Consider the following 142500-nt stretch of genomic DNA (forward strand, 5'->3'; position numbering starts at 1 on the left):
CACGCAGCCCCCCACCACTCACCCACCCCACACTCTCTCTTTATAATACATGCATGCACGTAATCAGTTTTTATATCATCACAAGCATATTCTTTTGAGCTGACGTACGTGCGCTGACCTCCTTGGTGAGTCAGTGGGGTAGTGATGATGATGACCTGACTGATCGGCATCTGTCGGCTAGCTGACACCCACCCCCTAACTCGCCATGCAGCGCCTGATATGACGTATTATCGATCACCAGTCAACAGCACGTCAGGGGCTTGGCTACATGCGGCTGCCTCTCAAGTCCCTTCAGCTTTTCGCGGTCACGAAGTCGTGTCACAAAGCAACAGAAGTTGTACGTACGGCACGGGAGGATTATGGTAATCGTGGTACTTAAGCCAGGTTGTAATTACTGTAGGTATTTGTCCATCACGGAAACGTCTATTTTAGCTTTTTTGTGGATAATTCTTTGTTGCTGAATCATGTGGATTTCACGTGCAGTGTGTGCAATCGGTGAAATTTTCAAGCTACTGCTGCTGCTTCTCGTTTGTTGTTCAACTTGGGTGTAGTGTCCTCCTCGGAAAACATTCCTTCCTGTGCTCCCAGGGCAGGTCTATGGACCTGGGTTTGGTTGCATGAGCAATCTTAGTGGTGAGAATTGTCATGTGCCTGTCAGTGTAATTATCGTAAACTTTGGAAAATTCCCAACGCAGAGCAAACTTATCGCTGCTGAAATCATTCACGTAACCCTGCCCAGGAGGCTAAGGGTGGCACGAAGAAACGCCCGAAAAAGAAAGAAGAGAGAGAGAAGGTGCTTCATGATCTGAATGCAACTGAGGTACACACAAAAACACACGCTCACTCACGCATTAGCGAGGGCAAACACGTACACAAAGACAGATGAACAGACAGAATTATTAACACGCCGGAAAGAGATATATGCGCATTTGGCTGTTTCCTCTTCATCCCATCCTCAGAGAACCACGGGGACATAGAGCAACTCCAGTGACTCACGTCTTGCATGGAGGAAAAGCACCTCCTCTGCTTTCAAGAGCACTGCAAGCGCAAGCAGAGGGAAAAATTGCCCAACCCCTGACAGAAACTTCAGTGTTGAAGACAGAGTTACTGGGCCTGACGGCGCACTCAAATGAACTATGAGAAGCACGCATCAACAGAGAAAACAACACTTGACACAAGTTCTCCAGCGCTTTTTGCTGTTTTCGGCCAAAAACAAAACATTTGGAGCGTATCATAAAATTCAACCCTATGTTGTCAGCTTACTGCAAGATATTTCCTGAGACTGAACAAAAAGCAACTTATTGTCGGGTATGTTCGAGACAAAAAAAAAAAAAAAAAAAAAAAAAAATACTGGAACATTATTTGAAATTCTGCTGTCTGCTTTGCATGCTCAAACATTTTCTAAAATAGATGGAAGGGACGTAATGACCGTCTCTTATCCCGGGAAGAACAGGGGAAATAATGTCTAATGCTTCTTGCCACAACAGAATTCTTTGAAAAAAATCAAGGCTGCTTTCCCCAGGGTTTGTGTCACAACGGTGCAGCCCTGCTTTCCCCAGGGTTTGTGTCACAACGGTGCAGCCCTGCTTTCCCCAGGGTTTGTGTCACAACGGTGCAGCCCTGCTTTCCCCAGGGTTTGTGTCACAACGGTGCAGCCCTGCTTTCCCCAGGGTTTGTGTCACAACGGTGCAGCCCAAACCGTGTATTTTTTTCTCTGCAGCCCTTTCTCCGTATATTTGTTTAACTGCTGAAGTTTTTTTTCTACAGAATTTCTCCAGGGACAATCCTTTTGTTGCAGTGGGTTATTTTATGTGGGCTAAATGTAGCTGCACAAAATGTGTCTATTTACCATCTTAACGGAGACTAGCACCCACACCAACACTTGCCATCTAGTGGAGGGAGGTAAAAATCCAGGATCATAGGACTCAAAACTCATGGACACTTGCTCTTTCATTGAGCACATTACCACTAAGGCTGAGGGGCCCTCTCAGCCTCCAAGTGCTACAAAGTTATTATTGTTTTCAGTTTTTTGGGCAGTGTCTTGCATAGTCTTGTTAAAAACACCCCACAGAACACAACCCAAGTAACTCATCAGCTGTGTATAGGATATACTCATATTTTGGTGGGCAGCTTCATGACAACCTAAAATTAATAGCTGCTTGTGGTATGTCACTGGTGTTGTGACTGAACAAGCCTGTGTGTGGTTGTGTATGAGATGGATGGGGATGAAATAGTGACTTCAGGCACTCTGTGTACTTTCAATGGGGCGCCACACTGAAGTCTGAACTGTTCATCAGTTTCCTTCAGATCTGTCAGATGTGAGCCAAAGCCTAAGTTTCTGCAAAATATTTCCCCTGTCCATTCTGCAGGGTTTGCAGTTCATTGTTTTTGGTCTCCTCCTCCAATTTTCTCCTTCAACAGTTCCCTGGAGAATTGTTGTAGCAAGCCATGTTAGTGGCTATGCCAACATAGTTTTCTTTTCTTAGGTCAACAGTGAATGTTATTTGATGGTTTGGCACACTTATTTGTTGGTGGTATTAAACATATTTCTGACTTAATACACACACACCACACAAATGTATAATAAAAAAAACAACAACAACTTGGTATGACAGTGCATTCATCATCATTTATTATGTTTCATGTTAAAATTATCAGAGATAGTATGCAACCCCAACACCTTGTTCCAAAGTGTCTGATGGTGAATATGACTCCCTGTTGTGTACAGAAATTCTGCTTGGCAATCACTACATATGAACTTTCAAAATTGCATGTTGAATGTAAACTGGCTGACCTAATAATCCATGCAAACACACACTTGCAAAAAAAACTCACCTTTTAATAAAAATAATAAAATAAACAATAAAAAATGTGGTTTCATCTACATGAAAAGAAAATCTGAATTGAATCCATCAAAAACTGGCAAAGAATCATTAAAGTCTGAATTTGTGTCCCTTATTTTGAAGCACTGTAAGACCCAGATACAGGGACATAACTGCTAGCGTAAAAGAGAGCCAGCTTCAATAAAGACATTCAATGTTAAAGGAACGCAGGAATTTGATAACATGTCCAGTATAACTGCCCTAAAAGTCAATTAACAGAGATCACTGATCCACCCTCTGTAAAGAGACAGCAATGGGGCAAAGGATGCTGTAAAGAGGCCTTACCTATCAAACGCTAATATTACTTGCGCAAGTGTGGCATTTTACTGACATCAAATCATGATGAAATTAGGGGCAACTTACACTCAGACTCTCACATGTTTGGATACATACTCACACAGATAATGTTTCACAATACACAGAGAGATAATATCCAGACACATGCACAATCATACAGTCTTTTAATAGTTTGCTGTTAAATTCTGATTCAGCAGAAGGTGACAAGAGTGGCATCCTCACCTGCACAGGCTGAACTAATAAATTCACTGTATTAACTGGCTGACTTTGTTCATACCAGCAACAATCCTTCTGATAAAGATATGTATGTGCATGCAAGTCTATCTCTGAACACATAAATAACTGCATGTGTGAACATATAATCACATGTGTGCTTTTATGTATGCAATTTCTCTTCTTTGTACCATTTTCTTGGGTTGATTCTTTTCCAAATTAAAGCAGTAAAAGCATCCAATAATATGGCAAGAATTCAGCTTCAGATATCAAAAACTAACAGAATGAAAATCCTGTTGCACTAACACACATTATGGTCTGATATTACAAGAATTATAAAATCTGTCAACTGATTAATCAATCTGTGTATTCACTATGATCCCTTAATCTTTCTTTTCTTTCTTCTACAGAGTTAGTGACTGTCTGGCACTTTGGGGTCATGGTTTAAGATGGATGTAGGTGCAAAAATAAATCCCTATATTAATCATATCCTTATGTTCACTCATCAGAACACTTTGAACAATACTGTACAATGTTGCCTGTATTATCAAAGTTGTATTAAAAAAGCTCAAACAACCATGGAGTATGTACATACAGTGCATGAGGACAAGAAATCTCCAGGTCAGATATTTATTTACAGCAACTCCTATCATTCCTATGATATACAAACGTCTATACAGTCTGAATATTCAGGGGGAATACATGTGTATAGATTAACATATAAAATCCTGTTACACCTGTATAATACAAAATACATGGTATGGTACACAAAATGCTTGTGCTTAAAGGAATAAAATCCTAAACAGGACTAAGAGGCTGTAGCAAAACTGTTCCAGTTTTCAACACAACCAGCTTCTGATGCTTCATCAACATTCATCCTTCAACAGACATGATGTCATTTTCAATACTCAAAGCAAACGGCAATGCCACAAAGCAACAGTGACACTTTCAATGCCATGAAGTAAAAACAACTTCCATTTACCACCTTTCTTAACCAAATACTGTTGCAACAAAGATTTCTTCATGCAAAGAGTAGCAAGACATATTGTCCTCCTCATGAATACATCTTTAACTCTATACATCCCCCCCCACACCCTCCACACACACAGGATGAGACAGACAAAACAAAGGGCAAGTAATCAAAGTGAATAGAATAACAACAACAAAAGAACAGAAAGATAATACTTTAGTGTTTCTTCCTTGTTTTCTGCCACTATTTTGTCAATCAAACTTGCAACAGAATAATATTAAAGTATGAAAAATGCCCGTGAAAACAGATCTATTAACAAATCACACTTATCCTTTTCTTCTCCCCAGTTAAATGACAGCAAATCAGCAATTAGCATCAAATGAAAGCAAATACATGATAGCAATTAGCATTAAATTATAGTATTTGTCATTGTCTATATATTCAACAACAACAACAATAAAAAAAGTTAAAAAATTAAAAAAAGAGAGAGGGTAAAAACAAAGAAACTGCATGATCACATCAATTTTTATTTTTGGCTTTTGTCTGAAACTTAAAAAAATAAATAATTAAAAAAAGCAAAGCAAAGTCAATCTGCAGGTCACACACTCACTCTCTGTCACAATGACTTTTAAATTAAAAATAAAATATCATATAACTGCTTCTCTGACAGTATTTCCCCCACATTTACTCTCATATTGTACCTTGATTACCAACAGCTTTATAATCTTTATTTTCCTCTTCATTTCCTCTGGTAAATCCCAGCATGTAACAGTAAGTCTGATCTAAATATCTTTCATGAAAATAAACTCATCCTCTGCACATTCCAAACAATAGCCAAGAAAAAAGTATTTTACTGCAGCTGAGCTTATACCTCTCATTTCCATGATTTTAATCTGATCTTTTTTCTCAATTTGACATCACTTTTAGAGAACTTGCAAGCATGCATGAGCCATAAATGAGACATCCGATACAGCCTGTGGATTTATTTTCATCAACCAGAACTGAAGAAAAGAAACAAACAGCTTAATTTTGGTGGCACTCATTCAATTTTCACACTTTTTGTTTTTGTTTTTGGTAGGATGAGATCTTGCTGCAAAATCTCCAACATGCCTTTAACTACATACAGCATATATGAATAAAGCATAAACCATTGTGCTAGGGTAAAGATTTACTGACTCAACGCACTGTTGTATGATTTGGTGACACAGGATTATATTCGCTTTGGTAATTTCAAACACAATGATCTCATCAATGTCAGTGAATGAGAGACAGACTGAAAGTGTCCAATTCCTCCCTTATACATATTACATATTTCTCTTTGTTGCTTATACCCCAGCTCACTAGACAGCGCCATATCAGGGCTGAATATATATATATATATCTACTTTATTATCTTTTTTTTTTTTTAAGAAAGAAAAACATCAAGGGTACAGGTGTGGGGCACTTATTTCAAACAGGAAATAAGGGGATGGAATTGAAATTCAGTCCTACAGACTGTTCTAGCTTTTTCTTTCCATCGATCCCATGTTGAGGAAGTTTACTTTATGATCAGTACAGTGCTGTTATAAATGTAGCACTGAGTTAAACTCGTGTAATGGAGCTGATCATGTTGCTGACTTCTGGAAAGTTTGGGCATTTTATCTCACCCTATCTAAAGAGCAATGAACTGCTTAGATATTCCTGCACTGGTGTAAGTGAAATGGTATATAGATGTGTGTGTGTGTGTGGGTAACTGGGGTAGGGGGTTGATATCGATTCGCCGCAAATGACTCCGGGGGTCATTCAAGATTAGCTCAGATTGACTCCGAGGTAAAATCCATAGAGGGTTATTTTAAGGCTGTTACACCGGTTCCCAAATTCTTGAGTCAACAGCTCCCTATGGCTCTGCTTCCCAGCGCTCACGTTTGTCATGCTGACCATTGTTTCCCGTGGTACTGGGGAAGGCTAGGATATTATTGGTTCTAGCTTTCAGTGTGGATCAACAGGGGGGTAGGGCGATCATACTGTGTGTGTGTGTGTGTGTGTGTGTGTGAATGAGAGAGATGGGGTGGGTATGTACGTGTGTTAGTTAAGGTGAGTGTGTTATGTGCTGTTCATGAATTATATGTGTATTAAAAAGGTTAAAGGTAAAAGATTTTTACATACATGTACAGATATGTAAAAATATATAATACCAAGTTTCAATCTGAGTTAATTATCAGCCCTCTCAAGCTGCAAATGAACATAAAGCCATTATCAAAAGCTACTATAAAACATTATTTTCATCATATCAAGGAATATAATGTCATGGAAACTGGACAGTGAGGGAGGGAAAAAAGACAAGGGAGGGAGAGAGAGACGAGATAGAACAGAGAAAAACAGTTACAAAGCCCCAACAACAATAAAATGAAAAAACAGCATAGCATTAGTATAAAACACCAGATGAATGCACTCAAACTACAAATGGTACAACACACATCACACCCTCTACAGCTCACATTTGCTAATATCATAACACATTATAACAAAAACATAACTCACATGTTTGAAAAAGAGAGAGTATCTGAATGAGTTAAAGTAAGAAAGGGAGAGAGAGAGAGAGACAGAGAAGGAGGGAGAGAGTATGTATATGTGTGTGTGTGATGATGAGTGAGTGACAAATATAGAGACTGAAGTTGTACATACCTGAGAAAAATCCAAATTACAGACGTGTATCCAGTTACAAAGTTATCTTTCAACATGACATTTTGTTTACATGAGCCATTTTCATTGCTTAAGATATTTTTTGGCCCGAACACACACACACTCACACACACATCCATACACCAGATTTGCAAAAACGAAAGCAAAGCATAAAAAAATGAGAGTAAAGAACCAGGCGATTCTGCAGTTAGCGAAAACACACATCAGCACAAGATATGCATCAGCAAACGAAATCTAACAGGTAATGAAAAGTAGACCCCTCAAAAAATGCATAGATAGGTGTAAAACTGCAAAGTTGCACACATCACGTTATGCTATTTCCATGTGCTTTTCCAACAATACTTGGCACAATATATATTTCTTAATTTTTCTCTATAGAAATGGCAAACACAAAGGGAGAGAAAACAAAAAGCATGCAATACATCCACACAGCTGTAATATAAAAATTCAAAGAAAGAAATCCATCACACACATATTTTTTTTTTCCAAAGTGTCTCTTCAGATATACAGATGATACTGAACAGCCAGGGCATGAAGGAGAATTTCCCAATTGATCATGCATGTTTAATACCAATAATAGTTCTTTAAATATTTTCAATATATATATATATATATATATATATATATATATATATATATATATATATATATATATATATATATATATATGCATGTGTGTGTGTGTGTGTGTGTGTAATCGCTGTTCAAGTCACAAATGTCCAATGATTACGTAAAATTACAAAAATCTTCATATTTCTGCAAAAGTGATCTTAATACTTATGACTTTTCAAGTCACACTTCTCCAATGATTTACCAATCAAATACTTATTGACGAAACACCACAACTACCTAAAATAAACTTAAGCTGAAGAAATTTCAGTCAGACAATCAACAAGTATTCTTAACGTAACTGTTTTTTCCCTTCAACCTTGTCCACGAAAACAAGAGTGAATTTCTCACAGGACTGACTTATCCCAGTCATTTTCATGAGTTCCTTGTGATGAATCAATGTGATAAAAAAAAAAAAAGTTACTTTCCGATAAGATGGGGAAAGAGAGAGAAAGAGAGAGAAAGAGAGGAAAGGGAGGAAAAATGATGAGTGACGGTGAAAAGAAAGAGTGAAAGAGTGTGCGAAGATAAATAATAAGCATCATAGGCATGATATATGAACAAACCTGTATAAACAGAATTAAACAGTCAAATAAATGAATGGAAAAATTATCAAAAGAATATAAAAAAAAGAAAGTATAAGAATACTGAAAGAACAACTTAAAAAAATATATTAAGAATCTACACTTGACAACAGAAATACTCTATAAAAAAATAAAATAAAAAATAAAAATAAATATATATATATATGTGTGTGTGTGTGTGTGTGTAACACAATACTGACAAACAAACAAAAAATCAACAAAAACCACACACAAACACCAATACAATACTGCAGCAAATGTATCTCATTTATCACTTTACGTATAAACTTTCTAGGTTTTAAAAATAAAAGACGATAATGTTCGGAAAATAATTTGGTCTCCATAATAAAAAATATGACAAAATATGAAAATCTTCCGCGAGACTGATTATATCTGGTATCTAATAAATGTCATGGTCTACAATGACAGACCAATCAATAAATGTCATGGTCTACAATGACAGACCAATCAATAAATGTCATGGTCTATAATGACAGACCAATCTCAATTGAGCATCGATCTATCACTCTGACCATTGGAAACAATATTAACAATACTAGCCGCTGTGGCAAAGTAGTTCGCGTTATGGCCTGATGGCCTGTGGCAGATCCTACCCAGAACTGAATGTACTGGAAGGTCAAAGGGAAGACTAGGACCACAGAATCCTGGTTCATCCACTTCACGGATACATCTTTGGGAGTGTTGCTCAAATTTTCTGACCAACACTGCAGGTGTCTGTATCTCTCAGCCTGGTTGACGCCACGGTACACGGTACATTATGTGAATGCAGCCTTGTCAAGTATTCCCAAACCTAAATGGACTGCCATGGCAGCAGTATCGTTACCCCATCATCAACAAAATATAGAAAACAAACTGTCCCAAATTCTGGGGCACCAAAATCAACAACAACAAAAACACACACAAAAACAATGATCAGTATGACAGTATAGTTGGCATATCTGCACAACTTCATATTCGGTGTATTACACATGGAAAGACATCAGAGATGCATAACCACTGACTTGCGAGAGGTGAGATGCAATCCTAATACAAATAATCCTAATACAAAGACTGTCATGGGAGAGAGAAATAATCAAAACTGTCGAGTTATGCCTTTAACTTTACAGCAATTGAAGCAAAAATAGTTTTGTTAAAGGAGCTATGTAACTACTTATTCTGGGCAAAAAAGAATCAGAAACAATGTTACTTTTTAATCAGATTGGTAATATGTGAAGCTGGAACTGATTACTACAGGCACAAAAGAACTAGAAAAGGGTTACTTTTCATTAATTTTCTATGACACATAGCTGTACATAAGTTCAACCACCCTTCATTTTTTAAAGTATTAAACTGCTGAATGTACAAGACAGCAAAAGATTTCTATCTCCTCTAATAAATCAGTGTTCGGATAAGAAATCTGCAGGTCAAGACAGTCTGCTGAGTTGAAGTTTACAGATTATTAGTCAAATTATGTGTGTATATATACACTTACCAGTCATATGAGATCGATTCTCATATGCATTAATCAACAGCAGCAATTGTTCTGTTTGTGTTACACCTCGGTTAAATAAGCAAAATGACCAAATACATTCCAGAACTATTCAATGCACTGTAAAAAATCTGGACTAGTATCAATATCCTTAACTTGTTAAAATTCTAAGCAAAAAACATAAAATAAAATAAAAAGAGGGCAGGGTGGGAGTATGGAGATGACTGGGGTAACTGCGAACAATTTAAGAAAAAACGAACATTCGCCACCACCGCAGAAATTATAAACCATTGCCTTTAATCGAGAATCGTAATAAATCACAGGCTGAAGGTCTTGTAGTAGATGGTGTCCTGAATTACTTGAAGATGAATCAGAACATGCACACCACAACTGAACATCACCAAACTGATAGTTGGCCTCATCATCCCCCCCCCCCCCTCCCCCGGCCCCAACCCCTTTCTCTCCTGACATTGGTGGTTTCTTTTTGTGGCTTGCCTTGTGGATGACAACAAAATGAGCCCCGGTGTGGCGGTTTAGAAAGGGAGGAGGACATTCAATATCAAGGGAAGAGCAGGATGGATGGTAAAAGAGGAAGACCAATAAGAAGTGCAAAAAATGACCAGATAAAAAAAAAAAAAAAAAAAAAAAAAAAGTTGTTGCCAATTTCACCATATTATGCATGCAGAAGTGTAATTTTTAGAATATTTCCTTTCCTTACCACTCAATAACAATAATAAAGAAAGAAAAGCACACATACATATACAGACAGGATGAGAGATGGAGTGGTAAACTGAAAAAAAGGCACTCAGACAACAAATCCTGAAGCAAACCAACCTAATCTGTATTTCAACGTAAGAGGTAGTAGTAAGAAACAAAAAATCAAACAAACAAAAAATAAAGAAAAAAAGAAGATATATCGACTTTCTTGAGTTGGGAGCTTTCACCATATAATGTGGACCCCAACACTAACATTAAGCTATAAAATTAAACCTGACAGACAGACCACAAACTGAAACATGTATGCAGATGAACATTCTCATTATGTCAAACATCCATGACAAACTTAGGATTGCGCAAATACAGTTTATGAAGAAAGCTGAATACATTCACCATCTTTACAATCATCACACTTGTGGTATGCAATTTTGCCAACCAGGTAACACATTCTGGCTTATCAAAATGCCACTCACAACAAAAACTGTAGCATTTCCCATCTGTATTCATGTGCCGCTGTTTCAGTGTTAGCCATTTTGTTTTACCAGGAAAGGAGTATGCGCACACAGATTTCATAACTGTTATTATTTCTACCTGTGATCATGTTATGTGTATTTTAATTCACCTAATTTAATCTTTTAACACTCCATGAATATCTTTTTTTTGGGGGGGATACATAACAGCCTTTTCTGTTGGTAGGGTTTCTCTGTATTGTATTGTGAATGGTATGGTATGGTATGGTATTGTACTGTATTGAATTAGTCTTTGTCACAACAGATTTCTATAAGAAATTCAGGCTGCTCTCCCATAAGAGTGCGCTTCGCTTCAATACAGCAGTACCTCCACCTGTGATGTGGTTTAAAAAAAAAAACACACAAAAGAAACAAAAAACAATGGGGGGAGAGAGAAGAGTGCATAGTCCACAGAATGACCACCATCAATAGGCTTACATCTGTGTAACTCTCACAAAGAGAGACAGATAGATGCCCTGGACTGGTAGTGCAGGCAACATCTGTTTTTGTGAGTGCAGGAACAGTTGTCTGGGCAAATACTGGGCTCACCCTGTACCGATATGCGACCTTATTGCTGCTGCTGCTGCTGCTTGCCATACACTGACAGAGCAAGACAAAATGGCCCACTGGCCAGGCACTCAAAATGGTTGGCCAGGCTGAAGGGAATAAACATGGATGTCAAGCGAGGTGCCTTGTCCATTCATTGTGGACGGTCAAAGGCCTGTCTCAGGCACGATGACTCCAAGCATTGCGCTGCTGACATTGGTATGAATTAGAAGTAATCACAATGCTTCTACATCAAAGGAAGAAGAAAAAAGCAACTGTGCATAAGAGAATGAGGAGGGGGAACCCCAGAGTGCATAACATCTGTGATTCGTCTCCCTGTTTTTGCTAGACAGACAGAGGATGAGGATTGGACAACTGGAACAAGGAATTTGAGGCAAAGTTATGCCACTTTTAAATGTTGTGTGTCCACTTTTGCTTTAGACTTATGTATCTCATTACACATTTACAAACACCTGTAACTTAACTGAAACGGTGTTTCATATTTTTGTATTGTGACTAATATTTTTCATTTCACGCCTCCCCCTTTGTTGAAAGCATTATGAAGCGAGTCTCACAGCAAGTAAGGACAATCAACCTTCTCTTTGTCAACAACACATTCCACCTCTTCAACAAAAATAAACAACAAAAATCACATACATAAATCTCCATAAACAACAAAAACAAAAATCACATACATAAACCTCCCCAACAAAAACAAAAATCACACATATAAACACAAAACAATAAATTATGAATAACAACACCACAGGAATAAATCACAGATAGCACAAACACACCAGTAAAAACAGGATGACAGAAATTCCATATAATATCCATTATCACATCTACGTTATCCATCCTCTCACAATGAACGGTAACATGAACTGCACACTGCACACTCACTCCTTCACTACAGAAAAAGAATACTTTCATGAACATGTCTGAACGAAAGGCACACAGTTTGTAGTTTCCAGTTTAAGTCAGACACTCGCATTCTTCAACCAGTCTGAGAGCAGCTTAACTGCTCGTCTACAGTTCAATCCACAAGATGCACTAAGGCCAGCCTCTGAGGCAAGCACTCTGGCTAGCTCACTGACCAGAGGCAAGGCTTTCAGTTCTAGTAGCTGCCTTGTGGTTCACAGTTGATTTAAGTATCATGGCCAACACACAAACACATCCAGAATCCACTCCGTCCACAGTAACAAGCCAGTGACAGATGATCCGCCCAATACTTTAACGAGTCTATAACAAGCCAGCAGATGAGTCTTGGCGGACGAACATCCATGCCTTCCCACCTTACAGTGAAACCTGTTTCAAGAACTCTGACAACACACCTCCACGCCATGTCCATTGTCCAACACTTCCAACAAGATAGCTCTGTGAGCAACACCTGCAAGTCAGTGGAAGAGCAAGCAGGTAAAAGATCATGGTCATCAATCATATTAAAAAGGCTGATTAAAAAAATTCTGGTGTACCAACTGATTAAAAAAAACATTCTGGTGTACCAGCTGATTATTCACAGATCAAAACCGAAGATAACGGTCTTGATCTTCATGTTTCATTTCATTATTCATTTTATTTTAACAAGAGCAGTTATGCCTCTGCTCATAATCTAAAATAATAATTTGTAATTACTTTTGGTGATGATTTGTACGAACTTTCACAAGCACTCAAACAATTAGGGTTGTTTTTAAAAGATAAACAAAAGTGCAGGATGACATTTTTTTCTTTTTACGAAATGATTTATGAACTCTGTGCAATGGTGATAGGCACTTGTGACTGATTTGACAAGAAATCAATGATTTTGTGTGTCTAGCTCCTCTACAACTCATCATAGCCTTCACATTATTTTTCATATCTTTTCCTTCACAATATTTTTCATCTTTTTCCAATGACAGGTCTTCCTCAGCCACAAACCTCCATTTATAAGTCCATAAATTTCATGTACAATGAATACCTTCAACGTATGAGGTGGTGAAAAGAGAAACAAACAACAAAAAAAAAGGTAGATGAAGACCTACGCTAGAACATCCTGAGATGGCAGGCAATCAGCAATATTTGCGACGCAGAAGGTTGACTGCTAACTACAAGGTAAAGGTCACAACCAGAGCACAGATGGAGAGTTGTTGTGAAGGCCAGTAAGGACACAACAGCCAGTAGCCAGAGCTTCAGGCACAGAACAACACAACGTGACACAGTAGTCAGGATGACAGGGTGACTCAGTAAGTCCAAGGAGAGAACCTGAGACTGAAAATCTACATCTAAAAACAGGATTAAAAATTTTTTTTTTAATTAAAAGTTTTTATCAGCTGGACTGATACCCATAATTAGACTGACAGTAAACAAATACAGAGTAACACTCCAGCATGAGAAAATCAAATTAGTAAAAGTTAAGAACATAAAACAAATCAATCCTGGACTGCTAGACAATCAAAGACCGCATCACTCTGCATGAAAAAGGAAATCAGTGGGTCAAGGAAGAGTATGTGTAATTAAAAATAGTTTCGTAAAAGATACGAGAACATACACAAAACAAAAAGAAAAAGAAGAAAAAAAAATCAGTCAGGATCCAAGACCTCATGATTTTGATCAAATTATCTTCAGTGAGTGGTGGACAGAGAAAGAAGAAAAGCGACGCTTATCACTGCAGCTGGACAAGTTCTGTTGCATAATGATGAACACCGATTCACACGGCTCAGGAGCTGGCTCCACAGTGTCCACGCACAGCAAGCAGTGGGCTGGTCCAGCAGAACAAGCACCCACCCATCCAGGCCAGTCAGGTGACACCCCTCCAGGCTAGACAGGTGACACCCCACCAGGCCAGACAGGTGGGATGACGCCCCTCTATGCTAGACTGGTGGAGTGACACCTATCCAGGCTAGACAGGTGACACCCCTCCAGGCTAGACAGGTGACACCCCTCCAGGCCAGACAGGTGGGATGACACCCCTCCAGGCCAGACAGGTGGGATGACACCCCTCTATGCCAGACAGGTGAAATGACACCCCTCCAGGCCAGACAGGTGACACCCCTCCAGGCCAGACAGGTGGGATGACACCCCTCTATGCTAGACAGGTGGAGTGACACCTATCCAGGCTAGACAGGTGACACCCCTCCAGGCTAGACAGGTGACACCACTCCAAGCTAGACAGGTGAAATGACACCCCTCCAGGCCAGACAGGTGACACCCCTCCAGGCCAGACAGGCGATACCCCTCCAGACCAGACAGGTGAGGTGACACGGGTGACACAACGCCATCCTTCAGGCAGTGCTAAGAGGGAGGGGTGGTGCCGGGCGACTCAGAGGATGTTGTTTTTAGTAAGGAATACACATTGTCCACACTGGCCAGGTTCTCAAAGAAGGGTATGAGATCCAGCAACTCGCTGTCAGCCATGTCATCAAACCATGAAGACACTGGCACCTGGAAACACAACCCATCCCATCAATGTCATGCTGACTATACACTTACTTCAAAGTGTATTGTACAGACTACAAGGTGATTCCCACTTAAGGCGTATCCTCCAAAGTTAAAAAAAAAAGCCAATTTTTTTCAATAAATAAGGTGCAGCATGTTATATGGTTCACATCAAAATAATAAACAAGTTGATCAGTGAATGGGTCAATCACTGTGGCTACTGGAGCCACATCTGCACCTTCAGTCAAAGTCGATGCCAAGGCACTAACTAAACATGATTGGAACTTTCTTCATATGTTGCATCATCTGTTCACTTGTCTGTTGATTTCTGCCTTTCTGAACCTGTCCTGTTCCCTCTCTCCCTTGTGTGTTGTTTGTGTGCTGTCTAGTGTGTTGTTCTGTGTGCTGTCTGGTGTGTGTTGTTTGTGTGCTGTCTAGTGTGTTGTTCTGTGTGCTGTCTGGTGTGTGTTGTTTGTGTGCTGTCTAGTGTGTTGTTTGTGTGCTGTCTAGTGTGTTATTTGTGTGCTGTTTTCATTGATTTATTGGAAGGTTAAAATTTGTTTTCACCACCACAAACTCTCACATTCCTGAGTTTGGAGGTTGACCTTAATACAATTCTGATACATAATGTTTTGACAGATTTTAATCACACGTTAGGTGCACTGTTCTATAAGGTGCATGAGCTTAATAAGTCCGTAAAATAGAGCAGTTAGACCTGAGTAAATTTTTTAACAATAAAATAAGTTCTGGTAACTTTGTAAATCTATGATGGTGCCATGTGAACCATGCTAACTTTGCTCAATGTGCAATCCATGTTTCAACAAAGGCAGCATGGAACACAGAGTGAGGTGAGAATAAAAAACAAAACTGTGAAGTAATCTATGCAAACATGACTTCTGAACTTACTGAATCAAACCCTTACACTGCACAACCAAAATTAAATTTTTTAAAGAGTATGCTTAAAGTAATATCAACGACTGCAGAAAACTGTTTCAACAAATACATAAACCAATGGGGGAAAGAAGTCCAAACGATGGAATAACACTAATAATCAGCTACAGACAATATACATCACAGGTAAATTCAAATGCGTACACACAAACTCATACTTACAGCATTGTCTGGATGGAAGATATAGGAAGCAGGTGAATTGTCAATGATCACTACTTGATTCAAATCTCGACCCAACCGACTCAAGTCCTGAAACACAAGAACAGCTTCATTAAAACCTCTCGAATGAAAAGGCAGATGAAGAATCTTCTTCTTCTTCTGCGTTTGTGGGCTGCAACTTCCACGTTCACTCGTATGCACACGAGTGGGCTTTTACATGAATGAAGAATCTAATATATATGTGTATATGTGCATGTGATTCAAACCTGACAAAGTAAGCAAATGAAGCGTGCTAAGGCAGCTGTCAGTCGTCTCTACCCTGGTAGGCAACCTGTTGTGCAAATGACTTTGTGTTTCAAAGTATTTCGAGTTAGGTCTAAGACTGAAGATAGGTGGTATGAATCACTAAAGAAAAACATGAGGACTGGCTGCCACAGTAAGGTATACGGCTAAAATGAGATCCAATTTCATATGTGTTTGCAAGCCAGCCTCTAGAATCTTGGTGGTCCTGCTCAAAATCTCAACACTATCAGTGGATCCTGAAAAAGTCCAACTTCACTGGTGACTGGACTATAACTCATTCCAGCTGACAAAGTTCAAGCTGATACAGACAATCTCTAATAATGTCAAACCAAATTTTTGCTGTGCATGTAACAAACTAAAAAGGCAATGATTCATAAATAAAGCACTCTTCATATATGGGGGAAAAAAAGTGTTCTGCATATATGAAACAAACATAGAGAACCTTAACCCAAAAGTCTTCAAGAACAGACAACTCCAAAGCCTTCATTGGCGCATGTATACTGCAAACGTGCTCTCTGTAGTAGCAAGATAGGAAAATACCAAAGCCTTCATGAATCGACAACACATACACATTGATTACTTTCTCTGCACATATGCCAAACACACATATATTTACACACACACTTATACATATATTTACACACACACACACACTCACGAACATAGTAACAGGACACTGAAACAACTACAAAGAAAAACCTACTTTGACATAATTTCCTCTGTGAAAGACACATGATTCCCTGAAAAGCCTGGCTCTGAACACATCCCATTTGTCCAGCAGGTCTGCCACAGGATCAGCATACTGCAACACAAAGCAGTGCCCTCTCCACAGTCACTGGCACACATAAAAGTCATGCATACACAACAGGGCTTCTCGTAAGTTAAAAACCATGATGTCCCAATAATTCTGGGTGGTTGCAGACTTATTCAAAGGGTCGCGCTTATGCTGTATATTCTTTTCAAATCTGCATTGTTACACACATAAAAAGGCAGGTAAACCTAGTCATTATCATCTAGGTTTCTGGGAAAGTGGACTCATGCTTCTGTCTCAGAGACATGTTGCTTAGGTTGTGGAAACAGCAATGAAGAGAAATCAATTACAGGAAGGGGAGTAAAAGGGGTGTTGCCAACAGGCAAAGGGAAACAACTCTCAGTAACACTCAGTAACTGATGTGGGTTATGAGTAAATGGCAAAATCTGATTCTGCAAATCACAGAATTATGTTAAAAGAGAAGTGGCAACACTATCTGTTTATTTCCAATTCAAGATCATATCTGAATTACCACGGTGATGACAAAATCAAAGCATATTCAAAAGCATGTCAAAGGAAGAAATGATTTCTAACTCACCTTTGCCAGACTGGCAGTAAAAAGTACACACTCAAACATTTCACCCATACGTTGAAGAAACTCGTCTACGTGAGGACGCTTCAGCACATACACCTGCAATATTCCAATCACATGATCATGAATCTCATCAAATCAATATCCATTCTTAAAACAGTAAGAACTCTTATCAATAGAGAAGATATCAAATATAAAGAACAGTATATATCAAATGTATGATAATGATTCAATACAAAACTTTCAAATTTAATCTGTCAACGAAACTTTTGTAGCCAGCCAAAAATGTTTCTTATATTTAAGGATATAAGAAAAACATAGCTTCAGTATTGTGAGGAGAGGTTATGGAGGTAGAAGTTTTTTTGTTTTTTTTTCTTTTTCTTTATATATCTTTTTTTTTTAAATCTTTTTTTAAAATACACATTTGGCAATTGCAATAATAAAAATCTATGAGAGTATTGCTAAAAAACAAACAGAAAAAAACCCAAATCTACAAACATAAATATGGAATAACATATAAAACATAGCACCTCAATTCTCAACTCATAGCCCTCGATCAATGACAGCCAAGTTTCATAAAGCACACAGACCATCAGGACTGCAGTAGACCAACTGACTCAAGGGTAATGTATGTATTTACATTTGCAGAATCACATCAGGTTCTCTACAGCCATAGGTTCAATGGCAACAGATTATCTCCAACTTCCCATAATCCCATTAACTATTTTTCAAAGAATCATCAACATAAAGCAACAGACTAGAACACCAGTACACAGTGCTGTAACAAGAATGTCAACCAGAAAAAAGAAAGAAAAAAAAAATCAACCACTTTCAGACTTAAGTGCTTTGATCAATCAACAAAATAATCAGATTGTTGAGACTGGTGAAAAAGGTGAGTGGATGAAAAATATCAAGCTTGAAGACAATTATGTAAGCATTTATTTTGTTTTCTAAAGGGCAAATCAACCATAACTTGAGGAGTGAAATTCATAATATATACACTGTGAAAGTGAAATCGGGTTATTTGGGTTTCTAATACAGTAGTAGCAGTAGTAGTAGTGGCAGTAGTGGTAGTAGCAGTAGTAGGATGGGACAAAACAAGCTGCAACATTTTTGGAAAGCGTTTGTTTCACAAAATAGCTTGGTATACTTGGTCAAGGTATCACGCTCAATTCGCAAACTGCTTACTTGTTAAAGCTTCTAAAAATGTTAAGAATTTTGAAGAATCATGCATTTCATTCTTGGATGCACAAATTGATGGTACTTCTTTCAGTTGATGTGATAGTGAATTCCATAAAATAGTAACTCTGTCACTGGAACAGTACTTTCTTGTACTGGAAAACGAACACTGAACAATAAATCACAGATGCCTATTTGTGTATCATTGTCCATATTTGTGAACCAGTTGGGAGCCCTGTAGATAATAATTAAATTCAATAGTATGTGCCACCTACTGGTGACCTAAGCATTGATAGTTCCCTGTAGAATGTAAATGCTGAGACTGCAACAGATGAATTTGAGAGTGGCTGTGTATGGGGGACTCGGAATGGTGGTGTGGGAGTAAGGCCACTGAAAATGGTGCAGATAATAGGGCAGCAAAAACAAAATTACAAACAAACCAAAACCAAAAAGAGAACAGTATCTCACCTGATGAACATTACCATCTATTTCAACTGGCACGATAAAATCTGCATTGCTGATGGGCTGAAAACGAAACACATTTTCACTCATTACTGATACTGACAAAAAACAATTCCAAAATCCATAATAAACACTACTTATCACCATAATAAATGACGATAAATCAGAAGGTAAACAAAATGATAAATACCTTCAATGATTTAAAAAAAATGTTAACACATACATTACATAAGTATATAAAATACAAAAGACGAAAAGACAGTGACCACACACACGCGTACATTACACACACACACACACACACACACAAATTAACTGATATACAAAAATTGAAACTGTAATCATTTCTGAAAAAAATCCAAGTGAAAAACCATCTTTACCGGGGTGAATTCTGATATCAAAGAAAATGTTTTTCGTTCTGACTGTTGATCACAACCCAAATGACGACAAAGACTGTCCGTGATGAAAATACATGAAAAACATCATCAAATCAAAACGTAAGTTCAGTTCACTTTCTTCCTTTGTTTTGCCATGAAGTAAAGGTATTCATGTCTTTACGATCTGCAACATGTACAGGCACATGCTATTTCTACAAATTTTATACATCAATGGTTCAGGCCTGCAACCTCTGAAGGCCTCCATACATACAGTTATAAATAAGAACATCTCTCACAAATAAAAGTAAGGAGTTAAGGGCTGAAACACTTGGCTGAGGGGGGCTTCTATGAAGACCTTGTACTGTCCAGCTTTCCCTGGAGTTTCTAATCACTCATCACAATAATATATTGTTGTATTATAATCATTACTCTATGTCACAAGTCACTTCTCTGTAAAATTTGGGCTACTCTCTCCAAGGAGAGGGTATCAATAAAGTGCAGCACCACCTTTTTTTCCCCTTTTTCCTGTCAAGTGTAATTGTCTTACTATCAAAATGGATTTTTCTTCAGAATTTTGCCAGTGACAACCCTTTTGTTGCCAGGGTTTCTGTTACATACGCTAAGTGCATGCTGCACATGGGACCTCATTTTATCGTCTCATCCGAAGGACTAGCAACCACATCACCACTCATGGTCGAGTGAATGGGGCAAGGGGCAGAGAAAAATCCCAGTCTGTATACTGGACTTGAACCTATACACACTCACTTCATAGTCCAGTGCATTTCTACCTGGCCACCACCCCAGTTTCCAGTATTATCATCACCTGAATTATAAACAATAAAAACCCTACCTGGCCACCACCCCAGTTTCCAGTATTATCATCACCTGAATTATAAACAATCAAAACCATGTTCCATGTCCACAATAAAACAAATATTACAAATTTGAACACCTATTTCTTCCCTTTTTATTCCTCCAAATGAAACAAAAGGTGACAAAGAGGCAGGAAGACATATTCTACATGTAGTAATTTCACTTCGTTATCTGGCACTGTCAGAAAAAAATCATTCTTCTTTTTTTTTTCTCCTGGTATCTATCATGAGACATGAAAAAAAAAGAAAAGTGCAGACATGAAAAAACAACAACAGTGCTCTCACCTTAAAAGAACTATGTACAAGAGTTTCATCCAGGTCTATCACCACGCACTTCTTATCCACGTCTTGTTTGAGGACGGGAGGCAACAAGTACCGCTCTGTGGGCTGCAACAATACAAACTCCTGAAATTCACAATTAGCACAACATGTAAAAATACCAAGAATACATAAAATGAAACAGGTTATACATCATTAGAATAAGCTCTATCTCTTAGCCAAATCAAGGTCTTGGCTCAATTTTTTTCCATCATGTCTACTAGTCTAGGAGTAGAGATCAGGTGTCATGGCAGAATCAGTTATGCGGTGGACTTCTGATCCTGTGTTCACCAGGGATCAGGGTTCCAGGCCCTGTTTCAGTATGGTATTCATTGTGTGTCCTTCACACCTTGAGAAAGACACTTTGCTCCAAACTGCCTTTCTCCATCCACATGTGAATCGGAACCTGACTTCTGTTAGGGAAGTTACAAACAAACAAAAAAAAAAAAACAAAAAAAAAAAAAAGGAAGGAAGGAAGGAAGGAAGGAGAGGGTGGGCCCCACCTTCCAACACTGAGACCTAGATACAGTAGATATGAATTCACTGTCCTGTTTTCGTAAAAGGGTATGGGATCTTTAACCTTTTAAAACTAGGAGTAGAATGGGTTCTAGCTTATACACTTTTAGAAAAAAAGAAAAAAAAAAGGAGCATGAACTGATGAAGTGTTCATGGTTATTACATTATTTTCCAGCCTCCTTAAATTGTTTGAAGTGAAAGAAGAACTTCATACATTTACTAATACTTCTATATTAATCAAAAGAAATAGTGAATTTTTTTTCCAAAGTCATAATCTCTAAAAATACCAAGATAAAAATTTTGGTATTACACATGCTTAATGATGCTACAGTGAATCAGAGACACACACATACGTATACACACATTTGTGCACACACACACACATTACACAGTGATAAAATAATAATTCAAGTTTTCTTTTTTACACTTTGCTATAGTGTAGAACACTAAGCCCTCCATAAAGAGTTCATGCAAACAAAAGGACACAGATTAACACACACACACATTCACACACTAAACATGCACTTGGTCACACACACACATACATGTATATCCAAACTCAGAAATAAAAATATCACTACCCATACATGATACATACACACACACACACACACACACCCACACTCTACCCACCCACCCACACACACATGTAAGCACACACACAAACACACACAAGCACTTGAACACACACAGAGGGAGAAGACACAATGAAAACATAATCTCAAACAAAGCACAGACAGCGAACAGGTCACAGAGAATATAGTGCGTACATGTACACCTATATCTATGATTCTATCTCCCTCCAATTCTAATTTCATACATGTCTACCTACAACAATGGAAAAAGATAAAACACTTGACCGACTACTACAGTAGTTTTTTGTCCTACTTATTTTTTAAGCAGTATTAAAACACATACACACACACACACACACACACACAACAACAGAAACACATGAACATGATAATCATATAATTTTTTTTTTTTAATCCAAACACAGATGACATAATCATACCAGAGATAGCTCACATGGAACATGGGTTACTATTGTTTGTTTCTTCAAGGAAAAAAAACGAAAAAAAACCAAAACAAAACAAAACAACAACTTATACATTCCCAAAATGAATGTCTTCATTTGGTCTTTTGGCAATGTCAGTTTTAGTTTTTGTGCTCCCACTGACTGGAATCTACTGCATGTCTGTCTTGGGCACCAACCAACACTACCTCTGTTCAAATCCCAGCTAATAACTCAGCTGCTCCAAGAGGTGTTTTTGTGATTTTTTTCTCCACTGTTAATTTGTGCTGTTTTCTGCACATGAGTGCGTGTGTGTGTGTGTATGAATGGTAGAGTGTGATTCATCATTTTTATCTGTGGCTGTGTGTGAATGGGTGATTGCCAGCACATCAAGTCTAAATTCACTTAGAGAAATGCACTGTGTGAATGCGTTTCATCATAATCATTGTTCTTACCCTGGGATTGCCATTCTCCTCCACAGAAGGAGCCTGGCAATTGGTGGGAGCGTTGTTATTGTTGTTGTTGTTGTTGTTTCCAAAACAACACAGGAAGGAACTTAGCAGGCCTCTGCTGTTTCGTGGCTTCTTCACTGCCTGCGTCGACGTACCTGACAACACAAAATTAATACTCAATTATGATCTGGATACAAATGTTACAAACACAACATAAAAGCTATTACTGATCTTTTAGCTTGCTTCATTCCTATCATGCTCTTTGGCAAGTAGGGAAGCAATGAAGAACAGCCACTCGTCTGTTTTGGACCAGTCTCTGATCTTTAGCACCAAGTATTCATGCAGTCAGTGAGTGTCTTGACTGTGTACATGCTTGTATACTTTGTGTATGTATTCATTTATGTGAAAGTGTATCCATGTATGCAAGAGAGAGAGACAGACAGAGAGTTTAAAAAAAATCCAATGCAGCATTTTGGTTCAACTGGAAAGTGAAATGTCACAATGTTCATCTATCTTTAATTTTCTGATAATTTCGTCTCTTCCTTAAAATAAGAAAAAAAGAAAGAAGAAACAGTGCTGCCCCCCAGTATCTGAGAGAAGTCATTCAAACCTACAGCCCCCCATGACAACTCAGATCATCATCCGATTCACAGTGGCTACTCGCTGCCCATGTTAAAACCCAACCCTTTGGTGGTTCTTCCTTTTCTTATTCAGCTCCATCTGTCTGGAACAGTTTACATCAAGGTCTTCACCACTCTCCCTCATTTCAATCTTTTAAAACAGGTCTGAAAACACATCTTTTTGAAAACACCTATGCATGAACTTTCCATCCCTTTCCAATGACATTCAGTTATAAGCCATGCAAACTCTCTGTTTTTGTTTTGTTTTGTTTTTTGGTGTGTGTGTGTGTGTGTGTGTGTGTGTGTGTGTGTGTGTGTGTGTGTGAGTGTTGTGTTGTTGTGTTGTGTTGTGTTGTGTTGTGTTGTGTGTGTGTGTGTGTGTGTGTGTGTGTGTGTGTGTGTGTGTGTGTGTACATGTGTGTAATTAAGTTATATAATAGGCGTAGTCTTTGAATCTGTTTTATGCTTGTGTGCATTTCTTTCTTTCTTCCTTTTGTAAGTTATTGTGTATGTGTGTATCTGTTTAATGTTTATTGTAAAGTGCTTTGAGCTCCCTTTAGGGAAAGAAAGCACTCAACAAGTATCCATTATTATTATATTATCATTACTTCTCTCTGAGACTCTTTCTTTGTTTAAACACACAGCAGCTGTATACCATTTTTTAAGATACAGAGAGCAGCTGTATATCATGGTTAACTTCAACAGTTCAAGCAAAGGTGATGAAAAAAAAAAAAAGAAGAAGAAAGATTACGAACAAAACAATAAAGCATTCTCTTAAAGTTGTTCACCCTGTCCCAGGAAACTGGGCAAAAATTATACAGCATTATGAATTATATAATTATGCCAGCACCAGTTTACTCCCCAAGGCTGTGAGGGACTTACTAATAGCTGGATTACTGGCAAGCTTCCAGACCTATTATAGCTTTATTTCTCTTCAGGGTTGCCTGTGTCAGCTGTCTAACAATGGCCCCATGTTTCCAAACATTTGTTTTAAGCAACTGATATCTATATGTATGCAAATCTATGCAATATTCTAGTATGGATGTGACCCGTTGTTTTTCATGTTTGGATAAGCACATCTATATGCAACTGATATCTATATGTATGCAAATCTATGCAATATTCTAGTATGGATGTGACCCGTTGTTTTTCATGTTTGGATAAGCACATCTATACATGATTTTTTTTTCTGTGCATTGTATCATGTAACTTAAATTTTTTTTTTTTTTATGATAACAGATTTCCCTGTGTGAAATTCAGGCTGCTCTCCCTGGGGAGAAGGCAGTGACACAATGCAGCACCATCCAACTTTTCTTTCTGTCTGCAAGTGCATCTGTTTGACTATCAAAGTTGATATTCCCACACACTATGCAGAATTTTGACAGGGACAATCCTTTTGTTGCTGTGGGTTCTTTTATGTGCACTGAACACAAGCTGTAAACAGGACTCTGACATATTGTCTTATCTGAAAGACAAGCAACCAGACCACCACTCAAGGTCTAGTGGGTTAAGGGGAGTGAAAATTCCAGTCTATGTGGGGTTCAAAGCTGTGGTCAGTCACTTTAGTTCTTAGCTTGGTACATTAGCACTGAGCCACTGCTCTATGTACCAGTGCCTGCAGTCCATAGGAATTTAGAGTATTTCTTCACTGTTCAATCTGTGCTTACAGATGTATTGGTTTCTTGCTGCTCCCTGCAGTCAGCTGGACTAAACCAACATGATTTCAGTTGCATTCTGTGTGTGTGTGTGTGTCTCTCTCTTCCTCTTTGTCATAGCAACTTGTATGGTGCCCATCTTTGGTCAGATGGCAAACTCTAAGCATTTGAGTGAGAATGCGCATACACACTGTGTGTGTAGAGTATGTGAGAGAGAGAGAGAGAGAGAGAGAGAGAGAGAGCGAAAGTGTGTATGTGAGAGAGAGAGTGAGAGTGTGTGCAATGTGTGTGTGTGTGTGTGTGTGTGTGCTTGAGTGAGAAAGTGCGTGCGTGTGCGTGTGTGTGTGTGTGTGTGTGTGCGTGTGCGTGTGCGTGTGTGTGTGCGAGTGCATACATGTGTATGTGCACGAGCACATTTGCGAGTGTGAGTGAGTGTGTGACTGACAGAGGACTTGAAGACAACAGCAGAAAGTCTTCACAGCCACCATGTGTTCACTTCTGGAAGCTACCATCCTGCATTCCTGGGATCACAGTGCATTCCACAGGTCACAGGCCGGCTCATGCCAAGGGTCAGCATATTTCCACAATACAATCATGTAGTTATGTACATTACTACCTGCCATGCCAGGCTAGGTCACAGTAGATGTCAGTGTACCCTGTGAAACACACTCCCCCAGAAGCACAGCATGTAAATGGAGGGGAAGCTGGCACAGAGGTCACCAGAACAAAGCTCCGACAGCCATGGCCGAGGCAATTACCACTATTTCATCATGATAAATGACACTAAGGACAACACTAAAGACACTATGTGGACTATTTTTGGTTTCAACCAACATGAATTGAATGTACCCTGGGCCTCCTGTAATATATCATTTCATGAGGAATGTATTCTTAAGTCTTGTCAGTCAAACAAATTTGTGAAGCATTGACACCTGAAATCCTGGTAAAAAAATCATGAGCAGTAGCAAACTTTATATGTGAAGTGGGTGAAACTGATTCAACTCCAGTCGTTACAACTGAATCCGTAGTTGCAATCAACATAAAGTCGCTGAAAAAAAATCCTGAAACAATACTCCAGGTTCTGACAGGGTTTAATTAAGTCTCCCAGTCATAAGCTAATCACTGTGCCGTAGTGGGTGGCACACAAGAAAATCACCTCATACTAAGAAATTGGATTTGCAAATGAACTTAAGTGAATTAAGTTTCATCTGAATACACTGAAATGTAATGGGTTAAAATGGTCTGGTGAACATTAAAGAAAGTTTTACCCCCTCATCCTTTTTTTCATGCTTCAATTTCAAACAAATAAATAACAATAATGCACATATTGTGATTATCAGATTGTGATGGAAGGTGGCAGAAAGGTTAAGACGCTCAGCTGCCAATACAGAGTCCATGAAGGTGTAGGTTCGAATCCCACTCTCACCCTTTCTCCCAAGTTTGACTGGAACATCAAACTGAGCGTCTAGTCTTTCGGATGAGATGGTTAACTTGCATGCAGATATTGATCAAATTTGATTTCAAGTCCATTTCATCCCAAAACACTGGACCCACACCAGCCTCAACTAAACAAACTACACATCCAAAAAAAGACAAATATTTCTCAATAGGAACACTGACACCAGGAACACTGATGCTGCACAAAAGAATCTTTATATAAAATATATATCTCAACATTTCATAAAACTCAATTTGCTGAAAAACCAAAACTAAATAAGAAAACAATCCCTTTTTGTAATTTTTCCCCACAAATCACTTTTATCCTATGAGTAAATTTAAGAGAGAGAAAGAGAGAGAGAGAGAGAGAGAGAGAGAGAGAGAGAGAGAGAGAGAGAGAGAGAGAGAGTGCGCACACACACGTGCATGTGTATGTATGTGTTTATGTGTGTGTGTGTGTGTGTGTGTGTGTGTGTAAGTGCCCATGTACGCATGCCTGTGCATGCACTGGAGTGTATACATGTTAGCAAAAATATGTCTAAATACATCCAGTTTCAACAAGATAAACATAGTGATGTAACATCTGAAAACAGTGAACTCTCTTAATCAAAAACAACTGGAGAAGTGCAGTGTACCTGTGCCTGAGCAGACCCACTTAAAAAAGAACAACAAACAGTTCAAAAGTCCGTCCCAACATGAGGGCTGTTCAGTCAGGAGTTCCTCTTCCATTTCATCCATTGTGTCACTTTCTAAGAGAGCTTGGACTCCTACTTCAGCCATACAACCCTGAGCTACTTAGCCCTACAGTTCCAACCTCTTCAGTACCACCCTGGGGTTAGAGTAAACTGGAGTCACACGTAAGCTCAAGACAAGAAGTACATCCTGTATCACATCAGCTTCAGAAACGTGACACTATCAGCCCCGGAGATAAAGAAAATAATCACATGCTACTGGGACAGTGAGAGTGGATAAGAGATTATCATCCTAAAATTCAGTCAGACACAGTGTCCTAAAACTGTGAGAACAGAATGTAGGTGAACATTGCACAAGAGTGATTGCTGGCCACAAAACTGTGCCACCCACTCAGTTTGCATCAGGCCCTTATCAGTGTATCACTACTATCACTGATTTAACACACAAGAATGGAACTCATTTCCACAACCCATTACTATTACTTTCAACTTTTAGTTTTATATTTGCCAATACTATTCTGATCTAGTTTGTAAGTAACAGAAATCAGTCCGATTCTACATCATTTTATTTTAAGAGGAACAAACGGATCATTCTGTCAGTAGACTTCACATCTAGAATCAAATAAATGGGCCAACAACGCTACCAAAAAGGTGCAAATCCGGAGAGAGGAAGTCAAGTGTAGTATTGAGCTGTCTATTATCCATATCAGATAGTTATATTTCATTAGAAAAATTCATAAAGCAAGAGAAGAGGGTTAGAGCAGAGTTTGTTTATACTTCAGGAATGTACACAACAGTGGATGTCTTCAGAATGTTGTTTAATTTTATCCTGACAACAGCATATCATCTTCTGACAATTTATCTCTACAAATCAAAATCAAATGCATTTAAAACTAAATACAGAAAACATGTCACATGCTGTTGTGGCATAAAACTTTCAAATACATACATATAATTTGAACATAAGAATTTAAAGACCTTATACCCCAGCTTTAAAGAAAGATTATTAAAACATTTTGTTGATAATTTCTTGTCCTTGTTAAACATTTATGACAGTTAGCACCACATTCCCACTGGGAATTTGCTTTAATTTTCTTCCTCCCTCCACCCGCAAGGTTTATACTTACACTGTAATCTGTTCTCACTCCTCTTTTTATCAAAATGATCAATTTTGGGTTTTTGTTTTTTTTTGCCTGAAATCACATTTTGATTATGTCAATAGAGTTAATGGGTCAAAGTTTCCCTTTTCAGTCATTTTTTTCCGCTGGTGTAGTCAGTCATTGAAAAGGGATTGATTACGGATAATAATCTGATACATCTTTTTCTTTTTGGCCTTGGTTTATTATTTCACCCTTTTCCATACTAACAGTAACAATTTTTCTTTCATAACAATTTCAAAGCTAATACGAAATAGCCATGTCCTTCACAGACAGATTGTGTTGGCACTGTACAAAGCCACATTTTCCTTAACTTTGGTTTCCATTACCGAATTACATATTCTGCATGGTTGTGTATACAGAACTGCTCCGTGCAGTAAATGTTGGAGTGCTAAACTGCATTTCTTGTTTGCATTGTAATATCATATGATTATTTCAGCCCCACCACATAGGAAAACATGGTATGAGGGGTGATGCAAGCTGAGCAATCGTTTGTGCTTCAGTGAACCACTGGGCACTGAATTGGATAACACAACATTACAGGTACCTGGACTGTGTGCATCTAATCTTCTGTGTGTATGCAGGTATACACATAAAGGGGATTAAGGAGCAATGAAGTCTGCATATATGCTGACCACCGTGATTGGACAATCTCCATCCCTAGCACAACAGGTGCTACCAATCCAAATGAAACAAAATACAAAACTACTACAAGCTTTGCACATTACTTCCCAATGAATAATAGTTCCTTCAAGAAAAACTCATCAGGAGTGATACGTTTAATGCACTCTTCAAACTTTAACATTTTCTCGATTAAGAATAAAGATTTGAGATGTCCTGACTAATGGCCTAGATTTCAAAGTTTGGCCGATCTGCACGTAAAACATTATGGGCAGTAATACTAGGGTAATAGGAGTGTGTATTGTATCAATCATTTGTCACAACTTGTAAAACGTTAAATATATATATAATGTTATCATCTGCATTCATTGTCAAAAAAACATTTTTGTTGTTGCTGTTTTTTTCTCCACACTTTGTTTGAGAAACCTGTGTTTTCTTGCAATCTTTTCTTCCAACCTCCTCTTTTCTTAATAAGTTACAAGTAACAGTATCATCTTATTTCTTTTTCTTTGGTTCTGGATAAATCCAAATACTTAGTCAATACCAATGTGAAATTGACAGGTTTGGGGAAACATCATGTAAATTAGAGATAAAAACAGAACCCCAAACACCTTCTTTTCCTTTTCTTTCTGCCTCAGTTTTTCTTTTTTCTCTTTCTTTCTCTCTCTTTTCTTTTTCATGCTGTATTGGTGTATTTCCCCCCCTCCCAAGTACTTACTGCATTATTTCAAAGAATGTGTTCTAAATAGGGACATTTGACCCTGTGTGTAATATGCAATGAATGTAATGCCATATCTGGATTTCAAGTGACCTAGTGAATGTGCAGGTGTGAGCTACGTTTTCTAAAATATCACTTCTGTGAACCTGTTAAGCATCACTATAAAAGTATAAACAATAGTATTTTACAAACAAATATTAATTTGTGAGAGGGGTTAAATAAACACATTCCGGTTTCATATGTCATCTTGGGGAAATAACGCAATGCAGATCTATGTGTATATATATATGTGTGAGTGAGTGAGAAAGATTGTGTGTGTGTGTGTGTGTGTGTGTGTGTGTGTGTGTGTGTGTGTGTGTGTGTGTGTGTGTGTTTGGTGTGTGTGTGTGTGTGCGTGCGCGCACATGCATGTGTGCTTGCATGTGTGTGCATGTGTGTGTGGATCCGTGAAAGACAAGGTGGTTTTACAAGAACATCAATGTCATGGTATTCTTGGCACTCTTCCCCTGCTGGCCTATCCTTGTTCCTGGTGTGTGAATTAGATGCAATCCAAGACTGCAACAGCGCCAGACAGTTTACTTTTGGGCTGTGCATCAACTGGCAACACTTGCTGTGGAAAGTAAAGCATGCACTCTAGCAACAAGGGGGGTGGGGTAGGAGTGTGTGTGTGTGTGTGTGTGTGTGTGTGTGTGTGTGTGTGTGTGTGTGTGTGTGTGTGTGTGAGTAAACTGTAATCATTAAGTCACACTCCATCATGTGTAAAACTCTGTGTGTGTGTGTGTGTGTGTGTGTGTGTGTGCAGCCCTGCAGCACCTTTCTTTCCTTCTCTCTCCCTCTTTTTTCTTTAAAAAACAAAAACAAAAGGAACAAAAACTCAGCCTGCTCCCATTTCCACTCCTCTCCCCTCACTCCATTGCCAGTTTGTGCTGAGAGCGCTTTCTTGTTCTGACACACTTGGCACCAACCTGTTGCCCTAAAACTAAAAAAAAAGTGTAGTGGTTGTGGAAGATCTGGCACCACATTCTACCCTGTACTGTATGAGCACGGCTGCCAATCTACACACTATCCCAGTATCAGCATGTTTGCTGCTTCACGTCATGATCAAGAATAAAACTGTTCTATCTCTCTTCCTCTCTCTCTTTTCTTTTTCTTCAAAGACAGTGCCAAGAACTTAGGTTTCACTTGTAATTCCAGTTACAACCATCATTTTTCTAATCATGGCTTTTTTTTTTTTTAAACACACATGCCAAGAAGTTCATTTTACTTTTAATCCCAATCATAATCCTCCTCCTCCTTCTTTTTTTAAATTTTTTTTAAATGTACATGCAAAGAACCTGTTTCAGTTCCAATCACAATTCTTCTATAATGCATATGACAAGAAATTAGTCTTAGAACTCTTGTTTAAAATTCCCATCAGAATTATGTCTCTTTCATTAAACACATGCCAAGAACGTAGTTTTACTCGATCCCAATCACTGTATCTTTTTTATGCACATACCCAGAACTTTTAATTTGATTCACAATTTTGTTTTTTAATGCACACACCAAGAATAACTTAGTCTAACTCTTAATGCCAATCACAATTTTCTGTCTCTTTTAGTTTTAAAAAGATCTACCAAAAACTTTGCCTTACTCTTAATTACAATCAGAATTCTGTTAAAATTGTCATTTCACGATCTGAGTTTCTCTTCCCTTATAAAATGATTTACAGTTGATGCACAAAATAAATGAATAAAAATAATTAAAATAAAGGTGAAAAGTCTAATGAAAAAGGAAATTTTCTAACAGGTAATAAACATGTATTCAACTTCAAGACCAATCCCCATCCCAAATCAATATAATTATATATATAGTATACTGTCCATGTAAAAACAGCAGCACCAGAACACCAAACTGTTCTACCACTTATATTTATAAATAAATGTATGCTTTACAATTTATCACTAAACCTATTTCACTCTGCTATCATCCATCCAGTCGATGGATTGGATTACTATTTTCAAAATAGGATTTATTAATCTAAAATATATCGTTTTTGGCAAATGGGAAATTGAGCACGTGTTCTAATGTATGATACCCAACTGGCAATGTTCACTGCAATATTTAAAAAGCATTATTGTCATTTCAGTTTCATAATAGTACCAAAATGTGCAATGGAATGTATGCTCAGCTGACTTTCGAATTAAAAAAAAAAAAAGTGATGAAATGCACATTGCTACTTTTCATGATCCCTGTCCCAAAAGGGGTCAAAGGATTCACTTTTTATTTCTTTTTTTATTCTTGTTTATTTTCCATCAAGAGAGAGAGAGAGAGAGAGAGTGTGTGTGTGTGTGTGCTGTGGTGTGTGTGTGTGTGTGTGTGTGTGTGTGTGTGTGTGTGTGTGTGTGTGAGAGAGAGAGAGAGAGAGAGAGAGAGAGAGAGAGAGAGAGAGAGAGAGAGAGAGAGAGAGAGAGAGCATGCATGCATGCGAGCGTGTTTGGGGAGGGCAAGGGAGGGGCAGAGAGAGATAAAGGGTAGATGTGGTGACTGGGTGTGACATTTATGTATGTGAGCAGGTCTAGGTTTGAAATATTTGAAAAGACCCATCAATGTGTCAACAAGCCCATCTTTTAGCTCATAGTGTGTCGATTTTACATAATGCCAGACCAAAAGGCCTTTTGCAGGTTTCTCTCATTCTCTTGTAAAACAATGCCCACAATACAATGTCAGCTGTTGATTCAAACTCCACCCAGTCTGTTACTCCTCTTAACTTCAGTTTGATGTCGGGCAGACGAACATTGTTCACCAGAAAATCAATAGAAAATCAATAACTTCTACCCAGCCAGGAAATGAAACGAGCTACCCTTACACAAAGCCACTGTCATTTGCATTTTTGTGAACTGTGACAGAATACATTGCTAGTTTAACTTTTTATGCTCCTGCTATTCTCCTTGACTGAACTGACTGTGATACACCAGACATTTCCACCAAAGAAAGAAAAAAAATTATAGTCCACACCTTGGATCATACTACTAAAGAAGCTGCCCAATGTTGAGAAAGATTTTCAGAACAGTACAATTTCATCCAACCTCCATTCTGCAGATTGTCTGAATCTGGCTTCTGAGAGATTTCTTCAGCATTCATGGACAATTTTCACACTTTGTCTATGTCATTGCTATGCCAGAATATGACCCTTTTAATTGAAGTTGAGATCTGACTAGGACATACATCACAAGTTTGCTTGTACATGTTTGTTTTAGAAGTAAGTTTGTATTCTACAAGGTAACTTACACTGACACAGATAACAGGATCCTTAAAATGCATTTGGTCTTCTGCTTGTGCATACACACTGTAAAAGGGGATTCATGCAGGTCTGGATAAAAATGATGATGCTAAAATGGAATATGAATATCTGAGAGACATGTTGTAGCTGTGAGAATTTGGATCTTCACAAAGCTAAAGAAGCTTTACCATTATTATGTAAAAATATCAGCCTAAAATGAAATGTAATGAACAAATCAACTGATAAAAATATATACTGTAAATGCATCAAAATATGATAAAATGAAAGATTCATAAAAAGGAAATGATTGGAATATGTGCATTCATTGTATTTTCACACGTACGCGTGTGCATGCGTGCTTCCACACACACACACACACGCACAGAGAAAACATACCAAACACACACACACACTCACACACATGCTCCAAATTTGCAGTCTCAATGACACGAAGATCCAAACCTACAACGACACACCTACATACGCAGACCATGCTTTCCACACACACATATATTCACATGCAGACACACACACAAACACACAACCCTACTCAGTCTCAGTGGCATACCCCACTCAGCAGCATAATCATCTTAAAGACCCATAAAACATTACTCAGACAAATAACAAATGAGCATACACACATAATAATTATACATAGTACTTATATCCCCACATTAATGGGCTTACATTATTCAGACAAATAACAAATGAGCATACACACATAATAATTATATATATAGTACTTATATTCCCCACGTAATGGGCTCTATAGTCTAAGTACCTTATATGAAGCAACACATATATGCAATGGTGCATAATAACATAACTCTGCCTATGAAAAAACAACACATATACATGATATAGGTGTATCTTTACACTAAGACAATATTACAAATTGCAAGTATGAACACACACATGCGTGCGCATCAAAAATACCCTACACAACACACACACACTTGTGCGCACACATATGTCCGTGCACACACAAACATCCACCCACAGATACACAAACACTATATGATGACTTCTGTAGAGGGCAAAGTGGTGTGGGTAGGAGGAAGAAGAATGCAAACAATTAGCTATGCTTCATCACACCCAAAGACTGGTTTGAATAGATGGGTTTTAAAGTTTGTTTTGAAAGAGGGTAGAGTTGGTAAGTGATGGAGATCCAGAAAAAGAGAATTCCAGACAGAAGGCGCTTGATAATAATAATAATAATAATAATGATATTGAACTTTAGGCCCTTTGGCCAAATGTCTTTGAAGAGGTTTGGAGGACACGTGAATACATAGATCTATATATTATATATATACAAACATACATACTTACAAATATGTAACACTGATTCAAGAAACAAATAAGGCATGTTGATTGTATTCATTTGTGCATCTACATTTGCATCTAGCTCACAGATATATAAAAACAAACATACACAAACATCTGCACTCACACAGACACACATGCACTGCCAGTTTTGCTGAAGTGGTCACAAATACATCTAACACTGAGGCCATTAACATAATTAGCATGCTCTTCAGTCTTAAGGTATTTAGGAAGGCCCAGAATGCTCCATTATGAAGAAATATGTACATAGCTGCATTAGAGATAATGCCAATGTTCAATCCAATTAGATATGACTCTTGTTCTGTCTTTCTGGTTAGACTTACGACTGCTTCCTCTCTGTACCTGGTAATTCTTTCTTGGGGACTATCAGTGTGATGGGCTCGTACCTGTTTATTAAGGTAATCACTCTTTTACTTTAGTTTTTCCAATATATATCGATGGTGTAAAAGGGTGAACGTGTTGTGTGTAGTGTGTCTTGGACGTGCGTGAGTGTGTTGCAGGGAGTGGTGATTTGTGTGTTATTGTGCACACTGGTACACATTTTCAACTCATTGTCGCCGCGACAACCAACACGTATTCAGACCCGATAACTCTTGCAGAATTTCCAATGGGTCCCTCCCTCGGAACTTTGTCCGACCTCATTAACCACATCAAAATATGGCACGAAACAAGGATAGCCATATGCAACAAGCCTACATATTATGGATATCCTCAAATGTCAAAACAATTTAAAATAAACTGCAATAACTAATTCAAGTGAACAAAAGTTCGCACGAAACAAACGTGCAGGTGCCCATGACATTCCAACACTTCAGCGCCATTTTCGAGACCACTTGCAGGCAGTTGCTCACCTTTTTCCGATGCAGGAAATGTATTGAGAAGTTCATCTTCTCTGCTAACCTGGGTGATGATGGACGTACTGTCCATTTAGAAGACACCTAACACATCCGGGAGGCGGCGTCTTGGCTTCTGTGCCGCTTACACAACTACAAACAAAAATATATTTAGACTACATGGACTATTGCTCCAAAGTAAATATCGGTTCTGAGATATTGTACACTCATGAATATTAATGATGAACTGAACCGCAGAAGCAATTTCTGCATAAATAACCAAAGTTACGTCGCATAATCTCCAATGGTAAATAAATCTCTTCAATAATTTATAGATGAGGTGGTCCACGCAGGCAGGGACTTCTTGCTTTGACGGGTCGATTTGCTGCAACAGCATATGAAGTTTGCTTAACCAGCGGACCAATCAAATGCAAGAACTTTCACAATTTCTGACTTACTTTCGGGATCAGCGAGAAGGAAAGTAACGATATGTCAGCAGAAACTTCGGAAGACGAGTTCGATCGTTTTGTGAAAGTTTTGTGGATAGATTCAATTGAACGTAGTTAGCGAATATAAATAACTTATTCAAGGATAAGCAAAGCATGAAAGATGTTCAGCAGCATTCAAATATTATATGACACGAAAAGAAAAAGGACTCGATGGCCGGACAAGGCACCACGCGCAGTTTGTAATCACGTACGCATGCACTCTCACTTGACTCAAGTGGTCGAGCAGTACGTACAGTACTGCATTGCTAAGGTGATGACTGATCATCTCATCATCGTTTTTGTTCAAACAAAAAAGGGATTTAAAATAGTCAAAGCACAAGCAAGACACCACAATACGGCACTGGCCGGCGTTACAACTGACAATGTTGAATTAATCATGTTTGCGAACCCGACTGATTGTCTAGGAAGAATATAGCATGATACATACGCCAGCATCATGCAGTGACTGATATATCATCCACTCCATCGATCACGCATCGCTGAATATCAGAATGGAAATAGTTTAGTTCTACTGAAAACTGAAAAACCAACAAACGACATTATGGATTTTTCCGGCACACTGAATAGCTTGATAAGCAGTTCAGTGAAAACTATCGTATACCTATTATAGGGTTTTGTCCAAGCAGGCCGCCTGCGTTTTCAAAGTTCCCCACTGAATAGCTTAATAAGCAGTTAAGTGAAAACTATCGTCAGTATACATAGACTATTGTCTAAGAGGCCGCAGTGCGGCCATAATTAGTGACTTGAATGAGATGTAGTTGCAACTGACCACACACGGCCTGCGGCCTTGTGTTCACCCGCCGGCACAGCCACTGAACACGCAAACACGCATCATTTTGCATGCTGTGTGAGTCACACAGTTCGGCCGGTTTGGTTGAGTTCTTCAGTGAGACTTCATCACTGGCCTAAGTCGCACACTGGCACACACACCGACACACACACACACACACACACACACACTGACACACACACTGACACTGACACACGCAAGCTGACACACACACACACACACACACACACACACTGACACATGCGCGCGCGCACACTGATATATACACACTCAGTCAGTGGACACACTCACTCAGCTGACACTGTCCACTGCACACACACACACACACACACACACACACACGCACTGACACACACACACACACACACACACACACACATTGACTCAGCTGACACTGTACACACACACACACACACTGAGATACACTGACACGCACACACACACACACACATTGACTCGCCGTGCGCACACGCACACTGGCACACACACACACACACACACACACACACACACACACACACACACACCATAGTGACCGGCAGTCACACACACAAACACCGTGGGGGCACACACACTGACACACACTGGCACACGGCACACGTGACATACACGCTGACACACTAACACACTGACACACACGGCACACACACACACACACACCCGGCGTGTCTGACTCGGTATCACCGTCAGGACAGCGCACAGTGAATGACACTCTCACGACACGCGCGCGCGCACCGCACCGCACACACACACACACACACACACACACATAGACACGCATGCTTGCTTGCTTACTTGCTCATAATTACAGCTAGTGTCGCTCACATATGTTTCACTGACATACAACGCTTATGTGTGCCAGTGCGGGCTTTATCTTGCACTGTCCTCAGACAGTCCTGGCCTCAAATTAAGAAGCTGCACGAGAAAGGTACGCACACAAACAAAACATATGAAACATGGGTTATATAGAATCGATGAGAAGATGAAAACAGTCACATAATATGTTTGAATCCTTTCACATTTCGATCAAACACTGATTTATCGGATCTCCACTTGATCCTGCTTTGGAGAGTAAACTGAAAAAAAATCATTGATGCAAGTACTTTTGGGGAGTAAACTGACATGATTATCAAATTTGAGCCATCGTATAATAAAATGAAATTCTTCTTCATCTAGACCAAAGTCACAGTTATGACTAATACGTAATTCTCTGTTGACCCAGGAAAAACAAAAAGAAACGAAAGTAAAACGCTTCTTTCAGATGCGTAAATGATTACGATGAAAAGAAAAGCTAGCTCAGTAGTCCAAACTTCCGGTCGCCGAAAGACTGGTTGTCAGAGAAGCCTGAGACAGTGCATTGACAAAAAGCGAGCAAAATAGAGGACCAGGCGCTTGATCAGTGTTCGAAGTAGCTTCAGCAGATTGTGGTTTAAGCGTAATTAAAATGGCACTAGTGTGTACTTGATGTGGGTTCAGTGGACAATCTTTATAAACAATGGCCTCGTGTTTTCAGGTGTCCAGAACTTTATTTGAAAAGTAATTCGTCACATTCGCACAATCAAGAAACGATCTGTCGCTGCTGATCATTGTTACGATATAGAATGAGTACACGCCATAACTTACTCGTGCTAGACATCAATAAAAGATTTTTTAAGGAAACAGCATTAACGTCGGTTGTTGAAAGATGTGCTGGTGGATAAAGCGTGCACATGGCATATGTGGACTATGGTACTGCTGGCTAGACTTTCTATCCACAGTATTTCATGGCTGAAAGTTGATCAGAGTTAAGTACTTTTTATAAGCGTTGAAGGTGTTTTTAAACCAACTGTCAAAATGGGCGCTGGAGGATCTTTCATGCGGTCACATGATGATGATGACATTTTGGGATCTGATCTTGATGGTACTGGGCATGGTGTCATTAAGCGCATTCCCATTGAAATGAAACCAAGAGGAAAGCTTGGCCTTCGCAGCGTTGGATCTCTTGGTCGCAAGCCAAAAGGAGGCAGCTTGAGATCAGCGCTGTCTGTTGATCTGGAGAACCCAGAAGTTGAGCGCATAAAGAAAGATTTTGAAATGTACAGGCTGAACAAAGAAAATGACATTGCAAACATGCAGAAAAAGGAACAGAAACTGGAAACAGAAAACAAGAGACTGAGAGCAGAACTGCTTGCACTTCAGAAGACCTGTACACGTATGCGTGCTGAAAGGGATGCTGCGTTGGAAGCTGAGCAGGAAGCAGTTGCCAGGGCAGCAGCGTTTGAAAGTGACCGTGACAAAGTACAAAGGCAGTTTAAGGTAATGAAATGTAATTATGAGAAAGTAACATTTTACCATATTTTCAAATTAAGGTTTGTGTCAAACTGCAGTTATTTATTTGTTTATAGAAGGTGTAAGATCAGGACAAGAAGTGTTCTGCGAAACGAATGGGCAATCATTGCAACGTCCAAAATACTGGCTGGGTTCTCTGTTCCTGTCCTGTTAAAACTACTGGTCTACCCATGTGGAGAAATTGATAGTAGCTGTGGCAAAGTTCAAATCCAATTTCCATGGCTATCTTGTCTGGCTTTGAAATTACAGTGTACACACTGAGTGGTGCTTTTTGCATACATGTGTGTATGTGTGTGTGTGTGTGTGTGTGTGTATGTGTGTGCGCGCGTGCGTGCGCACATGCGTGTGTATGTGTGTGTGTGTGTGTGTGTGTGTGTGTGTGTGTGAGAGACTGAGATAGAGAGGGAGAATAGATAGAGACTATAAAAATAAATCAGTTTTGTAATTTAGGTTTCCTTTTAGTTTTATCTAACAAAAAATTTTTAAAAAAAAGAAAGATAAGCATTGTCTTAGTGATATTATTCAGTGTTTCCTGTTACTTTTTCTCATCAAATTGTTTCTCTTTTCTACATCAGATTTTACAAATTCGTTTAAAAATTATAATATTTATTTACATGTACTGGTCTTCTTTGCTACTGATTTTATGAAAATATATGTCAGATTACGATTTCTTGTAATAACCCTTCAAATGATAACCCCATATTTGTTATTAAAAAACAACAACAAAACAAACAAACCAAAAAATTAAAAAAATTAAAAACCCAGCTAAAAAAACAACAGAAAACTCAGCAACATACCTATGTACTTATGGTGTATGCACACATGCATGATTGTTCACAGTAGTCAGTAAGTAATGTTTTGATAGTCAATTTATTCTGATTGTTTTCTTTATAGTTGTTCCGTGAGACTAAAGAAGGTGAGATCCAGAACTTGTTGCGAACAAAGAGAGAGGCAGAAAACCGACTGTCAAAGCTGATGCATGGATTAGCAGAGGACATCGACACAGCATCCAGGTCGGGTTTAGTAGATCTAGGTGAGTCAAGTGCTGGGAAAGCATTTTGATTTTTTTTTTTTTTTTTATTTATTTTTTTTAATCACATTCAAATTTGTTTTGATTCATTTCAGATTGTGTTTTTATTTGGTTTTGTTTTTCCACATTTTTGTCAACCACCAAATTACATATAGATTATAAAAAACAAAACAAAAAAGCAACTCAAAATGTTTGTTCATTTACTGTGCAAAACGATACTGCCATGTCTACTTGTATTATGTGCTTCAGGAAGGTAAACTGTGTACACAACAGTCACAATGTTTTTTTCTTGTTTGTTGTAATATTTATTGTCATGTTGCAAGTGTGTTGTCATTTATGTACATAATTGTTGGAAATATTTCTGTATTCTTTTATTTATTGTGCATCGTTTTATTTTCTTGTTGCAATAGCTTTCTCCTTGTGTACCATTTTATTTTCTTGTTGCAATAGATTTCTCCTTATAAAAATCCAGCTGCTCTCCCTTGACATCAGAACAGTGCAGTGCTAGTTTTTTCCCTTGTCTTATAGTGCAGTGGATACTTATCTGAAAAGAAAATTTTCATGCAGGATTTTGCTGGGGACACACTTATTTACTTCTTTTAAAGGATTTGTCTGCAGAAATTGCCAAAACAGTTTATGTCTCTATGTGTTTTATGTGTGTAAAGGGCATACTGAACATGGGACCTTGGTTTATTGTATCACCCAAAAGACCAAAAAGGTCCAGTGGATGGGAACAAAATAATGCACTGTGTATGACTGTAGTTTCTGGACTGCTTGGCAGGTGTCCAAACCACTACACCATAGCAGATGGGAAGGCATGTGGAGTGATGGCTTAGAGGTAATGCGTCTGCCCAGGAAGCGAGAGAATCTGAGCATGTTGGTTCGAATCACAGCTCAGTCGCCAATATTTTCTCCCCCTCCACTAGTCCTTGAGTGGTGGTCTGGATGCTAGTCATTCGGATGAGACAATAAACCGAGGTCCTGTTTGCAGCACGCACTTGGTCCACATAAAAGAACCCACGGCAACAATAGGATTGTCCCTGGCAAAATTCAGTAGAAAAATCCACTCCGATAGGAAAAACAAATAAAATTGCATTCAGGAAAAAATACAAAAAAAGAAAAAAAAGAAAAGAAAAGAAAAAAAAAGGGTGGCGCTCTCAGTGTAGCGATGCACACTCCCTGGGGAGAGCAGCCCGAATTTCACACAGAAAAATCTGTTGTGACATAAAAACAAAAACACATACGACCCATAGACTGTGTATGACTGCAACTCCTTGTTTGCTGCCACTTGACAGTTGTCTTTCTTGTCAGGTAATGCCAATCCAGGAGACTGGTGGACAGCCCTAGAGAGTGAGCCGTCACTGGGTAGCTCTGCCCAGCTTCACCAGCCAGCGTTCCTGAGAGGGCCGGAGTTTGTGTCCACGCTTATGGAAATGGAGGGACCTTTCACCAATGTCACTAAAGGTGAGATATCATAGTGAGTAAGATGGTTTGTTGTGATGTTTCAGCTGTGTTGCAAGAATTATTTTGTAGTGTGTGTTTACATTGTGTTATATTGTATTGTGTTACATTTTGTCACAACAGATTTCTCTGAGATTCAGGCTGCTTGCCTGATACTGTCAAAACGTTGCAGCACCACCACCCCTTTAAGATTTTTTTTTTTATATTGATATAATTTTTTCATCTGAAAGTGTATTTGTGGATTTCTCAACAGAATTTTGTCAGGCCCACCCTTTTTGCTGCTAAGTCTAAGTGAAGTAGACTGTATTGTCTCTCTAGAGTGTGGTTTTTTGTTGTTGTTTTTTACATGCGCTAAGTGCATGCTGCACATGGGGCCTCAGGTTATCGTATTATCTGAAAGATAGTAACCTGACCATCACTCAAGGTCTATGGAGGGAGTAAATATCTTGGTCCATATATGGTGTACAGAATAAAGAAATGAAGAGAAAGAGATGTGGATAGAAAAAAGGGAAGGGGGGATGGGGAGAGAAAGAGAGAGAAAGATATGTGTGCATAAATACAGTCAGAGATAGAGAAAGAAGACTGAGGAAAATAGGTTTATTTAACTGAAGCTGGATCATTCGTTATATCTCGTTGAAATGATTTGATTGCTCTGTTATATTTGTAGGATGTTCTGGGATGAGTAAATGTAGTTTCATTTGATTTCGTGGGATGATGAAATGTGTGCATGTCTCTTTAAGTGCATACATGATGATGTATTGTCAGCAGTATGCACAGACACATATAAATTTCTCTCAAGAGATTAAAAAGAAAAGTCAACTTGTACATTTTCTCACATTCATCACTAACAGATGGTAAGTAGCAACTCCTGCAAGGACAGAAAGCAGTGAGTTAACAGTTATGACCATGTTTCAGAGGACTGGTGTGTGGCACTGGCCAACATGGTGCACATCATTCCCAGCATCCCTGAGTATGCCATCAGCAGCACACTGCGTATCTACATTTCGGCCACCAAAGACCTGGCAGCTGAGGTGGATCTCCTTGTCAAGGTGAGCATCAGAGTTACGCATGCGTGTGCATGACACCTTATGAAAGCACTTTGATTTGCTTCTGCACAAGATTCGAATGAACGAACGAATGAACGAACTTTTTATTCAGATAAGGCCAAAGCCCCTTACTGATGGGGGATTCATTGATAAATGATAATGAGAAAATGACATGACACAGTAAATAGACAATTCAGATCAACCAAAAATAGTTAACACAGTATCACCCAAAAATAGTTAACACAAATATTCAACGACATTCACGAGATAACTGTACGTAATTTCTTCAATGCTTCATGTATATATATGGCTAAGTTATACAGAGTACATTCCTGTCTTGAAAACATGAGTAAATTGAACCTAAAATTAGACGGATCTCTATAATATTACAGTTGAATAAGCTATTGTCTAAGGTCACACAAAGCACGGCAACATAACAAAAAATGTAATTCATCTTCTTTACCAGGACTGCATAAACAGCATGTATACATAGGTTCATTTATAATGTTATACCTGAAACTAGGAGAAGCAATATTAGAAATATCAAATCTAAATTTTGTCAGTGCACATTTTATATATATGTTCAGTCCTAACTCAATGTTTGGCTCAATCATATGCGATGTTTTAAAAAGTCTGAACTGTGCAAATCTATTGCTAGTTTGTATATGATCATGCCAATCTTGCCACCTGCAATCAATAATACGTTCTGCACAAGATTTAATGCTATATAAATATTTCTTTTATTTATCATTAAAGAAATATGATTTTTTTTAATGTGTTTTCTTCTTCTTTTTCTTAACATTATCATTACAGTATGTTAGTGCTTTTGATTTTGATTTTCCTGCTCATAGGCCGAGGTCCACGATGTTGCTGTTATGTTTTTTTAGTTCTTTCTTTCTTCAGCTTTTTATATTTGGATAGATTTGACTTGACAAGAGTTTCACCTTTCAAAAGCAGAAAACACATCAAAGGCTGTTTAGAAGTCTTAGTTTAATTGTTAATTGGTTAAAATATGTGTGCACTGTAGGGATGGGTGTTTCTGAGTAAATCTCTACATATTATGTACACTCTTTACTTCATGATAATGTATACTTCATTATAGTATATTACTGATATCATGATAACAGAAATGACAATGAATATGAAATACAGCATTTTATTTAAAATTATCCACTCAATTTTTGTCAGAGTTATCATCAGCATATTAATAATGATATATCGAATATGAATTCTTCCAAACATTGATCTTTTTATGGTGTTTTTCTTGAGATACAGAGTATGAAATACCATTCTGAATGCTAATGTCTTTTTTCATTTTCTTTTTCTTAGTGGTGTTCTCATGTTATATTTCTGATGATGACAGGACTATCTTCTGAAGCTGAGATCATTATGCTGTAATGAAGGGAGAGATCTAGTTGTCATCCACCTGCCCTGCTCAGCTGACAAACAGGCTGCATCTGTAGGTGTATAGAATAGACAGTTTTTTGTGTTTTGTTTTGTTGGTTTACCTATGGATGTATTTATTGATATTGGGCTTGTGTGTGTGTGTGTGTGTGTGTGTGTGTGTGTGTGTGTGTTTGTGTTTGGACGCTTGTATGTGTGTGTGTGTGTGTGGATTTGTGAGTGTGTGTGTGGATGTGTGAGTGTGTGTGTGGATGTGTGTGTATGTGAATATTTGTATGTGTGTGCATGTGTGTGTGTGCATGTTCTTTTGTTCATGAAGGTGGATTTAAAAATATATATATATATAAAACTGACATTTTTCAATTATTATCATGAAATGCATTATTTACATGTTTTTAGGAAGAAAGTCCTATTGTTGTTTGAAGTTTATTCATGGTCAGGTTTGTTAGTTATGAAAAAAAAAAAAAAAAAAAAAAAAAAAAAAACAACAGCAGAAGACACACAAGAAAAGAAGTCTTTCAGAATACTTCAATTTTTTGTGACAAGTGCTTGATTGTTTTCCAGAGTTTTGAACAGTAGACTTCATTATTCAGTATAAATGAGACATACTACATGTGTGTGTTTGTGTGCATATGTATGTAGTTAATGCTCTAACTATGCACAGATAGTGTGAGATAAATAGTCTGTTTTATTTTTAGCAGGTCGAGCTTCTTCAGAAAATACGGAGGAGACAGATTGAAATGTCTTCATTATTTCTTTGTCTTCTTGGAGATTCTAGTCATCGGTAAGTTAGACAAAACAAAGATGTCTTTGAATTAGCTAGCATATTATCTCTTTTTCTTTTCTGAAGTGTGAAAATATACTATGAGGTTTTTTTTGTTGCTATATTGGAGCCTGAATTTATCTGAAATTCTTTCAAAGAAACTACAGTAAAAAAACCACAAAAAACCAAAAAAACAAAAAAAAAAACAACTACAAAGAAACAGCAACAGAAAAACAGATGAACAATATTGTAGCTGATCTATTTTCTTAAAATTTCTTCCAAAAGGAAATATGTTGCATTTGATATAGATCATTCTGCATCCTTTGACTCCACTTGAAACTGAAACTGATAGATATTTCCCTTGTTTAGCCCGCATACTGAGCATCCAAAATCTTCAATTTAAAATTGTCTGTTTCAGTATTATGTTGTTGAAGACTTTTCTTGTTTTATGCATGTTGCATCTGGTTATTTTGCTTATTTGGTGGCAGGTTTTTGAATTTTGAAATAAAGCATGGGCATCTAGACAACCCAGGAAAGAGACCTTCATTGTTCTGCTTCATGGACAGCAGGAGGTTGGTGTTTATTTTCTGTTAAAAGTAATTAATACCTGTGCCCAGAAAAAAGATATTTTTTAAGAAAGGAACATGTTTCCTTATTCTCTGAAGTGTAAGAAATGACATAAACTGGTTTACTGAAGAGTCAGAAAAGACATAAACTGATCTACAGAGTCAGAAAAGGCATAAACTGATTTCCTATAGAGTCAGAAAAGACTTAAACTGATCTCCTGCAGAGTCAGAAAAGACATAAACTGATCTCCCGCAGAGTCAGAAAAGACATACATGATCTTATACAGAGTCAGAAAAGACATAAACTGATTTCCTATAGAGTTCAGAAAAGACATTAACTGATCTACAGAGTCAGAAAAGACATAAACTGATCTCCTATAGAATCAGAAAAGACATTAACTGATCTACAGAGTCAGAAAAGACATAAACTGATCTCCTGTAGAATCAGAAAAGACATAAACTGATCTCCTACAGAATCAGAAAAGACATAAACTTATCTCCTACAAAGTCAGAAAAGACAAAATGATCTCCTTCAGAGTCAGAAAAGACATAAACTGATCTACAGAGTCAGAAAAGACAATTTGATTTTTTTATATAGAGTCAGAAAAGACATACACTGATCTCTTACAGTCAGAAAAGACATAAACTGATCTCCTGCAGAGTCAGAAAAGACATAAACTGATTTCCTTTTGAGTCAGAAAAGACATAAACTGATCTACAGAGTCAGAAAAGGCATAAACTGATTTCCTGTAGAGTCAGAAAAGACATAAACTGATCTACAGAGTCAGAAAAGGCATAAACTGATTTCCTGTAGAGTCAGAAAAGACATAAACTGATCTACAGAGTCAGAAAAGGCATAAACTGATTTCCTGTAGAGTCAGAAAAGACATAAACTGATCTACAGAGTCAAAAAAGGCATAAACTGATTTCCTATAGAGTCCGAAAAGATATAAACTGATCTCCTTCAGAGTCAGAAAAGACATAAACTGATCTCCTGCAGAGTCAGAAAAGACATAAACTGATCTACAGAGTCAGAAAAGGCATAAACTGATCTCCTACAGTCAGAAAAGGCATAAATTGATTTCCTATAGAGTCAGAAAAGACATAAACTGATCTACAGAGTAAAAAAAAAAGCATAAACTGATTTCCTATTGAAGCAGAAAAGACATAAACCGATCAACAGAGTAAAAAACATAAACTGATTTTCTATATAGTCAGAAAAGAAACTGTCAGGAAAGACAGACTGATCTCCTAGAGTCACAAAGGACATACATGTGTCTCCTACAGTCACAAAAAAAAACATATACTTATCTCATACATAGTTAGAAAAGATATAAACTGATCACTTGTAGAATCCGTTAATGATAATTTTATCTTGTCCTCTTAAATTAGAATTCTTTTTTTTTTCTTAACCAAATCAAGCCTTCTTTTCACAGTATTCTTTTTATTTTTGTTAATTTTTAATTTTTTTACTTTTGCTTTTTGGTTTGAGTTGGTTGAAGCGATTCTGAGATGGAGTTGTACCTTTACTTGTGTACTGTTTATGAAATGTAATCTGGTGTATATTTTGAGTCTTCTTGGTTTTATATTTCAGCTGTTTCTATGATATTAATTGTCTAGCATGCTTCTGTTTTATTTGTTCATGTTTTAAATCTGTTTATGTGTGTTTCTATGGTATTAGGTGAGATTTGTATTGTGGTGTCATGCTGATACAGGAATTGCAGTCCATGAGTGCAGAAGATTTCAGTCAGCTTTAAATGTAGAATGTACAGAGATACATGCTTTTAAGTTTTATGTTGGAAGTTTATCTAGTAGTGTGTGTGTGTGTGTGTGTGTGTGTGTGTGTGTGTGTGTGTGCGTGTGTGCGTGTGTGTGTGTGTGTGTTTGTGTTCATACATGTGTGTGTGTGTGTGCATGTGTACATATGTGTTTGCGTAAGTGTTTCTCTCTATCTGTCTGTATTTTGGGCCTTCATCATCATTCATTATCTAGGATTTTGTTTCTTACCTCAAAATATTTAGACTCCATGGTTTTTTTTTTTTAATTATTATTTTTTAATAGCCTTTTTTGTTGTTCTTGCCATTTTATGTCATTGTTTTGTCAGCAAACATGTCAACAATTTCAACAAGAATCATAAAGTATTTGGATATCTTGTGTCTTGCCTGTCAACAAGATCATAATGTATTCTGTGTCTTGCCTGTTACAAGTGCAGTGTTTTTTTTCTTCCAGGCCAAGTCAGACAGGGTTAGTATCGGAAACTCAGGAACTACGCGGCAAAATCCGGGATAGCGGCAACGCCAAAATAGTCAATGGTCTTTCCTCTGCCGCACGAACCATGGAGATTGTTTCTGCTGAAGTGGAGAAGATACTCAAAGCTGTGAGACTTTTTTGAGGGGTGGGGGGTGCTTGGGGGTGGGGGTGGGGGCGGCGGTTGAGGAAAATAATGTATTTTACTCAATAATTATTGCTGAATAGTGAGAGCTTATAATTTGTAAACATTTCTCGTTTATGTGCAATAAGTTAATAGATAAAACTTTTTTTCCCTTAACAATCAATGCTTCTGTATGTCACTGTTTTGTACTTAGAAAGAGCTTTTCTTCTAGTCTCGAATCCAGGAAAACAAACTGACTTCATTTTTTTGTATTTATACTCAAACATTGAACTCCAGAAGAGCTCTGTGCTGAACATCACTGAGGTCAAGCAAAGATAGCATGAGTAGGACATGTCCTTTGAATGCCACCAGATGCATTTCCAATAGTAGCCTTTTGCTGGATACCACATGGACACCTTGAAGACAAACCTCAAAGCCTGTGACATAGACATCGCTTCCTGGGAAACTGATGCCCTTGACCGCTCTTGCTGGAGGATGCTATGCTCTAATGGCATAAAGACGTTTGAAAACAAGAGAATGCTGGCCATTAAGGCCATTAAATGTGTGCGAAGGAAGCAGGGCTCAACTCCTGCAGACGTTTTCCCTTGCAACACCTGTGAGAAGTGCTGCGCATCCAGAATCGGCCTCTTCTCCAATATGAGGACACACACCGACAGATAAGCCTGCCTGCCTACTCATCCGTCAAGCTGACGGGAGACTCCATCATCATCACATAGAAGAAGAGTGCAAGGAAGACCAAATTTGTAGAACGTCTGAAAAAGAACTAAGGAGAATGGCTTGAGAATGTGGGGAAACTAGCAAAGCACAAGACAGGCAGCAGTGGAGATCTCTGATGGTGACCTAACATGTCACAAGGCATGAAGAATATTAACACATCCATGACACAGTCTGTGTGCATTTAAATCATGTTAACAGTGCACACAGTCTAGATACACATCAACTTGTATTAATGGTTAAAGGCATAAAAGAAGTGTTTGCTTTAAATGTAAGTACTTTTTGTGGCAATAGAACTGCTTTCCTTGCTATGATTGCTTTTGTTTGGGAAACTGAACATTTTTTACACCTTTTTTGGGACAAATTTTGATTGAAAATGATGCAAAGTCCATATATAGTCAAGCAAGGAAATTCTTTGTCTGCTAGATCTTGACGGTTCTGCCAACAGGGATACTGACCAGTTCTTTTTACCCCAGGAAAATTGAAATAGCAGTGATTGTGGCAAAGATGGGTGCAATAGGCAAGTGATTTTAGTGTTGGACTTTCAGTCTGAGGGTCCTGGGTTAGAATCTTGGTAATGGTGCCTGGTAGGTAAAGGGTGGAGATTTTTCTGATCTCCCAGGTCAACATATGTGCAGACCTGCTAGTGCCTGAACCCCCTTTGTGTGTACAACATATGTGCAGACCTGCTAGTGCCTGAACCCCCTTTGTGTGTAAACGCACACATAAGATCAAATATGCATGTTAAAGATCCTGTAATCCATGTCAGTGTTCGATGGGTTATGGGGACACGAAAATGCCCAGCATGCATCAACCATGACAGAGTCATTGGCAAGTCGATGTTGGTCGTGTGACGGAAATAAAAAGAAAGAAGATGGTGTAGAAATTATCTCATTGCCATGCTTTGCTGTGGTTTCAAGTACAAATCAACATACTGAACGAGGGAGGGCCATCCACTCCCACCATCCCAAATTATGTTGACCCTTTGTTACCCTTGGTAATGATTTATCCATGGCATCCAGTTGTTTCCCTTGGACTGAGTATGGACATTTCAGTACAGCAGTGGGCACATTCATTTCTGCTTTCTCAATCAGTTTTATTACTCAGTGTTTTTCCTTTGTTGGCTTTAGCCATTACCTTGTTCACGGCTTTTTTAAGGGCATAGAGCGTGTTTTGATGATGTTTTGTGTGGTTTGTGCATGAAGTATAGCTTCCACAATGCACTCAGAATAGAATATGTCTTTATTACCAAGTGTACCAGGGTCACAAGGAATACTGGAGAAGGGGGGTGGGGGGTGGGGGTAGGGGCAGGGGGGGGGGAGCTTCTGGGTCTGGGCGTTCCTTGCTGCTGTCCAGATGGTGAGGGATTTTTTTCATTCATTTTTCAACGTCTTTTACTGAATGTCAAGTGTATGTGGAAATGGAAATGACAAAAACACAGATACAGTATAAATTAGGATATGTACAAGTGCATATCAATACAAAAACTTGTGCATACTCACACATGCACACACTGCACACACACACACTGCACACACACACACACACACGCACAAACACACACACGCACGCACGCACGCACGCACACACGCTTTCTCTCTTTCTCTCTCTCTCTCTCTCTCTCACACACACACACGTTTGAACAGAAGCCCCATATTACATGTGGATGGGGCTGATGACTAGATCTTCAGGTAGATGGTTGTTGATTGCGATTGGTTTTTGTCCTTATACTTCTGTACCATCGACCAGAGGGGAGCACAAACATGGAACACTGAAAAAGAACCCATCACAACAAAAGTGTTCCTTTCTAGCAAAATTCTGTAGAAGAATTCCTCCCTAATAGGTACACAAATGTATGGATATGTCTGAACACAGTGATGCCTCCTTGAGAAACTGAGAGTGAAAACTTGCAGGAGCTGGGTGTGGAAGCGCGAGAGGCCAGCATGAGTGAGGACGTGGTGTTTGGGGAGGGTCTGGAGGCTGGGATGGTGTGTGGGGGACTGGTGTGGGACCAGCACTGTGACTGTCAGCAGCTGGAGGCCTTGAACTATGCTGTGCATGCCAGCTGTGAACTGGGCTTTGAGAAGGTGTGTTGTGTTGTGTTGTGTTGTTTGTTGCTTTGTTTGTTTGTTTGTTATGGCTTGTTTGTATCTGTTGGAAGTGGTTCATGCTGGGGAATTAATTGGTCTGAAAAAAAGAAGAAAATAGTGATTCTGTGTCTGTGATCTGTGTGTCTATGGAATTATGAATGGGATTGTGTTTTTGTGTTGATCTTTCTGTGTGCGTTGTGTGTTTTTTGTTTGTTTATGTGTTTATGTATGTGTGTGTGTCTATCTGTCTATCTATCTGTCTGTCCATCTGTCTATCTATCAATAAATCTAAGAATATTTCTGAAATGATATATATATATATATGGGTTTTTTTTTCATATAGAGACATAGATAGATATTTTCCTTCACTTGTGTCTTCATTTTTGTTGAATTCCATTATGTACTTTTATATGTGAATTATTTCATGAGTAGTTTTGTGAATTATTTCATCGGAGGTTTGCGTTATATAAGCACTATATGATGATGATGATGATGATGATGATGTGCTGTTCCAGCTGTATGAGCGACTGACGGCCCATGTGGCAGCTGCAGGGCCTGTTCCCCCTTTGTTGGTCAGTGGAGCTTCGGGGTCTGGGCGTTCCTTGCTGCTGTCCAGATGGTGAGGGATTTTTTTCATTCATTTTTCAACATCTTTTACTGAATGTCAAGTGTATGTGGAAATGACAAAAAACAAGGACAAAAAAAGAAACAAACAAACAAAAAAAACCAACAACCAAAAACAAACCCACTACACTGTCAATGTCAAGTCTTTGTGCCAGTGGGGAAAAAACAAAAACTAAAAACAAAAACAAAAAAATCCCACAAAAAACTCTTTATTGAAATTCTCTACATTATGACACCTCATTATACAAACTATAATGACTCTATTTTGCATCGATATATAGACACTGCTTTATCCATCTGTACATTGAACATTGAAAGCAAGTTTGGGGTTTCTTTTTCTGCCTATAATTTACTTGTGTACTGGTGATAGGAAGAGCTAAGCACATTTGCATGAATTTGTTTACCTTTGCCTTCTTATCGTGCAATTACCCTGCAAGTTTATTATTTTGAATGTAATATTCCAGATCTCACTTTAAATCTAGTCTTCTAATGTTAAGATTTAGCATGAATCAGAAACTACTAGCAATGGAGCAGACAGATCACCTTTCTCCAGTTCAAAAGAAGGGGGAAAATAAGCAGCAGACAGACATAATTGCCTTGTTATCTATCTAGCCTATTAAGCAATTTGATTGCATATACAAGGCACTTTTTCCACTACTCTTTGCTAAAATTTTGCATTTATGTAATACTTAACATGTTTTCGATATTTTAGCTTAAATTTTTTGGATTTATTTACTATTTGTCCATGTTTGATTCAAGATGATATTTTTAACTATTTGTGCAGGATTCAATTACAACAGGAAAAGAGTTCCAGCATGCTGGTACTGTACCACTTTGTGGATTCCTCGTCTTCCATTTGTGCAGACCCCATTATCATGATCCGCAGATTAACAGCCCAGGTAATGTGTGTCAACGTTGGATTCAGTTCTGTGTGTGTTATGTTCTCCATCCTCCGTTAACCCATTCCATGCCTGTAAGCCATCAGCTGATGGCACAGACAAAATGCCTCCCCAGTGCCATGAAGCTGTCCACTGACTGGACAACATGCATCTATTTAGATTTTTCCTGAACCCCAGTTCGGTTTATTGTGCCTGAAAAGATATTGAATTATCTTGATGTATCTGTAAGGTAAAAATATCATTTAAACGAGCATATGTCTGAATGTGTCTGTGGTATTTTAAATTATTATTTAAATGAGCATACATCAGGATGAAGACCCCTTTCTTCTTGTTACGCTTGTGTTGAATTGTGTTTTATTACTTTTTGTTACAAAAGATCACTCTCTCCGAAATTTGGGCTGCTCTCCCCAGGCAGAGCACATTGCCTTAGTACAGCACCACCCCTTTTTGTGTCTGTGTCTGCAGATTTAATTTGTTTTATATGAAAGCGGATTTATCAACAAAATTTTGCCAAAGACAACCCTTTTAATGCTGTGGGTTCTTTTACGTGTGCTAAGTGCATGTTGCACATGGGTCCTCAGTTTATTGTCTCATCCAAAAGATTAGCACCCAGACGACTAGTCTATATGTAGTGGAAAGGTGAGTAAAAATTGTGGCCTGTGTATGGCACTCGATTCTATGGACACTCACTTCCTGGTTGATCGCATTACCATTAGGCCACTGCTGTACACAGGTCCCACATACTTCACATAGATCTGATGGTGCTTGTGGTATGTCTCAGCTGATGCAGCATGTGAGCACACCCCCAGCGCTGACCTGTGACCCTGTGCGTCTGGTGGAGGAGTTTCCAAGATGGCTGGAGAAAGTGTCGGCCAAGTCACCTGGTGGCGTCATCCTGGTGTTGGACTCTGTGGACAGATTCCCTGTGAGTTGCATGGGTGGGAGCACTCATGTATTGTTCAGATTTATGTATTGTAATTTAGGCAGTTTTTTCTCTCTATTTTACTTTGCTTCTGTATTAAAACCTCAGCCACAGGCCTTTTAGTATGACAAGAATCAGTCACTTCCACTTCATATCCCTGTCACAGTGCCTGGTAGGTAAGGGGTGGAGATTTTTCTGATCTCCCAGGTCAACAGATGTACAGACCTACCAGTACCTGAACCCCATTCATGTGTATACACATGCAGAAGAGTAAATACACACATTTAAGATCCCATAATCCATGTCAGTGTTTGATGGGTTATGGAAACAGGAACATACCTGGCATGCAGCCCACCCTGCACTCCCTGCAAATGGAGTATGACTGCCTACACAGCAGGGGTAAAAACAGTCATACACATAAAAGCCCACTGATGTATACAAGTGAATGCAGCCCACAAATGAAGAAGAAAAAGAAGTCCGTTCCACCTGTGGAGTTGTCAGTGTTCAGTATTACTGAAAACTGACTTTAACCTTGTCTGTTTGCTGTTAAATTCATGTTGGTTTTTCAATTTTCATTTTCAGTGTTGTAATTATCACGTTTTGTATGTGTCTGTTTTTTGTTTTGTTTTGTTTTTATGCCATTTGGAATGTGTTTTTAAAGGAGGATTTAAAAAGTTAGGAGAATGCAAATCACATAAAAAAAACCCATCTTTGGCAACTAAATTTAAACCAGTCTTTGAACCATTGCTCAGCAGCATGAATCGTAACAGACACAACAAACTTACAAAATTCCAGCAAGCGGATGTTCACCTGAAGTGGTTACTGGACCCTCTCCCGGTGGACGCCCGTGTGATTGTGTCTGTGACGGAGAGCACCTGCCCTCAGGCGTGGCGGTCCTGGCCCACGGTCAACCTGGGCTGCCTGGGCACCAAGAACGTGCGCGAGCTGCTGCGGGCTGAACTGGCCACGTTGGACTCCTGGCTGGATGCCGAGTCAGAGTCCCGCATCCTGACCCACTGTCGCACGCTGCCCACGTCCTGTCCTCTGTACATCATGCTGCTGGCCAGGCATCTGGCAGGGTGAGGCTGTCGTCTGGTGTGGGTGTGTGTTGTGTGTGGCACTTGTTGTTTAGTTTGGTGTGTTTTGGATGGGGTGTGTGTGTGTTTTGTGTGTGTGTTTTGCATGTGTATGTATCTGTGCATTTGTGTGTGTGTGTTTGTGTATGTGTGCACTTGTGTGTGTGTGTGTGTGGGGGGGGGGGGGGGGGGGTGCTTGTCTGTGCATGTGTTTGTGAGTGTGTTTTGTCTGTTTGTATATGTGTGTACTTTGTGTGTGTGTGTGTGGCATACAAAAATGATTTGGTTTTATATACCAGTGTTACAGTTCCTAAACTTTGAAAGACAAAATTGTCTGAAGAGCGTTCTGACTGGATCACTCTTTGTATCCTTATGGGAATACTATGAGCTATGTGGTTGTTATATAACTGACATTATGTATCCTGCGTCTTCTCCATTGTTTAAGTAGTGTGAAGAAAAAAATTATCATTTTATCACTTTTTCTGAAGACAGACCTTCATGTACTTTTTAAAATTTTTTTTTATCTGACCTGTTGACACAGTGTTGGGAAGCAGGAGGTGAACAAACACCTGACGTACCTGTTGAGCTCATCAGACAGCCACAGCCTGTACTGGTGTGTGTTGGAATTACTGATGGGTCACCTGGACAGCCCTGAGCATAAAGGGCAGTTCCATCAGGTACATTGGTGTGTGTGTGTGTGTGTGTGTGGGTGTGTGAGGTGTGTATGTTTGCATAGTCTGCACAGTTACAGACTTTGGTTTTATTCCTGCTAGAAATGTTAACCTGTTTCATCCCAAGTAAGACTTAGTCATATTATTCTCCAGATTATGTAATTTTGAAGCATTGAAAAGTGTAATAGGGTTTAGTCAGAAAAAAATATCCTGTTTAATTTTGTTTCTGAATGAATTGTTGTAAGATTTGGTGTGTATGTTGTAATGTGTTTACTGAAGCATGGATAACTAGTAAACTCCAGAACAATGCTGCATGACTGGTTCTCGCCAAAAAGAAATCTGATCATGTTACACCTCTGCTGAATCAGTTACACTGGCTTCCAATTGAGTCCTGCATTCACTATAAGTTAGCAACACTTGCCTTCAAACATTTTGACAAGTCTCTTCCATTGTATCTCTCCTCTGTATTGGAAACATATGAACCGCACAGAACATTAAGATCCAGTTCTGAAAAGCTGCTTAAAGTTCCAAGGACTAATCTGAAATGCTCTGGAAATAGGTCTTTCAGAGCTCAGGTTCCCCAAGTGTGGAACTCTCTACCTTCATCTCTTAGAAATTCCTCTGATCTACATTCCTTTAAGTCAGATCTTTTTTGTAAGCATTTTTGTTCTGGGTGGAATGGTTAAACCAAGGTATGCTTGTTGGCAAGTATCTTTGCGCTAGTATTTTTACAGTCCTGTTTTAATGCATTGTGTAATTTTTGTAGTTTCGGTGTTAGATGTGATGTCATTTTTTCTATCTGGTTATTTTTAATGGGCGTGTGTGTGTGTGTGTGTGTGTGTGTGCGTGTGTGGTGTGTGTGTGTATGTGTGCGCGTGGGCGTGCCTGCGTGTGTGCGTGCGTGCATGTGTTTGTGAGGTTACAATGCTCTGGTATGCGTGTTAAGTGTGTAGGCATTTTAGTGTGTCCGAACAGAATTCTGTGTTAGAAAATAAAAACTATTTTAATTCTTGTGCAGTTTTGTTTTTAGTGCAGTTGATATTTAATGTCAGTGTGTGTGTATCTGTAAGAGAGAGACAATTATATATCTGTGTGTGTGTGTGTGTGTGTGCATGTGTGTGTGTGGGTGTGTGTGTTCTATAAAATGCATTTTGTTTAATCTAAGCCTTATTTATTTCATAGCTTTTATAATCTTTAGTGTGCTTTTGCATTCATATGAACACACTGGATGTTTTCCATTGTCAGATCACGGTTGATATGTTTTTTAAGGCATGTTTATAGTCAACTATGATGTAAGGCACTTTGAGCAGCATTGGTGCTGGATATCACGCCATAGAAAAGCTGTGTATTATTATTATTATTATTAATAACTCAATAAAACTGGCTAATTGGATGGGTTCGATTTTGTTTTTCTCCCATACATCAGGAGATTATTTCTTTTCTTGAATATCGTCTCCACCATAACAGTTCCATTCTACCCACTACACAGTGATGGATTTGTACTATAACAAAAACAGAACAGAAGAAAACAAACAGAACTGAAAGTAGGGTTCAAAATACGAGTTCCATTATTCCATGGTCTCTGTAAGTAAACACTCATATATTGAGGGACTTGACTCAGGAGCAGAGGGTTACTGGCAACACTGGCAGACATATCCCTTTGTAACAAGACAAACTGGTTTTGGTGGAACTGAAAAAAAGTTTGAGTTACAAATGCCTTGTTCTGTGGTCTTGGTGATTACACATTGATGTCATGGTTAACCGGTGCTGTGGGATGAAATATATTAAAGTATGCTGATTTCTTTTCCTTTAACTATTAATTAGTTATTCAGTGTAAGCGCTCCATCATTTTACCATTCATGCCATACACATCCAACAATAGATGACCACAGACTGTCAACTAAACACACCAACGTTTTCCAACTAAAGATCAACAGTTTTTCACAATTGAATTGAAAACAAAGTTAAGAGTTCCATGAACTGAACATGAAAGTTGGATATGATTAACAGATGACAATTATCTGCCTAGCTCCTTTACATGAGTGGGACTATTTCTGTTTTTCCACAGATTTTATCCTTTATTTTACTTGGTATTAAGACACACACCAATAAAGTGTAGCCTGGACCCTGATTGCAAGCATTTCAGCATTACATAGATGAGTCACTCCCACCCATGCCTTTGTCAGCCATGGCCAGTCATGTATGGTACACATGTTCAGATGCTGCGCTACCTGTGCGCCAGTCGCTGCGGCATGCATGAGAACGAACTACTGGAGCTGATCCCGGGGCTGAGCAGCATTCATCTGTGCTATGTCTTCCACCTGCTCACCACTCACCTCATTCTCAAGTACCAGGGAGGACTGCTCACCTTTGCTCATCAGCAGGTAATGTTTTGATTGATGACTCGCATCCGTCTTATTTCGTGAGATAATTGGTTGCACCTCAGTCAGTGAAAATCAGTCCTGTTGATAAAAGCGTCTTGAGTGACTCAGCAATCCGATCCTTGCATGGCAGTCTCATCAGATGTGTATGTATTTTACATATCCTGCTTAAATAAGCATACACAAGGGTGTTTGTTTCTTGCGTAAGTGTTTTGATTTATGGTTTATAGTTTTGCCAACAAATATACAGTTGTATTTGATAATTGAACAAAAAACATTATTAGCAGGTCAGTTTTAAATAAAGCATCTGTGTCTATTTCATGGTTGTTGTTGTTTTTTGTTGTTTTTTTACAGGCTCAGAATGCTGTGCATGAGTTTTGCTTTGGTCAAGATGATGGGTCGTCAGTGGGCAGTATCAGGCAGGAGTTAGTGGACTACTTCAGTAAACATCTGCAGTGAGTTTTCCATGTCTTTCCATCCAGTAATAATGTTCATAAGGTTCTGATGAAACTACTTTTTTTTGATTGGTGCTGAGATAGTAAAGATGGAACGAACCACAGTATTGTGTGTGTAGTTTTTTTTCTTTCTTGATTAAACATTCAAATAGACAACATTTTCAACATGTTTTCCAACATTTGAAGGTCTTAGCCATTTAACTTTCCTTATGAGACAACATCTTAGATGATCTATAAAACTCTAAAATAGTAGTCGTCTGTCTTAAAAAATGGAAGAGAAGCAGATCAATAATTATCAGATTTATCAAAAAACTGTTGTCAAAATAAATATTCGACACATGTATGATAGAATCAAGTGCATCTACAAGCACACTCGACAAAACCTTTGTTTTATCTTAGTCATCTTAGAAATGGACATGGGACATGGTGGAACTGTCAGTGCAGACAACTGCTTTTTTTCTTTTTTTTCTTACAGAATATCTGTATCAAAACATTGACAAGGGAAAAAAACTGAATATTTGTGTCCCATTAGAAGGAGCGATTGTCCAGTACACTGTTGGTTGTCCACAACCTCTCAAGGCCTGACCCAGACCTGCACATCGGGTTTATGACAAGGTCAGGCATTGGCTTACCTTTTGTTTTATATTTTCTACAAAGCAGATGTGGTGTAGGATATGGGGATCAGTCCGCATGTTTTGCATCTCCTTGAAAGTGAAACTGAACCTTGTGGCATGTTTCAGAGCTGGTCAGGTGACTGCCCGTGTGTCTGAGGAGCTACCCTGGCTCATCAAGCAGCAGGGAAGGAAAGATGCTCTGCAGTTCTGTATTCTCAACCTCTGCATCTTTCAGCACATGTATGCCAAGTGAGTTTTCTCATGTATTACCCAGTGTCGGTGTTTCTTGTTTCATATTCTTTTTTCTTCTTTTTACCCCCTTTTTGTGCAGAGATAGATATTATTCAAATTTATTGGTAATGAATTTTGAGATAACAGCTGAGCATTACTCAGTGTTGACATTGAGTGTTCTCATAACACTGAATCTTGAGCCTGCGAGTCATTCATATCTCGGTTATTTTGATCCATACCAAGTTTCACAAGTTACTTCTTTCCACCATTCTATCTCTTTTCTATCTCTTGTTTGATTTGTGTTTGGCACTCTTTGAATTTTAATGTTGAAAAAATGTTGCCATATAGTTGGGGAAGTCTTCATGGACATTGACAGTGACAGGGAGTCAGAGGATTTTTTAGCTCAAGTCATTACAAATTTTTAAGCAGAAAGTGAATAAAACTGAATCGATGTCCTTGCATCATGTCAAGTTTTAGGCATTGTCTAGAAATAAAATCTCTGTGGTGCTTTTTGTCCCACAACGTGTTTTTATCCCAATTTTTCAAGGCAGCCTCAGGCCAGGAGTGCTGCTGACCTGAGACTGCAGCGTCCTGAATGGGTTTAAGCAAGCAACTTGCAGGTTTGCCACACATTGAAAGTGCTGTTTAACTTTTAAAGATTTAACTTTCTGCTAGAATTCCAGATGAACGTTCCCGTGGAAGAAAAATGATACGCACTTTTAATTAGTGAACTGGCCAGTGGGTGGCTTCCTGATAACTGTTGCAGGGGAAGATGTTCGGAGCTGATCTCCTACTGGCAGTACATCGGAGCCGACAAACCCAGCATGGCAGACGCCTACTTCAGTGCCACAAAGAGGATGGAAGAAGGTTGGTGCAGTGTCTGCACAATGTCTGTTTCATGGAGGCATCAAAGCCTGCAGACAGATCCGCTTATGCTACACCACGTTTCAAGTTTTAATATTATCCTGTCACTCCTGTTGGAATATGGAGGACTACTACACTAAGTTTCAAGTTTCAAGTTTTAATATTATCCTTTCACTCCTATTGGAATAAGGAGGACTACTACAAAATAATGACTTCATGCCGAGAATAAACATTTCCAAAATGCACAACAGCATCACATAGAAGTTGATAAAACACAAACATCATTTAATCCCAAAAGAGTAACTGGACAACATTTGCAAATTTGATAAACTTTCTTACAGCCAAAATGACTTCTTTGCCTCCTTTGAGCATATTACAAAAATTAAAAACTGATTTCAGAGACAAATATATTTTAGGCACGTACCTTTTTGGCAGTAGATCATAATTGGGATATCCCATCATAAAATGGAACTCATCCCCAGTCACAGACATGTTACAAACATTAGATAACTGTAACTCTTGTGGTATGCCATTGTGTCACCCTATTTCTATTTCCAACACATGATTACTACTTCGAAAATGCATCTGCTTTAAACAACAGCAAAAAGAGAGCAGATGTCTGAGCCGCACGTAGAACTGACATGCTGGTCAGTTCTTGAGATCCTTCCTTAGGTATGTATAGAACATTAAACTGAAAGGAGATAAAATAAATAGATAAAATAAACATATAGATACACTAAAATATGATAAAAAGGAAAGATGCATAAATGGTTACTGATTGAAATAAAATCTGTATACAGTTTCCTTTAAGTTTTATCACAGTGACTAAGTCCGCTCCCTCCACGTTCAGTGCATTTTTTGTCTGATAGACTTGTGCCACGAGTGTAATACTTTGTCAGTAGAGATATTTTCTCCCAATGTTTATTTGTTAACACTTTGCACCCTGATTTATCTGCAACACCCATTACAGATATTTCTGTTCTGCAGTGGGCAAGTTCAGTTTTGCTTTCTCAATAAGTTGTATTCTTACTCAGCCCTTTTAGCTTGTTGGCTAAGCCTCTGTGGTGTTCACAGTTATTTTCAAGGGGATTTAATGTGCTTTTGATGATATTGCGTGCATTTTGTGTATGTCGTATGGTTTGGACTGTGCACTCAGCTGTTGCGGGGCAGATCCCCAGAAACTTCAGTGCAGCTGCACTGATGGGGTACATAATGTTAATGCGTATTATTGTTTTTTCTTTCCTTTCAGATGGACAGATTGCACTGCCCAGTGTTGCTGACATGTATGAGATTCTTGGTCGGTTCCTGAAGGATCTTGGATTGCTGAGCCAGGTTTGGATGTTTTAGCTGTTCTCGCTGTCTGATTCTTTTTCAGAAAGTTGGTGATAGATATGAATAAATATTTCCAGTGTGGCTGTGCCACTGTGTGATAATAAGAATGAAATGGGTTCTTCACACAGGGTTGACACTAACCTTGACATTGCTTTAAAGACTAGAGCGTTATGAGACCAAAGGAAAACTGTTGTGACAGAATCACGTTTATCCCCGTCAAGAAGTCATCATTTTGAAATTTTAAATTTTCATTTAGATACCAAAGACATTGTAATTTTACATTAGATGTACCAAAACCATAATAATCACCATTATATATCAGCTATTGTATCTACATGAGTATCAAGAGCAATTTGGAATGAATTGGGTTGGTAAATATTAAAATGAATAAATAAAACAAAAATTAATATTTTCATTTTTGAAATTTATGTAACACTGTGTGTATGGGGGTATGTAAATTGTATGTAGTCTGCTTGGTGCATTTTGGTGTGTACATGTAACGTTGATGTATTGTGTTATGTAGAACATTACATTATGTGTTTTATTGTGTAAAGCATCTGGAGCAGTTGTCTGGACAGAGTGCTACAAAAGTAGCCATTCTTCTTCTTCTGTTTTTGTGGGCTGCAAACCTAATATGCACTTGTATATATACAAGTGGGCATTTACATGTTTGACTATATGTACCCCACCATGTAGGCAGTCAGTAAAAATTACATTCACCATTTTTTAGGTGATGTAACATTGTTTGGTGAACCCATGGGTGTTACCGGCCCTGTAGAGGGCACTAAAGTTAAAATTACAATCACCATTTTAAAACTGAAATGTAACACTGTGTGATGATGACCCTACAGGCGTTAGCGGCCCTGCAGAGGGAGCTAAAAGTAAAAATTACAGTCACTATTTTCAGGCTGATGGAACACTGTGTGATGACAGTAAAATTACAATCATCACTTTAGAATTGATGTAACACTGTGTGACAACCCCACAGGCATTACTGACCCTGCCGAGGGTGGTGCTAAAGTAAAAATTACAATCACCATTTTAAAACTGATGTAACACTGTGTGATGACAACCCCACAGCTGTTATCAGCCCTGCAGAGGGCGCAAAAAGAAAAATTACAATCACCATTTTAAAATTGATGCAACACTGCAACTACAGTAAAGTGATTTGATACTGTGCAACAACAGTGAAAATTACAGTCACCATTTTATGTGACACTGTGTGACAACCCCACAGGCATTATCGACCCTGCTGAGGGTGGTGCTAAAGTAAAAATTGTAATCACCATTTTAAAACTTAGGTAACACTGTGTGATGATGACTCCACAGGTGTTACCGGCACCTCAGAGGATGCTTAAGTATAAATTACAATAACCATTTTAAACTGAAGTAACGCTGTGCAATGATAACCCCACAGGCGTTACCAGCACTACAGAGGGTGCTAAAAGCAAAAAATTACAATCACCCTTTTAAAATTGACTTAACACTGAGACAACAACCCCACAGGCGTTACCAGCCCTGCAGAGGGCGCTGGAGCTGCGGGAGACAGCGGTGGATCCCGATCACCCCATCGTGGCGCGGTCGCTGCACCAGCTGGCAGGGCTGCACGCCCAGTGGGGCAAGTTCAGCACGGCCGAGCTCCTCTACCGCCAGGCCCTGGACATCTTCGAGGACGCCTTTGGGTCAGACCACCACCTAGTGGCCAAGGAGCTCGACGCGTTGGCTGTGCTCTATCAGAAGCAGGACAAGTGAGTGGACTTTATTGTACTGTGCTGGGTTAGTGTGAATATCAGGTATCTATTCTGTCCACCCTGGCTGTGCTCTGTCAGAAGCAGGACAAGTGAGTGGACTTTATTGTACTGTGCTGGGTTAGTGTGAATATCAGGTATCTATTCTGTCCACCCTGGCTGTGCTCTGTCAGAAGAAGGACAAGTGAGTGGTGCTTATTGGATTTTATTGTACTGTGCTGGGTTAGTGTGAATATCAGGTATCTATTCTGTCCACCCTGGCTGTGCTCTGTCAGAAGCAGGACAAGTGAGTGGTGCTTATTGGATTTTATTGTACTGTGCTGGGTTAGTGTGAATATCGGCATCTGTTCTTTTCGCTCTGGCTGTGCTCTATCAGAAGCAGGACAAGTGAGTGGTGCTCGTTGGACTTTATCATTATACTTTATTATGTATTATTGTTCTTTTATTTATTTAAAATTTTTGTTATTGATGACGAAGAGGGAGGAGGAGGATGACGATGATGATGATGATATGACAATGCTGCTATGGAGGTCCATTTAGGTTCCGGACTACGGGACAAGTCTGTGCTCTCCACTTTCTTTCATAAGGATATCCCAGTGTCAACCAGGCCTGAGACATACAGACACTTGCAGTATTGGTCAGGAAATTAGAGCAACACACCCAAAGACGCATCCGTGAAGTGTATGATATTCCACTGTGTGGTCTCAGTCTTCCCATTTAAGCCCACAGCACACTCAACTCTGGGAAGGAGCCAGCCACAGGCCAAAAAACCCACCTCCGCTAAGATTCAAACCTGCGTCCTCCCAGTCATCAGTCAGCGATGCTAACCACTTCATCAGGGTGGTTGGTATTATTGTACTTTATTGCACACATGAGTTAAAATCACCAATCTGCCTTCATGTAATCAGAATGTAGATATGCAGCATTATCATAACCTGCAAGACTGACTCTTAGTTTATTTTGACAAGAATGTGAGATACTGCAAGGGCTTTTCTTTTGAGTAATCCCCTCCCCTTTCCCCCAACCCCTGAACAGTTTCTAAACCATGACCTGCCCATGTCCCACACAGTCCTATCGCTCTCTCTGTGTTCATGTCCATGGTGTTACAGACATGATGCAGCAGATCCGCTGAAGAAGAGAGCACTGTCCATCAAGAAGAAAATACGCACACCAAGAGGAGGACCGTCTGTAAGTTTTGTCATTTTATTTTTCCCACCTTCTCTTCTGAATATCACTGAAGCCGAGAACAGTTACTGATGATGATTTAAAAACAATTTTTTTTAGGGTTATATTTAGAACTGTGTGAAAGTTTCAGGAATGTTTTTGTGTTCCCTACAAAATTGTGTGGAGGTTTCAAAAATGTTTTAGATCAGCAGACATTCACGAACAGGATGATTCTGGTTGTCCCTGATCACATGGTCATCTCAGTTTCTCACTTCCATGTATCTCCCAACTTCCCTAAAAAAACAACAAAACAACCCCCCCCCAAAACAACAACAACAAAAAACAAAACAAGCAAAAACAAACAAGCAAAAACGTACATACACAGAGTTCAGAAACAAAACACAAATTCCGTAACTGTATTGAAAACAACACAATGGTGCATAGTAACTTCGGTAGACCCCTCTTCAGCTTTCACACACAAATAAATGAATAGAACAGTACAAACAACAGCACCCTGTGTAGCATTTTTCACATTGGATAGTTTTTGTTTATTTATTTATTCTTTTTTTTTTTTTTTACATCGACTTTTAATGATTGTATGTGACTGCGTATTGGCTCCACAGGAAGATGTGTGGTCGGATCTAGCGTCTGACTTCAGTGAAGACAGTGGTTCTGTGTTGTTTAGACGGGTACAGGTTTGTGAACAGTCTGATGTGCGGCTTCAGTCTTTCTCTTTTCCCCCGTTGAAAGGTTGTCTTGAAGCTTTCCCCCCCTTTTCTGCCATCTGTTTATACAACTTGTCTTTAAAAAAGTGTTTGTGGAAGGTAAGTATTATAAGGAAATAGTACGGTGAAAGGATGTCGGTGTGCAATTTACAGAATACAGAACACTTTATCATCTCCTTTGAGAAAGTAATTTGTGGTGTAAAACACATAAACAATCCACGAGAATCATAATCATCCAATATTTATATATTAAACAGATGAAATGCTTAAATATTGACTAAGGTAAACTGCATGTAGAATAATCTCATCTATACACAAGCAATAATATAATAACAGTGTTCTGTTTAACACAGTATCTTAAAGTGAAGATGTCATGTGAAGCACACATATACTCTGGCATAATTTATATGGAGTGATTGATTATTATTGTTCCAACAGTTGAATTGATTTGGAATAAAGCTGTATTTTATTCTGTTCAATTTCAGGACACTGAAGAGTTTACATGAAGGTGGAAGTTAATGATTATTTGCCTGAATATGGCTGCTGCCGCTTGAAATACAGATGGCTTTCTGTCGTACTCAAACATTGTACAGTTCACTGAAACTGCTCTGTCTCACGCTCAAAACATTGTTGCACACATTCATGACCTCATTTATCATACAGCAAAATCCCATTACCAGCGTTCAAAAGAGAAGTTTAAAACAGATTCAGTAAAGCATCATGAGAATCCTTGAAGTACTTTAGAATTAACTTTAATGTTTCTGAATTTCATTTCTCTGACACTTTTTTCTGATTTTCCTCTTTCCCCTTCCTTTTTATTTTTATTAATCTATTTATTATTTTTGTTGTTGTTTTCTTTTCTTTTCAAATGAAGAACATTTCACGTTTATCAGACTTTGGACAAGATTTGTGTGTGTGTGTGTGTGTGTGTGTGTGTGTGTGTTCAATAGTGTACCTGGAAGATTGTTTCTATTATACATGTGTGTGTGTGTGTCTATGTGTTGCACATACGTGTGGGGGACCACAGAGAGAGAGGAAGCATTTGTGAGAGATTTTAAATTTTGTTGCAACACGCTTTTTCAAAACAGTGAAACAGGAATAGGAAGGCGTGCACACTCCATCCTGCTGTTGCTGAAAAAAAAAAAAAAAAAAAGAAAAAGAAGAAAAAAAGCTGAACTGACTTGACAGTCTTCTCTGACGCCTGATTTGTAATGATCTTAAAGTTTATATTGTGGACAAGCTCAGAGAGGGCAGATAGTTGCTTCTGCGTACGGTCTTGTTCCTTGAAAATATTTCTATTTCGTTTTTGTTCTCCTATTTCAACTCCTTTTTAACATTTTTTGTCTGTCAAATTTCTGTTCTTTATAAGAACAACAAAATGTTGGTGTGTTGTGCCTTTGCTGATACTAAAACTAATGTTGACACATCTGTTAGTGGAAAGTTTTCATTTTCATGATATGATGGAAGGTTGTTCAGTATACATTGTCTTCATTTATGTTAATCTTCATCCTCATCATGCCCTGTAGTACATAAGACTGCCACCAAAGATCTCCACTGCTGCCTACCAGTATACATCATGCTGACAAGTATTCATGGTGCCTGCTTTTGTGCAGTAAATGTGTGTAAAATTAACTCTGGATGACCTGGCTTTCAAGGAAGATGAGTTCCTAGTAAATATTAGGTACATGCAGTATGTATGTCATGAGTCCATTCTTGGAGGTGTTGGCTGATTGTTTACCTCAGCCAATGATAGAACCATCACAGACAGACCATAGAGTGGTGGTTTAGTGGTTTAGTTTAGTTTCAGTTTCAGTGAGGTGTCAGAGCATGCGGACATATTCATATACGCTACATCTGCTGTAAAAAATTAAAAAAAAGCAGTAGAATACAGGCTAGCGGTAATCTACTTGGCTAGGAAGCCAGTGCCCATGGGTTTGAATCCCCATATATTTTCCAGGATTTTTACTTCACTGGACCTTGAATGATGGCCTGGGTATTGGTCATTCAGGTGTCCCATGTGTAGCATGCACTTATTGCATGTAAAACAACCCACAGCAACAAGGAAGTTGTCCATGGCAAGATTCTGTAGAAAAATTGGCTTTCATAACGAAACAAACATCAGCAGAGAAAGAAAAAGGTCGTGCAGCACTGAGGTGACATGCTCTCATTGGGAAGAGCAGCCCGAATTTCACACTGAGATTTCGGTTGTGATAAAATGTAATATAATTCTGTACAATTTCTTTGACTCTGGCTTTCTTACTTGCTGAGACTAATAGTGACCAGTCAGACTGGGACACTGATTAACTGTATAGTCAGAGGGTGCACTTTCTGCAGTGTGCACATATACTGCATGAATAAAGATGTCATAGCGTTGTTCTTTTTTTAATTAAATTTTTTTAGTGTGATTTGCTTTGTTACTTCATGATTAGCTCCTGTGATTGTGCCAGAGACAAAACACTTTCAGTTAAACAGAACTGAAATGAGTTGCTGGTGGCAGTGTGTTGTCAACGCCAAAGATTGGATAAGTCAAGGAAAGCATTTCATCACTGTGCAGAATCTTATGACAATCCCTTTTTGCTATCATCATGTTTGAGATCAATTGATGGGCCAGCAGTGGGGAATTGTGATGATAACTGACTGAGAACTTGGGAGGAAAATTGATAGGTCTAAAAACTTTATTGTGGCATTAAATCTGTTCATTACACAATGATTAAAACGTCATTATCAAGAAACAAGGTGTTGTTTTTACATCTATTTCAAGTTTGATTACCAGATTTCAGTATTTTTTTCCCAATTACTTCTAAGTACAAGATTTGGTATTTCTCATTATTGTGGAATCACTTACCAAAAAGATGAGTATGTGGACTTACCAAAAAGATGAGTATGTGGTTTACAGAAAGTCTGAATAAGATTAATCAGTCGAAACATCAATTTGTCTGAGTCAGTAGGAATTTATTGCGAAAAGTGATAATGTTTATGTGATGATATCTATCACAGTAACTGATTACAGTGTTGTTAACAATTTAAATCAGATGGAAGTTGCACCAGACTTGGTTTCAGAAAGACTGACGTAGATGATGAAGTGAAGAGAAACCAAATAAATCTTGTGTGATGATATATGGATGGTGTGTGTGGAATCAGGGCCACCACAAGATAGACCCTCTCCAGAGGCGAGCCTTGCAGCTGGAAGAGCTTGCCATGGGGCCGGACTCGGCAGACTTGGCACGGACCCTGAATGAACTTGGAGTGCTTTACTACCTGCAGAACAGCGTGGAGTAAGTTTAACAGCATAATTGTCATTTATTGATAATGATAATAATGATTATAATGATGATAATAATGATGATGTTGATAATGATAAAAATGATAATGATGATAATACTGATATTGATGATAATTGATAATATTATTACGATGATGATGTTGATTATAATTATAATCATCAAGTTCATAAACATAGTCATAATTATAATTCAGTTCTTATATGGCACAAACTCCCCTTACAAAAGGCTCCAGTCACCTCACATGAAACAATGCTTACACAATTGTGCATACATCAGAACATGAAGACACACAAGACAAGGAAAAAAAACAACAAAATACATATATTCACTGAAACAATACTACAAATTGCAAATAGAACAATAACTCTTTAAAAGTATACACAGTAAACACCCACTCACAAGCACACACACACTAGATGGATATATCAATAGAGTGTAGAAAACACACACACACACACACACACACAAAAGGAAGATGTGGGTGTGGGAGGTGGGGAGGGCATGTCCAGCCTGTAAAGCCCAACGTTTTTACTCATATCTGACCCATACATCTTATTGGCTGTATGCGCCCTATCTGTGTCTGAAAACTGAATTCTGATTGCCTCTTGGTGCCACCTCTTGAAACGAACTCAGTATTTGACAGTATACTTGATCACAATCACAATAAAAGCACACATTCACACTGAATAGCAATGTTTACATGTTTTAGTCTTACCATTCTGTAGTCTATAGTCTTACCATTCTGTTGTCTATATGTGTATGCACTTGTACAGAGACATAGAAAGATAGATAGATGATTGAGTGACAATAAAGAGAGGTGGTTTTTTTGTTGTTGTTGTACATCACAATCACAGTAAAAGCACACAGTCACACTGAATAACAAGGCTTACATGTTTAACTCTTTCCATACGAACGGCGAAAGAGACGACGTTAACAGCGTTTCACCCCAATTACCATCATCAAAATATTGCAAGCGGAAGGCTCTTGTACTGAAGAGGTGAATGTTGACAAATAATACCACAATTCTGACGACGGAAGCTAAAGGTTGGGTCATTCAGACACCCACTGGACATCCGAGGGGTCTGTGTAGAGGAGAAGAGAGGACTGGCCATACTGAGTGAGTTAAGTCTTACCACTCTGTAGTCTATATGTATATGCACTTATACAGAAACAAAAAAACAGAGATAGGTGATTGAGTGAAAACATAGAGAGGTTTTTCTTTTTTTTACATACCAGTGCACACACTTTAAAAGCACACAATCACACTGAAAAACAACACTTACTTGCTTTTGTCTTACCACACTGTAGGCTATATGTGCATGCACTTATACAGACACATAGAGAGATAAAAGACTGAGTGACAATAGAGAGAGAGGTTGGGTTTTTTTTCCCCACATATTAGTGCACATACTATGAATGCATGTTCTCTCACAGGACAGCAGAATCATTCTTTAAGCGGTCCCTAGAGATGCGAGAGTCAGTGCTGGGACCTGACCACCCTGATATCGCTCAGTCCCTCAACAACCTAGCTGCCCTCTACAATGACCGCAAGCAGTACGACAAAGCTGAACCACTCTATGAGAGAGCTCTGAAAATACGCAGCAAGGTGGGGTTTATGCACGCTTGTGTGTGTCTTTAATTCCTTGTTGTTATAATATCTTTATTTTCTTTTGACATAGCTATCGTTTAAGGTGTAAAAACTGGCACATGGATACATACTCAGGTACATTGATGAATACTTATATGTATATATACATATACGAAAAACAACAACAAAAACAAAGGAACAGAGCAGAAAGTTGCAAACATTACTGCCAAAGAAAGAGTGAATCATGGAGAAGGATTTTTATATTATCAACCAAAGAAAAGTATATATGCCCCATACTAAGAGTCAATACAACATTACACTAAAAATGTACAAAACTGTATCAGTTGTATTGGCAGATATATACAGCAAATAAGTAAATCAATGAACAGATCAAAGTAACATAAAATTTGTTTCTTTCTGTGACATGACTATATATTCAAACAAGTTTTACACAGGACAGCAAAAAAAATAAAAAAAATAGGGATGTATGTTTGGATGATGTGTAGCGTGTTTGTCTGACACGTGACTGGCCATGGTGTGTGCAGCATTCGAGCGCCGACAGTCCTGGGGTGGCCGCTGTCATCAAACACCTGGCCATGCTCTACAAGAAACAGGTGATTTTTTTTCTTTACCTTTTTGTTTTTTGTTATTTATATTTATTTTTATCCCAACAGATTTCTCTGTGTGAAATTCGGGTTGCTCTCTCCAGGGAGAGTGCATTGCTACACTACAGCGGCACCCTTTTTTTTTTTCCTGCGTGCAGTTTTATTTGTTTTTCCTATCGAAGTGAATTTTTCTACAGAATTTTTCCAGGAACAACCCTTTTGTTGCCAGGGGTTCTTTTACGTGCGCTAAATGCATGCTGCATACGGGACCTCAGTTTATTGTCTCATCCAAACTCAAGGTTTAGTGGAGGGGGAGAAAATATCAGCGGCTAAGCCGTGATTCGAACCAGCGTGCTCAGATTCTCTCGCTTCCTAGGCGGACGTGTTACCTCTAGGCCATCATTCCACTAGGGTGTGGGGGGATAAACTGCTTGCTTGTAGTGTTGTGTCACCTCTGTCAAATATCACGGAGAAAGCAGTGGCCAGAAAACGATTGTACATCTCATTCTTTCCACAGAGCATCTGTTCTGTGGACACTTTCACTGGGCAGGTGTATGTATCCACATGTTCATGAACTCACTCACGCATTTACTTGTGCATAAACACATGTACGTGAACAAACATGTGTGTGTTCTTTAACACATGTAGATGTAGATACACACCCACACATACACATACACATATACATACACAGACACAGACACACAAACACAGACACACACACACACACACACACACACAATTTTCCCCATCCAATATCACTTAAAATGGAAAAAAACAACATTAAATTGAAGACCATGCACACACACACACACACACACACTCTCTCTCTCTCTCTCTCTCTCTCTCTCTCTTTCTCTCTCCCTCTCTTTTTCTCCCTTTCACTCAGCACCCACTCTATCTGCGTCTGTGTGTCTGCCTGTCTCTGTCTCTCTGTTTCTCAATCTTACCCACCAAACCAACAAACGGAAAAAAACAGAAGAAGGAACAGTGATGATGGTGCTGTGTTGCAGGGCAAGCTGGACAAAGCAGAGCCCCTGTACCTGCAGGCAGTGGAAATCCGGGAGAAGGCCTTTGGTCCGAACCACCCGTCTGTGGCCACTGCTCTCGTCAGCGTGGCCGTGCTCTACTCACAGCAGGTACTGTCACACCTGTATTGTATTATTTTGTATGTATGATGGGTGCAATAGCTGAGTGGTTAGAGCATTGGACTTTCAGTCAGAGGGTCCTGGGTTCGAATCTCGGTAAGGGAGCTTGGTGGGTACAGGGTGGAGATTTTTCCAATTTCCCAGGTCATTATATGTGCAGACATGCTTGTGCCTGAACCCTCTTCTTGTGTATACGCAAACAGAAGATCAAATAAGCACATTAAAGATCCTGTAATCTATGTCAGAGTTTGGTGGGTCATGAAAACAAGAACATACCCAGCATGCACATCCCTGAAAATGGAGTATGGCTGCCTACATGGCAGGGTAAAAACGGTCATACACGTAAAAGCCCACTTGTGTTCATACAAGTGAACGTGGGGGTTGCAGCCCACGAACGAAGAAGAAGAAGAGTATTGTATGTATGATAGTCAGTCATGTCCATCTGTGACCATCAGAACAGCAGAGGAAGCAACTGCTGTCCCAACTGTCTGGCCAAGAATTTGATCATAGTGGAGAGTGTCTTGCCCAAGTTACATCCCCATTCTCTAGGCCAAGAGGGTTTGAGGAGAATTGGTGTTGGGATGGTTCCCGAAGGCCAGCTAGCCCCCAATGCTGCAGCACTAAGAGCCAATGTGTCTTGCCTCCTAATTGGAGAGTCATAGTCATGTATTAGAGTGATATTAATAATGTACTTTTGATTAGCACCCTTTCTCTCTAAGAGCTCAGGGTGTTTTACATGAAAGAAGTTCAGCTACAATTTACATAAACCAGTCATGACCACTCTCTCTCTCTCTCCCCTATTTCTTTCCACAGGGGAAAAGAGAGAAAGTTAAGCTACAAATTACATAAACCACTCATGACCTCTCTCTCTCTCTCTCTTTCTTAATTGTTAGAAACCTTGCTTTGTATTTATATAAAGCTTTCAAAGTCCGAGAAACCATTATGTCATGAGAATACTGTTTTGTATGCATTATGTTTCATTGCTAGGCTAGTTTTCATTTGGAACTGATGTTTTATCAAGTTTTCCAAAAATGTTGCATTATGGTGTTTGCATTGTATTATGCTCACATATCCCTTCATAAGGGGCCCTGGCCTATATATGAATAAATCACCTCAAATCTTGAATCTCTGTCTGTCTCTGTCTGTCTCTCTCTCCCCACTCTCCCCCTCTTCTCCCTGCACCATGTCTCATTCCTCATACATACGAAGTGAATTGGCAGGCACGGGGTGGTGATTGAGAAGTAGGAGACCAAGAGTGCTCACAGACAGGTTCTGAAAAGATGAGTTTTTAGTGAAGAGCGAAAGGCAGAGATAGAGTCAGATGAACAGATTTATGTGGAAGGTTGTTCCAGATACGAGGACCAGCAAAGAGGAAAGAGCGTTCACCGTAGGTTTTTGTATTGACACAGGGAATTTTTGGAAGTCAACAGAGAGAGGCGAGTTCTTAAGGGAGTGTATGCATTGATGAAGTCAGACAGACAGACTGGAGTGGAAAGCAGAAAAGCAGAGACACACAACTTTGTATTTGATTCTCATGTCTGTGAGCAGGCATTGGAAAGTCCATAGGTGAGGAGAAATGTTGTCACTATTTTGTATTATTTTATTGCATTTTTCCTTTTTTGTTGTTGTTGCTGTTTTTACTACAGTCTAATTGAAAATATTTTTGAATTTCTCATTCAGAACAAACACTCTGATGCGGAACCGCTGTACGAAAGAGCCCTGAGAATCTATGAGGACAGTTTTGGACCGCACCACCCCAGAGTGGCTGAGACCCTACGCAATCTGGCAGTACTCAAGTATGAACAGGTCAGTGGTCTTCATGGATAGGATCACTCTGTGAGGATGGGGTGGAGATCAGATGGTCTGTATGCATTGATGCACTGGACTGCAAGCATGATTTTATTGTTCAAATTTCTGTGTAATAACCACTGTTTAATTACACATACTTAACCGTGACCCAACTAGTGCAGACTCCGGCAGGGGTCTGACATTCCTGTCCTGTGCAAACTACTATCCGCCTATGCGGAGAAAACGAAACTACGGCCGATAACCTCCCGGAAGTAGGTAACCTCCCCTTTGTCCCGCTGGCTAGCGCCCTCTTTTTCCGGCAGCCATCATGACTCCTGTTCCTGTGCTCTTCATACGGCTAAGTTTTTTCGTATTTTCTGCCTGTCTGTCAATTCTCTGGCGTTCTTGTTTGTTGTCAAATTATGTCTCCAACCAGGTCACATAATTATGTAGCTCGATTGGGGAATCGTGCTAAAATTAAGGCGCGATCGCAATCGATTCGCTGACACTCTGGGCCTTTTGAGGCGTGGTGGTAAAGTGGGTTAGGTGTTGGACTTGTGATCCAGTGATTAGGGTTCAAGGCCCTGTTTCAGCATGGTGTTATGTGGGGATAGGCTCTTTGGTTTTCCTCACTCCACCCAGGTGTGAATGGGTACATGACTTTGGTTGGGGAAGGTTATAATGGCGGAAGGGGAGGATTGGGCCTTGCCCTCCTGTGCTGAACCCTGGACACAGTGGATATGAATTCACTGTCCCTAAGATTGTAAAAACAACTATGGGACCTTTAACCTTTAACTCTGTCAGGGTAGGATGGAGTTCAGATGGCCTGTTTGCATTGATGCACTGGACTACAAACATAATTTTGGTATTTAGATTTAAATGCGATTATCTCCGTTTACCCATTTTAAACAGGTCAGATAAATGGAATTCCAAGAGAATACTGTATTTGTAAAAGATGACATGAACACTGTTGGTGATGAATTGAATTCAGTCATGGAGTGTCCCAGTTTTTCTGACACCTCCGTTTTTGGGGGTACTTTTTCTTTTCATTTTGTTGTCTGGAACATGCTGTCATAGTTACCATACTGTGGATGACGTTGCAGAAAGACTATGAGACCGCAGCCCGCTACTACAAGAGAGCGACAGACATCAAGGAGCAGGAGGCAACCTATGCACACAAAGGTCTGTCACGTCGCAGCTCCAGTGGGGACACCAACTCCACTGTGAAGAATCTCATGCAGGTCTGAACCTGGTCACTCTTCACGTGGGCCATCAGCATTGCGTTATAACTACAGTGGAAAGGGGGTTATGTTTGTGGGATGTATGTGTGTTTGATGTAAGAGTGATATTTGTGTGTGTGTTTAACGCATGTGTATAAGGCCTGACTAAGCACGTTGGGTTACGCTGCTTAGCAGATGTGACGTAGTGCATATTGATTTGTCCAAGCGCAGTGATGCCTCCTTGAGTAACTGAACTGAACTGTAGTGTATGTGATTGATATGTGTGTGTGATGTGTGTGTGCATGAAGTATGTATGTGTAATGTATGTTTGTGATATATGTTTGTGTGATATGATCGTATGATGTACATGTATGTGTTGCATATATGTGCGTGTATGTGTGTGTGTGTATGTGTGTGTGTGAGTGTACATGAATTGCAGGGAACCATGAATTAAAATGTCAGGTTGAGTGTGGGGGAATCATCAGTGGCAGTGACACAGATGATATTAAATACTCAAAAGGTAAACTTGGTGCTGTCAGTGCATCTTCACTGATGGTTCACGGTTATCTAACCACCAAAAAGGCATTGCAGCATGACAAATATTTTAGAATTATTCTGGGTGCAGATTGTTATTGCACTTACTGTATTGTGTATGAGCACTTATTGTTTATGAGCACCTATGGTTGTTTACGAGCGCTTATTGCTGTTTATGAGTACTTAGTGTTGTTTATGTGTGCTTAATGTTGTTGGTATTTTTGTCTTGAGAAGTATTGTTTGCGTTTTGAACTGTTTGTTATGTACATGTTAAAGATTGACCATGTGTGCCAAGTCAGCCAAGAGCTGACAAACCAAGTCATTGATAACAGAATGAAATGATTCAGTAATGGTTAGTGTGTTGCTGTTGTTTCATATGCCGTCCATGCGCATGTATTGCTCTTTATGCATTTTTACTCCTGTTTATCCATGTTCTCATGCCAGTCTTTAATTTTGAAAGACTGAAATAATGTGATGTAAGATACCATATGATTGTTTCTTGTTTACATGTTTTCTGCAAGTCTTGTTGGCTTTTTGTAACCTGTTGAGAAGTATTTTTGTACAAATAATTCTTTCACACATTGTCTGCTGTCTTTTCTGCAAGAAGTTTTGATTGATTGATTGATATTGATACTTATATAAGTATACTATATAAGTATCCATATTAATCAGTCAAAGAAGTCTTGTGAATGAAGTTGGTGTGAAGTGTAGCATCCTGATCAATGTAAGGTTCCAGGTGTAAGGTTGAAATCATTCATCACCCAGGACCATTTCTGCACTGCGGAGGACTGAGGAAAACCATGAACAAGATCTGCAATAAGAGAAGGTGGTAGGGGTGTGGGTGGGTGGGAGGTTTTGGTGGGGGTGTAGGGTTGGGAGGGAGGGGAGCGAGGGGCCCAGTCATGGCTGCTCCCTCTTACATGATATAGGATGCGATCCCCTCAATTGTGATGTGGAAAGGATGTTGGTGGGGTGTGTGGAAGAGAGTGAAAAGAAGAGAAGTGGATTATTGGGTCTAAAAGGCGTCCATTTGCAGTCATGTCATTGGGACCATTGGGCTATTGAGCACCTTTGTTCCACTCTGTGAAATTTTCCAAAAAAATATGAGTGCTGTTCTTCGATTTTACGCCTTTCACGAGAAGTGATATTAGATGGAAGGGAAGGGAGGGAGGGAGGGAAATAGAAATGTACCCATGTGTGTGTGTGCTCTTGGCTCAGTGTGTCTGTGTACAGTTATGTGCACTATGCATGGGAATAAGAATGTAAATCAGTTAATCAGTATTTCTTTTCTGTTCTTTTTTTTGGTCCCCCCAAAGACTTTATTTCAGCTCTGATTTTCTCAGTACCCTGACAAATTGATGACATGAGTACTTCAGAAATTATATATGGAGAAAACAGTACAGGAACCTCTGACTTTACCACGTATGTATGTTGACACTTGTTGATTTGGTTTCAATCATGTTAACCCTTTCGCTGCCAGGAAAATAAGATTTAAGTGAAATCAGTTTGCTAGGGTTTTTTCACAAAAAAAACGGGTATAAATTTTCAAAAAATTCTGTGCTCTTTGTTATTGGAGAAAGACCCATAAAAGTATATATTTTCTGAAAGGTAAATGAATAAAGAACACAAAACACATGATGTTTACCCATTTTATATATTTTTAGTGACATGCTGTTGTTTTGAAATCAGTGTTTTGTTTTTTGTCACATTTTCAACTTGTTCATTACAGTCAGGTAATTTGCACTAAAATATCATATTTTCTGGACAAATGGATATCTGCACACACAAAATCATACCAGAATAACCACAATAAAAGAAAAAAAGAAAAAAGAGAGATAGATACACAATGCATTGTGACTTCTCCAAGTGATAATGTGGATGAGAGGCCACACCCACTCAGTCTCCACCCCCCCCCCCCCCCACCTCCTCTTCACCCCTCTCACACGGTCACTTTATCCAGTTCTCATCAGACCATGTTGGCTGAGTGCCAAGAAAATCGCTCACACTGTGTCCTGCTAATAATTCAGTCACTTTCTGTGGTCTGCTAAGGTTTGCCCGGTTGGCATCACTTACTGATAGTCGTACCTTGGCCACTCGCTTGATTGCTCCCTATATTTTCTATCAAATCGTCCTATAAATGTTCATCACTGTCTTCTTCGAGTTTACGCTTCAATTCTTTCTGAGCATCAGCTAAAGAAAGCAATCTTGGTTGATTTAGTTCGCTACGATCGCATGTCTTGAGCACGGCATTTTGTTGAGTGAGCGAGGAGAGAAGCCAGGCAAACACTGGCACAGTAACCCAACCAAAACGTTCAAATAAAGGACTGCCTCATGACGTAGATGGGGTTTCTAGCTATGAATAGAATCCAGAAAGATTCCCCAAGCTAAAGCTACCAGCATTTTTGTCAACGAACTGAACACAAAGCAGGGAAAAGTCAGAATATTTCGATGACGAGATATCTCGTCATTTTGGCAGCGAAGCGTACATGCTTGCCATGACGAGTTATCTCGTCATATAGGCAGCCTAGGGGTTAAGGCTGAAATCATTTTTCCTATATTATTCTTATGAATAGTCTTCCATGATATGTATCCACATGTACAGATGACGTTTTTTTTTTAGGGAGGGGAGGATTGGAAATGGTTGGATTAGGAGGGGTGGCATACGATCAGTGAGTGTGTGTGTGTGGTGGAGAGAAGGGGTGTTTGCTGGAGATTACAACTTTTCACAATACAACCACATGCTTCTAGAATTTTTTTTCTCCTTTTTATTGTTTTCTTGTGTCTCATTTTTAAATGGTCAAGATTCTATGCAAATATGTAAGTGTGCAATATTGTCCTTTGAAAAAAAAATCCGTCCATATTTAGAATGTTCAACAGATTGTTCCTCACTGCTTCTGTGTTGTTGTTTTTTGTTTCTTTTTAACAAGTTGAAGATATTATTGGGGCAGTAGAATTACAGGGTATAATGTCATGGGGTATCCAGTGTGCAGTCGTTTCCTTTTGACCTGATAGTTGAAAGGTGAAATATGTGAGAATGGCATTGTGTGAAAATTACAAGAGAATGACCAATAGCATATGTTAGTGTCTTCAGATATGATAGCATCTCGTTTGTATCAGGGACGTAAATTTCTGATTGAATATTGTCAGCATATGTATATACTAATGGCATGTTTGCTTACAAATGCTTTGTTAATATTGTTTTGATTTTAAAATGTGTTTCTACCCTATCATCTCCTTCCTTGCCTGTTTGTTTTTGTATACCTGTTGTTGATTGTGCGCATTATGTATAATTATGTGTGGGTTATAATTTTCTTCATCCTTTGGCAAAAAACTGGTGAAATGGTGAACATCAGAAGCATGTCTTAAACGCTGGTGGCAGGTGGTGATCATGAGATTAAGAACTGGCCATTGCGATCTGAATGCCCATCTATTCAGGAAGATGAAGCTTGTACCATCTCCCCATCTGCTCCTGTGGTCTTGAAGACCAGACATTAGAACATATTGTTCAGACCTGTCCCCTCCTGAAGGGGCTCAGAGACATTGTGTGGCTGACACCAACCCTACTAGTAGTGCACCAGGTTCCATGGCTCCAGACAGGACGTGCAGGGGACAATGTTATTCATCACATGGGCTGGGCTGACACTGTGAAGAGGTGAACAAGAAGAGGCATGTCCTATGTTTCTGTGCATGAACATGAGTACATTGTGTCTAATTTTCTTCTCTAAGTGTTTTCTTTAAGGTTCTATGGGATAGATACTGACAGTGTTTTCACCCCAGATGTGTAGGTTGGGTGAAAAGGAACAATGATAATTACCCCTCTCTTACTTCTCTCTCTCTTACCTGATTTTCTATTGTTGCTCACAGAAACTGGTTTTATTATCAAATTCACTTTCGCCGAATGTTCTGTATCGCTGAATAAAACATTGCTAGTCATTTGTGTGTTGAAGTAGAAGAAGACACAAAAGTCTTCAAAGGCATAGGAAGATGTGTACCAAAGCCAGGGAGAGAGTGGAATCAAAAGACAGGGACACTGTGTACAGTGACACAGCATCACACCGATTCCTCAAGGCCTGACCAGCATGTTGGTTTAATGCAAACATCATCTGCTCTTTTTTTTTCTTTTTTTTTTGTTTGTAGCAAATGTGGTGTAGCATATATGGATCAGTCTCAATGCTTTGGCACCTTGAAACTTAAAACTTCTCTGGAGAGCAAATGGACCATTGCATCATTGCTGGTTGAGGTTGTTAGTTTGATTTCCAGACACCCAAATAATAACTATTGTTCATGCTTCCCAGTGTGCTGTATTCTGGTGGTTTCTGAGTAGTGTTAACTATGTCCCCTTCTCCCATCGATTCACAACTCCATGAGATCATCACCCATGGTGTGTGTCATATTAAACCTGAATGTAACTGAGGAGAACCAGAGAGTTTGTATATACACTGGAATGATGATCTGGATATGTACTTTTCACCGTTCATTCATTATGGTTACTGTCTACTAGACCAGGTATTTTTATGAAGCCAGTTCATCATTGAGCTATGGACAGTTTGTTCAGGAAACTTGTTTTCAAAAGTGCATCAAAATGATGTTCTTGTTATAATGTTTATATTATGGTTTACAATGCTGGGATCATGTCCATCCAAAGTGATTTTAAAGAAGAAATTTAAAATGTTTAGTGTGTGTGTGTGTGTGTGGCATTTCATTGTGACATTTCACAGCAAAAGTGTGGAAGACTATATGCGGATGCAGTTCCATGAAGGTTTTTTTGTTTTGTTTTTTAACTAAAAAGATTTGTTGATAAAGGACAAGGCAGATCTGAAGCCACTTAATTAACATTTTGTGTGGTTGATTTTTAAGAGTGATATGAAAGAGTGAAAAGTTTGTTAACATGTGGCTATGTGAATAACAGGGTACTTGATTGACATGCAGTGATAATACAGGGTACTGTCTTTGAAACCAAGATTTGTCACCACAGCAAATGTGACTCCATGACAAGTCATGAAACTGGTTTACAGCGCGCGATTATGAAAATAACTTTTCTTCTGCAGCTTTCCTCATCAGGAAACTTGTCTGATGGCTTAACCTTTGGAAACCACTCCTGAGCTTGTATGCATTAACAGTTTTGTGAAGACACTGATGCAAAATATGTGTGTGCCTGTGAGTGTGTGAGTGTTCAGCCTGAATCATTACAAAAAGTTGAGGAACATGACTTGTGCTTAAATGGTCAGCTTCTTTTCCCTAATTATGCAATTCACATACTGTTTTTTGCTGAATTCAAAGCCGTCCATGGTCAGGTGTTTTTTCCCCCCTGTATAATAATATATTCACATACCATTGTTTGGTCATGCTGAATTCATTGCCGTCCTTGAAATGTTTTGCAGGAATATTTTCCTGTGTGTGTTGAACTTAAAATGCTGACATGGAATATTTTCCTACCCATGTGTTTTTACTGTTGTTTTTGTTTTCTTTGTACTTTCTTACGCAAGTGATGCTGCTGTGGGAATAAAGCTTATTTCAGCATATGGTTCAGCTTTTGTTTGTTTCAACTGTCTTAAAAGTTTGTGTAACTTTCATATATCTACTACTTGTGTTTGTGAAGGCAGTGAATGCTACCTTACTAATAATCAAGGACTTGTTAGCACTGATGAAGAGAAGGGAAGCTGTCAGTTAACCCTTTTGTTCCTGACAAATTTTGCTGAGAAATAGGAAAAAATCACAGCTGTTATTTTCAGTCATACTTCTCAAACTATTGAAGACAACTGAAAAGAAGTACATGTGACCATGCTGCATTCCTGGTAATAACTATCAAGACACTGACATAGGATTTATATTTTGTAACTTACATATAAAACACACACACTTGATCATTACATTTTCCCATCAGTTTGTTCACAATGCACACAGATGATACCCTTGTCCTCTTTCCATCTAGACCACAGAGGTAAAGTGAAATCCAATGGAAAGCTAAATACGGCCTTTTATTTCAAATTCATGTATGATGTTATCAGTGTATCTGATGTTTTGGGTATCTTGCGGTAACACCATTTCTTCTTCTTCTTCGTTCGTGGTTATCAGTGTATCTGATGTTTTGGGTATCTTGCGATAACACTATTTCTTCTTCTTCTTCGTTCGTGGGCTGCAACTCCCACGTTCACTCGTATGCACATGAGTGGGCTTTTACGTGTATGACCGTTTTTACCCCGCCATGTAGGCAGCCATACTCCGTTTTCGGGGGTGTGCATGCTGGGTATGTTCTTGTTTCCATAACCCACCGAACGCTGACATGGATTACAGGATCTTTAGCGTGCGTATTTGATCTTCTGCTTGCATATACACACGAAGGGGGTTCCGGCACTAGCAGGTCTGCGCATATGTTGACCTGGGAGATCATAAAAATCTCCACCCTTCACCCACCAGACGCCGTCAGCGTGATTCAAACCCAGGACCCTCAGACTGACAGTCCAATGCTTTAACCACCCGGCTATTGCGCCTGTCTACACCATTTCCATGGCTTGAATTCTTTCCAAATCAGCCATGAAGGTCCATGTCTTGCATGCATACAGGAAAATGAAATACACCAGTGCATGCACCACGAGTCTGATGGAGATGTTGCTCTACTCCATGTAGGTTTCAAACTGGACAGTACTGCTGTTGTCTTTGCTACCCTTGAAAGGATTTCTGGTTTGGATCCTTCATTGAACAGTTCCGAGCTTCTTTCCCTGGGCAGTTTTATCAGCAGTGATGATGGGAGAGTTCATACGTTCCATGTGGCAAATATTGTGGGTTTTTCTTCCACAGATATTCTTTGGTTTTCTCCCAGAAGCACATATTTTGCGTCAGGCCGGGTAGATGTTTGAAAGATGGCATGATCATTGTTTTACAGTTTGTATGCATTTTCCACCCTCACTGCTGTGTTCTGGCGATTATTTTGAACTTCGTCATTTTTGGGCTGCAACTCCATATTCATTCTTTAGTGCACGAGTTGCATGTATGACCGTTTTTACCCCCACCATAAAGGCAGTCATACTCCGTTTTTGTGGGTGAGGGGGTGAGAGATCCATACTGGGTATGTTCTATTTTCCATACCCCGCCAAACGCTGACATGGATTAAGGGATCTTTAACATGCATATTTGATCTTCTGCATGCGTAAACACAGGAATGGGGTTCAGGTACTAGCAGGTCTGCACATCTGTTGACCTGGGAGATTGGAAAAAAAAAACCTCCACCCTTTACCCACCAGGTGCCGTGACCAGGATTCAAACCTGGGACCCTAAGATTGAAAGTCCAATGCTTTTACAACTCATCTGTTGTGTCCATTATTTTGATTGATCATGATGAAATTCAACAGAATCTCCCCCAAACACAAAGCAGTCCTTGCCATGTCTCAATAGTCACACCCTCCCCTTCCTCTCCTTTATTGAGGTGCTTTTCATTACCCTCAGTGAACATGAAGTGTAGGTTCAAACTGGACACTAGCAGGGTAGAGTGATAACGCTCATCATTTTCTTCCTGGAATTAAATCAAGAGATTCTGTCATTCTACATTCATAGCCTAGTATTAACTATTTTGTGCATTATGGACAATTCGATCTATGCTGTGTGCAATGAACAATTTTGAATACTTTCTCCTCTTTTTGATCATGTGTGTGTTGAAGAAATTATTTTTAACTATTATCCACTGACAGAAACAGAACACAAAAAGAACACAGACGCATGAAACAGGGTGTAAGAATGAAGGTATAATCTCGTGAAAACAGAATTAGAGCACACTGACTTGCAGTGAGAACCAGGGCACAGATAATAGGAGCCAACAACCCTCCTCTTCCCCAAGAGACAGAACATCAATCTTCATCCACCATAACATCAAGTGAACACCATATCTGGTCAACACACATGCACGCACACACATCGCCTGCCTTCATAATCACAACAGACGCATGTAGCCTCCCATTTCCTTGGTGGTTCTGTACTGCACACTGGGCTGGTCATTGACAGTGTGTGCATACTTACTTGACATACACCCCATCAATCACAGATTTCCAAACAAGAATTATCACACTTTCAGAATTCTATGTGTAGATTTTAAGACCAATTTAAAGACTTCAGCACTACCTCAAACCTACCCTCTTCAACTTGCAAGAAAAACGCTCAAAAGGCTCAAGATAAGAACAAAGACCTCCACAAGGAATACCATGACTTACAGAACAACATCAAAGACCAAACTGAAGCGGAATCTGAAGCATGCGTAAAACATTTTTCTATTACAAAAAAAAACAAAAACAAACCCACTTTAAAAAACTGTTCCAACACTAATATTGTGTTCTGACAAATCTTTTCTGATGCCAATACATGAATCTAAGGCGTTAAATAATACTGCAATATATTCACTGGAACATCTAAATTCACAAGTCAAAATCAATGACTTACACAAGCAAAATTCTTCAAGATGAACAATGTTCAGCCTCTGCTAATCATAATCAACAATTTCATTGTACTGACAAATATGTATCAAGACTGTGTGTGTGTGTGTGTGTGTGTGTGTGGGCATGTGTGAGATATTTATTATTTATGACTGTTATACATATATTTACATACAATTATCTGGACTGTTATGTAAGTATCTTTATGCTTATTTATGTCAATATCCATACATAATCTAAAAACATATCCGACTTTCTGAATCACTGATTAATTCTTAAGAAATCGATGGAGTATATCTGCAGCACACTGCTGGATGCATATCCATTTCAAAATGGTAAAGAACTATTGTACCATGATATAATGATTATGGCAATATTCCTGACAGAGAGCAGCAAACTGAATGACAAGACAACTAAGAAACCACTGATGTGACACTAAGTTCATCACTTTGGCAGATTTTTTTCCCCTACACAGTGAACATGCGATAATTATCCTATTTCTTTTTCTAGAACAATCGCTGATCAATGTTTGTGTATTGGTAGCTAAAATCCATCAAATAACTAAAAGCGGCGGCCAATGCTTGAAATGTGCTTCACCACACCCTTTTCCTAAGCTTCTAGAATCGGTGGCAATGCAAGATGTAAACATCCAATTCAAGTATGTCATGATGTAAAGCAACATATTTCCCTCGCAAAGAAAAAAAATCAGTCAAAAATGAGAAAAACGGAAAGAAAAAAAAAAGATGTTCAAATACTGAGCAACTAGAAAGATCTTTGACAAGCATCAACACAAACACTAAAAAAAGATCACACTTGTGCAGTACAAAAAATGATGCTCAAACCTTGAGTAAATGAATACACTTTGCACTGTCTACAATGTGGTTCAAATCATGTCATCAGAAACCAAAGTTCATAACACCACTCAACCACAAAATGACAGGTCTAGATTGACAACACAACCATGACGTCACTATACAAAACTGCATACACTTGGATAACATAGCTCCTCCACAACTGTGGACCTCTTAAAATATTAGAAAAATCATGCATGTGCATCACATACATAACCCATTAATAAAACCTTCTCTGGACCATCCACACTTTCAGAAAGACAACAGCAAATTTTACACCAATACTTTCACAACTGATGACTTAATATGATGCACACATTCACAATCTGTTACTTCACAACTGCAACAGTTCAGCTTCACTTCATTTACCAACAACATGGTAAGAAACTAAGATTTTTCTTTTTTGTGGCTTCCCCCTCCCCCCCGCCCCCCCTCCCCTTTTCTTTCTTTTTTTGTTTTAATGAGAAAACTACAGCTGTCAAGAAATTCATTTTTTGTTAAACTGATACATTTATTTTCAGACTGTGACCTTGATATGATTAAGCAAATATCATTCTGATAAACAAAGAACTCTGAGTGAAACAAAAGAAATTGTAAATTTTAAGTACTTTTTGTTTCCGAAAGTTAAAATTAAAAAAATATCTCTGGTACAAATAAATAAAAGAGCACCTAATATACAGTGTATTCTTTTTTTTTTTTTTTTAGCATTGCAGTCACTTAGTACAATGATAATATCACAGCTGGTCCTTTTTTTTCTCTCAGCTAGCACGTTATGTTTTCTTCAAAGTTATTTGACATTTGACATTGTTGCTTTAGTCCAGCCAAGCGGCCATATCAGGACACAACAACTAAATAAAGAATTCAACCACATTAAAGTTTAAACACAAAACTTTTAAGTTCTTCTGACAACACGGATGTAAAAGTTGTGGGGAAAAGACAATTTACCAACACAAATCCACCAAACAGATCTTGCACACACACATACACACACAGACCAGACAGCCAACAAAATTCTCAAAATAATGAACCATTAGCAGGGGCTTGGAAAAAAATACCAGAAACATGTGTAACTATGTCCGCAACAATGGTCGCCATGAGATCAAGCATTTAGATGTTATCGCAAACAGGCCCAAGAAAATGAAAAAAAAAAAAGAGGGTGTACTGGCCTATTTACGCAGTGCTAATAAATCGTATTGCACTGACACTGCACCAAGAAATTGTCATCAGTTTTGCAAGAAATGAGAGAGAGACTTTATTGTGGATGCTTTTTGTTATTTTTTTTAAATGGAGATAAGTGACTTATCCCAAGGGTCATTTTTAAGACCTCAAAAACTTTCCTGTGTGCTGGAGAAAAAAATTTGTTGGTAATCACAAGTCATAAACAATGCAGTAAAGAGTGGAACATAGCTCTGCTGGTTTGGAGGACAAAACTGGTGTCACAATTGTCTGTCCAAACCCGCCTATCGAGACAGCCAAGTGATTGAAGCACTGAACTTGTCATCCTGGGGTCCTTGTTCAAATCTAGGCTTGATTCTGATGGGTTCAGGGTGGGCACTTTTCCAATCTCACAGGTCAACTAATGTGCAGACCTGCCAGTGCCTGAACCTCCTTTGTGTTTATACATATATATATATATGTGTGTGTGTGCATATTATCAAATGCACTGTCAGCAGTTAGGCACACACAAAAAAAAGTGATTTTGTTCAAAAGGCTCTTTTTAAGTCTGTGCACCTCTTATAGCAAATAAAATCCAGTGAGCATTCAAAAAAAAAAAAAAGAAAAAAAAAAAGAAAGGAAGGACATGGGACACAACTCCTTACAATGTTAACTCCCCCCTCCCCTAATTAGAAGACAGTAAGGAGAAGAAAAAAATCAATGGTGACAAGATCAGGCTTTTATTAAGCAAAACACAGGCAAAAGGCCAGTCAGGCTCAAGTAACTGAACCTAAACAAGACAGGAGAAATGAGAAAATAAGGTAAAGGGAACTAGTTTGCTGTTGTTGTTTTCATCCTTTACAGTTTATCATCTTTCAAACGGTGTGCGAAACAAAGCCTCTCTCATAGCAACAAGTATATCACAAGAGCATAAAGGTGACAAAAGGGAAACATGGCACTATTTCTCACTGACTCACAACAGGTCAACACTACCATGTAGGGAACACATTTCCACAAACATGCAAAATATAGACAGGCATGATCAAAACAAGTGACTTCTTAAAAAAAACAAAAAAACCCAAAACAAACAAAAACAAACACACACACAGCAAAAAGTCATGTTAAGTAGAAACTATTATGTTTATATTCATGAACATAGCCCTCTACCCCAGTCTGTATAACTTGAACAGTTGTTGCTCTGTCATAAATCTATGGCATCCTGATTTATAGTGTCCAATTGTGTAAAATAAAAACATCCATCTATAACAGCAGAGATGTTGTTCTTACCCCACAGTTGATCAGTTATTACCTGATACGTCCATGTATTCAAACCTGCACCCTGTCACCTCTCAAAGTGTTAGTTCACATCAAGGAAAGGAAATGTGGTTTGTTGATAGGTTCAAGAGATCTAGTGCAGTAACGGGCTTCAGTTTCATTTTCTCAAGGAGGCAATACCGTGTTCTGACAAATCTATGTATCCTACACCACATCTGCTGGGCAGACACCTGACAGCAGCATAACCCAACACACTAGTCAGGCATGCATACATATTTGTGTACCTATCAGAGTGGATTTCTTCTGCAGAATATTGCCAGAGGACAACACTTACTTTGTCATGGGTTCTTTTTCATGGTACCATGTGCCAAGTGCGTGCTGCACATGGGATGTCGATTTATCATCTCATCTGAATGACTAGACGCTCAGTTCCATTTTCCAGCCAAACTTCAGAGAACGGGTGTGGCCAGGAGCCCAAATTTCACAGATATGTAGTTGTGACAAAAGAGTCATACAATACAATGGCACAACCTAGATAAACGATGAAACCAATATGTCACCACTCAAAAGAAATATGTATTTTATGTTCTAATACAAGATGAAGAAAATTAAAACACAATTTAAGTTTATTTTGTATCTATCTTTATGGGTTTTTTTCTCCCAGGTCTTGTACTGGATGGGAAAACACCACACAATAACTCAAGGAAAGAACAGACAACCTGGAGTGACAGATGCATGTTGTCATAATTGGAAAACACCATACAATAACTCAAGGAAAGAACAGACAGCCTTGACAGATGCATGTTGTCATAATTGGAAAACACCATACAATAACTCAAGGAAAGAACAGACAGCCTGGAGTGACAGATGCATGCTGTCATAATTGGAAAACACCACACAATAACTCAAGGAAAGAACAGACAACCTGGAGTGACAGATGCATGTTGTCATAATTGGAAAACACCATACAATAACTCAAGGAAAGAACAGACAGCCTTGACAGATGCATGTTGTCATAATTGGAAAACACCACACAATAACTCAAGGAAAGAACAGACAGCCTGGAGTGACAGATGCATGTTGTCATAATTGGAAAACACCACACAATAACTCAAGGAAAGAACAGACAGCCTGGAGTGACAGATGCATGTTGTCATAATTGGAAAACACCACACGATAACTCAAGGAAAGAGCAGACAGCCTGGAGTGACAGATGCATGCTGTCATAATTGGAAAACACCACACAATAACTCAATGAAAGAACTGACAGCCTGGAGTGACAGATGCATGCTGTCATAATTGGAAAACACCATACAATAACTCAAGGAAAGAGCAGACAGCCTGGAGTGACAGATGCATGCTGTCATAATTCTATCGGTTGTGGAAGGTGGGGGTAACAACATCTCAGCTGATTATAAATCAATGATTTGCTGAAATAAATGAACACAACTTCATATTGATAACAGAGAAGAAAAGAGAAGAAATTAACTTTCAGACTATTTCCTTTTCACACAACCACACGTGAACGTATCACACATGCCATACTTTCTGGAGAACCATCTCTTGATATAAACAAATGGCAAAGAAGACAACTTTCAACTTGCAACATCAGCACCGCATAAGAATATGAGTTTGCTGGATAGTACCAACCACATAACACATTGCTGCAAAACACTGAAAGGTAACATAACAAAGTGTTTCTGTTCTTATGTCTGTCTGAATTCCTAAAGGTCATATGAATTAAATATGATCTATCAGGATTTCAAAGAAAAACTTAAAACTTGTACTTCACAAATACCAGTACACAACACAAGCAAAAAATGGCACAAAAGAATAAAACACAAATATAACTCCATTCCCCTGAAGAATGCAATGATATGCTATCCATGATGAATGTGTTATTGTTTTATAGGGTGTGTATCTGTATGTGTGCATGTTCTTTGTGTAAGCATGTGGCAGGTGGGTATGGGCATGTGTAAGAGTGTCTTTGTGTGAGAAAAAGAGAGAGAAAGAAGTAACCATTTATGGGTGTAGAAAAGAAATACTACATACATTTTTTTTTTTTAATTCACAGCTGATTAAAAAGATCAGAACAATGAGAAGGCAACAATAACAAGAATCTTTTTCAAAAAGCTCTCAAGTGCAGTAGTAAGTGTGAATACTCTGGAAAACTCACACATTGCAAAGAAAGGTGCTGATTCCAATCCAAGAGTGCTAAAAAAATGAAACAAATAAAATAAACACTTAACTGATCACAATGGTGAAAACCATGCCACAGTAAGTGTGAATAATCTCAGGAAAACTTACATCTTTCAAACACAACTGCTTATTCCAATCCAAGATTGCTTATAAATAGAATAAATGGAAAAAACTGAACTGACCACATGAGGTTAAAACCACACTCACTGATTCTCAGAGCACAAGCACCAAAAAACAACAACCAAAAACAAAAACAAACAAACAAAAACCAACCAAACAAAAAAAACTGGTACATAAGGGAATTGTAACTGATGGAATAAAATTAAGAACATACAATCACCAAACATATTCACAGACAACCATGAAAGATATGAATATCAACGAATGAGCATCTTTTAAAACAAAGTTGCACATTTAACAACCAATCAATTACACCACCAATAACAACAAAAGGAAAGAAGTCTTTTTAGACCATGACAATACGATAACAGCAATGAAAGATTCCATTACAAGAATTTTTAAAATCCGTAAACCAGAAGACACCAAAAAAGTCAGAAGAATATATCAAATATCTCTATCAACATACACGACACAAGCATTGCAAAGCACAAAGTTCCTGAATAACATAAATGTAAATACTCAATGTACACAATCAAGAACCTCTTTTTTTTGTAATGTTTTTCATGGTTTTGCAATCTCCACCTGTGGACTAGTGGCTGGGCTCACAAAGCAAACAGTGGATTCTCCTCGTCGTCTTTCTTCAGCTGCCGGGAATTCCGAGTCCCTGGCTGCTGACCTGTCTGGGCAGAAATGGTGGGTAAGCCCTCTGCCGCGGAGGCTCTCTCTGTCAAAAACCTGTCAAACTCTGCAACAACAACACCACCACATTACTTCATTAACACTTTAAAAAAAAAAAGAAAAGAAAAAAAGCTTTATGAGCTCTAAGCATAAAGTTGGTAACTGTCATGAGATATGTCACTATCAAAATGAAAGTGGACGTTTGCTTTGTGAAATCTGTGGAACTATGATGACATAAGTTACTGTGCTGACTAAAAAGATCACATGTTTTGTGAAATCTAAGTATATAAGACATGTAAACTATGAAGAATAAAGCAGATATATATATACTTTCTCTTTGTTACCATGGGATTACTGTGAACGCAGACATATTATGCTTATGGTGTGAAATCTGGAGAAGATCTAAATGTGTTACTGACAATGTATGAAGCACACTGGTTAAAACTGAGGATTGGCCGTGTGGATGAGAAATGAAATCAGATCAAATTATGGTGCTTAGAGCCTCACCGACCACTGAGGCCATCTCAAGGCTATGAAGTAGAAAAGAAGGAAAGAGGCGTGTGGTAGAACAGCCTCCTACAAGCCAAACCTCAAACTGAACACCCTGTTTTGGGGAGGTGTTTTTTTTGTTTTGTTTTGTTTTGTTTATCATGAAGGAAAATTTTTGTTAACGTGTACTCGTCTATTTGCTCGTGTGGGCCTTTTGCATTTGTTTACTTTTTGACGTCACTCTGTTTATATGGTGTGTGTCAAAGAAGCTGATGTATAATGTTTCTATGCCCGGAGGGGGCACATGAAATAAACTTCTTGCTGTGTCTTCCCTTGCCTTGTTTGGCTCTCTCTCTCTCTCTCTCTCTGTGTGTGTGTGTGTGTGTGTGTGTGTGTGTGTGTGTGTGCATGTAAGTGAGTGAAAGAGAAAGAGAGAGAGAGAGAGAGAGAGAGAGAGAGAGAGAGACTGAGAGTGTATGTGCGAGTTACGTGTGTGTGTGTGACAGTGTGAGTGAGTTTGTGTGTGAGAGACAGAGAGAGGGAGAGAGAACAATAACAATGTTTTATTTAAGGCCATGGCCCCATCTCTTCAGAGAGAAAGAGAGAGAGAGAGAGAAAGGGGAGGTCGGGGTGTGTGTGTGTGTGGGTTGGGGTGTGTGTGTGTGTTCGAGTATGCATGAGCATTCAAAGGTACAGGTATGTGAATGTCTGGAGAAATCTCTTCATGTGTGTAACTAATTTTAGTCTTTGGTTTCCTACTGAAACTGCTGTGTCTTCTAAAACATGATCACAGTTAAAACATAGAACTAAGTGGAGATTTAAAAAAAAGGATGACAGAATAGGGAGTTGGAGAAAAAAACCAAAATCCCAAATAACTTAATGTACAGCTCTAAGTACTGGTACACAAGCAAAGCTGAGCAGAATGTGACATGGCACAGTACGTGACACCAAACAAACAACTATAGCAATGCCTAAACAGTTACAGCCGCATCTGCACCTTAATTTGTAAATAAAACTAAGCAGCACTGGTGATGGTATTTTTTCTGCACACATTATCTTTTTAATAAACAACGAAACAAAAACCCTTGAAGATTCATTTGGATTCGTTTTTTATATTCTTTTAGGGCTAAAGAATTGTTTGGCTTGATACTAAAGACCCGAGTACAAAACCTGTGTCTTGATCTTTTTTTCTTTTTTTTTTTTTTGGTAATGACAAAAAGCAAAGCACTGAGGATGTCCTGTCAGAAACTGTTTTGATAGTAACATCCTACTATTCAAAACCGACACACGCACAGGAACATACAAAAACAAACCGCACTAAATATGGATGTTTTCCACATTCCTTTTTAAAATCTCTCGCAGCTGTCTAACGTCTGACATTTTGAACAGTTATATCACCTAAATACAAAACATTCATATATTTTGCAAGCATCCTTATTCTTAAAAAAAAAAGATAAGAGTTCCAATTCATATTCACAATCTAGAAAAAAAAAGAAAAAAGAGCCAGTTCTTAAGGAAGAACAGTCCAGGCTAACTGTACAAGACAAGCAAGTGTCAACCCTGACCCATGTTTAACAAAAAAGTTTCCATCCTTTCCCACTGAAATCAGTAAATGTTTTGAAATAATTTCAGAGATACTTTTCAGTACAACCTGGAAGACATAGGTACAAAATTTTATCATATCACATCCTGAACTACTCAGACCAAAGGCAACACCACAACACCCAAAAGACATACAGATCAACCGACCTCACTGACACCACAACACAATCCAACAGATGTAGTATAATGACACAACAATTCATACAACTATCAACAAACAGGTAAGCTTGATTCTCAATACATGTACCTTTCAACAGGTAAGCATGATTGTCAATACATGAACCCTTAAACAAACAGGTAAGCTTAATTCTCAATACATGTACTTTTCAACAAACAAATAAGCTTTCTAAATACTTGTACTCTTCAATAAACAGGTAAGCTCGATTCTCAAAGCATTTTTACATATACCCTTCAACAAACAGGTAAACATCATTCTTAATCCATATACCCTTCAACCAATAGGCAAGCTTGATTCTCAATATATATATATATACCCTTCAACAAACAGGTAATAGGTAAGCTTGATTCTAAATGCATGTACCCTTCAACAGACAGGTAAGCTTGATTCTAAGTGCATGTACCCACCATCAGAAAGATAAAGCCTAGCCCAGCGCAGGAGACCCAATGCAGGAAGACCCTTAAACACTGACTGAACAATCAACTCTGCTCCCAAACCCAATAAACAGAAACAACAGACCAAAACTAACAATGCACAATGTCAATCCCACACAGCAGAGAGGAACAATTTCACGAATGAGAGCATATATATACATATACATTTACAACACTGCCTTCAAAAAGAGGACAAACACACACACACTAAGACGATCATTTTCACAAACGAGCGCATGTATATATATATATATATATATACATTTACGACACAGCTTACAAAATGAGGACACCCTCAGACAGGAACACAGAGCAGGGAAAGAAATGCTCCAGCTACCACAAGACAGACTAAGAAGAGAGAGAAAGAGAGAGAAAGAGCACATCAGTGAGGTGTGCTCTGTGCCATGCAGTGAGGAGAGGGCTGGCTACCTACATCCACTGCTGTTTCGCTGCCCTTCAGTCTGCAGCAACAAGGAACAAGCATGCAGTCAGAATCAACCTTTTTTTTTTGTCTTGTTCATCTCGATTTTCTACCCCTTGGCTTCCTGTCATTACATCTGATGGCAACAACTAAGAACAGCGATGACATGTTGTTAAGAACAACTAAGAACAGTGATGACATGTTGTTAAGAACAACTAAGAACAGTGATGATATGTTGTTAAGAACAACTAAGAACAGTGATGACATGTTGTTAAGAACAACTAAGAACAGCGATGACATGTTGTTAAGAACAACTAAGAACAGTGATGACATGTTAAGAACAACTAAGAACAGTGATGACATGTTGTTGAGAACAACTAAGAACAGCGATGACATGTTGTTAAGAACAACTAAGAACAGTGATGATATGTTGTTAAGAACAACTAAGAACAGTGATGACATGTTAAGAACAACTAAGAACAGGGATGATATGTTAAGAAAGAAAAGTGATGACATGTTAAGAAAGAACAGTGATGACATGTTAAGAAAGAACAGTGATGATATGTTAAGAACAACCAAGCATAGTGTTGACATGTTGTTAAGAACAACTAAGATTGAGAAAGAACAGTCAAGACGTGTTGGTAACAACTAAGAACAGTGATGACGTGTTGTTAAGAACAATTAATAGTGTTGACCTGATGTTTTGAGAGAAAGCATTTCAGTACCAAACAGAACTCCAACCCTTCATTCTTCCTTGAAAAATTATCTCTTCGTTCTTAAAAAAAAAACACCCCAAAAAAAAAAAAAATCCAACTTCTTTTCTTTTTCTTTAAATCTGTCCCTTAACTAAGGAAAAAGTACATTACATCCACTACATCACACTGAGGAACAAAAAAAAAGAAAAAAAAGAAAGAAAAAAATCACAAAATCTACCTACCATCATTCACTGTCTTCCAAGAAGTGATCATTGAACTCTACTCTTTTACACAAACCAACCAAAAAACAACAACATAAAAATATTCAAAAACAGGATCCAGAGAACTCCAAACAGTGACTGGTGTGCTCTACATCCAAATGTCTATGGTTTGTTCAGTCTTCATACAGACCTGGTGTCAATCCAGTGTCACAGTGTTCTTCAGGTGACAACAATCACATTTCATTCCATCAATGTCCACAGTACAGTCATGTGGAAAATAAAATCACTTTAAAGTGTGATTCACTGATAGCAAGACATAGTAATGCGCATGGCAGTTACATTGAGAGCTATGTTTTTGAAGCAACATATGCATTTGCGTGTGCGTGTGTGTGTTTAAGAAAGTAAGCTGTGTTCTTACAGGAAAATTTACTGGACAAAAAAACAGCATGACAGTATGTGGTTGTTAGATTTGCTCGGTGTGTATGTGTGTGTGTGTGTGTGTGTGTGCGCGCGCGTGCATGCATGTGTGTGTGTCTGAGTGTGTCTGAGTGTGTGAATGTGTGTGTGTCTGTGCATGTGAACAAACAGCATGACATAATTTGCTCTGTGTGTGTGTGTGTGTGTGTGTGGTGTCTGTGAGTGTATGCATGCATACATGTTTGTGTGTGTGTGTGTGTGTGTGTGTGAGAGAGAGAGAGAGAGAGAGAGAGAGAGAGAGAGAGCGAGAGAGAGAGAGAGAGAGTGTGTGTGTGTGTGATTCAAGATGATCACAAAACAAAACCTGACAGCCACATCCTGCTCTGAAGCGTCTATCACTGCAGATGTTGTTGTCTAAAACTAATGGTGTAAGCAGAAGATGGTGCATTTAGCCAGCCTGGCTAGCAGTTAGAACCATACAAAAGTGCACAACATACTCAGAGGAATTGGTAAGGTTGGACTGACAAACTGAAAGTACAACAAATTCTGAAATCATCAACCAGGCCAGCGGCAACACAAAATACATCATCCTGAAACTCTGAAAAAAGCCAAATATTATAACAAAAAGCACGACACTTTCACAAATGTCTGCCAGTTTAACAAAAGCTTGTTATTGTAACAAACGCCAGATATTTCAACAAAAGCTTGATATTTCAACAAAAGCTGGTTATCTTAACTTAAGCTTAAAAGTTTTAACAAAAGCCTGTATATGTTTTAATAAATGCATGGTGTTTTAACACAAGCCTGCTATTTTAACAAAAGCTTGATGCTTTGACAAAGCCTACGTTATGTTTGAACAAATTACTGATATTTCAACAAAAGCCTGATATCTTAGCAAAAGCCTATTTTAACAAAAACCATGTTTTAATATAAGCATGATGTTTTAACAAAAACCAGATGTTTTAACAAAAGCCTAGGTTATAGTTCAACATAAGCCTGATGTTTTAACAAAAGCCTAAGATTTTAACAAAAGCATGAAATTTCAACAAATGCCCATGTTATATTTTAATCAAAGCTGGATGTTTTCACAAAAGCTCAATATTTTAACAAAAACCAAATATTGTAGGGTTACTTGTTCTCTCTCGATCCATGGTCCACACATTCACTTACCACACCACCCAAATCAAAACAGTCTTGTATAATTCTTTGTTTCTCCAGTACAAACTTTTTTTTAATTTGGAAGCCAAAGTAATATAACCAAACAGGGACAATTACACTGCAACCACTAAGCTGCAGGCACAAAACTTAAACCACACAGGTTGGTCAGCTATCCATGTATTTTCTGACACAGCAATAACTGACAATATCCATACCCAAAAGATGAATATCACATTTGAAACGGAAATGATGTACAAAAGGACTTACCTGAGCTTGTAAGGCCTTCAGATTTTCCTGCAGAGTCAGTCTGAAAATGATTAAGAAACGCTTGAATCTAGACACATAGATTTGTAACAACTGTACCTCACACACAGACATCGCAACAAATTACGCTCACGCAACACAGGAGGTGACCTGCAACTAGAAAGATGAAGTTGTGTACATGGTTCTGACAAAACCTGGCACTGATATGTAAGTTGAAGGTGCATGAAACACAGCATTTGATTGGCTAGCAGATGGCGGACTGATAGCAAGACAGTTTATCACCGAGTTGCTGTGAAATTTTGGCCAAGAGGAGCAAACTGATAAGTTTGCATCAGTTTAACATGATACAATATATGACCCCGAAGTGTGAGTTCAAGGTGCAAGATACAAGAATACTTTATATCATCTCTAAAAGAGAAATTGTTGACAAGTTTGCTGATAAAAAGGTGACATGAAAAAGGCATTTCATCCACAGTAAAACACAAAGTTTCATCATTCAATAAACAAATTCAGAAACAAACATTCAACACAGCACAAGCATTCTATCTATTATAAATTCCTCATTATAAAGAAATAGTACTATCAATAATCATTTCTGAAAAGTCAATCAATAAAACTGAGTAAGTAAAAAAAAATTGAAACAAAATAAAGGGAAGTAATTTGCAATTGTGCATTACTAATAAATTGCTCACAATAATTTTGAACAAAAACTGCATTCACACACACACACACACATTTTATCATCATTGATCACTGTTGTTTACAGCCATGCCTCCCACACAGGGCCATATCAGAAAAAATATTCTTTGTATGCTGAACACTGGAAGTATGTGATGAATACCACAGAAGAGAAAAATAACACTATTTCCTGAACATGAGGAGATAAGTGTTTTTTTCTTCTTCTTCTTCTTTTAATTGGACAGTTGAGTTAGAACAAATCATTCATCAAAAAAAAAATATATTTTTTTTTTAAATAGATTTTTTTCCTAAATCTGAACAGGAAACAGGGATGAACACACACAAAACTGAAACTGATCCTTGAACCTGAAAAGAAAATAATAAATGATCCATAAATTAAATAGTAAAAATTAAAATAAAATATAAATAAAGCAAGCAAGCCCAACAAGCAAACCTGCCACCACCATCAAAGCCTCTTTTGCATACAAGCTTGAATGGTACCCATCAATTTAAACCTGACCCACCAGATCTTATTTGAAAAGTTTTCTGTTGGCAGTATCTAGCAAACAGCAAGTTAAATCTTTATAATCCAAATTTCTATTTGTCCTGTTTTAATATTTCTTCTTGCGGAAAGGCGCTTTAACGTTTTCAGTCATTTTCTTATTTCTTTATTTTGTTTGATAATTTTATTTCATTTCATGATAATGTTTTACACAAACCTAGTGTAGGCTCTCCAGGCCGGACCAGTGCACAGGGTTTATGCAAGGCGATTCATCTGCTTCTTTCGGATATATATATATATATTCAACAGCAGATGTGGCGTAGTGTATATGTATCAGCACACTCTGATAACTCCCTAAATCTAGAACTGTATGTATGGATGGCTGGAAAATTTACTGCACTTGGGGGTAGCCAATGGCTACTCTGCTGCAATCAACAATAATAATAGTAATAACAGTAATAATAATAAAAAGAATAATTTCACTTACATAGCGCCTTATCAAGTAATTTTTTGGTCTAAGTGCTTCACAATACAATAATTAAAAAACCCCAGAAGATGATAATAATTAAAATAAAATGAAACAAAAACCAAGTCCCCTCAGTTCCACCACAGCTTTTTTCCTGCAGTGTTAAAGCAACACGACAACAACAGAAAGTGGTCAGTCAATTTGCAGTGAGTGATTCTTCACCCCAACACCAACACCTCTGGAAAACATTCTCCATCCACCCCAGCAGCTCTGAACTCACCCGTTCACCTTCTTTATATGACTTCAACACAGCCTGTAACATGCAATCTTGCTACTGGCGCAAAGATACATCTCTCGTTACTGAAACGATCACCTTTTTATTTTCTTTTGACAGGTGTCAGTGAGGCAAATTCATCATCCTTTTTCTTCCATCTATGTTATTCTTTTTACCCCAGAAAATGGAGTATGGCTGCTAACATGGCAGGGTAAAAACGGTCATGCACGTAAAAGCCCACTCGTACATACGAGTGAATGTGGGAGTCGCAGCCCATGAAGAAGAAGAATCTCTTATTAGGGAAAGTATTTCGTGCATGTCTTCATGCGAGTGTTAAAATTCCCAATAGCACGCACAGTGCCTGTATTCATGGAGAGGTGTGGTGGATAGGATATATCATAATCAGTCATGCAATGCTGGACCTAACGTTTGAAAGCATGCATGTCTACAAATTGCCTCCCACCCACTTCTTACTCATGCATGCACATATCTACATGAGCACACACATACACACACACACACCTTCCTTCTCTCTGCACACACATTCATCATATTGTGCATGTACAAGACAGTGACAAAATATTTACACTATATTGGCATGCACATCATGTCTCATGTCTCATACAAACAACAGAAATATTTGGCATTATCTCTTTGTAAGCATGAACTCGACCTACACACTTCTTTTCCTGTGGTTGGCTGACATAAAAAAAAGCACAAAAAAAAAGCCAATGAACATTGAAAGAAAAAAACAATAACATAAATGAACGAGAACTACACACTTCTTTCCTAAGATTTGCTTCGGCTAAAAAACTTCTGATAAACATTAAAAGAAAAAAAGGTAAAAAAACAACAACAAAAACCAAAAAAAAACATAACATACATGAATAAGAACTACACTATACATAAAAAAACAAAACAAAAAAAAAAATCACCCCTAGCCTACATACCAGCTACCCTACTGATAAAAATACACACACAGATACCTACAGCGGTATTAGGATCATGCGTTGCCAACCACTGTTCCATTTCATCATAATCACTCTCTTTGTCTTGCAGCTGCAAAAAGGGTAAACGGTAAGGTTGGGATTAACACAATGGGTAAGATGGTGATGGTATCAACCAGGTCAAGTGCTGATTTATTACACAAAGAAAAACAAGTTTACATGCAAAACAATGGTTGCATAGACAAAAAATAAAATAAAATGGAGATGGCTGGAATAAAATGCCAGGAAACAGAAATGGGAGTTGATGGCTGTGGTGACCTAATGGATGGAGCACCGGATTCTTGTCAGTTTTTTTTTTAGTTCAATTCCCGGTTTCAGTGCACCTGATGGGTTAAGGATGGAGATTTTTCTGATCTCCAAAGTCAACAAATGTGCTGACCAGCTAGTGCCTGAATCCCCCTCATGTGTATACACATACAGAAAATCAAATACATACATTAAAGATCCTGTAATCCATGTCATCGTTCATTGGGTTACGGAAACAATAACATACCCAGCATGCACACCCCTGAGAACGGAGTATGACTGCCTACATAGCAGGGTAAAAATGGTCATACACATTAAAGTCCACTTGTACATACAAGTGAACATGGGAGTTGCAGCCACAAACAAAGACAAAGAAATGGAAACAAAAAGGAAGTGCAAATGAAACAACTTAATGAGGGGCAGAGGAAGGTCAGGGGGCAAAAGGTTGGGGGGATGTGGGTGGTAGCGGAAGTGGCCATCATTGGGTAAGAAAATGTGCACATATCATACTCCAACATCTGGGAATCATTCAGAAAATAAAATGGTGGATTAAAAGTACAACACTATTAAAACTGAATAAAATCTCAGACATAAAAATTTACATAAAATCTTAAAAACAAAGATTACGCACACACACGCACAAACACACAGTACATTTTAGCAAAACGTTTTACGGCCACAGAACATACCCACAGTTGAAGGCTCAACCCTTACCAAGACACCAAATGAATAAAACTGGAGACAAGACGATACCTGTAAGACTTCCTGGTCTCCCTGTGACTTGGCGCTGACGGCCTGTCCAAGTCCCCCTCCCATCTGGTCCTCCTTCTGGTTACTGTATGCTGACCTGCAGGTAAAATGTGTCATTCTCACCTCATTGTACTGAATAACTTTATCACAACACATTTCTCTGTGTGAAATTCAGGCTGCTCTTCCCAGGGAGAGTGTGCTGCTACAGCACAGTGCAACCCTTTCTTATTTCCTGCCTGAAAGTGTCTATTTTCTTATCAAAGTAGATTTTTCTACAGAATTTCAATTTCACCAGGGACATTACTGTCAAATGTTAATATTTTGTTTGTCTTCAATTCATTGCAGATGAATTTTGAGATAACTCGTAAAAGTGTCACTCAGTGCTAAGTGCTGACTACCAAGTGTTCTTGTAACAATGAACTCCCCAAGTTCAAAACAGTCTGTATCCACATTTACTCAATCCATTTTGTGTTTCACCATTCAATTCCTGTCATCAGTCTTTGGCCTTCATTACATTTGCATTTAGCATCCAGCATTCAACTTTTTACATTATGTAGATAAATCAGAGATATAACTATAAGGTGGAGGAAGTTTTTGTGGACAGTGACAGGAAAATCAAAATTTTGTACTTTAGCCAGCCCAATTCTGAAGTACAAACACAGAGAGGCCAGGAGATAGGCAGACAGACAGACAGAGAACAAAGCTGTAAAACTGACCCCTGTGCCTGTCTGTTCTGGTCGGAGACAAATCATTTTGGATTTTAGCCTAATTCTGAAGTACAGACACAGAGAGGACAGGAGAAGGGCAGACAGGTGGACAGAGAGACAGACAAAGCTGTGAAACTGACCCCTGTGCCTGTTTGTTCTCGTCAAAGGACTGCCGGGACTGGGCGAACATGTCAAAATCATCTCCTGCCGCTCCAGAAGCTGGGGCCTGGGACCCAGAGGCGGAGTTCAGATCTGCAACAACATTTTCTTTTTATTTCTCACAAAACCATTTTGCATAATTATTGTCATTTCGTTTGTTTATGACAAGTAAGAAACATTTTTACTAAAGGAGATAAGAAAAGGAAAAGACATACACACACACACACACACAATAAATCAGAGAACAAAATGACTAAAACAAAACAAAAATGACAAAAAAAACCAAAAACAAAGAACAAAAAACAATCAAAAGACAGGCATATACTGAGAGAACTGAGTAAACGGAAAAACTGGTGAGACAGTCTTGCAGATAGAAAAGGCGCTTTTCTGCAGAAGAAACAAAAAAATTTTGAACTTTAACCCTTTGAGCCCTGAGCAATTTTAACCCTTCTGCCTGAGCTCCTGAGCCAAAATTTGCAAATAATTGTATTTAATGTGTCACGGCAGATATAAAAAGAGTGCCCTGACCACTGCTTTACCGGTGGTAGAGAAAAATGACATAATGCCTAGCCACTAGTTGAGCGGTGCGTAAACACTTGTGTTGTGTTTTGCTATTGGTTGACTTATACTGAAATTGATCTTTTTTATCCAAAGCACATGCACAAAACACAGTGAAAAGGTGCCGCCATGTTGGTATTACGTTCGCTGATGTCAGAATATTACGGTTTTTCTGATTGGCTCTTCAATATAAGTCAACCAATAGCAAAACTAAGTGTTTATGCACCGCTCAACCGGTGGCTAGGCATTATGTCATTTTTCTCTACCACCGGTAAAGCGGTGGTCATGGCTCAAAGGGTTAAGTTTAAAAATAAATATATAAATGATTAGAAAAAACATATATGTGTTTAAAAAAAAAAGAAAACAAAGAAAAAGTATAGCACAGGAAACAGTTTTGAAAGTACATGAGTGACAGAAGTAATGCAAAGTGCAACAACATTCCACACATAGAGTCACATCATGTTTCTCAACAAGATTCTTCAGTGAACACTCCAAACAGTGAACATTCCAAACAGAAAAGGAAATTTTCTCCAAAATTTTTTTTTCCTCCTTCAACTCGACCACACACGAAAGAAACTGTTTCTCAAGTCTAAAGCAAACAGGTGAAATGACCAGGAAGCCACAATGACAAGATGACGAAAAGGAACAAGAAAGAAAAGGCAACAAGAGAACAGCAGTAAAGATGACACTTCCAGCACAGATTCTCTTGAAAGGAGGAGGGAGTGACTGGCAGGATGAATACTTTTTATATCTGAAATGCCCCTGTGGCGTTCCCATAGGACAGCTAGGTAAGTGGTAAAAGCACAGGACTTGTCCTGGGTTTGAATCTGGTCTCAATTCCTGGTAGGTAATGCTTGGAGATTTTCTGATCTTCCAGGTCATCAGATGTGCAGACCTGCTAGTGCCTGAACACACTTAGTGTGTGTACACATGCAGAAGATCAAATACTCCCATTAATGATCCCATAATGCATGTCAGCTTTTGGTGGGTTATGGAAACATACTTAGCGAGACACACCCCTGAAAATGGAGTGTACGGCAGGGTAAAAACGGTCATGCACATAAATGCCCACAATTCCACCAGTTGCAGCCCATGCAGGCTGAGGAAGAAAACTCCCACAGGGCAAACTACTAAAATAAGTATGGTCCAGACTGAGGGTAGAGAGGCCAGACATACAAACTGACACAGAGATGGGCACTCACTGAGGTTGGCCATCTGAGGAGTGACTGCTGATTCCCCAAGATCTATCAGGTTAGGACCACCCTGCGCAGGAACCTGAAACACAGCCACTCTTTCACTGACATATCTGGTGCTTCTTATCAACAGAACCAGCAGCATTACTCTTACTTAAAAGAGCACAATCACATTTTTGTTGTCAAGTAAGAGTAGCATGAAAAAAGTAAGCACACTTTTTGTCTTTGTTCAATGTTTGTGTGCAGCCTTTGTTCTTGTATTTATGTATAACATTTCATTTTTTTGTAGGATGTGTGGAACTCTTGAGCTGTTAACTCTTGAGCTGTTTTTTTCATTTAAAGAACTGATGCAAAATATTTTTGTCCTGATCCAATGGGAATGTCAAGTTTTTACCCCTATAAAATGGTACATATACTTGTTATTACATGGCATGCACTGTGTGTAGACCATTTTTAAACTAGTTTACTTTACTGCCCTGATGTGAGTATGTTCATGAACGGTCGGAAACAGATGGCTCTACATTACAAGTATACTGGAAAACAGGTAAGAATGAGTAAAATGGTGCTAAGTATTTTTGTCCTTTTTAAATACTGAAATGATGTATTTCCTCTTCCGATGTGTTCTGTATCATTTTTTTCCCTGAATTGATGTGTAGAGTTTCTTGTCTTATTTGGTGTGTATGGTTTCCTGTTTGAAATGGCAGGAGCAAGATTTGTAAACAAGGTGTATCGCTGTCATGAAAGCAAATTTGGCATGAACTGCAGCATACTGTCAATGTGGAGAAGAACTGGATGACATACCTCTGGCAACAAAAAAAGTGTGAAAAAAGTATGCATGTGTAAACCTGCGCACATGCACATGTTAGTGAACCCGCATGTTTGCTGTCTAGTTAAACACACTAATGCTCTGGCTGTGTTTAATAATAATAACAGCAGTAATAATAATAATAATATGGGCATTTATAATGCTCTCTGCCTCCTTTGAACAAGGGCCCAAGCACAAACAATTAACATCAATATGTAGAAAAACAGTTACAAAAACCAGAACCACATAACTTAAGAACAAGAAAAATCTGATGTGTCAATGACAAAGCACACACACACATATATACAAACATGCCAACACTTAGATATCCATGACAGCAGATTTGCAGAATGTGTTATGAGCCCAGATTTGAACTGAGATTTTGTTTCAGCATGGTGAATTTGGTAGGGAAGTTTATTCCAGGAGGCAGGACCAAGGAATAAAAAGACACTGTTCGAATAATTTCTTTTCTACAATGTAGGCTGCAGAGAAAATGTCTCAGCAGATGATCACAATGAACAGTGTGGAATCTGAGGGTGAACAATATCAGACAAGTAGTGTGGGAATGTACCAGATAAAGTACTGAAACAAATGCAAGAAATTTTGTAATCAATTCTCTGAGCTGTAAAAAGCCAGTGGAGTTAAGTTTATAAAACATTAAAAGAAAATTAATAAATCAATTCTCTAAGCTACAGAAAGCCAATGGAGTTTAGTTTGTAGATAGAGAGAGACAGACAGACAGACAAAGACAGAGAGAGAGAGAGAGAGAGAGAGAGAGAGAGAGAGAAGAGAAGACAAGACAAATGGTTTATTGTACATCAGCCTCAGGCCATTATACAAACACATGGGAAGGGGAGGGCACTGGGGGGCAGGGTCTGGTGCGGTTGGGGTCAGAGGGGGTATAATCTGGATAAACACATCAATAGCAAGAACATTGTTATAATATGAACTCGCGTGCTGTCAATTCTCAACAGAATCAAACATGCTAATAAAAATAGTTGTATGGGATGTTTTGGTTAATATCACTGATTGTCGTTCCACCGGCAAGGGGTTGAGAGAGAGCGAGAGAGAGAGAGAGAATGTGTGTGTTGTGTGTTGTGTGCATGTGCATGTGTGTGTGCATGTGCATGTGTGTGTGCATGCATGCATATGTGTGTGCATGCGTTCATGCACACACATCTTTGAGTGTAACATATGTATGTGTGTGGATAAGCAAGCAAGGACGGAAAGACAGAGCAGGAGAAACAAAAGTGGTTAATGTGCAGTCATTCTCAGCAAAAAGTATTAATAGATTCCCACCCAAATATGCAAATAAGGATTTGAAAAAAAAAATTGTCAAAGACATGCACACCAAAGCCCAAATGAACACAAAGAGCACTGACTTGTTTGATGAAATTGCAGCGATAGTATCAGTAGCAACAGGTGTGTCCTCCATTAGGCTCAAGAAAAAAGGGATCTTCACCCCTGTTCTACCAACTGCTCCGCAATTAAAAATGAAAAACTGGGGGCTGAAGCAGCAGTCCAACACACACTAGCAGAGTCAAGAATTGAGACTTGTCAACCACAGGACAAAACTGCTGAGCTTTGAGCTTTTCTGGGGCATAAAGGACCCTAAATGACACTTTAGCCAAACAAAAATTCAATTTAAGATTGACACTATAATGACTGTTACAGATTTCTTGTAAAATGCAAGGTCCTAAAAGGGAAATGGCAGATGTATTAAACTGAAGGAGATATTCTTAAGAAACTTCAAACTGCACATACTTGGGTAGGTAGGCCTAACTGTGAACAGCGTGTAATTGCAAACGGTTTGTGAACTGCCCCACTTGGAAGCATTCTCACCACACACATTTCACAATTTAATGTATGATTCAATCTCATTCTGAAACCTTAATGAATGTTCATATCTAAGAACATGTCAAACATCATCTATTTCTGTGCTATTTCTTCTCTTAGTGCACCACTACGAAGTTCATAAACATGCTTCTCATATCCCTGAAAGCAAAGGAAGCAATTCACCTGTAGCAGGACTAGAACTTAGCTACAATTCAAATAAGCTGATTTGATTGGATATGTTGAATGCACTGTGCATTACCAGTGCTTAGAGAATTAAACAATGCATGTTAGTGACAGATCAGAACATCAGTTTTGACAGGAATCTCCAAAATAGGTCTTTTCCAATTTCACCATAGGTATTTTGACATGTGAGTTGCTACTGAGCGCTCTCAAAAGCGTGTGTTAGTGTGTGTGGTGTGGGATGTGTGTGTTTGTGTGAGTGCGTGCATGTGTGATGAAAACAAACAACACATACAACAGTCTGGTGTGATGTTCCAATAACATGTTATGCCTAATCAGTTCAAAACCTGCTTCTGTTTTAACTGTCCACATGTAACCAAACCCATCGTTCACAATTAGACTTGCCCGTTCCCATTTACCCTCAGGCACCCCTGCTATTCTAACCGTTGAAAAACAGTCAAAAGGAGTAAACAAACTTTGCAACCAATCAGAAAAAGCCTTCAAAAACAAAACTACACCTGATGTACGACCTGTCATCTGTACACTACACACATTGAGCTGGTTGCTTCAAAAGGATCATTCGCAATTAGGACTGCCTACCCTACTGTTGAAGTCCAATAACAAAATGGCCAGTTTAAAAGCAGTTTCACCATGTTACCCGGTCAACCATTTTGCAGCCGCACACTATCTGTGCGGGGTCAGTCTTGCACACTACAGAACGACTGGGACAGAAGCAGTGTAAGGTTAACAAACGATGATAACAAACTGAGAGCAAAAATCTGCTGACAAGAGAATTCCTTGCCTGATTCTTTTGTCTGCAGCACAGGATTTTAGTGTAGTTCGTAGAAATAATGGGGTAAAATTAAAAGGTACACAATTTATTTTTAATGGATCTGATAGATTAAATAGTACATAACATGTCTACCAAATTATAATGCCGATGGTTTCTGCATAATTGCAGAATTTGGTTTTGAAAATGTGATGTTTTCATCATTTTGCTGTTCTGACGCACAGCAGCCACCGTAGCCTTTTCACAGCCGACTCAAGGCCGACCGCTTTGTTTCAGCGCGCTGATAGCGAGCGCGGGCGTTAATTCGGTCACAGCAGACGAACTTTTCTTGCAAGCGCGCGTTTTCAATTTGGAGCTGTTATCATCACAATGCTTGGTAAGTACTGTTTATATCATTCACAGTTGCTGTAGTTTGCTTTATAATGTGATAACACTCACCCAGACGACACTAATAGTGCCATGCTTTTGTCTTATTGTGATCGATAAGCAAAAACAAGTGAAAGCCTTTGTTATAAGTATGGTGCTTCAAGCGCATCAAAATATCATACGTTTTCGCGAGCTTTCATTGTTTCTTTTTACTGTTATTTTGTAATTATCTTGATCATCACCATTTTTTTCGTTCTTGATATGATTATTTCGAATAAAATTAATAACTGCATCAATAATTCAAGTTAAACTAATTTTAATATCATTATTATTCTTCTTCTTATTATTACTTCTTTATTATTATTATTATTATTATTATTATTGGAGATTTGCTGACAGGAATGAAAACAGGCGTGTGCAGGTGGGTTGATGGGTTTATTTGGTGTGTGTGTGTGTGTGTGTGTGTGTGTGTGTGTGTGTGTGTGAATGCACGTAAGTGTATGTGCATGTGTTGCCATGTGTGTCGGTGAATGCATGAATGTCCCAGTATACGCGCCCATGCCTTGTGTATTTCATTTTGGCTTTTAATTAGTGTGTGTTTGTGTGTGTGTGTGTGTGTGTGTGTGTGTGTGTGTGTGTGTGTGTGTGTGAATTTCCTGGCCTAAATATCTCATACAATTTGTGAAATCTTTTCAGGAATGGGCCTGTAGCAGAATATGGAGGTGTGCGTGCTGTGTGGAGGTGCCCTGGACGCTGGTGGGAAGATTGTTGTGCCAACAGCTAAAGGAAGAGACTCCATAAACAGAGCAAGTGAAGAGCGTGGTGAGACTATTGTCGTGTCTGAAGGGCAAGCAGTGCATGAAGAATGCCGTCGTAATTTTACTAATAAGTACAACATTCAAAGTTATCTAAGAAAAAAACAAGAGTCTTCATCCGCTATAAATATTGCACAGAACTTACGTTCGCAAAACCAACCATTTGACTTTGCCAGATGTTGTCTTTTTTGTGGGACTCCTGCAGAGCTCAATGCACGCTGTGGCCTGAAGGTGCATCCAGTGAGAACACTTGACTTTCAAAGCTCAATTGCTAAAGTATGTTCACAGCGGGGAGATGAGTGGGCAGACACTGTGAAAAGCAGACTAGAGTTTGTTTCTGATTTGCCAGCTGCTGATGCAGTTTATCATCAGACATGTAGTGTTCATTTTAGAAGTAGGAAAAGACTTCCTAAGTCTTTTGCTTCAGACAAAGATGAAAAAAAAAAAAGCTTGGACGACCTAAAGATGAGAAAAAGGCAAATGCCTTCGAAAAGATCGCTGGTTTTATTCTTGACAATGATAATGAACAGATTACTGTTGGTGACCTCATCAACAAAATGAAAGAATACAATGATGGCGATTCCTACAGTCATCCCAAGATGAAGGAAGAGCTGAGGAAACATTTTGGTGAAGAACTCATCATCACAGAACTGAATGGAAAAGCTAATGTTGTTACATTCAGGAAAACAGCATCATCTATCTTGCACACATTTTATTCAAAACAAATGTGTGATGAGGAGACTCAGAAGAAATGCATCATAGAAACAGCAGCAGAACTCATCAAGAGTGACATTAAAGCCTTGCCTACAACTCGTGCACTGTATCCCAACAAAGATGATATAGCATCACTTTCAGCAAACTTAAACTTTGTTCCTGATTCGTTGCAGCTTTTGCTGAAGACTATTTTCAGTGGAAAGGACACAGATTTGAAAGTAGCATCAACAGGCCAAGTAATTATGCAAGCAGCTCGTCCACGTGTTCTCATATGCCCATTGCAGATTGGATTAGCAGTCCAGATGCACCATTGTTTTAATTCCAAGTTCCTAGTGGACACTTTGTACTCTCTTGGTTTTAGTGTGTCGTACAGTGAGGTCATGACCTATGAGATGAATGCTGCTGTGTCTGACCATAATGTTGCATCAGCACCTGAGGGTCATTTCATCCAGTACATGGCAGACAACGTGGATCACAACACGGCTACACTTGATGGATTTAACACCTTCCATGGCATGGGAATTATTGCCTCGGTTACTCCCAGAGTGAATAGCACAGTGCAGGTCAGAAGGCAAACTGATGTCAGGACAGAAGAGATCATCAACAAGGCAAAGATTGACATCAAATACTACAGAGATGAATGCCTTGGTTTGATGACAATGAAGTTTGAGAGTCTGACAAATACATTTGTCAAAGATCCAACATCAGAAGTTGATTTGTTGTGGAAAGCTTGCTGGCTGCTACATCCACATAGACCGTCTTGGTCTGGAGTCATGCAAGCTGTTCACCATGGAAGTTTTCCAGGACAGTCGTCAGTCATATTCATGCCGATGATAGACATGAATCCCAGTGACAAAACATGTATATATTCTACACTGTGTTTCATTTGTGCTGAAGTGAAGCGCAATAAATCAACACCAGTGCTGACATTTGACCAACCTCTATGGTGGAAGGCTCTGAGCATCATTTCAGGTGAACCAGCAGATAGTGACCTTCAATCCATTGTCCTTCGGCTTGGGCCGTTTCATCTTGAAATGAGTTTTCTTGCATGCATTGGGCATTTGATGGAAGAAACTGGACTTCATGAAGTGTTGTCAACTGTGTATGCTTCAAATTCTGTGAGTGCAATGCTTCAAGGAAAGGCTGTACAACGTGCAGTTCGTGGACACGTTCTACTTGATGCAGCATTAAATGCACTGTTGATGTCAGACACATTTGGTGTGCCTTTACCACATCCTAAATGCCAGACTGAAACAGATCAACAGTCCACTTTGCTGCAAGTGTCTACAGATGTCCTCCCTGCTTCTCCGACGTCAGTGGAGCATGACTCACAAGGAACTGTTTGTGAAAAAGAAGAAACCTTGCATGCCCAACTGTCATCTGGAACTACAGAAAACATTCAAGATGAGGCCGACCTGTCCCAAAATGAGGCACAAAGGAATGATCTGGAACTGAATGCTGAAACAGAACTAAAACCAGTTCGCACATCTGACGTACCTCAAGATATGGATACAGCAATATCAAGTGCCTTGAATGAACTCCAAGACAAGGAAGATCTTCAAACGGCGTCTGCCCTTCACAGCCAACTTTTGAAGGGTGCAGTAACACCAGATTCTGTCAAAAACAACGATTGTCTCAACAGGATCGCCAGCAAACTAAACAACAAGAAATTGTCACTCAGTGGCAGAACTTGTGATCTCTGGCTCCAGTACATGGCTATGGTTGACATACTGAAACGTTTTCTGAAGGCTGAAAGAACTGGAAATTGGCTCCTTCATCTGTCCGTCGTACGTGAAATGCTCCCATACCTTGCTGCAGCTGGTCACAACTCTTATACCAAGTCTGCCTATTTGTACCTTCAGACGATGAACAAGCTTGACAAAGTCAACCCTGTTGTCTACAAAAGCTTTGTCGAAGGACATCATGTTGTGAGACGAAGCAATAGATACTGGGCTGGCATTTCGTCTGACTTGACAATTGAGCAAACCCTGATGCGAGGTTTAAAGACAACTGGTGGCCTCACCCGAGGGAGAGGGATGACAGAGTCCCAACGCGCTAAATGGGTACTGTCCATGCCAGCATGTGCTGATGTGAACACTGCCATGCAAGAAGTCACTGATACCAGTCGACTTACAAGTGATCAGCACATAGAAATGGGATCTTCTCGAATGGCAAAAGACACAGACGACATGATGACCATCACATCATATCTTTGTGAAAGGAACCCATTTGCCAATGACCCCAGCCTCAGAAACATTGACAATGGTGTGGTGGCGGACTCATCTGTGAATGTAGACCAAGCAAAAGCAGTCGGTCTTGGAATTCTGAATGGCATGGAAGGCTTAGCAGTAGCAGATCTGACCATGAAGAAAAAAAACCAGGTCAAGACACTTGGGGCGAAGAAGGCAGTCAAAGTGGAAGGCAATCCAATATCAATTGATCCTCAACTTCTTTTCCAGCGCTTTATAACTGCAGCCAACAGCACATCTGTTGATGAAAAACAACTGTTAAAGTATGAGTTGTGTGGCGTCCCTTCCTCACTGTTTGAATCACCAGACTTCATGCGCCAGCCAAACAAGGCAACACTGGCTGATGAGCTGTGGAAGATCGTTTCGGCCAAAGATGATATTCCCATTCTTATCCCACCTGACGTGCAATTTGTGGTTGATGGAGGATCTCTGCTTCAGCGACTTCAAGCACCATGGAAACGTGGTAGCAGTTTTCAGAGCATCATTGACGCCTATGTGAGTTTTGTAAACCATCACTACCCCAAAGCTGTCATTGTGTTTGATGGGTACATGTCTGGTCCTTCCACAAAAGATATGACTCACCTTCGGCGTACCAAGGGACGGAAAACAAGTTCTGTGCATTTCAAGCCAGACATGACATTCAGCTCTACGAAAGACCAGTTTCTGTCAAACTCAGAAAACAAGCAACGTTTCATTTGCGCACTCGGAGCTTCTTTGGAAAACACATGCACTGTCATTCACGCTAGTGCTGATGCTGATTTGCAAATCGTCACTGCTGCAATAGGATGCGCTCAAAACACCGTCACAGCAGTAATCGGGGAGGACACAGACCTGCTGATTTTGTTGGTTCACCACATTCAAATTGATTCCTATGACATCTTCTTCTATTCTGACAAACAAAGGAAATCTACAAAAGTTTGGAGCATTAAACATCTTGTGACAGCTCTTGGACATTTGCGTCACGCTCTTCTTTTTCTTCACGCATTCACAGGTTGTGACACCACTTCTCGGCCGTTTGGTGTTGGAAAAGCTGTAGCTTGGAAAAAAATGAAATCCAGTCCACAGATGCAAGCTCTTGCTCACGTGTTTCTTCGTGATGACAGCATAGACAGCATTCAATCGGCAGGGGAAAAGATGTTTGTCTCACTGTATAATGGCAATGCAGGAGAGAACTTGGATGACCTTCGCTATAGACTGTTCTGTTCAAAAGTAGCAGTTGGAACAACTTTTGTGCAGGTCCACACTCTTCCTCCAACCTCAGCTGCAGCTCGATTCCACAGCTTGAGAGTTTACTTCCAAGTGCAAGAGTGGCTGGGAGGCAAACTGTCAGTAGAACCGACACAGTGTGGTTGGAAACTTGAACATGGCAAGTTCGTGCCAGTCACAACTGATCTACCAGCAGCACCAGCAGACTTGCTACAAGTAATCAGGTGCATGTGCAGAAATAACTGTGACACAAGACGATGCAGCTGCAGAAAACATGGACTTGAGTGCACACCTAGCTGTGGAGAATGTTCCGGCGTCAGCTGTTCCAACTCACCAGTACTTGCCATAGACTATGACTAAAGTAAGTTCCTTTGTTTCTTGATTTCGACAAGCCTTGCTGCTTAATACACTGGCTGTACCCCATCCTCATGTTTCCTGCTTCCTCCAAAATTTTACGATTGTTCCTGTCAAAAACAAAACGGGGGCTCCACCGAAGTTGTGTACCGAACTAGCCTGCCCCCCCCCCCCCCTCCCAACCCTACTGAACTGCCCCTGACAATGTTCGACAATGGTCATGGTGTTATTTTTAAACCTTAACATTTCAATTGTGTTTCTCTTCGCTATTTGGAGCCTTTTTCCTGAGATTTTTCAAATGAGATGCAACATGACAAGGTTTTCAGCAAAATATGTGTCAGGTCATATGGTTGTATGTATGACGTAATCAAATCATCATAAATCAAATATGCAGAGGTGCACACAATTATAATTTTTACAATAGGTAGACATGATCTTAGTGAACATGTTACAACAGAGAAACTTTGTGTAACAATTAGTTTTGGGTCATAGTTACTTTTGTCACAGGATGACTACACTATTTAAAAACATTTTATACAATAGAGAAAAAAGTCTCCTGCCAAACTTCCAAACCATGAATGAGATTTACAGCTACTGTTGTTCCCTACATGTTCATGTTGCTCAGATCTCAAATTCATTGTCTTTTGAAGCTTTTAACAAGCACTGACATACATATATGCATGGATATATTCTGATAATAATACATCCATTCACCAATACACTTGCACCTATTTGCATGCAGTAATACACACTCATTCAACACACAACAAAAACATCCCTGCACATACTTACACCTATGCACAAACACACACACGCTCACACACTGCATCAATACAAACTCAATGTCACAAACAAAAAAAAGATCAAACTATGAAAATAAAACCTTTTCCAGCAAATACCCAAGCAGGATGAAAGGTACCATGCAACCAGGACTGGGGAAAGCAAGAAAAACTAACAACAAAAAAGGCAGGAACTTGATAATGCCAAACTAGAGATTAAAATCTATGATCTGATGATGTCAAAACTCTGAAGACGAATCAGCTGGAAAAAACGCTACTATCTGTCTTTTCCCAAACAGGTGCAGTAAAACTGGGAGGGGGAAGAAAAAGCAGCAATGAAATGATCTCTAAAGTAGTACAGAAGGAAGTATTTTTGAACAGCTTCACATACCCCGGAACTGGCATCTTTTGGTGCGCAAACCTAAAGGAAAGTGATTCTATTAGTTCCAGAAGCATGCAGGTTCTGAACATTCCTGCTATCCACTGTCATGATTTACAACACTACACACAGACTGTATTTTCTGTTTACATCCATGTTCAATGAAATGTGTTATGAACATAAGTTTAACACATACAAAAATCAATAGCACACAACACTTGTATTCTGTCCACAGCCATAATCAATTAAATAGCTACAAATGACAGGCGCAACAGCCAAGTGGTTGAAGCACTGGACTTTCAATCTGAGGGTCACAGGTTCGAATCCTGGTCAAGGTGCCTGGTGGGTAAAGGGTAGAGATTCATCTGATCTCTAAGGTCAACAAATGTGCAGACCTGCCAGTGCCTGAACCCCCTTCATGTGTATGCACATACAGATGATCAAATACGTACACTGAAGATCCTGTAATCCATGTCAGTGTTCGGAGGGTTATGGAAATAAGAACATACACAGCATCCACCCCCCAAAACACCGAGTATGACTGCCTTCATTGTGGGGATAAAAACCTTCTTTAATCCTTTGAGCCCTGACCACTGTTTTACCGATGGTGGGGAGGGGTGGCATAATGCCTGGCCACCGGTTGAGCGGTGCGTAAACACTTGTGTCATGTTTTGCTATTGGTTGACTTATATTGAAGAGCCAATCAGAAAAACCGTAATAGTCTGACGTCAGCGAACGTAGTACCAACATTGCTGCGTCTTTTCACTGTGTTTTGTGCATGTGCTTTGGATAAAAAAGATCGATTTCTACCATGAAGCGTGCAGAGTCTCAACCTGACACGCCTCCTTTGATCAACTGATTCTGCATGCTCAGATTCATTTTCAACATCACTATCTGTAGCAAAATTATCCGATTCGAATTCCACCTCACTATCAGAGTAATCATTGTCATACTCAACTTCCGATAAATCATTAAGCATATCAATTACTTGCTGCATTGTGTACAGTTGTTTTCTCGCACGTTTTGTCCCTGATTTCTGCCCTGACGGGCCAGGTTGAGACACTGCACGCTTCAAGTGTTTACGCACCGCTCAACCGGTGGCTGGGCATTATGTCATTTTTCTCTGCCACCGGTAAAGCGGTGGTCAGGGCTCAAAGGGTTTAATACCAATTATTTGCAAATTTTGGCTCAGGAGCTCAGGCAGAAGGGTTAAAATTGCTCAGGAACTCAGGGCTCAAAGGGTTAAGTTAAACAGTAGATACTACTTACTTGTATAAATTTACCACACAGGAGATTTATTTCCTCGGACTTTTAAGATCACAGTTAAAAATTAAAAAAAAGAAAAAAAAAGGCAACAGTTGGACAGACAGGACTGATAAAGAATGCACACACACAAATATATTGCTTACACCCCTCCCCCTTCCCAGGCATGTAATCATTCTGACCACATCGACAACTGCTTGTGCAACAGTCATTCCTATACCTACATCAACCTGTCAAATCACACACACACATGCACAACACACACTCAAAAGATCTATGCACTATATAACCAAATTATTGCTCAAAGTAGAAGCAAAATCAACCAAACCCTCCTGTTCCTTGGATGTCGCAAAATCTAGTATGAAAAGAAAAACCGAAACAACCAAAAAAAAACAGAACAATACCTACAAACAGCTAACATGAAAAAAACACCACAAAAAAAACACCCAATAACCTTTAAAGATTAAAGTTTCAAAGTTCTGCTACCAAACACAAACTGGACAGGCAGAAGAAAAACAAACATTTAAATGTGAAGAACAGGACTTGACCCCAGGACAAAAGCAAAACCCACCACTGACTATTCATCAGTCACCTGATCATATGATGGCGGTTGCTGGTCAGCGGCTGTCGAGGGTTCTGTGCCCTCTGGTGCACCTTGCCCAGTCCGGTTCCGCTCAAAACGATCGTAGCGCAGGAACACGTTATTCAAATCGTCGTTCACTCTTAGCAGCTCATCTGGACATTGCGTTTTATTTCATAATGAAAACTAATGTGAATGTGCGATTCTACAATACATCCCCGTTGTAACACACACCACCCTTGTAAACATGTCACCTCAGTCTCAGTCTCAGCCTGAGATCAGGAAAAAACAACATGTTGAATCAAGAAATTGATCATTCATTAAGTATGAAGAAACACCATCAGTAAAATTATTTTAAAATCATTATACTTGAAATTAAGTAGAACGAAATGACAACATATTGATACAGAAGATCAGAGGTAACCCCGAGGTATTCTGTGTTCTTGCTAATACCAAATTTTCTACAGTTGGGTTAAAAAGCATGACCAGCATTTATCAAACACACTGATAGGCAGATGCATAGTGTTGTGTGGAAGAGAGAGAGAGAGAGAGAGAGAGAGAGAGAGAGAGAGAGTTATTGATTTTTTCCTGTTTTTACATTTAAGATGTATTACCTGCAATGGCTGGAAACTGTGTGAAATCATAAGTTCTAAAATCAGCTTTCACACTGAGTACTTGTCTATGTTCTGATAGTGCACCTGCCCAAATGTCTCTAATTTGAGAAAGTTAAGTTATTCTCCTCTATCTTACAGACATGCTGACTTACTTGTCACCTCCTCATTAGCAACTTCCCCCAACAGCTGCATAACTCGCTGCTGCATCTGTCGACAGGTTCTGTTCAATTCCTGCCATCAAACCAGTCCTCAGTTCATTCACATCTTTCAATCACAGAAACACAGCTAATCTGCATCTTGTTTGCAAACATGGTACGCACACATGGACACACAACAACACCCCCATATACAAGTATGCAAACAAACAACACATTCACAAACATACACAAGCACACACACACACATTAACAATGCAAACGCGCATAAGTATAATATGCAATTATGCAAGCAAGAAAACACACACACACAAAAAAAACAAAACAAACAAACAAAAAAACACAAAAAACAAAAACATAAACACAGAGACTAACACATACAGAGAGTCCCCCCCCCCCACTCCCCACACACACACAAACAGCAAACACACACGCACAATATCACACACCTACACACACAGTCAAATACAGTCACACACACACAAACACACACGGACAGCAAAACACACACACATGCACAGTGTCTCACTCGCACACACACACACAGAGTCAAACACACCACAAACACATTAGAGTCAAATACACCAAAAACAAACACACACAAAGAGTCAAACACACCAAAAACACACACACACACACATTAGAGTCAAACACACACACACACACACAAACCCCCACCCAACCCCCTACCTGCATCAACTCCAAATCAGCAGGCTGCACAGTGGAGGGGGACATCTCGGTGAGCATCTCGCTCATCACCCGCACGTTGCCCGACACCACCTCCAGCTCACGACTCAGCTTGGATCGCTGCTCCGGGTTCAGGATCACCGGCTCGCTGGGGATGATGGGCATGACAGGGCTGCCCGGCATGGGGCCTGCCGGCATCCCGCCCGGGGGCTGAGAGGGCGGGGGATGTGGGGCCGTCTGGACAGGACGGAAAGGTAAAAAGTTTAGTTTCAATCTCCCGAGGAGGCGTCACTGTGTTTGGACAAATCCATACACACTACACCACATCTGCTTGGCAGATGCCTGACCAGCAGCATAACCCAACAGACTTTGTCAGATCTTGAGTGCATGCATATGTTTGTGTACCTATCAGAGTGGATTTCTGCTACAGAACTTTGAAAAGACTATCTGTTGTGTTCAACATTCACTGGAAGCAAGAACTGTTGCAACAAGTCAACGCTACCCAGTATCATTTTATCCCCCTCCACTAGACCTTGAGTGGTGGTCTAGACTCTAACTAGTCATTCAGATAAGATGATAAACTGAGGACCTGTTTGTAGATTGGACTTAGAGCAGGTAAAAGAACCCATGGCAATAAAAGAGTTGACCATGGCAAAATTCTATCAAAAAAAAGAAGAAAAAAGAAAAAAAAGGTGTGTCTGCACTGTAGCAACATACTCTCCCTGAGGAGAGCAGCCGTATTTCACAAAGAGAAATCTCTAATGATAAAATGTCATACTACAAGCACCTACAAGCAATCTCATGATAATGATCTGAAAGAGAAACAGAACACTGCTTACGTCTCATGCTGGTACTTTCTTTTGATGCAACATTAACTGTTGGTATTTTTCTTTCTTATGTCCAATTTCAGTATTCCATGAGAATAAACATGGATTATTTAATGTCTGAACTAATTTCATTTGTCTTGAAAAATGTTAACATTACATATCTAACATTGTCATTTTAGTTAATTTTCATTTAATATTATAATGAGGTTTTTTTTAATCATCCAAAACATATATTCTATTTACATTCTGGTCAGTCTTCCCAGTTCAATCTATACACTAAACAAAACCATTAGTATATAAAGGTACGGAAAAAACAACAACAACAAACAAACTGTGCACTCAGGGAATTTGCAACCCGCCTGTCATCACTCCAAACATTGACCGCGAAGCCACAATGGCTGGTTCAACAAATGATTCTTTCCTCTGGTAATGCAAAGAGCCAGGTGGAAGGGAAACTAAGTTGAAGAAATGTATGAGAGATCTCTTATCATCATCATTCTTTCTGTTGTGATAAAAAAAAAAATTAAAAAATTTAAAAGTTACAGATGAAGCAAAATTGCCATACAAAAAATTAATGATTACATTCTCTGAATTCGAAGAACTGAATTCAACCAATAATGATAAGCAAATAAATAAGGTATCGAAAAACAAATAAATAAGGTATCCAACAGTACGCCAAATAAATAACTTTGCCTATAAAACAATAAAATTAAAAACCCAACATTTCCATTTTCCTGGACTATCTAGCTCACCTACCCCCCCCCCCCCTCCATCCTCTCTCTCTCTCTCTCTCACTCATCCTGCTCACACACACATTCCCATGCTATTTTTAACATTAAACCAAACTGCTATGGCAGACGGAAAGAGTGAACATAGGCAAATGAAACAGAAATGAAACAATACATATCCAATTTACAGACAATAGCAAAATGAACTATGATATGAATTCTATTAGTAACACTGGTGTTACTTCAATATTTGTAGCAGAAACACTGGTGTAATATTAATCCTTCCAAACTGAACGACAAAAAATCTTGCTTGAATCACATACTTTCAAACATATGAACGTAATCACATTGAATGTCAACACACACTCATCATATCGCTTAGCAAAGAGACATGGGTAGAAACAGTGCTGTCTATAAACATTCTTAGTGTAAAATTTATAAGAAAAAAAATCCTATACGGTTTAAGTTAGGCATTTTTATGCAGAACCAGTTTTCAAGCTATCCCCTTCACTTATGGCTTCTCTTGTTTCCTAAAATCTGTCATCTCCTCTCGCGCCCCCCCTCCCCCCAGCCCACCCCCTCACCCCCCCAACCCTTTATCACTGGGGATCCAACTTTTCAAGGTATATAACATGCCTACTATTCTCATAACAGCTGCGCAGACTTTTGAAAGGCACGCTGCCCACAAAAACAACAAGCACATAACAATGCAGCAGCAAAAGACAGAAAGAAAGACATACAAACAGAATGTCACTCTGACAGAAGGGGTGAAAAACGGAAAAAGCACAAGGAAATGACAGTTCTACAAACAGATACAAATCAAAAACAGAAGAAAGAGACAAACACACAGGTTTTTACACTGTACAGCGCAACTGAGCATGTTTTACATGGAAAGACGCTTTTTTCAGTGGATTATTATTACTACTATTATTTTCATTATTATTATTATTATTATTATTGTTTTCCTCATTATAACATAATGTACAAACAAGGGAATGAGTTTCAAACATGATTACAAAGCTGAGAGCCTTTCAAAGTGAAACAGACCAACACAGTGACAAACTGATAGAATACACCAACTGAGCACAATAACAATCACTAACAAACAACTTTTCTTCAGCAACAAAGTCACAAAAGCCATTCTGTATGTAGACTGAACTACATCCAACAACCTCTGCAGATTCTTCTGCCTCAGTTAGAGACATGATGTAATCAGTTAAGATGGAATCCTGGAAAAATATCGGGGAAAAAAACGAGAAAAGATTTAGAATAAATTATCAAAGGAAAAATTAATGGTAAAAATCTGGTAATCTAGTTATATAGCAGTGTGAGTGTGAGTGTGAGTATGTGTATGTGTGTGTGTGTGCATGAGAGAGAGAGAGAGAGAGAGAGAGAGAGAGAGAGAGAGAGAGAGAGAGAGAGAGCTGTAATGAAGGGTTATGTTGTTATTGATTTCTTTGACTTTTCTCTGAGTGATAGTCTAACCCTTACTCATTTCTGGTGAATCATTGTTTCTCTGATAATATCATAACCTTGTTCCCATTAAACATTTATATTGTTATTCATCTCTTTACTTTATTTACATAATTAGTATCAGTGCAATCATGTTTGGAGACAACTGGCTCAATCAATACCCCCCACCACCACCAACCCCCCATCTCTCTCTGTCTGGCTGGCTGATAGGGATTTGTTATCAATGAACAAAAGAATTTGAAATGATAAATGCTTGCTTTGTCTATACATATTTTCAACAAACACAGGCCAGACATGACATACTTAGAGAAGTCTTCAGCTGTAACTTATGCTCTAAGGAGTCTACTATTGATTTTTGCTTCCTGCTGTACTCAAATGTCTCCTTGCACTTGGTTTATCAGATTACACAGATCAATGTCCACGTGTACAGAAACCAGTCTGAAATCCTGCCACGCTGAAGCTTCTCTTCTCAGAAACAGCATTCACAGAGTTCAGGCAACTGTCTCATGCAGACTTGTTTTTATGTCTCAAAATCAGAGCTGAATAACCCACATTATTTATGTGTGCATGCATGTAGTGTGTATACACATGTGTTTGTTTCCATGAGTGAGGAAGACTCCTAAGAGAGAGAGATCTGTGTATTTGGATAAACAGAGAGAAAAGGGGGAGAGAGTTATAGCAAAAGAGAAAGGACAAGAAACACACCTGTGCATGTCAGGTGTATGACGGAGCATGTCATGATGCAGGTCACATGCATATGATATATCTATTAAGTATGTGTAATTAAACTATGATTACCCACTCCCAAACTGACAGATCCTCTCTGTTCATATTGTAAGTAAATGCATCTGTTGAATAGGTGTATACCTTGGCATGCTTGCATGCCCATGCTCACCTCTTGTGTATTCCCAAGCATATGTACCATGTGTGCTCATTCTCAGGGGTCTACAAAATGGCTTTGAATGTATAACACTTGCAGGAATGTGTCTGTCACATGGTCTTGCACATGTATGGAAGATGCAGAGTGAATTATCTGTCAACTGATTTTGTGAATGTGTGTGTGTGTGTGTGTGTGTGTGTACGCGCGCGCGTTTGCATGTGCAAGCATAGGTCATTTCAGTACAAAATCATGCATTTGATTACAGTACACTTATTGGCACATGCTCTCAATACTCAAACTGTCTTCATGAAAATACATTAAAAGTACTGAAAACTGGAGATGACGAATGAATGATAATAGAATCATAACCCCCTACACCCAATTCCCCCACATAACAACATTAAAAACCAAAACAAACAAACAAACAAAAAACTACCCACACACACAGATCTACAAACTTTTGTACCCTCCAGCACTGTGATGTTATGTTTAGTGAATAGACATTTAAGAATGAATATATGTGCACACAGAACACAAATACACACACACACAGACAGAGACACACATACAGTATACACACAAACACATACATATGCAAACACATGCACACACACACTCACTCACTCACACACTGGCAATTTCTTATTTCTCAGGAAGCTTTGCAATGCTTTCATATGGGTAACTCCCTCCACTAGGAATTTCTCCATGAATATTTAATCACATATATTTCTGTGAAAAAATAACATACCCCAAAAAATCTGCCTCAGGGAAGCAATTGTCTGTCTAACACAAAAATCAAAACAAGAGAGGCAAGGCCTTCCCAACTCACTTGTGATACACTTAAAAAAAAAAAAAAAAAAAAAAAAAAAAAAAATCTAATCGTTAAAATGTGTTCTGTATTTGTTATTATAAAGCTTCGGGTAAAAAAAAAAAAAGAAAAGAAAAAAAAGGCCTAACCAGATTCGAACCCTGCGAGTTCGGGTGAGAAGAAACTGTCTTACCCATTACACTATCGTGGCTCCTTAACTGACGTTCTAAAATCTAATATTTGAACATACTTTTTTAAAGGGCGATAAATCGATTGCAGTATTCGCAGTGAGAATGCTGTTCAAATAATATTATTCTGGTGTATCTTGGGCATTCAAAAAAACCTTTAAGGGCAATAAAAAAAATTCTTTTTAAGTCTGCGGTAAAGGAGATGTGGCTATCGCCGCAATCACACTGCAACATTCAGCTGTTTTCTCTAGATGTAGATAGATGTACAAGTTTAGTTACACCCGCCGGTAATGTAGTACGACACAGTCGATTCAATTTCTCTTTTATGTTCATTCTAGTTTTACAGTTTTAAAGTTGATATGAAAATTTAGTATTTTGTTAAACTAATAACATGTAGAGCCAAGTACAAGTACTTCTAAATGTCATATGAAGTGAAAAGGACTTCATTTTGAGAAAAGTCAAGACTGGAAATTTTTTCGTTTCATCAATTCAAGGGTATTAACTCGGATGGTTAACAATTTTTAACTGTGAATTCCGACTGATTCTGTGGATATTTTTATGGCAGTTTGGGGCATAATCCAGGAAGTGATGAGGCATTCACAAATCTTTCTCTGAATAAATATTTAACGGTCTCCTTCTCCAACTTTCCATCACATGTTATTGTGTATTGTCCATTGAACATAGGATTTAACGGGCAGGTCAACAACTTGAAACAAAATGGCGTCGTTCGCGTTCGCGAAGAATATGAGCACGCGCTCTGAATGTGTATAAATATGTGTACGCAATTGATTTTTGCCCATGACCTTCAGGGCTCAGCCAATAGATCTATAAAGTTCACTCGTCGTATTGATTTTAGTATTTTCCAAAAAAGACCACTTCGGCAAATGAACATAGTGAAAGCCCTGTACACTGAGAGTAAAACACACAAGCTTTTTATGTACTGAGTATAATTTCAAAAGGTAATGTTTAAGATGAGAAAGATCAGTTTAAAGCAAATTAAGTCCCTAGCAATTAATTACAGATTAATTTCCCTTTTTTACTATCTGCACCAAAATGTTTGCAAAATAAATAAAACTCCCATGCTCAGAATAAAACTTCCATGCTTAGCAAAAGAAGTTCCTGTTTGAACAAAAAATGATAATAATGACTGCTCTTGTTGTTGTGTCAGAATATCAGATCAAAGTGCCAAGTTTAGAGAATACAAAAAATGTAAACAGTAAATGCAGCTTGCATATAATTTGGCTTCTTTTTTTTAATTTTTTTGTGCCCATCCCAGAGGTGCAATATTGTTTTAAAGATGATTGGAAAGGACTGAATTTTTCCTATTTTTATGCCTAATTTGGTGTCAACTGACAAAGTATTTGCAGAGAAAATGTCAATGTTAAAGTTTACCACGGACACACGGTCACACAGACACACACAGACAACCGAACACCAGGTTAAAACATAGACTCACTTTGTTTACACAAGTGAGTCAACCAGCTGGAACAGTGCAGACAACACATGGTTCAGTTTTAAGTTTTATGTATGACATGTGATCAGGCACAGAAAATTATGTTATGTGCTTCAAAATATCGATGGTTCCTTGCGGACTGCCGACACTGGAACTGTGGCAGATGAATCTGGATGTGGCTGTGTATGGGGGAATATAAATGAGTGGCGTGGGAGTAATGCCACTGAAACAGTGCAGATGATGGGGCAGCCAAAGAAAAAAAAAAAAGAAGAAAATTATGTTATTCATGATTCACCAAGGCATGACTCATTCTTTCCCATGCCATCAACAAGTGAATGAACAATTCTGGTGAGTAAGTAAAACGTTCCATTAACAGAAACAGATTCAACATGAGCGAATATTGAGACTCACAAAAAACTGCAACAAAGTAACACACTACGAAAACAAACTGAATAGATATCATGAGTAAAAAATAAAACTATAAACCAAAAAACAAAACAAAATATTGAAAGAGTAGTCAGATTCTTATTCAATACTTCAGGTTTGTGCAGAACAGTAACAGTGGGAGAAAACATCAACAAATTAGAAACAACATGAATAAAAGAGAGAGAAAAAAAGGGGGGGGGGGAGGAAGGGGGTAGGTGGTGTGGAGAAAGGGAGAGACAGCCCCTAGTAGCTATTTCAAATGCACACACAGACTGGCTTACAAACACACAGTCAATTATCACACCCACTAAACCTAAAGTCATGCGTGTGTACTCCAGCTGAATAATCTGCAGTCTGTCCTAAAGAATACACATGCTTTTTCATTCAATGTGGACCAGCATTGTGTAGAAATGAAAACCATGCAACTGAAAGTTCTGCTGTAAAGTTCTACAGTAACATCAAAGGCAAACTCAAGGGAGTGTCGTTAGAGTCATGGTCATTAGCTCAGTTAGTGATATCTTTACTCACTCCTGGATCACCTGCTGCCATATTAGAGGGGAACCTCTGCAAATGATTCCAACCATCAACACCATCAACAAAGTGACTGGGGCTGACAGGTTTTTTTGTTGTTTTTTGTGGAATGGAAATTTGGACATTATCATTAGTCCACAGAAATAAGTAATACTGATACCATTAGTCCACCTAGTAACAACACAATTACAACTGACGTACAACAAAAGCAGTTGAAGGAATAAACGTTTCAGGCCAAGGATAATTCTGACACCCATGCAACAATTTACAGAAAAATGTAAACTGACAACCCATCTTCCAACAGCTATTTGTTACAAATTGTAGTGTGCAAAATTTTGATATGGTTCAATGAGACATCAGTAAAATGACAGATCTTTTCCTAAATTTCAATAAATCAAACAATTTTTCTGGATCTGCAACAAAAGGGAAGACAAAAACAAAAACTTATTTGTAACTCACACACACATCTTTGTGAACATGATGCATACACACACACACATTCATACACTTATAAAAACACACATATTTCCCACACACTCACACCCCTGCTTTAACTTTCGCATGCGCCCACATGCACACATATAAACACAGAGATACAAACATACACTCACTCACACTGAAACATGGAGAGAAACAGAGAATACAAGCTACAAAGAGGAGAAACCACACAAAAGCACTGACCCTGGCAGGGGTGTGAATGGGTGCCATGTTATCAAGATCCGTCATGGGAAACTCAATGCCTTTGGATTTCAGTTCCTGATAGGTCTTTTCCATCTCCTTCAGCTGTGGTGTTCCACGGAAAGCGTCCGCCCATGTCTGCAATCAAAAGAGAAATCAAAAGTCTGACTTCCTTGATGACGATCAGCAGGATGCTATGAACATTTTGCTCACTGGTATGCTATGTAAATAAGTACAGTGGTTATTCCATTATTTTACTCATAAAAATGAATCCTTTTTTTCTTTGGTAAAAATTCCTGAGATATATTACAAACTGGTACAATGTGAAGAAAATGAAGAGACATAAACAATGTGAAACTGCTGTAACTAAATTACAATTAAGAAGATTTCAAAACACACACACACACATCTGATTTCTCTGACCATCCCAAGAACAACAACAAAACAGTACCTGTATCAACTGCAGGACTTTCTCCTGGACGGCCTGTGGAGGGTCATGTTTGGGACCAATCACCTTGACCAGCTCCTGCAGGAAGTCCTTGGTGGCCACACACACATGGAACCGCCACCCACAGTTCTTCACACATGTTTCCAAACACTGAAAACAAAACAGCAAAGATAAAATAATTATATTGTATCAAAAGCAATCAAACAAACTTAAAGCAAAGTTTCCAATCATAAAAAAACAACAACAAAAAATGCCTTGTTGGCAGCAATAGTCCACTTTGATCACAAAAATAAATGCTGAAAATGAAACTTTTTTCCCCCTGAAACAAACAAGTCTTTAGTCCTTGCAGACAGGACAGCAAAAACAGATACTTAAAATTTTACAAATGTCACATCTCTCTCTCTCTTTCTCTCTCTCACACACACACACAGAAGAGAGACTTACTGTCAAAGTGTACATGACAGAGGTGAAGTTCTTGCCCACATTTTGAGAAAGCCTCTTTTTGAAAGCTTTTATTGCATCCTTGGGGCTGAAATAAAACAGACATGCGTTTATTTCAAATAACTATATGACAGTCAGTCGTGTCTATGACCATCAGAAGAGCAATGGAGGCAACTGCTGTTCTGACTCTAACTGGGCTAAAATTTTAAGTTGCATCTCAACTCTCTCAGCCAGGAGAGCTTTAGGACAGTTGGTGTTGGGATGGTCCCCAAAAGCCAACAAACCCAAAGGCTGCAGCACTGGAGCAGGTAACACATTGTTAGGCTATCTAACAGGTATTTTGTAATAATTTAATAGAGATTCAGTGCTCTGTTGAATAAGGAGAACCAAAAAGTAATCAAGCATAACATCACAGAAATCCATTAAAATATTACAAACAAGGTGCAAGGGCTGTACCTAAAGTCTTTATTAGTAGATTAAGAAAATTATTAGCCATTTAATAGATATATAACCATTTTACCACCACACAAACCCAAATCACACATAGACACAAACACACACATAAACACGCACAGCAGATGCATGCATTTATTGCTATAGCCAGTATGAGGTCTGCAGATCGCTGTCAGCTAAACATATGATTGCATGAGTCATCATCATTAAACATATGCTGTTCTGCTTCTGACGTGTCACTTACCCCTCATCTGCTTCATTGATGGTATCACACACCTCCATAAACAGTCCCCAGTCTTCTGAGGCTTGGGATCCATCTGTCGCTCGCTCTGTAAACCAGTGGTTTGCATCAAGTCATTGATTATTAGACAGTTTGTTGTTTTTTCTTTTTGTATTCTCAATGCTGTTACAGTGTTAGTAAAACTGTGAAAATTCATGTTACAATTGCATGTATACTGACTTCAGTCATGTTTAGTTACACTGCATCATTATTTCTTTTCTGTTTTTTTTGTGGTTTTTTTTCAGTTTAAGATATAGAAATGTGTGTGCTTCACATGATAACATAATACCTATATTGCTAACCTGCCCCAAAGAACAGTTTTATTTGTATAATTAATACATTTTATTTTTCAATCAATGATAATGAATTATATTGTTATGTACAGTAATATATACACAATTCACAGTACTATTTTTGGTGATGTCTAAGCAAGAATGATAACTCATATCTACCAACCTTTTTAACAACCGTTACCAATTAGTCAGTGAATAACAATTGGTTATCTTGAAACTCATTTTCTGTAATAAATTTAGTGCAAAACAATGAGTAATCATCCAGTCTGGGAATATCATAAACATATAAGAAAATCTTATGCTCTTTCACACACACACATGACATACACACACATGACATACACACACACAAGAGGAAGAGGGTGTGGTTGAGGGATACAGAAGACAGAAATAAACCTTAAATAATTACTAATCATTTGAGAGGTCATGTTTAGTTGTTATCGTTGATTTATTTACTTTTTTTTTTTTGGTCTTGATTTTGTATTCTTAGGGGTGTCACCTGAACCAAAAATTCTTTTCTGTGATGTGATATGACACGGTGGAATGTAAGTGGTTAGTGTCATGGGCTGACAGCTGTGAGGTCGTGGGTTCAATTCTCTACACAGGTGGGGTTTTTCAGCCCGTGGCTGGCTCCTACCCACAGTTGAGCATGCTATGGGTTTAAATGGGAAGACTGGGATAGCACAGTTGTGTATCATCCACTTCACAGATGTATCTTTGGGTATGTTGCTCAATTTTCCTAAACATCGCATGTGTCTGTATCTCCTGGGCCAGGATATCATAATCATAATGAAAGGAAGCATAGTCTTTCCACATTGTCCCAAACCTAAATGGACCTCCAAAGAAACGTCCTCCTCCTCCTTTATCATCAATAAAAACAAAATTGTCCCAACAACATTGTGGCCCTGCTCTCATGGTGACATCAGTTTTGATCCCCCTCCACTTCTGTTTTGGGTGACTACTGTCAAGGTCTTCGCTGCTGGCAGATTCATGGGGGACTATAGTTAAAGGGAAGGGGTGGTAGTCTCCAGTCTAGGGGAGATGCTCAGTCAGTCTGGCTCCATAACTATGCATCGACATCAGGATGTCCTTAGTACAATAAATCTGAACAGGCTCGAAGACCACCACCAAAGTGACACAGCAGCAGTGCAGGGTCTCCTCTGGTGTGTGGCCTTCTCACAACCTATCATCAATAGCTCCCTGTGGACTGTCGATGCAGGGACTGCAACAGACAAACCCAGGTACTGCAGTGTATTTGTATTTATTTTTTATCACAACAGATTTCTTTGAGTGAAATTTTGGCTGCTCTCCCCAGGGAGAGCGTGTTGCTACATTACAGTGCCACCCATTGTATTTTTTCTTGCGTGCAGTTTTATTTGTTTTTCCTATCGAAGTGGATTTTTCTACAGAATTTTGCCAGGAACAACCTTTTTGTTGCCTTTTTGTTTTTACATGCGCTAAGTGCATGCTGCACACGGGACCTCGGTTTATCATCTCATCCGAATGACAGGCGTCCAGACCACCACTCAAGGTCTAGTGGAGGGGGAGAAAATATCAGCAGCTGAGACGTGTTTAGAACCAGCATGCTCAGATTCTCTCACTTCCTAGGCAGACGCGTTTACCTCTAGGCTATCACTCCCCCATATAACAGGGACTCAGAATAAGCAGCATGAAAGTGATGCCACTGAATGATGAGACAGCAAAAAAACAAAACAAAAAAAAAACACACCAAAAAACACCAAAAAACCCTAATCAGGCAGAACCAGGAGACACAACTATTTTACACATGTAAAATTCCTCTAGTGTATCCAGTTTGATATCTTTCCACTCCCCATCCAGCCCCAATCTCCCTCCCTCACCAACCTGTCATTTAGTCTGTCTCCCTCCTGTTTCTGCCCTCAACACACAGCACAGACATTATGTTTCTTTTTGTGGTCATCAACCAATGACAGATTTAAATGTCGGGTGAAGTGATCAAGTATGTCTCTATCACCTCTAAGCTTAAACTGAAACCCAAGAACAGCATGATGTGATCCACTTTTTGGTGATTTGATCAGTATAACTCATGAAAATTGGGGTGGGGTGGAGGGGAAGAGAACCCTTTTTTTTTTTCCACTTTGCCACCTCTGCCCCTAATGTACTTTGCCACCCCTATCCCCAAACACTCAACTGACCCAGATCTACATTCTTCTTTGCTTATTCACTTTCTTGCCCAAATTAATTCATCAGCCATTGTTGTCCTTCCCATTTACTTAGCAATGGCACTAAACAGCCCCCAATCCCTTGCAGCTTTCATCTCCATCTTTTGAAGCACATAAAATCTGAATGAGCATATCACAAGCAGTCATTCATTACAGAAAAGGACATATTTAAAAAGTTTGATGCTTTCTTTTTTAACACACATGTGACCCAGAAAAAATGCAAGTGACCTTGACCTCCTTATGCACTGCCCTAAATGTGACCTGGTGGGGTTGGTTTTGGACTCCCAGACCCATCACCTGCATAATTGTTTTAATTAACACTCTATGTGAATATACTGCAAAGCAACACTATATCTGAAAATACTGCAAAGCATTTTCAAATTCAATAGCTGAAAATCTGATCTTGATGATAATCAATAACAACTAACACTGTAAAATACATATCATATAGCAATTCAGGCGAAAAAATGGGTCAAACTGACCTGTAGGTGGTAGCTGGTCCTTTGGTGAAGAAATTTTCCTACGTTTCGGGCCCTAGGCCTTCTTCCTAACAGTTCATGTTTTAACTGAGTCTTATCATTTCAACTCTGATCTGTGCATGAACATTGTCTGTGTCCGTCAATGTGCTTTTTGTAGAATATGTGTAGAAAATCATATACATGTAATGATGTGTGCAATCATTGCACACTTATTCAATTATTATATGTAGAAAATCATATACATGTAATGATGTGTGCAATCATTGCACACTTATTCAATTATTATACATCTTAAGAAGAATGTATAAAGTCAACGTACATGGATGTATAATATATATATATATATATATTATATATAAACTATATGGAGTAATATATCATTTGTTTAATGATAAATAGTATGGAAGATATGGTCATGTATACTGATGTCTATTAAAGTTTTTATTTGATAATAATTATGGTGACCAGTGGTGTTTATTTATGGAAGAGTCTCATGTCAATGGTGCTCACAAAAAAGGCAACCTTTCATGATTCGGAAAATTATGACCAATCAGAATATTATTTTTTCTTAGACAGACAAAATCATAAACTGACAAAGCTTACATCACTCGCTGTTCTTTCATCAAAGAATAGTTGGATGCTTTATAAATTTATACAAATCGTATCAAGAAGCGAGGGCCTCAATAAAGCTAGATTTGAATTTTTATTTTAGAATCTAAGCTGTTGTAAAGCGTTCTGAAAGTATATAGGGTTTTTGTTGAACCGTTCTCGACTGTCGGTGTCACACCCGACAGTTAATGATGTCAAGTGTCACAGTGTGGCAATGGAGCCCTGAGGAAGGGCGCGGCAGAAATGTAAAACGTAAACATGGATGTCGACTGATAGGCACAAACCACAGATGTTCCGGAGCACAGACAGGTGAAATGATATACTGAATCAAACAGGCAGACGAACAACTGAGTTCGGAAAATGCAGTGACCATCACATTATATTATGCAGTTAATCACTTACCGATGAGCTGCCCCACTGGTGTCGCAAGGGGGTTTCCGTGCCCAAACAGCGAAGCCATTTTCACGAGGATCTTGTTTTCGGTGCCAGGTCAATTACGTCACGTCCGGTCAAATAATGAAATTGCAGATATTTGATATAATTATTTGATAGTTTCTACAATAATTAGATATACTTTTGATCTTTCCTGGATATAACTTCATTTTAATAACTAATCGAATAGGCATTGTAAAAGTGGCGGAAGTTGTCATGTTTCTTGGCAACGTGCGCCAAATTCGAAGATTCTGGTGCGGAGAAAACTGTACTGTGCAACGTGTTTACGTCTGGCTAATGCAGGACAGTGGAAACCTGCGGTAACTGAATGAAATTGGAATTACACATCAATACAAAGGTGAGAAATCTGAACTAGACAGAGCATTATAGCACAACCATTGTCAAGTGGCAGTTGATGTTATCACCGATCTTTCTGGATAACATACATTCATTACAGAATCACAGAAATATAGGCTAGAAGCCTTTTGCCCTCGTAATAGTGTCCATTTATATGCTTTTGGATCACTACATAGTGAACTGTTCCAATGTTTAATCAGGCATAGTGTATACTACCTTTATTTCTGACTCAATAAAGATTTAAATCGATGGAAAATAAATATATATATGGATATAAACAGTGCTGGGCACAGAACACTATCTTGTGGTACACCACTTGTTACCTTTACCTTAGATGAACTACTGCCACTGACATTTACAAATTGGGATCTACCATTTAAAAAATCACCTATCCATGATAGAAGCTTGCTTTGTATACCATAGTCAGCTAGCTTATTAATAAGTCTTTGCATGTGCATGGTGGAAGGACTTACCCACAATAACAAAATGAGAATGCTGAGATCAGTCGTTTTTGTCTCCTTGTTCTCATTCCTTTTTTTTCTTTTTTCTTTTTTCAAATTTCATATTTTACTGTGAAATTACACCTTATGGGTTGAAAATGTCATGAAACTGAAGTTGTTAGTTTTAAAATATTTTTATTTTTTATTTTTTTATTTTATAAATTATAGTTGAACCTTTTCTTCTTCTTCTTCTTCTTCAGTTGTAAACCTACTACCTTTATGAAACACGATTTCGTTCCGTTGGATGTGGGATACAACAGAATGAATTTGACTCACAGGACAGAAATTCATTGGATAGTGTCAAAGTTCACCAGATAAATGTTCGCTGTAAATATGGCGAAAAAAAAGATGTAAAGATAAATCTTTGAACTAGACTGTTTGTTAGGGGTCACACAGACTTTAGCTAACACTGAACCACAGCTGTATTCCCTCCTTCACCTCACACACACACACACACACACACACACGCACGCACACACACACACACACACACACACCACACACACATACACACACACATACACACACACACATTCACACACACACACACAAACACACACACACACAGACTCACAGACTCACACACACACACACACACACACACACACACACACACACACACACACACACACACACACTTTTTGAATATGAGGCTTAAAGCCCTTTGTACCTAGCTTTCCGGATAAATTGTTTAAACAATGTTACTTAAGTTTGCTTCACATTGATTTGATTAAGTTTACAAATTACATTGTATAGGATTATTTCCCATTTAAAATCACACTATGTGGATAGACAAACACACACACACACACACACACACACATTTACATGCATGCATGCACACACACACACACACACACACACACACACACACACACACACACACACACACACAGAAACTGTCTCACGCTCATCCACAAGCAAACACACACACACACACACACATACACTCACACACACTGATGCACACAAATCTCATACAAACCTGTCTTTTTTGTCTACTTCAGCAGGTGACCACTCATTCTGCTTGCATTTTTGTGCACAGACATCAAGATGAGTTACCTATATGACACTGTGGAGCCGACGGTGATCAGTGATGATTTACTGATGGAAAATGTAGAGGACCAAGGGCCAGTGGGTGTGGCGGGCAAACTGGCCAAGGATGAAGGCATCGACTTCTGGGAAGTCTTCAGTCTGCGGCTCGATTATAAAAGTAGGCACTATGCGCCTTCTCCTAAAGACCCAAGCGCTGAAGAACTTGACTTTATAGGTGCAAGCTTTTAGCGGGTCACTAAACAACACTACCACATTCTTCTTCTCTTCTCTTCCTCAGTCTTCCTCTTTCCCCTTCTCTGAATCCTTCTCATTCTTTTTATCAACTTTAGGTCATAGGACTCTCTCTCTCTCATTCTCTCTGACTCTGTCTCTCTCATTCTAGCCCACGTGCCCTAGTGTGCTTGCTCTTATTTTGTATGTTTTCTTCTTTTCTATATAGGCTTGCTTTATCCACAGATACATGTGATTTCAGATTTTTAAATACTTTTTGAAATTATTTTTTCTGTGTAGATATTCTCAGGATCGATGGCATGTGGGAGTTTGTCAATTTAACAAAATTGCAAATGGACAATAACATCATCGAAAGGATTGAAGGCCTCGAAAAGCTGGTGAATCTTGTTTGGCTGGGTGAGTGGAGTCATTATCATTGCAATGAATATGTTTCTAGTATTACAGTATATAATTAGTTTTATAGTTCATAAATGAAATTATCGCATTTGGCTATAAAACTCAGTCACCAGAGTCATTGTCATATCAGCATTGTTGTCATCGTCATCCTCATCATCATCTTAAGCCTAGCATTATCATCAAACATGTCACTTCAGTTCAAAGTTTATTGCCATTCGTTAGTTTTTAAGATACTGAAAAATTAACTGCAGATTTTAAATATGTCTGGACAACAATTTTGGCCATGTTTTTTCTTCATTGCAGACCTGTCTTTCAACAACATTGAAGTGATTGAGGGTCTTGATACATTGACTAAACTTGAAGACTTGTCGCTGTTCAATAACCACATTGCTCGCATCGAAAACATGGATAAATTAGTCAACCTGCAGATCTTTTCAATCGGAAACAACGATCTCAAAGACCTGGATAATGTATGTTTGAGTTGCATGTCAAATTTGCTTTTATGTTAAATTCTTAGGTTATGTTAACAACTTTTAAAACTGTTTTTACTGTTTATTATGGTGGATGAGGGAAGAGCATGTTTTGTCAAGAGTTTGTTTCATTGAACTGTCTGAGTTAGCATGCAAGTAGACAAACAGATGCATATTATGGACAACCATCCCCATAAACAATGTTTCCAGACTCTCTCTTTCTGTGTGTGTGTGTGTGTGTGTGTGTGTGTGTGAGCGTACGCACATGTGCTTGTGTGTGCCAGTGTGTGTCTGCGTGCATGCGCATGTTTGTGTAATTATTACTGTTTAATTTCATATACTCCATCGATGCAGAATTATGTTGCCTTGATAATGCGATAATCTAAGAAGAAAAAAAATAAAAAAAATCCAAACTGTTTTTCCAGAGTTACAGAGTTTTGCATATAAAATTATTTGTCTTCTTCTTCTTCTGGGTGATGCCCAGGGTCAACCAGTTGACCATTCTCGGCATTTTGTGGTGGTGGGTTCTGGTTTATTTTAAAAAAAAAAAAAAAAAAAATCAAGTGGCAGTGAATCAGCAGAGTGCCACCTTCTTAACAAAAGTGACACGAGTTGAGACATCAACAGTCTCCTGGGGCAGGGCATTCCAATCACGATAGTTTTTGGAAGGAAGGCATTCAGCCTGATGTCCGCTCTACAGGGGATTCTGTCAAATGTTCTGGTGTGAGCTCTTCTGGCCCGTTGCTGTTGCTGGTGGAGGTGTGGGCACTTGACTTTGGTCATGCCCCTGCTGATCTTATATAGCATGACCAGTCTGGCCCTCCTACGCCGTTCCAGGGTTTCCCACCTTAGTGTCTGCAGCAGTTCGGTGACACTGACTGTCCTCTGGTGTTTATTGAGGGCAAATCATGCTGCTCTTCGTTGGACCGCTTCTGTTTTGTCTATATCTTTCTTTGCGGTGGGGTCCCATGCTGTACTGGCGCATTCAAGGATAGGGCATATCAGGGATTTGTAGGCGACCTTATTTTGATTGACGCCTTCCTCAGGTTCCTTCGTAGAAAGCTGAGTGCCCTGTTTGCCTTTGTCACCATGCTGTTGATATGGTTCGTGAAGCGGAGATTGGACTGGAGTGTGGCACCAAGATATTTAGTGGCTGTCACAGACTCCAGCCGGTGACCGTGCAGATGGCACTCCCGAGGACTGCTGTTTCTCCTCGTGGTTTTTCGGGATAGAATTTCATCTCCCATTCATCTTCCCAGGCCTCTAGTTTCCTCAGGTCATCTTGCAGGGTATCGTGGTCGCTTGGGGGAGTGATGAGATGGTACACAGCAGTGTCGTCTGCGAAGAGGCGAGCAGGGGACGTCACTCGCGATGCTAGGAACAGGCATGGACCAAGCACTGAGCCCTGCGGTACTCCTGATTTAACTAGAGTGTGCCCAGACCTCTTTCCGTCCACAGCCACAGACTGTCTTCTGCTATCCAGGAAGCTCTCAATCCATGAGTTGGTGGTGTTTCTGACGCCGTAGTGATCAAGTTTATGCAGCAGGAGAGAATGATTAACTTTGTCAAACGCTTTGGCAAAGTCCATCACCACGACGTCAGTTTCGTCTCTCCCTTCAACGTTGGCAGTCAGCTCACCGAGAAACTCCAGGAGCTATGTCTCACAGGAGAGGTGGCAGCGGAACCCATGTTGTATCACCCAGTATGTAGTTCTCTTCCAGGTGAGTCATGAGCTGGCTCACTATGATGTGTTCCAGCACTTCACAGGGCACACTGGTCAGAGATACCGGGCGGTAGTTTGCTGGGTTGTAGTGTTCGTCCTTCTTGTAGATAGGCGTGACTGTCACCACTCTCCAGTCATCTGGGACCTGTCCTGAGTCAAGGGAACACTGGTAGATCCGTGTCAGGATAGGGTCCACTTCGAGGGCACATTCCCTGAGGACTCTTGGTGGCAGACCATCCGGGCCAGTGGCCTTGGTTGGGTTTAGTCCAGCAAAGAGCTTGTGTACACCAGCTTCAGTGATGGTGATGTTGCCCATAGTTGGATGGTCCTCTCTGATGGCCTGCATGTTGCATTTATTGCTGAATTTCTCTGGTGGTGTATTTGTCTCCATTGCTAAACGCGCTGTCAGACTGATCGTTGAGAGCTTCAGCCTTTGCTTTGGAGTCCGTGATCAGTTTACCCAGAGAGAAAGGCTACTCCGGAATTAGAGGACTTCTGGTGTTTGACGTAAGTCCAGAAGCATTTGGTACAGGTCCTTGCGTCGTCTTCTGTGTTCTTTTGCGAGAAGAGGTTCCATATGTAATTCAGTATGCAAGCCGGAATTTTCTTTGGATCTCCCTCTCCAGGGCCTTAACTTGATCTTGGTAATGAGCCTGGCATCTCATCCAGTGATCTGCGGTTTTTGATTCACTATGTCGGCATGGTGTGCGGGGGTGGGTGTCTTGCGTTCTGTGATCTAATGTCTCTTGTTTTTTTGTTTTTTTCTTTTCATTTTCCTGTACTTGCGGTCCCTGTTGAAACAGGCGTAAGCAAAAATACAGGCGATCTGTACTAATCTGCTTATATTTTGGTGTTACAGCTCTTTTATCTACGACCTTTTAAAAAAAATCTAAGGACGCTCAGTTTAAGCAACAACCCTTTCTGCAAACATGCTGACTATAAGCTGTTCGTTGGTGCGTATCTCCCCTTCCTGGAATTTTTGGACTACCGCCTTCTTGACGACCAAACGGTGAGCTTTTTAGACTCCAGGAATGGTGTGTGTGTGTGTGTGTGTGTGTGTGTGTGTGTGTGTGTGTACATACGTGCATATGTGTGTACGTGTGTGCGTGCGTCAGTGTGTGAGAAAGAGAGCGCACACATGTGTGTTGGTCAGTGTGACAAGATGTGAAAAGCAAATCCCAATAGTTATTCTCGGAAATCTCTCTCTCATTCTCTCTCCTCGCGTTTTCTTCTGTACCTCTCATCTCTCCCTTTCCACGTTCAGTTTACTGTCAAACTGATTTTTAATATGTCCGCCGTGACAAGAGAAGAAAGGCCTCCATGTATGAGTAGAAATATTGTGAAAGTCGTATCTCGAGAATAACTTGTGATTTTCAGAGAACAGCCGGTTACGAAAAATTCCAGCTCCAGATTGATACAATTCTGGACGACGAGAAAGCGGCCAGGATCAAAGAAGAAGAGGCTGAAAGGAAAGCAAAAGAGTTTGAATATAACACAGTACGTACATGGTGTCATACATAGGCAGGATACAATTAACTGTATTTTGCTCAGCAACACTTTGTTTTACATAATTATTTTATCAGATTTGTGGTGTAATAACATCAGAGAGAAGAAGGTATTCATTCAGACAGAATTGCAATATATATTTTCATATTTTTTTTCTTCTTTTTTCTTCTTCTTAGTTTTGAAGACACAATTTAAATATCTTGCATCAGTCAACGTCAGTCACGTTTACTTTACTTTCTTCTTTTTTTCTTCTTCTTCATTCGTATAGACGGCTGCGACTCCGAGTCCCTCGTTCACTCGCATACGAGTGGGCTTTTACATGTATTACCGTTTTTTACCGTTTTTACCCCCGCCATGTAGGGGTGTATTTGACTGAATTGTAAGTGATAACGTTTCGTGGTATAAACGTTGATAAAGTTATATGTGATCAGACAATAGCCGTCTTTACAAAGCATGTTATTTTTAATTAGATAATCCCATAGTTTTCATAGCTTTCTCATGACTATCTACAATTCTGTTGCAGAAAGCACTGATGGAGAAGATGACCGTAGATCATTTGTTTGACAGCCTGTATGAAAAGGATCCGGAAGGCCAGCTGCTAAATGAAATGCCAGACTTTCAGGAAAAAATTGATGCATATCCTGTCATAATGAGCCATCAAACCCCTAATTAGGACTTGATTTAGTAGTGTGGATGCTTGGGCCAGATTTTTGGTCAAATTAGTTTTTCTTTGTCGATGAATTCCTCAAGTGTTTTGTATTATCATTTCAGTTTGTATTAGATTGTATACCTATTAGACATTGCATCATTATAACTTCACTACTCATGATAAACAAGCAAAATATCATGTGTATCTGTTTCTCTTGCACGCACTATTAGTGGTGTGTGTGTGTGTGTGTGTGTGTGTGTGTGTGTGTGTGTGTGTTACAACATTCCGTCGTAGTCATGTTTCTTGCATCATCATTACCACCACCATCACCACTACCACTCCTTCATCGATCACCATCATGTAGGCTTTGATATGTGTGTTTGTGTTCATGTTTATAAATAGACTGTGTGACCCTGTCCCTCCTGACCGCGTCGCACACTTATTTGACGCTGGAAAACTTTTGATATTGAACTCAGATTCAGGCGTATGTTTATATCTCCTTAACCATGATGTACATTTCGTGACAAGCTCAACGAAGTCAGCGAGAAGATCTTCAAGTTCGGCGTAGAAGAGTATGAAAATCGAGAAGCAGAAGTCGCATTGTTTTGGGAATGTGTCAATGAGGCCAAGCAGGAGAACAAGGAAGAGGGCATGAAAATCTTGGACGACTTCCAACTGGAGAAGAAAAGGGTGTGTGATAGACTGTTTAGGCGAAGAACAAGGAAAGGATCAGTGCTTGAATGCGCGCGCGCGCGCGTGTGTGTGTGTGTGTGTGTGTGTGTGTGTGTGGGTGCATGTGCGCATGTGTGTAAATGATAACAGAATACCCCCAAATATATTTCAACTGTTGGTGTACAAGATAGCAGCATAATACATGAGGTGCGTGTGTCTGTGTCTGCACACACACACACACACACACACACACACACACACACACACACTCACTCACTCACTCACTCACTCACATACACTCACACGCGAGAATTGTACAAAAGGTTTCAGTACAACTAATTCCTACCAGGCTCATTCACAGTATTGCAGTCCATGTGCTACACCCCATAGACTGCTATAATGCCACTCACCAGAGGAGATCCAGCATTACTGTGGAGGAGTAAACTGGGTGGTGCTCACTAGAGCCTGTTCTAATTCAGCATACAACATCCCCTGTACATATGAGGCTGGCTACTGACGACAGTAGGCCAAATGCTTTGTCAAGAACTGAGTGAGCCAGTCTTTTTTTTAATTTATTTATTTATTTTTTAGTGCAGAGTGCCGTAATGACCCTCAATTGAGTCTCCGGCAATCTGCCGGCACCAAAGGCTTCGATATGAATATGCCACAGGAGATGAATTTGGCGAAACAGAGGACTAGACATGGGCTACAAAATTTGTGATTACGGAACTGTTGTTATGATATATGGGGATGTTAAAAACGACAATCCAGTTTTGACAGAGACGTCATCACAGGACTACAAATTCTCTTATCTTACATATTCATATCCAAGCGTCAGCAGCGTTTCATTCAGTACATGAAATCATTAGTGCTATCAAAAGCACATAGAAAGTCTACTTGAAGGAGAATGAGAAGCTTCAAGAAACTTGTTCACGCTCAAAAGTCTGAGAGTGTGTGTTTGTGTGTGTTTATGTATGCGTGCATGTGTGTGCGCTAAATGATGACCATTGGACATGTGTGCATTCCACATGTTTGCACAGCCACGCATGATAGCGCACGGACACGCATGTATAAATGCGACAATCGTGTCCTTTATATGGACATCATGGCCACGTGTGCCGTGTGAATGCGAGTGCGTGTGTATATGCATGTCCGTACGTGAAAGTGTGTGTCAGCATTTATGCATGCATGTATTCATGCATTCACAAGCGAATCTGTGTGCGCTGAAATAGGCATGCTTGTTCTGTGGACATGCGTGTATTTGTGTTTCTCCTTTATCATCAGATATTCAGGGAGATTTCAGTGACGACGGACCCCAAGGTTGTGGAAGACAAGGTGAACGATTTCCACAAGCGTGCCACAGAGCTCTGGGACAAACTGATGGGGCTGGAGATGACGCTGGTGGACCAGTTAGAGGTCAGCTGTCACACTGATAGCATGGGTTGAAGGGACACTAACATCTCTGTGTGTATGTGCGTTTGTGTGTGTGTGAGTGTGTGTGTGTGTATGAGTGTGAGTGCGTGCGTGCTTGCGTATGATGGACCTTGTAGTTAGAGGTCAGTTGTCACACGTGACTGTTAACCTGGGTTAAAGAGACGTTAAATCTGTGTGTGTGTGTGTGTGTGTGTGTGTGTGTGTGTGTGTGTGTGTGTACTGGATCATGCATTTAGAAATCAGTTTTCAGAATGACTGCTTACATTTAGATCTCTGTGTGAAAGACAGAGAGAGAGACAGAGAGAGCGTGTGTAGTTGTATCGTAAGGAACAGAGAGATTCAATACAATACAATACAATACAGCTTTAAAGGCAGCTGCTGTTCCGCCGACAGTCGGCTGAGCCTGTAAACCAAATGCGTATTCTGCCGACGGTCGGGAGAAGTGCGGGATAACTATACAACAGTTTAGTAGCACCACCACATACTCTGATTTAATCATTATCCAGTGAGCAGTTTAGACTTCGTCACATCTTTCAACTTCTCTTCACAAAAAAAGTCACCTGTGCTGGTCAGGCAACCAGGCTAATGTCGGGGACACACACCAACAGATAAGCCTGCCTGCCTACTCGTCCGTTGGTCCGACGGGAGACTCCATTACATCTTTTGCGAAGTACCTTGACACCGACCCTGAATCGACTCGAAGCTCGGCGCGTCTTGGTGATCCCACGAACGTGTGTTGATCTCGACGAGAGCGACTGTCAAATTCCCGCTACACCCGATTTTATGAAAGCTAATATTGCCATCCATCTTCCATTCTATTCCCTTGTCACTCACTGGTGTGCCTCATTACTGATGGAATTGGCTGTCAAAGTAATCGGGGCCCAGCTAAACAAGATGGCGGCTGTCAAAGTGATGGACGGTCATTTAGCCTGTTACAAAGTGGCTGGGCACCTCGAGGAGATCTTAAATAGAGCGAACTGTCAAATTCCCGCTTCACCTGATTTTATAAAATAAAATTGTCCTTTATTTTCCCTTCTATTGCCTTGTAAACTCACTGGTGTACCTCGTTAATGATATAGACATGGATACTTAACGGAAAGCGCATATCCTCGGTCAGATACCAAGCTCTAAGCGCTTTACAAACACAGAGTCATTTGCACAACAGGCTGCCTACCTGGGTAGAGCCGCCTGAAAACTGCCTTTGGGAGCTTATCATTCATTTCCTGTTTCAATAGGTGTCTGAGAACTGCCTTTGGGAGCTCATCATTCATTTCCCGGGTGTGTCATTCAATCAGGATTCAGTCGCGCGCACACACTAATAATGTCAGTTATTTAACTTTTTACTTGTATGACTGTTTGTTCATTACCTCGTCATGCAGGCAGCCATACTCCATTTTCGAGGGTGTGCATGCCGGTTACATTCTTGTTTCCATAACCCACCGAATGATAACATGGACTACAGCTGAGGATATCTAACATGCGTATTTAATCTTTTACGTGCATATACACACGAAGGGTGTTCAGGCACTAGCAGGTCTCTGACGGCACATATGTTGACCTCGGAGAGCGGAAAAATCTCTCCCTTAACCCAGGAAATACACCGGGGATCGAACTCAGAAAACTCGGGCACCGGAAAATCCAGCGCTTTAACCATTCGACCACTGTGCCCGTCATTACTGACGGAATGTCACAGTCGTCGGGTGCCAACATCCACCACAGCTATACTCAAGTTGATAAGACAAGATGGCTGTCAAAGTGATACTGAGGCGGTTATTGAATCTCCGCTTGCTCCTTTGACAGTCACTCCGAGAGGTTAGGGTTCCAAAACAATCCGAGACCAATGCCGTCAGAGTACGCAATCTGCAACGATCCGGGATCAATGCCAAGTGCCGGCCTTAATTTTAATCTCCGCTCGGCCCTTTGACAGTCGCTTCCTGGGTAAACTGGCTCCTTCAATGAGCTCCATCTTAACGATGCCACAAAACCCCGCTCTGTGATTGGAAACACGACATGACAGACTGTTCTTTGAATATCATTTAATGCAGTGGATATTACGAAGCTGATCAATTGAATTGTTTGTTAACATAAAATCAGTCCTATGCTGCATCGGAAAAATGTGGAAGTTACTCATGCTAGTAGTCTTTTTTTTTCTTTTTCTTTTTTCTAAAATCTGCTTCTGCATTTGAAAACTGTACATGGAAGCAGTAAATCCATATCGGTAGTTTTGTTGTTGTTGTTGTTGTGTCTTTTCATATTTTCCTTCTGATGAAACATGAACATGTGTTTTCCTTAAAATCTATCCCAGGAGGTGATTCAGCTCTTCGATCGCAACCTGCAAGACATTGTGGCTGGTTTCCTTGAACAATTACAGGGGCTACTGGCTTCTATACGTGAAGCTGAGGACACCCATAATGAACGAGTTCTCGAGCAGGTTCAGGTCACAAGCGACCTGTTGCTCAAGGGTGAACTCGACGACATCGTTTCTGATGAACTGAAACAGGTTAGTTTGTTACCAGTCTACACGAGGAGGATCATAAAGACGGGATCTTTTTTCGTTTTAGGTCTCCAGGAATAGTGACTGCACCAGAGTGTAAATAAGTTACCAGTGATGTTGTGGTAATGTGCCTGACCAGGAAGCGAGTGTCCACAGGTTCGTGTCCCTTTTACAGACCGGGAGTTTTGTAATTATTCAGTTTATAATGAAAGTATTTCCGATTTTTTGTTGTTGTTGTTGCTGCTTTTGTAAAACATCAGTTCATTCAGATCCATTTAAATCAACCCGTTTGAACTCTGCGCCATTCAAACATGCAAACACACCGTGACGCACACACCGTTTTCACACAAGCACACGCACACACATGCACGGGAAGCATCACCAGAATCCACTTTCACTTCGGCCCATTGCCCATTTTATCCACAGAAACTGCTACCATCATTCCCACACCTCTCTTTCATACTTTTTTTTTCTCTCTCTCTCCCCTACCCCCCTCTCTCCCCTCCCCCCTCTCTCCATATGTCCCTCTCTTTTCCAAGTATGATGATGTGATTCCTCCAATAAATGTGATACTCAATATCACAGTGTCACGGGTCGTGGCTTTAGTTGTGCATGTGTTCATGTGCACCTCTCTTTTCCTTCCCTTCTCCCCTTTCTCTCCCCTTTCTCCCCCCTCCCGCCCACCTCCTCTCTCTCTCTCCACCTCTCTCCTTCACCTCCCTATGCACGCGCATATCTGAGGATATGTGTGTGGCATGTCCCTTCTCTTGAACCTTTTTTGAACTCAGAGTGAGTTCAGAAACTTATGTCGTTTGGGAGAAAGAATCCCCTTGGCTGTTGATGCCGAGCTTTCAGGAGAGACGGGTCACCGTTCCAGCGTGTGGACTGTTGGGTGCGGTCGGTGATGTTGTGGGGCGTTTTCCTTGCCGTCCCCTTATTCTTCGGTGTTGGTCTGTGTGGGTCTGTTTTTTCACCCTGGGCCAGTGGTGTGCCTATTTACCTGGTGACAGATTTTTTGTGAGTTCCACCCCCCCTTCGCCCCCCCCCCTACCCCCATCCCCCCTCTGTGCCACTGCCGTCGACGGAGCTCCAGAACACAACTCTGGAACCATCCTCGTTCCCCTTCTACCAAAACTTCCTCACTCCCGCTCCCTCTCCTCACTTCCAACGTACCCTTTCCCTCTTTTCCCATTGCCCCTCTCATCCCGATCCCGAAACTGCAAGTGTCGTCGGTCTTCAGCTGTCTGGGTGAGTCTGAACTCTGGCAGCGTAGTTGAGCTGAACTGGCGCTGCAGTTGACTGTGAAATTGTAAAAGAATTGTGCTGTGGTTAGACAGGGGTTATATATTTGAATGCTTTGTTCTGTGGCGTTTATTTATCTATGTATTTTTTTTATATGATCACAAAAAAGAAAAGGAGCAGAACTTTTCTGTGTCTCTGTGTTGTCGGGACGTTAGCTAGTCTGGGAAGGGGTGGGGGTACGTGGACAACCCCTTACAGGCTGTGACACACAGTGACTGACAACCTGTATACAGCAATCAGATCGACCCCCCCGGCCCCCTCTTCCTCCTATGTCTCACAAATGTCATAATGCCACGGTGACTGACATCCTTACTCGTTTTAATATTGCATGATTTATATAACGATCAAGGAAGGCTGTACAAGTTTATCATTGAAGCAAAAATCCACTAGTCTTGAAATGTTCCTTTTTAAAAAAAAATCTTTTTTCCTACATGAATGTCACAGTTTTCAGTAGTCAAGGAAATATATATCAGTTACTCTTTTTTTTCTTTTTTTTTTGTTCCATTTACTTATCTGTTGACAATGAAAGCATTTGAATGAGCCTGATGAAAATTTTTATGTTTTATTTGATACAGATGCGTATCTAACTGATACAGATACAAATAGTAAAAACAAAACCAAAACTTTTGAACTGTATTGAACTGACTAATCACTATTTATTATAAATGTCGACAAAGATCCGTGTTCCCCAACCATATATATGAACAGTGTCCAACTAAAAGCACAGTGACTGACACCCTCGCTTATTCCTCCAGCTGTTTGTCGACAAAGACACCGTGAGCAACGCTGTACAAACCTCACATGACACCCACATGCTGAAGATCGACCACACGGAAGACGACATCGTCGGTCGCATCAAAAGCTGGATGGACACCACGATGAAGACCATTCACGAGGAACAAGAGATAAAGCGGAATCGCGATAGGGTGATCGAGATCTGTCGCGTCATCGATCATTTTCGTGAAGAGATCGATAATCTTGAAATGGTCGCTCAGTAACCAGGAGTTACCAAAATAAGCACCATCCACA

The 142500-nt window shown here is 39.3% G+C and overlaps 4 protein-coding genes across 13 annotated transcripts in view; 2 read left to right on the forward strand and 2 right to left on the reverse strand.

The window, feature by feature from the left end:
• Positions 1–7699: 7699 nt before the first annotated feature.
• LOC143285135 (carboxy-terminal domain RNA polymerase II polypeptide A small phosphatase 1-like) lies at positions 7700–35408 on the reverse strand. 2 transcript variants are annotated; one of them, XM_076592371.1, is made up of 8 exons: positions 35217–35408; positions 22863–23014; positions 20844–20945; positions 19316–19372; positions 17675–17767; positions 17029–17127; positions 16026–16112; positions 7700–14918 (listed from the first exon to the last, which is right to left on the reverse strand). In XM_076592371.1, the coding sequence occupies exons 1-8, from the start codon at positions 35290–35292 to the stop codon at positions 14769–14771; spliced, it is 816 nt and encodes a 271-aa protein (XP_076448486.1). In that variant the 5' UTR covers positions 35293–35408; the 3' UTR covers positions 7700–14768. The 2 variants fall into 2 exon arrangements, with proteins under 2 accessions (XP_076448486.1, XP_076448478.1); XM_076592363.1 differs by having other exon boundaries at positions 20844–20963.
• Positions 35409–37824: 2416 nt separating this feature from the next.
• Positions 37825–74984, forward strand: LOC143285150 (nephrocystin-3-like). 2 transcript variants are annotated; one of them, XM_076592381.1, is made up of 27 exons: positions 37825–38792; positions 39720–39858; positions 41167–41319; positions 42232–42365; positions 43726–43821; positions 44465–44550; positions 45018–45101; positions 47325–47472; positions 50115–50288; positions 50807–50910; positions 51700–51814; positions 52596–52739; positions 53532–53815; positions 54354–54489; positions 56703–56867; positions 57219–57319; positions 58060–58182; positions 58931–59031; positions 60278–60360; positions 61867–62108; positions 63218–63296; positions 67139–67272; positions 68716–68887; positions 69415–69483; positions 70488–70613; positions 72303–72428; positions 73514–74984. In XM_076592381.1, the coding sequence occupies exons 1-27, from the start codon at positions 38331–38333 to the stop codon at positions 73655–73657; spliced, it is 3924 nt and encodes a 1307-aa protein (XP_076448496.1). In that variant the 5' UTR covers positions 37825–38330; the 3' UTR covers positions 73658–74984. The 2 variants fall into 2 exon arrangements, with proteins under 2 accessions (XP_076448496.1, XP_076448503.1); XM_076592388.1 differs by having other exon boundaries at positions 44468–44550.
• Positions 74985–81883: 6899 nt separating this feature from the next.
• On the reverse strand, positions 81884–128746 carry LOC143285167 (target of Myb1 membrane trafficking protein-like). Of its 8 annotated transcripts, none has more exons than XM_076592440.1 (17): positions 128652–128746; positions 124632–124716; positions 123938–124022; positions 123497–123643; positions 123049–123183; positions 122365–122400; positions 115057–115290; positions 114364–114442; positions 113610–113752; positions 111767–111796; positions 101291–101363; positions 99512–99623; positions 98668–98761; positions 97652–97720; positions 94745–94784; positions 93817–93847; positions 88787–88929 (listed from the first exon to the last, which is right to left on the reverse strand). In XM_076592440.1, exons 1-17 carry the CDS (start codon positions 128707–128709, stop codon positions 88923–88925), a joined length of 1458 nt encoding a protein of 485 aa, XP_076448555.1. In that variant the 5' UTR covers positions 128710–128746; the 3' UTR covers positions 88787–88922. The 8 variants fall into 8 exon arrangements, with proteins under 8 accessions (XP_076448514.1, XP_076448531.1, XP_076448523.1 ...); XM_076592448.1 differs by lacking the exon at positions 93817–93847 and adding an exon at positions 91999–92026 and having other exon boundaries at positions 88849–88929; XM_076592399.1 differs by lacking the exon at positions 93817–93847 and having other exon boundaries at positions 81884–88929.
• Positions 128747–130591: 1845 nt separating this feature from the next.
• Positions 130592–142500, forward strand: part of LOC143293000 (dynein regulatory complex subunit 3-like) — an 11995-nt gene continuing 86 nt past the window's right edge. Inside the window, exons 1-10 of the mRNA XM_076603780.1 lie at positions 130592–130751; positions 131105–131221; positions 131525–131691; positions 134274–134423; positions 134792–134911; positions 135444–135532; positions 136091–136259; positions 137526–137657; positions 139981–140175; positions 142227–142500. The exon at positions 142227–142500 is cut by the window's right edge and continues 86 nt beyond it. Coding sequence (XP_076459895.1) covers positions 130592–130751; positions 131105–131221; positions 131525–131691; positions 134274–134423; positions 134792–134911; positions 135444–135532; positions 136091–136259; positions 137526–137657; positions 139981–140175; positions 142227–142469 — 1542 coding nt within the window. The 3' untranslated portion in view covers positions 142470–142500. The remainder of the gene's footprint in view (positions 130752–131104; positions 131222–131524; positions 131692–134273; positions 134424–134791; positions 134912–135443; positions 135533–136090; positions 136260–137525; positions 137658–139980; positions 140176–142226) is intronic.

Source organism: Babylonia areolata, chromosome 1 (genome assembly GCF_041734735.1).
Source record: "Babylonia areolata isolate BAREFJ2019XMU chromosome 1, ASM4173473v1, whole genome shotgun sequence".
Classification (NCBI taxonomy): domain Eukaryota; kingdom Metazoa; phylum Mollusca; class Gastropoda; order Neogastropoda; family Buccinidae; genus Babylonia; species Babylonia areolata.

Excerpts from the sequence above, each read along its gene's own strand:
- LOC143285135 (XM_076592363.1), bottom strand. The coding sequence starts at position 35,292 with ATGGACAGTACGTCCATCATCACCCAGGTTAGCAGAGAAGATGAACTT. Across the intron at positions 17,768-19,315 it reads TAGATGGTAATGTTCATCAG|GTGTATGTGCTGAAGCGTCC; the intron begins GTGAGATACTGT and ends GGAATATTGCAG. Across the intron at positions 16,113-17,028 it reads ACAGAGGAAATTATGTCAAA|GACTTGAGTCGGTTGGGTCG; the intron begins GTAGGTTTTTCT and ends CTTGTGTTTCAG.
- LOC143285150 (XM_076592381.1), top strand. The coding sequence starts at position 38,331 with ATGGGCGCTGGAGGATCTTTCATGCGGTCACATGATGATGATGACATT. Across the intron at positions 45,102-47,324 it reads TGCTTCATGGACAGCAGGAG|GCCAAGTCAGACAGGGTTAG; the intron begins GTTGGTGTTTAT and ends TTTTTCTTCCAG. Across the intron at positions 57,320-58,059 it reads TACTTCAGTAAACATCTGCA|AGCTGGTCAGGTGACTGCCC; the intron begins GTGAGTTTTCCA and ends GGCATGTTTCAG.
- LOC143285167 (XM_076592399.1), bottom strand. The coding sequence starts at position 128,709 with ATGGCTTCGCTGTTTGGGCACGGAAACCCCCTTGCGACACCAGTGGGG. Across the intron at positions 124,023-124,631 it reads ATCAATGAAGCAGATGAGGG|CCCCAAGGATGCAATAAAAG; the intron begins GTAAGTGACACG and ends GTTTTATTTCAG. Across the intron at positions 97,721-98,667 it reads GAGACCAGGAAGTCTTACAG|CTGCAAGACAAAGAGAGTGA; the intron begins GTATCGTCTTGT and ends CCCTTTTTGCAG.